The 103,153-nt window shown below is 59.2% G+C and overlaps 6 protein-coding genes and 1 long non-coding RNA gene across 10 annotated transcripts; 4 read left to right on the top strand and 3 right to left on the bottom strand.

Annotated features, from left to right (window-relative positions):
• Window positions 1-15,124: 15,124 nt before the first annotated feature.
• On the top strand, window positions 15,125-25,490 carry LOC113923740 (homeobox protein MSX-3-like). The gene is made up of 5 exons (XM_027596820.1): window positions 15,125-15,200; window positions 23,493-23,640; window positions 23,879-24,110; window positions 24,246-24,555; window positions 25,078-25,490. Exons 1-5 carry the CDS (start codon window positions 15,125-15,127, stop codon window positions 25,488-25,490), a joined length of 1,179 nt encoding a protein of 392 aa, XP_027452621.1.
• A 13,096-nt stretch (window positions 25,491-38,586) lies between these two features.
• ZNF511 (zinc finger protein 511) lies at window positions 38,587-43,173 on the bottom strand. Of its 2 annotated transcripts, none has more exons than XM_027594007.2 (6): window positions 42,918-43,173; window positions 41,782-41,855; window positions 41,308-41,509; window positions 41,009-41,133; window positions 39,777-39,926; window positions 38,587-38,953 (listed from the first exon to the last, which is right to left on the bottom strand). In XM_027594007.2, the coding sequence occupies exons 1-6, from the start codon at window positions 43,068-43,070 to the stop codon at window positions 38,875-38,877; spliced, it is 783 nt and encodes a 260-aa protein (XP_027449808.2). In that variant the 5' UTR covers window positions 43,071-43,173; the 3' UTR covers window positions 38,587-38,874. The 2 variants fall into 2 exon arrangements, with proteins under 2 accessions (XP_027449808.2, XP_027449817.2); XM_027594016.2 differs by having other exon boundaries at window positions 41,308-41,398; window positions 42,918-43,171.
• TUBGCP2 (tubulin gamma complex associated protein 2) lies at window positions 43,118-61,456 on the top strand. Its single transcript, XM_027593990.2, has 18 exons — window positions 43,118-43,214; window positions 45,699-45,858; window positions 46,929-47,057; window positions 47,847-48,023; window positions 48,996-49,155; window positions 51,306-51,513; window positions 51,797-51,996; window positions 52,387-52,576; window positions 53,143-53,288; window positions 54,754-54,934; window positions 55,599-55,779; window positions 56,572-56,744; window positions 57,010-57,138; window positions 57,520-57,640; window positions 58,190-58,333; window positions 58,849-58,977; window positions 59,675-59,838; window positions 61,066-61,456. The coding sequence occupies exons 2-18, from the start codon at window positions 45,709-45,711 to the stop codon at window positions 61,199-61,201; spliced, it is 2,718 nt and encodes a 905-aa protein (XP_027449791.1). The 5' UTR covers window positions 43,118-43,214; window positions 45,699-45,708; the 3' UTR covers window positions 61,202-61,456.
• Window positions 61,457-62,619: 1,163 nt separating this feature from the next.
• ADAM8 (ADAM metallopeptidase domain 8) lies at window positions 62,620-74,251 on the top strand. 3 transcript variants are annotated; one of them, XM_027596994.2, is made up of 24 exons: window positions 62,621-63,507; window positions 64,405-64,511; window positions 65,370-65,446; window positions 65,579-65,657; window positions 65,747-65,823; window positions 66,159-66,342; window positions 66,678-66,740; window positions 66,819-66,887; window positions 67,013-67,182; window positions 67,288-67,369; window positions 67,585-67,736; window positions 67,824-68,001; window positions 68,167-68,256; window positions 68,359-68,548; window positions 68,623-68,704; window positions 69,064-69,226; window positions 69,757-69,834; window positions 70,440-70,524; window positions 71,157-71,262; window positions 71,642-71,801; window positions 72,236-72,301; window positions 72,512-72,562; window positions 73,438-73,515; window positions 73,883-74,251. In XM_027596994.2, exons 1-24 carry the CDS (start codon window positions 63,465-63,467, stop codon window positions 73,937-73,939), a joined length of 2,487 nt encoding a protein of 828 aa, XP_027452795.1. In that variant the 5' UTR covers window positions 62,621-63,464; the 3' UTR covers window positions 73,940-74,251. The 3 variants fall into 3 exon arrangements, 2 of the variants coding, with proteins under 2 accessions (XP_027452794.1, XP_027452795.1); XM_027596993.2 differs by lacking the exon at window positions 73,883-74,251 and having other exon boundaries at window positions 62,620-63,507; window positions 73,438-73,800; XR_003520431.2 differs by lacking the exons at window positions 70,440-70,524; window positions 73,438-73,515; window positions 73,883-74,251 and having other exon boundaries at window positions 62,620-63,507.
• Window positions 74,226-79,308, top strand: LOC113923739 (sperm flagellar protein 1-like). Its single transcript, XM_027596819.2, is given in 11 exon segments — window positions 74,226-74,235; window positions 74,346-74,525; window positions 75,117-75,132; window positions 75,134-75,199; window positions 76,158-76,289; window positions 76,610-76,689; window positions 77,075-77,158; window positions 77,224-77,330; window positions 78,005-78,151; window positions 78,153-78,193; window positions 79,170-79,308. Coding segments are annotated over 11 exon segments (1,002 nt in total).
• A 6,153-nt stretch (window positions 79,309-85,461) lies between these two features.
• Window positions 85,462-87,360, bottom strand: LOC113918226. Its single transcript, XR_003518486.1, has 3 exons — window positions 86,729-87,360; window positions 86,508-86,585; window positions 85,462-85,653 (listed from the first exon to the last, which is right to left on the bottom strand). It is a non-coding gene; the product is annotated as an uncharacterized LOC113918226 (long non-coding RNA).
• Window positions 87,361-95,681: 8,321 nt separating this feature from the next.
• Window positions 95,682-98,487, bottom strand: VENTX (VENT homeobox). Its single transcript, XM_027596814.2, has 3 exons — window positions 98,256-98,487; window positions 96,139-96,299; window positions 95,682-96,062 (listed from the first exon to the last, which is right to left on the bottom strand). Exons 1-3 carry the CDS (start codon window positions 98,485-98,487, stop codon window positions 95,682-95,684), a joined length of 774 nt encoding a protein of 257 aa, XP_027452615.1.
• Between the last annotated feature and the right edge of the window lie 4,666 nt (window positions 98,488-103,153).

Genomic DNA, 103,153 nt, shown 5'->3' with positions numbered 1-103,153 from the left:
AGGAAGAAACTCAAACTCACAAGCTACTGTGTTGCTCCTGGGAAACAAGCAAAACCCAGAATTTATGAAGCAGCTTCTGCTGGTGATGCTGGGGAAGCTGGCACACACTACATGAACCACGGTGGCCCCTGATTTGTCACCACTGGTTTGGAACACAACCCGGTAATGTCCTCCAAGAGGCATGGAGAGAGGGGTCTGCTCTTTGAGGACAGAATCCCATAGAAAAAAAAGCCATACGCCTAGCTGATGGATTCGTGCCTGAAATAATGGGACTTTGAGGGACGCACACTTCCAGCATTGTCACTTTTTGGAGGATGAAGATTTTCTTTTTTTTTTTTTTTTTAAGACTTTATTTATTTGAGAGAGAGAGAGAGAGAGAACAAGTACACAAGGGGGAGAGGGGCAGAGGGAGAGGGAGAAGCAGACTCCTGGGTGGGCTGAGGGTGGAGCCAGCTTGCAGGGCTGGGGGCTCAAGGGGCTCAGGGCTCACGGGTTCGGGGGCTCAGGGCTCAGGGGCTCCGGGGCTGGGGGTGCGGCCCAGAGGCTCAGGGCTCTATCCCAGGACCCTGAGACCATGACCCGAGACAAATCAGACAATTAACCAACTGAGCCACCCAGGCATCCGGTATGAAGAAGATTTTCCACAACAACTAGTCCTTCGAGGGGCTCACCCCTCCCTGCACATCCTGCCCCCCTCCCCCCGATCAGATGGATGCCCACGCCTCACCAACACCCACTCTTCCAAAGCAAGGGTGGCCTGGGGTGCCACCCAATGAGGAGAGGAGCAGAAGCCTGTGGCCTCCCTGCTTCAGTTCCCTCTTCTGTTTAGCAGAAGCTAACAGGGCTCAGGGGTAGTTTCCACTTGCAGGAAGGGAGGGAGGGAGGGAGGGAGAAGCGGCTGCAAGGGAAAGCCCAGTCAGTGCTGCCCCTGGGAGGCAGAAGACACCACTGCTCTTTGCTCCTGTGACCTGGGCCGAGAGAGGGGTGGAGGGGGCATAACTCCCAGGCCCCTGACGGCTGGGGGCAGCCTGGGAAGGAGGTCTGCTGGCCAGAGCCCTCCCTGGCTGCACACCCACCTGCACTCCTGGGTCCTGTAGCACTTGGGGACACCCCTTCCTTCCCCCACTTTCTGCGGTCACACTTACGCAGGTCTGGGAGGGTGGGGTGGTCCCAGACCCAGACTTCATTTCCCTACCGGAGGAGTTTTACAACTCCCCCCCCATACACACGCACTCACACCCAGGCCTCCAGGGGACCCTGCTGAGCCCAGGCCTGGCTCAGACCCGGGGCTCCAAACCCAAGCCTGGGGGGTGGGGAGAGCACAGGAGTGGCAGGTGGGGGGTTCAAAGGTGGACCCTCCCGTTTCACACCCCCCACCCTCCTCGTTAACTCTGCTTCCCTAGCAGACAGCTGTCGCCTCTTCACTAAAGCTTGTTCGCTCCTTAGCGGTTAAGTGCCGTGGGCCGGGTTCCCAGGGGTCCCTGGGGTCTCAGAGCAGCGCGATCCACTCTGGCTTCCCAGCTCCCAGAGTTCCAATATGTGCTGGGCGGCTCTGACAGGTCAGCCGCTGCCTCTGACCCAGTTCGGCAGGGCCCCGCTCCTCTGGGGGTGGCAGTGGGGGAGGAGGTGACCGTGGGGGTGGGGGAGGGGGTCCCTGGCCTGGGCCCGCTCCATCCACCGTACTCCAGGCAGGTCACTGTGAGGGGTCCAGCACCAAGAAGAGGGGTCTGGACCAGCGAGGGGGAGCTGGGGAGGTGCCAGGGTGCGTGCAGCACAGCCCCGGCCGAGGTGGGGGTGAGATGCTGCAGGGAAGGTGACCCAACCCTCCCCTTCCGTGGCTCCTCTGTCGAGGGTCAAGGCTGCTCACTGAGTGCAGACCCTTGGGGGTGGGCTGGGCATGGGCAGCCACCATGCCCTCCTCCCCGTCTGTAGTCAGGGACCCTCTGGGCCATGGTCAGTTGTCCTTGGGGCCTAGTCAGTGACATAGACATCATTGCAGTCCTGAGCTATCAGCGACTCAGGGCAGACGTGCCTGCCTGAGCGACCGCCTTGCCCGCACCCCGCTTGGCTCAGGCCTCCCAGACCTCAGCGACTCCGCAGAGGGCACCGCTTTCCTGTCCCACCTGGGCTCCTGCTTCCCAACTCTGTGCCCTGCCCTGGCACTCCGGAAGCTCCCGGGGCGGTGTGGCTCTCTGGGCCTGTCTTCACTTCTCTGTGGGCATGCTGCTCAGCGCCCAACCGAGAACAGCCTCCTCCCTTCCCCCCTCTGCACCCTGCTCCCGGTCCCCCCACCTTTTGACAGGTGACGGATTATCAAGGAAATGGGAGGAAGGAATGACAGGAGTTAGGGAGAGAAGGGGAGGGAAGGGAGAGGGGAAGGAGGAAAAGAAGGGAGAGGGAGACAGAGCAGGGAGGGAAGAGAGGGCTGTGGGCCGCGGCCTCGTGGGGCAGCCACGGGCAGGTTCGTCCCTCCCACAGGCAGGGACGGGCCCCAGTTCCGGTCATCCCGGGCCGGTGCTGGTGGGGGCTGGAGAGGAGAGCAGAGGGAGGGAGGGAGGAGAGAACCCTGTGCTGGAGGAAGGTGGCAGAAGGCAGGTGGTCATTAGGCTGCTGGCCAGGTCCAGGTGGCAATGGCACCGCTCCCCGGGCCCACACGGGGGCAGCCAGGGCCTCTTGCTTGCCCTTCCAGCCAGACCTGGCCCAGTCCTGAGTGCATCCAAGGGCCATCAGCCCTTGTGCACCCCTGAGCCCAGTCTGGTGGGAGAGCTGAGTGCGGACATGACCACATCCTGGGTTCCTGGATCGCCTGGGGCCCCTGCCCGTGTGTTAGTGGGGACAGTCTGGAAAGCAAGCCCGTGCCCCCAGCACTCGAGGCCAGAATGTGTAGGGCCGGGACACAAGAGGCGGGGTGCTGCCCCACTGGGGTGGTCCCACCCATCACCTGGCTGCCCTGTCCCTTGGTGGTCACACCATTTCCCAGCCCACGGCTATCAGGCATCTGAGGTAGGGCTGACTCGGTCAGGGAAGAACAGAGATTGTAAGGCTTCCTGCGACCCTAGCTCTGCTCTTTGACTATCCACGTGGCCCTGGGACAGACCCTTAAACTCAGGTGGCTCAGCTGGGAAGGACAGACGCTGCCTCTCTGAGGTCAAGGGCAGGGCTTTGGCCAAGCAAGGTGGCAGGGAGCTTTGTTGCACCTAAAGTTTCTGGGGGTTTTTGTTGTTGTTTTATTAATGTGTTGCCACATTTTAAAACTAGCAGGTTGGCCCTAGCAAAGGTCCAGGAACACCCCCTCCTTCCCAGGCACTGAAGGAAGTTCAGAGTCAGGTTGGGAGGTGGAGCCTGGCCAGAAGGCAGCTGAGACGCCACCAGGGTGGGTCTGTGGTCCGTGGGAGTAGAGGACACAGATGCTCCTGCTAGGACACATCCTCCTGGGCCCTGAAAACATGTTGTTCTATAGCATTACCCATAAAATACGATGGCATGTTACCCACGATAGCGAGACTGTGGGATCGACCCAGATGTCCCACAGCTGATGAAGGTCAATCTGCACAATGGAGTGTGGCCCAGCCACCGAAGGAACAAAGTGTGTTGTACATGCCGCAGTGTGCGTGAGCCTCGGGAAGCAGTATCTGGAGTGAAAGGGGCCAGGCACAAAGACCACATCCTGTCTGATTCCGTTTACCGGTGATGTGCGCAACAGGCAAATCCAGCTAGAAAGTAGATTAGCGGTTGCCAGGGCAGGGGCCAGGGGCAGAGGGGAAAAGGGAACGGCAGCTAATGGCGGACGGGGTTTCTTACCAGGACCGGGACAATGTTCTGGAATTAGAGAATTGTGACAGCCGCACAACCTTGTGAATACACTAAAACCCACTAAAATGCACACTTTAGAATGGTAAATTTTATGTTCTGTGTATTATATTTCAACTAAAACAAATCAAGATGGCATAGGAAAGGTAGGGCTGTGTAAGCAAAGCGCTGGGAACTCAGGAGGTGTAGGTGCTGCCGACCAGAAATGCAGCTGGATCAGCAGGGAGGAAGTGCCACCTGCCGGAGCCACAGAGCCACACCAGCCAAGCCCTCTGGAGCTTTGTGTGTTTTCTTCAAAGACAGCCAAGAGAGCCACTGTGCCCCAGCTCGGGGCTTGGGCTGTAATTCTCCGCCCGCTCCTCCCCTCCAGATCTGGAGAAGCAGAGAGTGAGCCAGCACCACTCCCGCGCCTCTCCTGCTCACCTCCCAGCCCCCGTGACCACACTCTCCTGAGGTAGGTCCTCACCTCTCCTGAAGGACAGGTGGCTCTCCTCCTTCCTTCTCATTAAGGCTGAACCGGAAGACCTCGGCGCTGCTGTCCGAGCCTCTTTGAACGGTGTCTGGATGGCCACGGGTGTCTCCTGGGTGCGGAGGGACCCCACTGGCTCCAGGCCCTCCCCTCCTCCGCCCCTTCACTCCCAGGGCTCTGGCCATGTGAAGCGCTCCATCCCTGGGTCACGGCTCTGCCAAGCCATCCCTCTCACCCTCAGCCCGCAGCACCTGCCTCCTGGCTCACAGCCTCACCTGGCTGGGCTCCATGAGGCGGACAGCATCTGTGGGGTCTGTGTGTCCAGCCCCCGGCACAGCTGGCCGGCAAGCCGCAGATATGTCTGGGGAGGGGGGGAGAGAGGACCAAGCTCCAGTCAGCCCTGCATACGACAGGCTCCTCTGCCGTGACTCAGCCATGGGTCAGTTGCGTCCATCGCAGCTGCAGCTCCAGGCCCAGGCCTCAGGCCTCAGACCTGCCCGCCCGCCGCCACACCCAGAAGGGATCCTTGCTTCCAAAGGCCTCTGATGTGGGGATGGGAGGGAAGCCCCTGCCAGGTAAGGGGAGGTGGAGACGGGCCTTCCTGACGACCAGGATCAGAGACTGTGCTGGGCATCGTGCTCCATGTTGAGCTGGGTCCCAGAACACAGAGAGCCTCGGGTGGGGGCCCCCCCCAGAGCCTGGATGGAGGGAAGTCCCCATGTCTGCACCACAGGCTCTGGGGACATCCCCCCTCCCCCGCCCACGGCTCAGACAGAGCTGCCTCTCACTTTGTGTGCAGCCCAGCATTCACTTCTCCTCATTCACGGCCTTAGCAGGATGCTGCCCCCCAGCCCTTGGTCAGCCATCTCCTGTCTGGCAGGAGGTGTCAAGTTTCTGCCAAGGGGGGGATCCTGGGCACTGGGGTCCCTGGTGGCTGGTAGAGAACGTGCTGCCCACAGCCTGGTAGCTTGGCCAAGGTCGTTGGGGTCACTCAGGAGGCCAGGTGTCCTTGGCAGCCCACAGCCACAGAGGGGGCACCATGTGGTCCCAGCCCTGAGACCGCAACCATGGTCCTGGCAACAGGGGGAGGCCTGAGGCTGAGGGGTCTTTCTCGGCGCTGACTCCTGGTCCTTCCTCTTGGGGAGCCCTCTCCAAGGACTCCAAAGGTTCGAGGACATCTCCAGCCCCACTGACGTGCCACGTGAGTGCGTGCGGCCCTGAGTCTGAGGGTGAGGCAAGAAGGGCGCAGGCACGGGGCTGGCCTGTGGTCAGAGGGCAGGGAGCATTCAGGGCTTTCCTTCTCAGTGGGCCCCGTGCAGACCGGACGCACCCCTAGGCAGCGGTGGGGAAGCTGCTGGTCTGGGTGGGCTTGAGTCCAAACGCTGTCCTAGAAAAGCTCAAGAGAAAGAGATGGAAACCCCGTTAGCCCTCCCCTGGGCTGAGCCCCTGGAAGCAAATCAGCGGATCCCGACGCAGCCCCTCTGGCTACGTGGACAGTGTCCCTCACTGCCCACCTGAGAGCCTGGTGGGTCAGTGCCCCGGTGCTGTTTCTGCCCCTTCCCCCACGCCAGCAAGGGGGGAGACACATCTGCCTCCTCTGGGGCTGAACTCTGGGCCCACGAGGGCAGGGCCTGCTCTGGGTGCACCCCGGGCAGGGCCTGCTCTGGGTGCACCCCAGCCCAGATTTGGTCCCGACCCTTCCGTGTCCGTCACTGTCTGGGTTGGAGCGGCCCTACAGCGTGAGGAAGCCAGGTCCTGTCTCCACTCTGGCTTGGCTGTCCTGACACCCCTTCCCCACACGCCCTCAGGAGGTCGAAGGCCAGGGGGCGGCTCCAGCTTACCCCAGCGACCAAGGTCAGGTGCTTCCTCTCAGCGGCAGGAGGTGTCCTGCTCTCGGGTCCCTTCACTGAGGGGGGAGCCTGGAAGTCAGACCCGACACTGTGCTCTGCCACCCAGGCCAGCCCCCCGCGCCTCACCAGCCTTCACGCTCACGTCTGAACCCAGAGGAAAAGCTCACATCTGCTCGGCGTCAACAAAGTGTTTCTTTTGACTTCCTTCTGGACGGAGAACAATGTCTGACCCAGAAAACTGTCACAGAGCTTGTCCCGCGCACAGTTGCAGTGGGAGCCGCTGGGGGCCGTGAGAAACTGCGTGTCCGAGCTCATGGGTCTCCAGCTCCCGGCTGCACAGTAGGGCTCCCGAGGGCCACCATGGCTCACACGGTCCCAGGGGTGATTCACTACGTTAGGGCACACACAGGATGCTCCTTTCTTCACCTGCTTGCACCCTGAAGAGGGTTTGGAAACAGGTGCAGCTTGGCGCCGTCCCTACTGGGCCGGGAGGGGAGAGGCCGCTGCTGAAGGAAGTCCCCACACTCGGGGGTGGAGAGACTGAGCGGGGGCCCCACATCCTTCCCCGGATTGTTCCCCAGCCCAGGACAGACACCTCCCTCCACCCATGGAGCTGGTCGGCAAGCCACTGGCCCAGTGACAGCCACAGCAGAGTGGAAGGGTGCTGCGTTGCACAGGAGAGGCAGGTCACAGCAGCCCCCAGGCGTGGCTGCCTCTGAGAGATGCTGCACCAGACCCTGGGCTGGGGGTGTCCCAGGGATGGGGAGCGGCAGTTTCCAGCCTTGCCCTGCTTATGAGCACCTGAAGCTCATTTGATCTCGTTGGTGGGATGTGCTTCCTGCTACCTACAGGTTCCCAAGGGTCCAGACAGAGAACAGGTGTCCCAAGCGTAGCATGTTCCTAGTGCCCATGACCCTCAACAAGTTCATTCAACAGATGGTTGCTGAGTGCTTGCTGGTCCATGCTGAGGAACAGCTGGCAAACACAGGAACATCCACGCTCGTAGGAAGACAGAGAAAAGGGAGAGGGATGATCCTGTAAGTGGTCCTAAGGGCTGAGAAGGACAGGGGATGTGGCCACTGGTGGTCAGGGGAGACCTCCTGGGAAGGTGACATGGGGCAGGGCTGTGCACATGAAGGGGCACAAGGGGACTGTGGGGTCCTGGGGGCTAAGGTGAGCTGGGTTCCAGGTGAGGGTCTGGCAGGTGAGGCATGGATGGTCTCGTTCCCCTGGGATGTGGCCACCGTTGGGGGGACCCAGGGAGCTAGGAACCCAAGAGCCACAGGCCCAGTGGAGGACTGATGGGAAGCAAGGGAGGCCCTATGGGGGCCACGTCCACACATGGTGTGCCCTTGTCTGGTCTGCTGAAGTTCGCTGATGGAGGCGTGCCCCTGGTCAAGTGACATCTTTGCATTCATGATCCCAGATTTGGAGGCACCTGTGGCCCCTCCTGGTCCAGCGCCTGGGCACAGTCACAAGGTGGAGGCTGGTGCTAGACTTGAGAACCACCTCCTGGGGGCCCTGTCCAGGGGCCCCCACACTGGGCAGAGGAACAGCCAAACTGAGAGGCCCCAAACAGCAAGTAGAACCAAGAACCCTGTACGGCAAGGAACGGAGGCTCACCGGGGCTGCGGGCAGGAGGGAAGGGTCATGTGTGGGGGGAGGGGAGAACCAGGTCCTGAGATGCATTCCCAGTGACCTGAACCCCATGTTGTTCTGCGATGCTCAGCTACAGGAAAAAGGGAGGGAAAGGCGGAGCCCAAGCCCCAGCAGGTGAACAAGGCCCAGGGAAACCAAAGCAAGAAGACCCTAACTAGAAGGATATCTGAGTGTCCACGGAATGCAGCCTGGGCACCAGGCCCAAGGAGAAGGCTCCATTCTGCAGGGCCTCTCAAAAGCTGCCCATCCCCACCCAGCTCGGGGGGAGAAGGAGCCATCAGGGGCTGGCCTGCCTGCCCTCGTTCCCATGAGGCCAACCAGATGTGGGCTGCTGGTGGGCTACGGCAATGGGCATCACCTGGGCCTCCTCAGCCCAATGGCTGCCATGTGTCCACAGGTCCCAGTCCTCAAGACCAAGGCAAACAGGAGTGAACTCGGAATCCGAGAGAGGCATCCAACAGCCCTGATGCAGAGCAAGGGCTCCAAGGAACCTCTCTTGGATTTTCAAGTGGGAGCACCGTGCCCAGAGCCACAGCCTCTAAATGAGAAGCGTACCAGACTGAGACACACACCAGCCTTGTTCCTCCCTCACCTCTCCTAGCACCTGCTCTGCCCACCCACCCACACCGCAAGCAAGAGCCAGCTGATTCCAGGACCCCGAGGGCTTCTGCTCCACTGGTCAGCCAGGCTGGCCCAACAGGTACTGTCCCCTCCATCAAGGTTGGTGGGCTCCAAGGTCTGGGAAGAGTGATCCTAGGTCTGGGGTGATGACCACATGGCATAGTATGGAGATGCCATGTCTGGGTCAGCCTTGGCAGGGCCTGGACACAGGGACGGGGGGCAGAACCAGCCTGCTTCCCCTCTACCTGCTATGCACCCCAGCATACAAGCCCACTCAGGGGCCGAGCATCCAGAAGGTGGTTTGTCTGGAGTCCACGAAGGGAGAGTGGCTGCTCTCACCAGGAAGATGTGGCCATCACTGGGTATGGTCAGCTGTTCTGAGCAGTTCGAGAAGGTAACAGAGCAAGGCCAGAACCTGATGCCCGCCTAGGAGGTCACTGGAGCCTGGACCCAGCATGAGTGGGGCAGGCAGGGGGTGGCCTGTGGGGAGACACGGCCCATGGTTGAGAGGCTATAGGGAGAAGAGCAGGGAAGGGAGAGTGGGCAGGGGCACGTAGTGCTCAGAGGACAGGTTGGGCATAGATTTAGGACTGACCTGAGGGAACCTTCATTCTTTGAGCTAACAAGAGGCTGCTATCTCCTGGGCTGGGGGGGCAGCCACTGTCGGAACGCCCCAGGGAATTCCAAGGGGCTGTAAGTCTAGGAGCCTGGACACCACCCAGTGCTGCCTGCATGTCTGGTCCTGGGTAGATACAGTTCTGACAAATGGCCATTGGGCTTTCCACATCTGTGCCTGCGGTCTCACTCAGGCCCTGCCAGGAGGTGTCTCCTGTGCTCTTTACCAGATGACCCAGTTCCCTGGACAGTGTTGCCTGACCTCTCAGAGTCCCTGAAGCCTGACCCCCAACCAAAAAGCCCAGGGCAGGCAAACCCCTTGTGCAGCCTGGGGCTAGGGGTGCAGCTTGAGGCTGGGGGATGGGGCAAGGGCTGGGGCTGGAGGTGCAGCCTGGGGCTGAGGGTACAGCCTGGGGCTGAGGGTGCAGCCTGGGGCTAGGTGTGCAACCTGGAGCTGGAGGTGCAGCCTAGGGCTGGGGGAGCAACCGAGGGCTGGGGGTGCAGCCTGGGGCTGGGGGGGCAGCCTAGGGCTGGGGGTGGAGCCTGGGGCTGAGGGTGTAGCCTGGGGCTGGGGGTGCAGCCTGGGGCTGGGGGTCCAGCCTGGGGCTGGGGGTGCTGCCTGGGGCTGGGGGTGCAGCCTGGGGCTGAGGATGCAGCCTGGGGCTGGGGGTGCACCCTGGGGCTGAGGGTGCAGCCTGGGGCTGGGGGTGCAGCCTAGGGCTCTGGGATGGGGCAAGGGCTGCGGCAAAAGCTCCAAAGGGTTGTTCTTCTCCAGAGCCATTTCCTGGCTCCTCAAGGTCCAGGGTCAAGTCCATCCCTCCCAGGGCCGCATCCAGGGCCTGGCCATACCTGGCAGAAGGCCCACAGGTGTTTGTTCAGTATGAATGGTGAGTGAATGAAGTGTTTTCATATCACACACTGTGCACTTGCAAGAAGAGCTGATCTGCTCCAGGCGGAGAACAGACTTCCCAGGGACATGTGTGCAAACAGCAGGTGCTGCCCCTCCAACCTCCCCACAACTCCATGTCTGCTGGCCCTCACCCCAGAGGGCAGAGCTGGGGAGCTGAGGGGTTGAGAGCTAGACCCCAAGGACACTCCTGTCCCTGAGCCACCAGCTGGAGCTCCCAGGGGCAGGGCGCCTGGGTTTCTTCACGCCCACCCCCTGCAGGCCCCTCCCAGCACAGCTTCTGAGGCCTGAGGTTCCATCCAGGGCGACTGAGGTGAGGGTACCCTAAAGCTTCCAGCATTTTCCTTTCCTTCTCATTCTTTCAAGAAACACTAAAAACCGGGCGCCTGGGTGGCTCAGTTGGTTAAGCGACTGCCTTCGGCTCAGGTCATGATCCTGGAGTCCCAGGATCGAGTCCCACATCGGGCTCCCTGCTCAGCAGGGAGTCTGCTTCTCCCTCTGACCCTCTTCCCTCTCGTGCTCTCTATCTCTCATTCTCTCTCTCAAATAAATAAATAAAATCTTTAAAAAAAAAAAAAAAAAAGAAACACTAAAAACCAAACCAAACACCATGAGAAGGACCAGAGCAGCAGGACCTCATGCTGCTTGTGGACAGTGAGTCCTAAGAGTGTCACCTGGTCGCCTTGGGGCCCTAGGACTGCGGGCCACGCTTGGCCTCCCACAGGCAAGGCGGGCTCTGTCCCCGCTCGCCGGCGGGAGGGGCGTGGCGCGGGGCGGGGCTTCCCGCAGAGCGTAGGCCCTGCCCCTCCGGCCGGCCGCCTCGCGGGGCGGAGCCGCTCCCCCGGCGCAGGGCTGGTTTTAATCGAGTTGAAAAGGAGCTGCAACCCCGCGGACCGGACGGCATCCCCGGGCACCGGGTGGGAACGCTCAGGGCGCCACCACGCCGGCCGGGGCTTCAAAGGGGCAATTACCCGCGGCCGGCAGGAGGCCCGGGAGGCCGGGGAAGGGGGGAGAGGCCGGAGCGGGGGAGCCCGGGGACTCCCGGTGTTGTGGGAGCAGGGAGGCGGGAGAGGTGGGGAGGCGGGGAGCGGGGGGGCCTGCCGCAGGACAGCGAGGCCCGGCAGCCTCCACCCCGGACGCCCCCCCGACGGTAGCGCGCGCGGGCGGGGCGGCGGCGGGGTCGCCCGTTGAGTGGCGCGCCCATTGTGCCGGCGCTGTGAGAAGCTACACGCGCAGAGCTCGCTCCCCGGTGACGTCTCAAAGAGCCTTTGACGGGGAACCCCCCGGCAGGAGGCTCACCTGCAGAGACTCTCTATAGAGCCTTTGACCGCGCAGCAGCTGCCTGGGGCTGTCAGCCGCGCACCTCGAGGGACAAAGAACTGGCCTTCCATGAGGGGCCCCTTGGGACAGCAGGCGTGTGCCAAGCCCGCGGATCCGGAAAGAAAAAAGTGCTTGTCATTGCTGACAACGTGTTTGAAGGAGAGAGTTTCTCAGCCTCAGCGCCCTCATGTGCATGACAAAGGGGCCACGGGGCACGGGCCTTGAGGCCAACAGCCCCAGTAGGGCGGCCAGAGCACTCGAGTGTGGCCAGTCCACCCATCCGGCCTGAGCCTGGCCCCAGTGCCCAGCCAGAGTCCTCTCTGGGTGCGTCTCCCGTCCCGCACCGCAGGATGCTCCTGCAGGGAAGCAGAGGGTCAGGGGTTCTGTCCTCCCTTCGGAAACGCTGAAAAAGGCCTGCAGGGCAGCCAGAGCAGATCCCTTGCCCAGTGCCTGCCCTGGGCCAGTGCCCCCAGAATCGCCTGTTCCGGAACTGTGAAGGAAAACTTGAGGCAGGGGAGCCCCACGGCATCCCCGAAGCAGAGAGCCAGTCTTTCCTTCACCGCCCCTGAGCCTGCCCATGGGAGCAGGGACACACAGCAGCCTCCAGGCCCTCCCGACCAAAGCCCAGGGCCCAGACTTGCCCTGTAGCCTCCTTCCTCCAGGACTGGGGACGAATCGTGGGCAGTCAGACCCACTGCCAGAAATGTTAGCCCAGCTGCCCAGGCTTAAGTGGTCTTTTAGGCCAGGATTAAATTAGCTACTAGATTGTTACTTACTTTCTATTTTATTTTAAGATTTTCTTTATTAGAGAGCATGAGTTGGGGGAGGGGCCAGAGGGAGAGGGAGAAGCAGACTCCCCTGCAGAGCAGGGAGCCCCATGCTGGACTCCATCCTAGGACCTGAGCCAAAAGCAGACACTTCCCCAAGGGAGCCACCAGGTGCCCAGATCACTTTCTAGTTTAGATTGCTTTCAAACATAACAGTTCTTGGGCCATGATTCGTTCCGATGCACACAACTCATTGCCTGTTGCCTTCGATTAAGAAGGGGAATTCTGGGGTGCCTGGGTGGCTCAGTTGGTTAAGCGACTGCCTTCAGCTCAGGTCATGATCCTGGAGTCCCGGGATCGAGTCCCACATCGGGCTCCCTGCTCCGCGGGAAGCCTGCTTCTCCCTCTCCCACTCCCCCGGCTTGTGTTCCCTCTCTCGCTGTGTCTCTGTCAAATAAATGAATACAATCTTAAAAAAAAAAAAAAAAAAGAAGGGGAATTCTGTGGACCTCTATGTCTCTTAGCAGAGCTCCCAAGTGCAGCCTCCCCTCCCCCACCCCCCCACTGGAGGTGGGGAGTGGGGGCTCCTGGTAAGGTCTCAGCAGCCCCCAAGGCTATGCCACCCGCACTGGCGTAATCTGTGAGGCAGGAATAGATAGCTCCGACATTGGAGTGGCCATCTCAAGCTTCAGGTGCAGTCCTGCACACCCCACCCCCCTCACTTAGAACAGAACTCATGATCCCAAGGTTACTTTTCATGACCCCACAATCCTGTTTCCCTTTCTGGCCTCCTCCCACAGTGCCAGCTTCATTGGCCTTGCCTCTGTCCCCAAAACACTCCTGGCATTAGATTCTCTGCTCAAGTTTCATGCTTTGGGTTTCCCTAACCACACACCCAATGTCCTTCTCTTTGCTCCAGCAGCTTGAGGCCTGTTGAGGGATATGTTCCCTGCCCTGAGTGTGGGGAGTGTCCCTCACTTACTCTGTTGCTGGAGAGGTCAAGCCTTGACCAGAGGCCACTATGGAGGGTAGACTGGACCCAAGTGGCCCCGGGCCCTCCTTCCCCTTGACCAGGCATGGGCTGGGGCGCCGAAGGGAGACTGGGGAGACCATCACTTTCTGGGGCTGGCCTGTTTGAGCCTCATACCAGGATACTGCCTCCCACTTGCCATTTTCAGGAACAGAAGTGGTCAGCTTGGAGGCACCACTCCTTTTCATGTACTTCCTGAGGCAGGATCAGTGCTCAGTGTGAACCAGAACTCCAGAACACCTCCTAAGAACCCCAGTGTCTCCTATCTGGTTCTGACCCACACAACTGAAGTGGCTGTGGAGGCCCCAGCTTTGGTTTATTTCGGCCCTGGACTTCGGCTGGGCTGAGGGTAGGCCACAGAGAGTCAGGCAAGACTGGCCCATCTGCCTGTCAGCCTGTCCTGGACCCAGACCCCCAGGGTCCCGAGGGGCTCAGGGCTGGGAGCAGGCCACTCTCCTGGCCTGTCACCATGGCCAGTCTTGGCTGGGACTGCTGTGTGTTGCCTTCCTCCAAGCCTGTGGGGGTCTGAGGTCCGACAGGATTAGGCCGGATTACAAACCCCAGAAGCTTCCCCTCAGCGGCTCAGTCCTGGCTGGGAGCATCCCTTTGCAGGAAGAACTCCCATTTCTCAGTGGCCGGAGCAGAGACAGGTCGGCTGGAAAATCACCAGCATTGAGGCTGCATTTGTTTTGAGAATTCATGTACGTCAATGAGAATTCAATGGAGGAAAGTGTTAGTCCTTGAGGCTGTGAGCCTTCTTCCTCTCTTTCCATAGCTAAGGAGTTTTGAGGGGGTTGCGCTCTGGTCCTGTGTCTTACTCCAGGGGTTGTCCAGCTGAGACCAGTGCCTCTCAACACCCCTCGCTGTCCTGATACCCCTCCCCTGGGATTTACAGGCCTTCCTCAAACCACTTCTGGCTTCTCGGGGCTTCTGGCAATCACAGGAATGAGGTCTGGGAATCAGGGTTTCAGCTCTGAATTCCAGGTCCAAGTAGAAAACAGCTCACAGGTCCCCTGGGCTTTACTGCTTGGTGGTCCCTCTGTGGAGTGCTCCTGGTGTCAGACGTCTCTGCAGCAGAGAGCAGGGAAGCCCTCTACCCCAGGGCTCAACCTGGCCAGTAGGATCTCCACAGACCACCAGCAAGACCTCGACCATCCAGCCCTCAAAGCTTCATACACATCTAACGCCGAATATTGGGTCAGCCTGAAAGATGGGAGGAAATTATCACAGAAGTGTCAGGCACTGTTTGCTCGGCTCAGAAACCTATTCAATGTTCATGACCCTGTATCTGGGAAATGATTAAGAAACTTCCCACAATCTGCCCAAAATAACATGCCCTGCGGGCCTGAGACATTTGTTACACAGCAAATATGGTGTTTGGCCAAGAACGGCAAGGTCTCGAGTTACCATCATTCTCCTGGGGCCTCCCAGGTAGGGCTGACCTAGCGGACCTTCCCAGTGTCCAGATGCAGGGGCAGTGCCATCCTCCAGGGACAGTGGCCACAACTCAGCTCTACCCAAGGAGGGGATGTGGTCCAAAAGAGGGGGTGGGGCTCTGTCAGGTGGGAACAACAGACTTGTTTTTTTAAAAGCCTCATCCAAAAATAGTAAATAAATAAAAATATAGCCTCATTATTCCCAGGGCCCTGGCCCAGTTCAGGGTCTCTCTGAAGGCCAGTGGGCTTGGGGTCTTCCTGGGAGGAGGCCCAGCCCCTGGCCCAGGCCTCTGCAAGGATGCGCTGGGACCTCGGGACAAAGGAAATCAATTCCGGGTTCTCTGGGCAACTAAGTGACTCTGCTGCCCCTGGAGCGATTTTCACAGCCGGGGAAGCGCAATTGTATTTTCCAGCTCATTAACCCGGGGCACAAAGCGCCGCAGTCCCCAGGCCTCGGGAGCGGCCGGACCTCGGATTCCACAGGTCCTTCCCCTCCTGGAGACGCGGCCGCCCATTGTTCCCGAAATGTGCCGCCTGTTTATTCAGGCCCTTTGAACACTCCTCCCGCATTGTGCGGGCATGCCTGGGAGAGTCCTGCGCAGCCCAGACGGGGCCCGGCCGGGATTAAAGGGCCGGCGCCATGGGCAGAAACTTGGATACAACCTTCTCCAACAAGGTGTTCCGAGTGCCTGCAGGCCCCGCAGCGGTGTTGGGGGGTGGGGGAGGCACGCTCCGGATGGCTGGGGGCGGGGCGGAGGCCTCTGGGCAGGGGCGCAGGTGGCCCCAGCCCAACACCACCCTCTAACTTCCCAGGGGTGGGGGCCGGGCCGAGGAGGACCCCTGTCTCCCCCTCGGGTGGGGTCTGGGATGTCACCCTTCCTCACCCCATGCTCCTGCGCTGGCGCTGCAGTCCTTGTGGGATGAGGAGGGGTCCCCTCAACAGTGAGCCGGCGGGGCAAGCCCACGAGGCTGCCTAGCGCAGGCCAGGGCGGCCACACCCTGCACATCACTCCCCTTCCCCTCTCTGGAGAGGCGCCCCCACCCCTGTGGGTGAGTGGTGCTCCAGACTCCTGTCAGCACCAAGAAAGCGGTGAGGCCTTGACCTGGCTTCTGTTTCCCTCTTCGTCTTCCGTCGGGAGTGAGGGGTACGCCTCAGGAGTCCTGGCCGCGACCGCAAGCTCCAGGCTGTCCCTTCCCCTGCGGCTCCGGAGTCCTCCTAGTACACTCGCAGACCACACAACGGCCAGAGGAGGCCCAGGGCGCCCCACCCTGACCCCAGACGCGGCCCACAGCCCCACGACCCGCTCTCCGCCCCCTGCGCCCCAATTTCCCATCACTCCGCACACCCCACCCACAAAGGCCTCCTGCTGTCTTTCCAGGCCCTTCTCAGCCAGAGGGTCCTGACAAAGGGCTCTTCCCCAGAGAAAGCTTCGGGTGGTTTGGCATTTTTCAGAAATGGCCACAACAGCACGTGCTCTTCTGTCCCCTAGACTCTGGGTGGGCCTTTTTAACTCCCAGGAGAACGCTGACCAGACCAAGAGCCGCTGCGGGCTTCAGAGGTTTCCACCTAGCTAGCTCCGCGTGAGCATCGTGGCCCCTCCCCCGGGAGCACGGTGGCCCCTCCCCCGGGAGCATCGGGGCCCCTCCCCCGCGGGTCCTGGGGCCCCTTCCTCTCTACGCACTGTGGCCCCTCCCCTGGGAGCATCGTAGCTCCTCCCCCGCAGGTCCTGGGGCCCCTCCCCTGTGGGTACCGTGACCCCTCTCCATGCATCCCGTGGCCCCTCCCCCGGGAGCATCGTAGCCCCTCCCCCGCGGGTCCTGGGGCTCCTTCCTCTCTAAGCACCGTGGCCCTGGCCTCTGCCCTCAACATCTCTCTCCGTTCCAGCTTCCTCTCTCCTCTTCCCAAGCCAAGGCCTGTACAAAGGCTGCCCTGCACGGCTTGCCACGGCCAGGACTGACCCTCAGCCTGTCCCAGGCAGGAGTGAGCACCTACGCCGATGGCTTCCTGCGGTTTCAGCCCTGAGCATATGCGGGATGGCATCACTTCCGAGGAGCTCAATGCACTTGCCCCAGAGAGGAGTTTCCCATAACCTCCGGTGACGGGAGGGCAGAGATTTTGTAATAAATCCTGGTGCCAAAACCTTGACGCAGGTGCGGCATTCCTGGCCTTCATGAGGCCTTTCTTGCTCCTGTGGGACCCATGAAATGGGAGGCATGCCCGGGTTCTCAGGCCAGCTCTCTGCTAAGATGGGAGAAACAGGAGGGCATGAGGAGATGAGGAGGGGGCTGAGAGCAGCTGGTGCTTCAGGGCCCCACCCAGGCTGCTTCCTGCATGACGCTGGGGTCCCACGGTAGGAGGGCCTTGCTGCCTGTTGTCCACTGCACCCCAGCTCTCAGAGGGTGCACCTCTGCCCTCTCCCCGTAAGGAGTCCGCCTGGGCCACTCTTCAGGGCCCAGCCCCCAGGACTTCTGCTCCGTCTCGTCACTGGTGGGGTCCTCCACCCTGACTGGTTCCAACCCTGACTTCACTTCTTGCTTACACATTCCAAGTCCCCATCACGGTTGTCTTTGGCGACACATCAAAAAATGGCGTCTGTGTTAGCTTAAACTACACAGACTCTGGAATGGCACTGAGAGTTTTCTGAGACCAGTATTGTGGCAGGTGATGGTCAGCACGAGCGACATAACCTGGAGACCCCTGGGTAGCCAGTGAGGAGCCGGGGAGGAGCCAGGGCAAGAGAAGAGACTGCCTGGGCTGGCATCCCTGGCTGACTCCTGCACGCCTGGGTGTGTCTGTGCAGATCTGCAGGGATCCAGCCCCCAGGGACTCATCACCACCTGCTGACCTGACTTCTCCCATAGCACCCACTTAAGCCCTGCAAGCTAGAATCTCTCACATAACTCATGGAAGGTGCCTGCCAGAGGTCACTGTGTCATGCTGGGCAGGTGTCTCTGTGGCATGCCGGGATGTAGTCCCAGCCAACTCTGGCTGCCTGGTCCCTGGACTCACCCATGGAGGTGCCAGCCTAGAACTTAATCTGGGTGACTTCAGTTCTGGCCAAGACAGAGCAACAGAGACAGGATTTACCCTCTGGCCTGAAACACCCAAGAAGTGGACAAGGTACATGTAACAACAGTTTTCAAGACAATGGACATGAAGCCATGAAGGACAGTGGCTACTCAGAAACAGGGCAGAAAGGAGATGAGCCCTACAATCACCCTGGCTCATGGCTAGGGTGCAGGCAGGGACCTAGGTGGAGTTTGGTGGATTCCTGGGGTGACAAAGTGGAGCTGAGAGTCCAGGGAGGAGACAAAGGAGACTGGGGTCAGCAGAACGGAAGACCAAAGAAGGCAAAGCTGCTCAGAATGAGAATTCCAGAGTGCCTCAGGGGGCCCCCCTCTGAGATTCAGTGCGTGCATGTAAGGTTGTAGATGAAAACATCCCAAAGTGTTAGAATCATGCCTGACACTTGCTCAGGTCTGGGAATGGCACCTGTTCCTACCAGTCAGATGGAAAACCCATGACCCATGGGGTCTGGGGAGGGGGACAGAGGGCCCTGCTTCAGTTGTGGGAATGGTCCTGGATGAGCATTACTCCAGACCTGCCTGAGAAATCTAAAAGGACTTGGAAGGACCAGCCATTTCCAAATAACTTACCCATATCCCAGAGCAAAACTCAAGGGCATTTATAGGAATGTGAAACTGTCCAGCACCCAAAAAGGTAAATTCATAAAGTGTAACATCTAATAAAATATTACCAAGAAGCAAAAAGCAGGAAAATGTGACCCTTAATGAAAAGAAATATCAATCAAAATTGACCAAGAACTGAAATGGATGATGGACTTTGCATAACAGTTATTATAACAGTATCCCATTGTTCAAGAAGTTAGGTGGTGAGAGAGTAAACAAGAGAGAGAGAAGGAACAGTGGGGAGGGGCAGAAGCAGACTCCCCGCTATGCAAGGAGATTGACCTGGGGCTCAGTCCTAGGACTACGGGATCATGACCTGAGCTGAAGGCAGACGCTCAACTGACTGAGCCACCCAGGCGCCCCCACAAAGCACTTTTTAAAGACAAACTATATTCAAAGTAAAATCATAGAAAATATATACCATCCTAACACTGGTCAAAAGAAAGCTTGAGTGTCTGTAGTACAATCTTAAACATTTATGAAACTAACAAGACAACTTCAAAATATATTAAGTAAAAAATGGTAGAACCACAAAGAGAAATCAAACCCACAATTACTGTTGAAGATTTCAATACCCCCCTCTCAATAATTGATCAAACAAGTAGGCAGAAAATCAGCATGGGTACGGGCAACAGATGTGTCAACTGACCCAACTGACATTTATTGACCACCCTACTCAGCAACAGCAGAATCCACATTCTTTCTAAGGCAATAGAACACTGACCAAGATAGACCATATTTGGGGCCACAACACAGGTCTCCATAAATGTAAAAGGACTCATGTCCAAGTATGTCCTCTGACCACAATGGAAGTAAACTGAGAATCAATATAGAAACATCCCTGGAAAATCCCCCAAATACTTAGAAGCTGAATAACACACTTCTAAGTGACCCTGGGTCAAAGAAGAAATCAAAAGCAAAATTAGTATTTTGAACTGAATGAAGATGAAAACATCACAACCGTGGGATGCCACTAAAGCAGTACTTGGGGGAAAACTCGTAGCACGGGATGCTCTATTAGAAAGGAAGAAAGGTTTGAAGGTCAGTGACTCAGTATCCACCTTAAGAAACCCAAAAAAGAGCAAAAAGAACTCAAACCAAGTAGAAGAAAGGAAACAATGAAGACTACCATGGACCTCAGTGAAACCAGGTGGGAAGCCATAAAGTTGATGAATCTGAGAGCTGGTGACTTGAGATCAATAGCTGACCCCAGGTTGCCCACAAAGCTGGGGCCCACACACTCCGTCAGGGTTCAGTTCCCTTTCATGCCACAGTCCTGCCCTGTCCAGCCTGGCCTTAGAGCAGGTGCCCGAGGCCCTGGGTCTGATTACTGTCCCCTCTGGGGCCTTGGAGCTGAGTAGTGTCAAGCTGGGAGTGGCAGCCCAGCTGCCCCGTTTCCAAAACCGTCCCGCACTCACCCTTGTCTGTGCTTGAATGGTCTTGTCCCCCCTCTGCATGGACTTTTTTTTCAAGGATCTCCAAAGAAAAGTTGTTAATCCTCAAAATAAAAGAAATATTGGGGCACCTGGGTGGCTCAGTGGTTGAGCATCTGCCTTCAGCTCAGGTTGTGACCTCAGGGTCCTGGGATTGAGCCCCACATCAGGTTCCCTGCCCGGTGGGGAGCTTGCTTCTCCCTCTCCCTCTGCCACTCCCCCTGCTTGTGCTCTTGGTAGGAGAGAGCCAGAGTCAGAGATGGAGAGACAGAGACAGGAAGAGACAGAGAGAGGGAGATGTCAGACAGACAGAAAGAAGGTGCACAGAGGCAGCATCTGGGGCCTGGCAGAACTGAGAGGGAGCCCCAATCCACTCTGAGAAGTCCGCTTTCCTGGCCCTGGAAGGAAGCCTCATCCATCCTCAGGAGCCCTGCCCCACCCGGCCCTGGCATCCAGAGTCTCTGGCCAGGACAGTTAGGTCTCCGAGGGCTCACAGCAGGCAGACAGCCAGTCTTGGAGGGATGGTAGCTGGTGCACTGGGTCCTCACAAAGGCACGGAACCACCTGCCTTCTATCACTTTGGTGTGGTCATTCAGCACCCTGGGCCCAGTTTATCGGGGCAGAGGCACCTGAGAACATGTCCCACCGAAGGGGCTGTGGAGATGGGGCTGAGTGTGCAGAGCAAGGGAGCTTGGGAGAAGGCTCCAGGATGAACCAGGGAGGCCTGGGCTCCCAGGGAGGTGGTGCCAGCTCAAGGGCCCCAGCGTGCCATGGGGCTCTAGCTCTGACCCTTGGCTCGGCCATGGAGGAGAAGCGGGGAGCAGGGCAGGGCTCCCCCGCTCAGGGAGCACACAGAGGAAAGAGCTCAGAAGTTACAGCCACACAGGGTGCCTGACCTCCAACAAGTCACCTGTGTCTCTGTGTGTCGGTTCCTCTCCCCAGGAGATGGGGTGATGATAGTGCCTCTGGGGGTGGACTGGCCCCTAGCGCAGCTGTAACAAGTTCCTAAACAACACACCTTTATTATTGTGTAGTTCTGGAGGGGAGACATGCACGTGGTTCCCGTGGGCCACAGTCAAGGTGACAGTAGGCTAGTTGAGCCCCGGGCCTCTCGCTTCTAGAAGCTGCCCACAAGGCCTGCGGCAGCTGGCTGCATCCTTCTCTCTGGCTCTCCCTTTCCCCTCCAAGGACACTCACCACCAGACCGGTCTGCCTGCCTTCAGGATGGTCTCCTCATCTCAAGGTCAGGTGATTAACAACCCTAATCCCACCTTTGCCAAGTACCCCGATGTGTTCCCAGGTCCCAGAGATCAGGCTGTGACGTCTCGCGGTGGGGCATTCTGTCCTGGCCCGGGCAAAAGGATATGCGCCTGTGGTCCCGGACGGAGGAGTCGCTCAGCTCAGAGGGGCTTCTCCTCTGATTTTCCCCCTTCAGGAGCTTTGGCAAGTGAGTGTGAAAGGGAGAAGGCGAACAGGAGAGACGTAGGAAGAAGTAGGAGACTCCAGGAGGGACGGCCACCCCTTCATCTGAGCCTTCCCCGTGTCACAGGCCTCGCCTGGCCCGGAGCAGCTTCTCTCCTGAGTGACGCCAGAGCATCTCCAGGTGGACATCACGTCCCTGCTGGGACATGCCGGCCTACTGCCACCTGCCTACTAGCTGCTGGGACTCATGCCAATTGGGCCCCCTCTGGCCAGAGTTGTGGGTAAAGTGCCACTTGTGTTTGGAGCAATTCCCAACAAGTTGAGAAGGAAAAAGTCACCTGCTCCAACACACATGCCTTTGGGGAGGGGAGGCCTGTCGGAGGTTGGTGGTTTCCAAAGGGCTTTCCTGGGAAGCCAGCCTTTGGAAGAGGCCTGGAGTGGGTGGCCCTGTCCTGGGTCCCATTGTGTGCAAACTGCTGATTACCACTGGCCACTAAATATAAGGGAAAGTCTGCCTGGTTTTTTCCATCAAGAACTGGACAAGTGTCACCAATATCCAAGAGGGGACAGTCACTTTCTTCAGGACAGTGATGTCACCTTTGATCCCATGGCACCAGCCAGCGTGGGCTTTACGTGACCTCACGTCTGTAGCATCAAACACTACCCGCACACCCCCCACCAAGATTTGGGAGGAGAGACAGCATTTCCATTTTCATCCTGTCCAGTTCCAAACTTGGCCACTTGAATCCTACAAGTCCCTTCTCAAAATCATCACATCACACTGATTCCAAGGAAACCCCCAGCAGGGCTTCCAACCCCCGCCCCTTGTTTCTGAAAGCGAAGGGTGTGTTCATTCCCTATGAAGTCGGCGCCAAAGGGGGGACCAAAACACAGGCAAGAAAAGCGGGCCTTTGTGTGACCTTCTGTCCCCTCACAGCTCAGGGCTAGTAGTGAATTCGGGAAACAATGCCGCTCAAACCAGGGAAATGTCCGTCAAGTGTGGGGTAAGGGGGCAGTCTTTCAGGGGCCCTTGTGCCCCTGAAAAGTGCCCAGAAGGCCCACTGTCGCAGGCTGTCCCAGGTCTCCTGGCTGGCCTGCTCCTGGGCTGCAGGGAAGCCAAGCGACCGCAGTCGTCTTTGTCTCTCCTGGGGGCCAGAGACAGTGTCTAGTCTTTCTTCACACACGAGACGGGTTTCTGTGTCCAACGCCACAACATGGACAGAAATGGGGTCCCTTCTCAACCCTCCACCCCTCTCCCTCTGCTGGCCAGACCCCGGAGGTCTGAGGACACTGCCCTGCTGAAACCCGTTCGTGCTGAGTGTTGGGGCCTGGACTTTCATGTCCGACCCTGGAGGGTCTCCCCAACCCCCACATCTTCCCCCAACCCCCACATCCTCCTTCTCTTCTCTCTGCCACTTTGCTGGAACCCATGCCAGGCCGAGTCCTGGTCAGCACTGGCCCAGCCTTGCCCTGCCAGGGGGGAGGAACCCCAGCGTGGACACACACAGGGCAGGACAAGGCTTTCCTGAAGGGTGGTGCTGCATCTGGCCCCGAGACCCCCTCCTTCCCCCAGGGCCAGCCAAGCCACAGCACAGACTCCCACTTCACCCACGCAGACACCCTCTTCACAGTGTCCTGGGCAGACCTAGGGTAGGCTGGGGCAGCTGGCTGTCAGTCACCCTCATGAAAATTCGTCTTCCCACACTTCTGTGGCTGGCTGCTGAAAATAAACTACCAGGAGAGAGTCCTTCAAAGAAAGCGCTTTAATGATGCGATTATCTTCATTTGACTCAGAACGTCTTTATTCCATTAGAAAGGGGCAGTCCGTCTTGGGATGGAGAAAGAGCTGCCCCAGCTGTGACACCAGGCCTGGCCTTGGAGCTGGGTCAGAGGGCCCCTTCAGCCACACTTCTAAATTTAAATTAATGGAGAAAAAAACTTTCTAATTGAATTTCTCTGGCTGGGACAGACAGTTAACCGTCCCCCAAAGCTGTATTTCATTAAAACAACTTTGGTTTTTCAAAAATAAATGTATACTGATCCAGGTTGCTGTTCCTGTGTTCTGGGATATTACTCAGACCTAAGGTCACCCGCAAACCAATCTCATGATTTGTTCTAAAACTTCAGGGAGAGACCGCAGAGGGGAGCCTACAGCACCCAAGAAGGTTTTTAAACCAAAGATTGGTCCAGTTTTGGAAAAATAATCTAAATAAGAGCAGGTGTCCGTTGGATCTCCTCTCCTGCCTCGGCCAGTGTTGGGGTTCGCCGGGGCCGCCTAGAAGCAGCCCCGCTTGGCCCGGGTGGGCCGGAAGCCCGCCCCGCCGAGGTCCCTCTCTGGGGACCTTTCCCTGGTGCCAGGTCCCAGTCCCGCGTCCGGGGACCATTCGGGCAAGCAAGTGCGGACGAGAGGCTGACAGGAAACACCAGCGACAGGAGCGGCTGAGGGGCCTGCCTGCGTCCCAGGCTCGGCAACCGAGGTGGTTAAGAGGGTGGCCCTCTCCACCTTTCTGCGGCTGCAGGCCCTGCCCGAGGACCTTCGACGCACCCGGCTGGTTGCTCCTAGGGCGGGGCCATGGGACCCTCGGGCAGCGCGACGGGCGGCCCCTGCCCGGTAGGGCGCCGGACAGCTACAGGTGCCTGAAAAGCCACCCAAGGCCAAGGCGACTTAAGGGGACGGAAGTCCAGGCGCCGGGTCCATCGTATGCGGCCCCCAGGGTTGGGAGAAAGCGCCTGGGCCAAAGCAGCAGGCGCCGAGGGTTCCGGGTCCGGGTTGGGGCGCAGCAGAAGAGCGGGCGACCCACAGGGGGGACGACACTGCCTCTGAAGGTGTGGCGCTTTCCGTGTCGCAGGATCCGCGCTATCAAGGCCGGTCTTCCCCCTCGCGGCTCTGCCAGATCGCGCCCGCCATCGATTCCTCCGTTTGGGGAAGCTGGGGCCAGCTCCGCGTGTTCCCCGGATGCCCCAGCCATCTCCTGGGCAGCAGGAGCGCGGGCCCGGCCGGCAGAGCTCCGGGAGAGGCCGGCGGGCGCTGGGAGCCGGACAGGAGCGCGCCGCGCCGGCGGGGACCCGGGGCCCAGGGTCGTAGGTGGCGGACCCGCCCCTCCCTGTCCATTCCGCCCTCCCCAGGTCAGCGAAGCCAATGGACACCCAGGTTCACGCTGCAGCGACCGCGGCGATTGGATGGCGGCGCATGAAAGGGGCACCGCCTCTTTATAGGGTTCCGAGGGTGGGGGCGCCGCCAAACCCGCGGCAATCCTGCCGCGCGCTACCTTCTCGTTGCGCCTGCAGAGTCCCGCCAGCCCTGCGCCCGCCGGCCCGCGCACGGCCCCGGCGTCGCTCGGCATGAACTCCGCTGGGCTCAAGACGTACGGCGAGGGGCGCGCGGGGGCCGGCCCGCTGCCCTTCAGCGTCGAGTCGCTGCTGGAGGCGGAGCGTGGGCTGGACTCGGAGCTCCGGGAGGAGAGGCCACGGGGCGCCGCGGAGCCCTGGGCCTGGTTCCCGCCGGCTGCCCGCTCGTCGTCCCCACGTAAGTGCCCTGTCGCACGGTCCTGGGCATCGAGAGAAGCCCCTACCCCGCCCAGGCTCGAAGGACGAGGGCGGGAAGGGCGCTGTCGCTCATAACTTCCCAAAGTAGTAAACCCGCGGCTTTTTGGCTCAGAGCTTCTCCGGCCCAAGCATCCCCCGACCCCGTCCGTCCCCGCCAAGCTAACTTCTGCTTCGCCGAATCTTCACCCCAGTGCTCACCGCTCGGTTCTTGCGGCCGCCTCCCGCCCAAGCTGCTCGCTTCTCCAAGTGGGCAGAGTTCCTCTCCTCCGTGGCTTGCGAGGCTGCCTGTTTGAGGAGCACAGCCTGAGTCCGGCGCCCCCACACCCGTGCACGCACCGTCCCCCGACGCCTTGCTCTTTTACCCCCGTGGCTTCTGGAGTCTCGTCTTCCCTCAGGGCCGAGACTCGCATCGGTAACCGGCCTTTGCGGGTTCGAAAGTGTTGGAAAGGGGTGCACACTGCTGGCGTCTGAGCGCCTGCTTTGTGCTTTTCTCTCCTCCCAGGCTCCCCCAGCCCTCCACCCTGCACCCTCCGAAAACACAAGACCAACCGCAAGCCGCGGACGCCCTTCACCACCGCTCAGCTGCTGGTGCTGGAGCGCAAGTTCCGCCAGAAGCAGTACCTGTCCATCGCAGAGCGCGCGGAGTTCTCCAGCAGTCTGGGCCTCACCGAGACGCAGGTCAAGATCTGGTTCCAGAACCGCCGCGCCAAGGCCAAGAGGCTGCAGGAGTCTGAGCTGGAGAAGCTCAAGCTAGCGGCCAAGCCGCTGATGCCTTCGTTTGCCTTGCCCTTCGCCCTGGGCGCGCCCCTGCCCGGCTCTCTGGCCGGGTACGCCGGCGCAGCGGGCACCCTGCCTCAGGTGCCAGGACTCCTCGCCGCGCCCGTCGCTGCCTACCGCCTGTATTACCTGTTCTAGGACAAGCGGGGAGGGAGGGCGCGGCCCGGGAGCTGCCGGCTTCCCCAGCGGGGCCTGCGAGGCGGGTTCCCGCGCCGGAGGCGCCTGGCCGGCCGCGTAGTGTCCTCGCGCCCAACTGCTGCTCTGGGTAGCCTTCCGGCGCTTCCTGTTCTTTTTTGTTTTGTTTTTCAGTTTTTGAGTTTCTGCTGTTGTTAATATATGATTGATGCCTCAAGCTTACTTGTGGGTATCTTACAGATACTTTAAAACGAGTTTTTTAAAATCACGTTCCTACCAAACTTCCGGGCAGTGAACAGTGAACAGTTTCATTCAGAGTTTTCGAAAGGGGCCAATACAGAGCTTCCCATTTTGTGCAAAGCAGCCAGTAAGGTGTTTTGAGGTTCACTCTGTGGCGCGTCTCCAGCCCCTTCCTCCCATAAGCAGGACACTCAGAACTGGCTCCATGGTTTGGGGTTTCGGCAAGCAACTGAGGCCCAAACAAGAAGGTGAAAATAGTTTGGTGCCAGGACTGTTAAATGAACTTACTCGTTACTTTCACTGACCAGGTTTGTTAAGTCCTGACCAAATGGAACGTTCACGCTTATTTTAGGGATTTTGCCTGCATATTATTGTTTCAGTGGAGAAGGCCCGGCAGTCTTCGGTGAAATGCTGTCTGTGGGAATGTGTGCCCGCGTGCGCGTGTGCGTGCACGAATGAGTGGAGGTGAGTGCTTGTGGCGGGTGTGGCCTTGCGGGGAGGGCTCCCGGGGACGCAGGGTTGAGTGGGAGGCGACGCGCCCTGCCGCCTGCCACCGCCGCCGCAGGGCCAGCAGTGCCGGGGCCTGTCTGTCAGGGACCAGCGGTTCATCCTCCCGCTGCTGCTGCTTTGTCACACGCCAGGTTACCTCGGGAACTGGGCACCGAGTAAGGATGCGGATGGTGTCCCTTTCCGAGGGACTGCCTGGCGTCCCCAACACTCTGCCTCCGCACAGGGGTGCTGCTGAAGGCGCCTGGTGGCGGCATGAAAACCCACAGGGCCCGCTTCCTGCTCTCGCCGCAGCCTGGGGCGCGCAGGTCGCCCCTCCTCCCGCCCCTGCCCGCCAGGCGGCCGGCAGGTCCAGACCACCGGGGGGCAGGGGGGACTTCAAGCCCTTCCCTCCTGACAGGGCTGCAGGGCGGTGGCTCTGGACTGGGGTCCTGCCGGCCCGAGGCGGGGAAGGACCCGGTTTCACTCAGCAGGAGGCTCCCTGAAGTCGTAATATTGCATGAACTTGCCTATTAGAAGCCATCATTCACCCTATGTTTCTGGAAAAATGAGAATTCATGATGGATTTTAAAGTGAGCCCACCCCAGTTCCTCAAGTGCAAGCTGCTGAGAGTGACAGTGCAGTGACCAGGGAGGGCAGGGAAGCCCCTTCCCCTTTTTCTTGGTGCGGACAGGTGCTCCTTCCGCTGCGCTGGCTCTGAACCCAACTCCAGGCACAATGTTCAAGGACACAGGTCTGTAAATAGGTCAGAAAAGGGGGCTGGAGGCCTTCCACCACTACTGCACAGGGGCCACTCCCCCCAGTCCAGACACTCCTGGCCAGCCAGCACTGATCTCACAAATCTGAGGTCCCTGAAAGTCAGGACCAAATCTTATGGACAGACAACAAGGCTCACTTTGCAAATAGTTAGAGGATCATTGTGGTCATTTGGGATAATCCAGGGCAAAGGTGACAGCGAAACCAACGCAGGAGGGAAACCACCATCCAGTGCCCACATCCCAGCATTTCCCTTCGAGGCCCCTGGTCTCCGTTCCAGTGGTGCTCTCGCCATGGAGCAAGAGGTCCACACACACGGCGCCGCACATGACCCCTACAGTCCTGGGCAGCCCGGAACTGGCAGAGCAATGTGCTGAATCAAATTGTTAATGTTTCTCCGTAACCATTTCCAGCCCAAGACACCTGCCTGGGGAGGCTCCCTGCCCAGCTACCCCCACTGAGCTGGTCAACGGCCCTTTCATCGGACCCAGGGTGTGGTTCCTGTACCACCCAAAGTGAGGGAAGCTCTGTGGGGGCCCAGGCCAGGTGAAGGCCCACCAGCCCGGTGCCCTTGCTGCTTGTCAAGACCAAGCCTTTCTGCTGTTCTGGAGAGGGCCACTGCCTGGGCAGGGGGCTGTCCCTCCTCTTGAGACTTCTGCTGCCTGTTTGCCTTCTTTCAGAGGACTCGGGTTCTTGCATGTCCTGGGTCAGATCCCAAAGCCGTGTGGACATGATGGTCCCTCCTCCAGCCAGTGTGTCTCTGATGGGAGGTCTCAGAGGCCCAGAGGCTGTCCCAAGCTTGCCAGAGCCAACATGGAAGGGTTCACCCATCAGGAACCTGCATGGAAGCCTAGGGCCTCTGCCACCCTGGTTTTAGGACAGACTCCCTAAACTCCGAAGTCACGCCCCACCCGGTCTGTGTCCTCTCATGTGCTTCATGCCCAGCGGCTGCTGGTGGACTCAGAGATACCAGCCCTGCCCTTGGGAAGCCAATCAGACAAGGGGCACGGGAGTGCAGGTCAGGGCAGACCACACCTCTCTGGGGTGCCAGGGGACCAAGGGTGGGTCGAGTTGTGCAAAGGTGTGGATTGTGGGTGACTCTGGTAGGGGTGAAAGTGGGGGGTGGGAGACCCCAGACGGTGAGCCACCCACCAAGCCTGGGTGTCTCATCAATCTCATTAAACGAGTGGCATTACAATAGGCCTGGCTGGTCTGGGTGACCAGAAGCCCACCGAGCCCTGAGAGACGGTCCTGAGGCTCCTAAGTCAGTGTCCTGCTGGCCCCGTGGCAGGGTTCAGGCCAGTCGGGCTCATTCACTCTGGTCTTGGGCACCTTCCTGGCACAGTCAGCTCTCAGAGCCCCTCCAGCAGCCTTGCTTTCGGCCCATCCCCGGCGTGGACCCCGGCCACAGGTCCTGTGTCTGTGGGTCCACACAGGGTGGACAGGTCAGTTCTGTTTCAGTATTTCTCGGGGAGAGACTTCCACAACCTGACCGTAGATTCCGATAATCACAAAGAAGCAGTTGTCTCGAGGGCAGAGGCTCCTCGTAGGACTTCTGAAAATGTGACCTGGGGTCCTCCTTAAGCTGGGCAGTGGGGCGAAGACTACCGTTCCCACCAGGACATGTGGCTTCACATGTGCTTTTGTACCTGTGAGGTGTTTCATGACAAGAAAGCATTACTTTCTGTCAGGTACAGTGATTGGTAAGGAACGCCACCATCCCTGCACCCCCTGGAACACAGACCGCAGGCTCCAGCTGGCCCATCCAGGCGCCGGCAGAACCCCCCCCACCGGCTTCCCTGTGGCCCCAGGACCTCCCCCAGGCCCCAATCTGTGCGTGCTCCCAGGCAGTATTTCTGGGTAGATGGGCTGCACTGTTTTTTTGGCGTGATAATACACAATGCTATTCAGATGGCCTCAAGTTCTGGTACTTTCATTTGACTTTTACAGAAGTGTTGTCTCCTTCACTTAAATAGACAGTTTTTGCTATTCCTTATAATCTGTAGTATACGCTGTATTCCATCGATTAGGCCATTAAGAGAAACAACCACGTCGCCATTAACTGGACATGACTAGTGACGCAGGGCGCTAAATTTCAGAGGTGGCACAGGTGGGAGGAAGTATCTTAGTGTGTATGGGACATGTGTCTGAAAACCGTGACATTATTCCTTTAAACGTTCAAGGGCTGCTATTTTTTTCCAGGTTGTACTTTGAAAATGTGTAGAATGTGGAACGATGCACCCACCCTGCCCTCATGGGCCCATTTTTACCACTTGGGATGGTGACTGCTGCACTCAGAGGGCCAGAGGCAGGGTCCTGCGACCTGCAGGAGGCAGGGAGGCCACGGGCAAGAGAGAACTGCGTTCTTACTCTGTTGAAGCAATGTTTGGGTTTTCCACTAAATGGGGCTGAAACTAAACAGGGTAGCATGCACCCTTATCTCTTTTCCCTGTTACTGGGCAGGCTAGAGCCTCTGGCAGCAGGGTGCACAGAAGTTGCCAGAAGGGGCATCTTTGTCTCATTCTTGATTTTTAAAGGAAATATTTTTAACAGTTCACCATAAGCATAATATGTGTGTGGCGGGTTTTTTGAAATACCTTTCCTGGGTGACTACAGTTCGCTTATGCAACGAATGAAGTTTTATCCTCAGTGAATGTTGTACTTAATCAGATGCTTTTTCTGTACATATCGATTGAGATGATGATATGATTTCCCTTCAGTCTGTTAATGTGGTAAAGATTCTCCAAAGCTGACACAAGTGTGAATTCCCGGAATAAAACTGGGGGCGTGGGGAGCTTTTGACACATTAAAGCAAAAAAAAAAAAAAAAAATCATAAAGATAACAAATGATGGATTGACAATGTAACTGTTAAAAACTCAGGTTCAACAAAATAACCCTAAGTCCACAGCGCATCATGAGGAAATGTGTCACGTGGTCTGCCTGGGGGGAGAGGGTAGGGTGACGTGTGCGCGGAGAGCACGGCGTGCCCGCCCGCCTGCCAGGGTCTGACTGGACTCCTTCACAGAGAGGTGGCCCCCTCCCTCCAGGTCCGTGGTGCTCCTTCCCACTGGCCTGTGGGCTCGGGGTGCTTCCCCTATAAGCACTCACTACCAGGCCCATGGGCCTGACCTTGGTTTTGTCTTTGGGACACCCAGTGCCCAGAAGGAAAGCTGTTAGCCTTCTGCTCCTTCCGAGCAGCCGGGACAACTTTGGGTTGGGTGTGCTCCTGGAAGGCCGCCTAGGGCCAGGCTCTTCCATCACTAACTGGAGGGGCCACTCTAGTGACATGATGACTTATCCCAGAGCCCTGGCCCCCGAGGCTGGTCCTCCCCACCACACCTGTCTGGGCTTTGTTTCCTCCTTTTTACTTTCATGGTAGAAGACGGCAAGCACGTGGCACAGTCAGGGCCAGCGTCCCGCCAGCTCCCAGTTCCAGCAGCAGTCGCGAACTCAGAGTCAACCTGGTTTCATCTCAGCCTCAAACGGTCCTCTCTCCTGGATTATGCTGAAGCAAATCCCAGACATCATGTTATTTCCTTCCCAGATATTTCAGGATGTACTTTGTAAAAATGATTCAGGAAAACACAGCCCCAGTATGATCATCACAGGACAGCACGAATGCTTTTCGAGTGTCCAGCAGCCAGGTCTCCAGACGGTCTCACGGTCTCTTCATTCTTTTATTTCATTTTTTAAGAAAGATTTTACTTATTTATTTGAGGGAGTGAGAGAGAGCGAGCGAGAGAGCACAAGCAGGGGGAGCGGCAGACAGAGGGAGAGGCAGGCTCCCCGCGGAGCAGGGAGCCCGACACACGGGTTTCCATCCTAGGACCTCAGGATCATGACCTGAGCTGAAGGCAGACGCTCAGCCGACTGAGCCACCCAGGTGTCTCCGTTTGTTGTTTTAAACAGTTTTACGGAGAGATAAGTCGCATGCCATACAGGTCACCTGTTTAAAAGTACGTGATTTGATGCTTTTTAGACGTTTGCACCCACCACCAGTCGACTTCAGAACATTTCCATCATCTCAGAAAGAAACCCTGTACTTTTTGGCTAACGTCCCATTTCCCCGTAACCCCCCAGCCCTCAGAACCACAGACCTTCTCTGTGTGTGTGTCCACACACCAGACATTTCTAGAAACGGAATCCTATCCTAGGGACTGTGTGTGTGTGTCTGCTTTGTCCACTCAGTGTAACGTTTTCAAGGCCCATCTGTGTTGTAGCAGGTAATAGCTTCATTCCTTCTTACGGCCAAATAATATTTCCTCAGATGAATATACCACATTTTGTTTATCTGTTCGTCAGTTGAGGGATATTTGGGTCGTTCCCACCTTTTGGCTACTATAAATAATGGACGTTCTGTGCGGACATGTATTTTCATTTCTCAGGTGTACACCACTTTCTTTTGCACGTGGATGTCCAGTTATCTCAGTACCATTTGTTGAAAAGATTCTTCTTTCCCCATCAGTTGGGCACAAGTGTGTGTGTTTAACCCTGGACTCTCAAGTCTGTCCCATTCATCTATGTGTCTTTCTGCCAGTCCCACAGTGTTCTGATTACTGTTGCTTTGCGGTGAGTTTTGAAACCAGGACTCTTTTGTGCTTCTTTTTCAAGACTGTTTTGGCTATTTTGGGTCCCTTGCAACTCCATATGAATTTTAGAATCAAGCTTGTTAATTTCCACAAACAAGTCCACTGGGATTCTGACAGAGATTGCACTGAATCTGTAGATTAGGGAATATTGCCATTTATTAAGACTTCCAATCATGAGCATGAGATATTTTCCAATTATTTAGATCTTTAATTTCTTCGAGCAATGTTGTATAGCTTTCAGAGTGTCAGTTTTACATTTTTCTGGGGAAACTTATTCCTAAGTATGTCACCTCTTTTGATGCTATTACAAATGAAATTGTTTATTTCTACTTTTGGATTGTTCATTGTACATGTATAGAAATATAATTGATTTTGTGTATTGATCTTTTATCCTGCAAACTTGCTGAGCTCACTTATTGCTTTTAATCATTTTTCAGTGGGTTCCTTAGGATCTTCTAGACACAAGATCATGTCATCTGTGAATAGAAATACTTGTACTTCTTCCTTTCAAATCTGGATATGTTTTCTTTTCCTTGCCTAGCTGCCCTGGCTAGAACCTCCAGCACAATGTTAGATAGAAGTGTCCTTGTCTCGTTCCTGAAAGCATCCAGTCTTTCACATTAAGTATGATGTGAGCTGTGGGCTTTTCATAGATACCCACTATCAGATCAAGGAAGATCCCTTCTGTCCTGAAGTTTTTAAGATCTTTTTATCATGAAGGGGTGTTGGATTTTGTCCCAAATGATTTTTCTGCCTCACTTGAGATGATCATGGGCTTTTTGTTTTTTATCGTATTGACATCACACCATGAGGTATTGCACTAACTGATTTTCTGATGTTAAAGCAACCTACCGTTCCTGGGATAGATTCTGTGGTGTATAATTCTTTTTATATGTTGTTGATTTGGTTAGTTAATGTTTGTTGAGGATTTTTTGCATCCATATTCATAAGAGATGTTAGACATGCTTTTCTTTTGTGTGTCCTTGTCTGGTTCTGATGACAAAGCAATACTAGACTCACAAAAGGAGTTGCAAAGTGCTTCTTCCTTTGCTACGTTGTAGAAGAGTTTTTTAGAAATTGGTATTAATTCTTCTTTAAATAATTGGTTGAACTCGTGAAACTATCTGGTCCTAAACTTTTCTACTTATCTTTATGGGTAGATTGTTGTTGGTTCCTAATTTAATCTTTTTACCTGTTACAGGCCTATTCGGCTGGTCTGTTTCTTCTTGAGTCAGTTTTAGCACCTGTGTGTCTCTAGGAACACACCTGTTTCATTTGAGTTATCTGAATTTGTTGACATAGAACTGTTCATAACATTACTTTCTAGCCCTTTCTATCTCTATCAGGTATGTAATAATGTCCCCATTTTCATTCTGATAGCTGGATGTAGGATTCTTGACAGCACTTGGAATATGCTACCCTACTATGTTCCGGCCTCCATTACTTCTGATGGGAACCCACCTCTTCATTTTATTGAGGCTCCCTTGTAAGGAATGAGTCATTTGGTCTTGTTGCTTTTTTATTTTTATTTTTTAAAGTAAGCTCCACACCCAGGGTAGTGCCCAACGTGGGGCTTGAACTCACGGCCCTGAGATCAAGGCCTGAGCTGAGGCCAAGAGTCTGACACTCAACCCTCAGGTTCTCTGGTCTTGTTGCTTTCAAGATTTTTCCTTGTCTTTGACTTTCAGCATTTTTATCATAATGTGTCCAGACTCTCTCTGCGTTTATCCTACTTGGAATTCACTGAGAGTCCTAGATGTTAGGTAACTTGGTTTGTTCTTTTTAAGATTTTATTTATTTGACAGAGAGAGAGAGACACAGCGAGAGAGGGAACACAAGCAGAGGGAGTGGGAGAGGGAGAAGCAGGCTTCCCGTGGAGCAGGGAGCCCAGTGCGGGGCTCGATCCCAGGACCCGGGGACCATGACCTGAGCCGAAGGCAGACACTTACCGACTGAGCCACCCAGGCGCCCCGGTAACTTGTTTTTCAGTAAGTTTGGGAAGTCCTTAGCCAGGATTTCTTCAACTTTTGCCCCTTTCTCTCTTCTTCTAGTGTTCCCATCATGTGTATGCTGGTGTTCTTGGTGGTGCCCCAGGTCTCCCTGAGGCTCTTCTCATGTTTCTTCATTATTTTTCCTTTCTGTTCTCCAGCATACACAATCTCAATCTATCTTCATGCTCATTTATTCTAATTCAGCTCTACTGTAGAGCCCCTCCAGTGGGCTTTTCAAAAAATTTCAGTTATGGTACTTTTCAACTCCAGAATTTCCACTTGGTTCTTTTTTAAAATAATTTCTCTCTCATTGTTGATAATCTCTATTTCATAAGACATTGTCTTCATCCCTTCCTTAATTCTTTAACCAGTTTCCTTTAGTTTCGTGAAATGTTTACAATGGCTACTCTGAAGTGTTTTCTGATAAATATGACACTGTGTCCTGCCCATAGGCAGTTTCTGTTGCTTGCTTTTTCAGGTATATGGGTTGTACATTCCTTTCTCTGCACGCCTCATAATTTTCTGTTGGAAATTGCACATTACAGTTACTATATCATAGCAACTCCGGGTACTAATCCCCCTCCTCTGGGGCCTATTATTATTTATTTGCTTATTTGTTTAGTGTCCGGCTGGATGATTTTAGTGAAGACTGTTCCTTTCCACCTCCCCACCCACAACGTGCTGAGCCTCTGATGTGTGTGGGAGGACCGTGCGGCTTTGGGTAGCCCACAGTCCCCCTGGGATAACAGTGCTCTCCCCCGGCCCCCGCTTCCCTGACCCCTGGTTGCTGGCTGATTGCTCTACTTTCATCAGCAAAAGCCTGGGCACAAATTCCTCTACAAACTAAGCCAATCAAGTTCTGGCTTCCTTGGCTTCAGAGTGTTTGATATTTGACTTTAGGAGGCTCCTCCCAGTTTCCTTGTTTCGGGGTTCTCTCCTATGACCTGGCCTCCAATTCAGCCTGTACCCTGACTCTTCTCCCACCGCTCTTATCCACTCTTTCACTGCTTTGAGAATGCCCTTGGGGAGCAGTTGGCTAAGTGTCCAACTCTTGGTTTCCGCTCAGGTAGTGATTTCCGGGTTATAGGACTGAGCCCCACGTTGGGTTCTGCACTCGGCACGGAGTCTGCTTAAGACTCTCTCTCCCTCTGCTTCTGCCCCACCCCCCACTCCCTCTCTCTCTAAAAATAAATAAATCTTAAAAAAAAAATCATGAGCTCAAAGGATTAAATATATTTGATCTGTTTCATTCAGCTGCAACTGTGATTCTCAATGATGCTCAAGCTATCATATCTCTGGCCAGTGGGACCCTAGTTAAGTTGGCTCCTGAGTCCAAGCTTAGCATCCCTTAATAACTTCCTTGACTTCTAAAAATGAATCCAGGCTTTTCAGTAAAAATACTGACTTAACAATATACCCATATTGGAATATGCAAAATATATGTAGTGAGCACATAGCAATGCTTCTAATTCAAATTTAGGACTACAAGGTTTCTATTAATTTCACTGATCTTAAATCTGTATCTTCTTTTTACCATGCCAAAAAAAGTCAGTTCTCAACACTATTTGAGACATTTGAACTGTTTTCAGTCTTTAGTCATTAAAAATTGTGCTGAATAAAATGCCTTTTAAGTAGATCTTTTGAATTCTTGCCAATGTGTGTTTAGGATCTATCCTTAGAAGCATATTTGCTGGGTCAAAGGGTAAATGCAAATGCAATTGTGTTAGATATTGCCAAATCCTCTTGGGGGTTTCAGCACTCAGCATCACCCTGTCAATGTGTGGGATGCCTGCTTCCACACAGCCCTGACAACAGAGGGCAACCAAACTTCTGGGTTTCTGACAATTGAATGTGTAAGAAAAGGCCTCAGTTTATTTTTATTTCTAACTCTCTTGCTGTGAGTGAAATGAGGGGGTCTGTTTCTCTCAATGTGATGTTCTGCTTTGGCTGAGGGTCATGCAAAGGCGACACAGAAAGGACATTTGTAGGAAAAGTGGATTGGACTGAAAACCCCTACCTAACAATTCATCTTAAAATGACCCAAGATTGGGAGCACCCCTGGTCACAAGGCAGAAGCAGATACTAAGTTTTGCTGGAAGAATTCAGACATGTCAGAGAAATTCCCGAAGAAAAGTTCCAAAAAATATAAACTTACAGTCAAAAATCACAAAATTCACCAGGAAACAAGGCACTATGAGTGAGTGAGCAGAAGAAATGGACGAAAGAATTAGACCCACAGAATCTTCAAATATTGGTATCACTCAATAACGTAAAATTAGTTTAATATGTTTAAAGAAATAAAAGAATTGAGAATGTGATGGACGAAAGCTATAAAAATACAAGAAATTAGAAAAACAACACAAAACTAACAGAATTGAAAATCGTACCTACTGAATTTAAAATCTGAATGAGTTTAACAGCACATTTGATACAACTGATATTAGAGAACTAGAAAGTAGAACCGAAGAAATCATCCAGAATGAAGCAAAGACCACAGAGGAATGGAAAATATGGAAGGGCTGGTGAGAAACACAGCTCATTGAGGGAGAAGGTTTGAGACATGCGTGGCTGGAGTTTGAGAAGGAGAAGGAACGGAGAATCGGGGAAAGGCAATGTGTGAGGAGCTAAGGCCCCAGGCTCGCACAATGGCGTGAAGAGCCAGCAGGTACACAGACACATTCCTTTAACCGTCAAGCCCGCAGAACAGTCAAGACGGAGGCCAGACAGAGCCCTTCCGAGGAACGGTGATAAGACTGACCGCTGAACCCTCAGCAGCAGCCATGAGATGAATGAGACCCTCACCCCACTTAGGGGGAAAACTGCCAGCAAGGGCTGTATTCCTGACCAAACTCTCCTTCAAGAACAAAACAGAACAACTTTTCCAGGCAAAGAGAACTGAGAATGCTCGTTCCTCCTGACCCTCACTAAAGGAAATTCTGAAGAGATTTGTTAGGCAGCAGGACAATGTTTCCAGCAGAATCAGTGCTAACTATGGGGCTGCAGCGTGTGGGGACACAGACGGACCCAGAGGCCAGCGTCCACCTCTCATCACACACACGGCTCCAGATGGTGGAGTCGAACGTCCACAGTCCATGTACTGTTTGGGGGAAGGGAAAGAATACTGATTAATCTTGGATCCAAACAAGTATTCACATATTAAAATTTCTGAGATAACATGAGAGGGTGCCTAACTTCCCTAATTTCAGAATGAGAAAAGAAACCCACTCCATCCAAAATAAGGTACAAAAAGAGAAAAGAAAGAAAAGGTGAGCCAAGGGGCATTGAGCAGACTCATGAGGTTCTGAATACGATTTTGAGGAACTTGGCAAAGCCTGAGGACACAGTGCCCCCAGGATGAGAGCCAAGGCTGATGCTCTGCCCTGCTCCCTGTGAGCCTGAGCACTTCACACACCAATTAGGAACAAATGCGGTTACCCCAGTGGGCTCTGGTCTCCCAAATAACATGTTGAATATTTAGACCCAAGTGTGATAACCCCGTTTCCCACTACAAATAGACGGAGGCAAACTCAGCGCCCTCAAACAGCCCGCCCTTGGGTCCTACTCCCATGCAAACGAGCTCTTCCTTGTCAACGTGTCCAGTTGACGTTCCCCTTGACACTGGACCTGGAAACCACACCCAGGTTTGGCAGCAGAAACACTCTCCCTGAAGTTTGACATCCTCCATTTCTCAGAAGAAAAACCAGGACAGGCTGAACGAGCAGCTTTCTGGGTAGGGCCAAAGCAAGGATTGGAACCCAGGACGGACAGGCCCCAAAGACCACACGGCAGTCTTACTGGGGCTGACACCGTGGACAAGGAGGTTTGGCACAACGTGCTGCAGTGAGAAAGGCCAGTGTGCTCCTGCAGACGGCGGGGGCAGTGCGAGGGACCGTGCAGGAGCTGGAGAAGGAAAGGTCTCCGAGGGGAGGCGGACAGAGACAGAATGGGAGTTTCGCATGTTAGCACTGTCTCTATGCTGTGCTTTTAAGAGACAAAGGAGGGACTCTGGGTCAGCCCTGACACATCGCCCCCAGCCAAGGCTGGTCCCTGCCCCCCCACCCTCCACGAAGTGCATGCTAGGTCTCTTGCTGATGCCCTAAGACCTGCACTTTAGGTTTTGTTTTTTTCTGTAAGCACTTGGTAGCCCACCTTTAGAGCTTTTACTGTGTGAAACTACTGGTGTGACATGACCCCCCCCCGACAGTCCCTTTGCTCCAGATTCCGGAGAGTCACAGGTGTGGCTCAGCGGGAGCTGGGGCACCAGCCTCCATGCCAGGAGCCACAGATGTCCACCAGCTGCCTCTGGCCAAGCCCAGAGCCCAGAAAGGACAGGCTGGAGGTGAGGTGGGGAGGGGCAGGCCCATCCTCCTGCTGCTGGCTGAGCTGGAGCCCTCAAGCCAGCAGTCAGCACAGGAGCGGCCCAGGCGCATGCCTGATGGAGATGGGGCCTCCAGAGAGAGACCCTGCTGTTGGGTCCCCACTCCGCTAGGTCTAGCCCTGAGAGCCCCAACTGTATCAACACCGAGCTGACCCCACTGTTTCCGTTCAGGTGCTGCTCCCAGCACTGCTTCCCTGGTAGCTGCATTACGCTCATCCATACGAGGGTACAATGACTCCACTCTGTTCCTGCCGAGCATGTGCCGGCCAGGCCCTGGAGCTCTGGCCAGAGCCCCCTCCCTCGCCGTGACGCTCCCTCACTGCCCCATCATGGTCTTTCCTTGGAGAAGCCACCCTGGCCGCACTGCCCCCCGAGGCACGCATGAGCCTTCCCTGGTTCTCACCAAACCCCATCAGGTCTGATCACTGGTGTGGTGAAGGGGTGATCCAGGAACCTCTCGTCAAGCCATGAACATCAGCGACTCAGTGCTGCGTCCTGCCCTTCACCCCCTGGGGGTTTGAGGCTTCGTAAATCCTCCTGAAAACCCAGCACTGAGAACAGATTAGCCGTGGGTAGCTGCTGTTCACTTCTCTACCCAGTTCAACAACACACAAGTGACAACTGGAGACTAACGGGAGACTGTTAAAGGCAAGTATTTACATGTTTACAAAGCACATCCTCAGGACGGCCATTTCATTCCCGAGCATGTGTTGGGGCCACTTCTGGAACTGGTAGGCCTGTCACTGCTTCTGCGGTCACATAGTGGTCCACCAAGGGACTGGCATTGAGGATCAAGGATGGCAAATGCCTGGGTTCTAGGGCAGCCACACCAGAAGGCGAGAGAAATCGCACTACTGACACCATGTGAAAGGCAACCACCCCCTTCGGGGTCTGTTCGGAGGCCCATGGCTCTCTGTCCACATTGTCACCGGTGTTCCTTTCTTTTCTTGGTGCTTTTAAATCCTCGTGACGCACCTTGACCGAAACAGATGGTAGAAGGTATTCTGAAAAGAAAAACAAATCTTTGTACTAAACCGTTACGGTTTTTGCCAATAAAAAACCCAACTCGTAAAAGCAGCATCATGAGTATGCTCTTCTTGTTCTGGGGGGCCCCTTCTCTTTCACTTTGTGGGACATTCAGCACATGGGCGCTCCTTTCCCTGGATGCCCTGTACCCCAGGCCCGGGGCAGCCCCTTCCTGGGGCTGGCCAGCTGCCTCGGACCTGCTTCCTGAGGGAGACTCTCCCAGCCAGTAGCGTGCTTGCCTGGGACACTCGGCCAGGAGGGCCGCTGCTGCCAAGTTTCCAGGCCCAAGCTTCCTGTGACCCAGCATCTGGAAGAAGCCACGGGCATCCAGGACCCACTTGCAGGCCAAAGTCTGGGCGGCAGCATGAGGGCAGCGGAAGGGATACAAGCCCACCTTCCTGTCTGTTTGCATTTGTTGGGCAATCTCTTTCCTCCTGCCCAACATTTTCCCCCAAATTAGACTTAAAGTCAAGTTTAACCCAATGAGAGAATAATTAGTATGAGAAAGACTTGTAGATCATAACTTCAGCAACTACAGCCAGTGGTCACTCTATCCCAGTTTAGGCCATGATGCAAAGGGGAGGGGGTGCCTTGCCTTCCTGGGTCCCAAAGCAGGGCACACACAAGAAACTGAGATATTCAAGAGAAACAGAAATAGTCAGGCTGTCAACCGCTGCGGAAGCCAACACTCAGACCCAGCATCTGCTTCTCTCAGTGACAATACTGCCCAGGGTCAAGTCCAGCGTCATCCTCATAAAACACACATTCAGAACTTGCTGCAGAAAGACGGCAGGCACTGACCTGTGGCTGTATGTCCGCCGCTCGCCCACGCGTTCTGGGAGGGGGGCCGCGTGTTCAGAGCAGACTTCCATGGCGTCCCCTCCCGACTGCTCCCCATCATCGCCCAGAGCTTCTGCCAACACTTGTACAGTGGCCACCGGTGTGGCTGAACTGTGGAGACAGGGGGGTGAGTGGTGGCCCTGTGACCCTGTCTTCCCTCACGGACCAACTCGCCACAAAAACACCACTGCTTCTTGCAAAAATATTTTATAGCTATCCTGGCATAGTGTAATTCTTAGACTGCTGAGACAGAGACAGGGATGATGACAAAATCCTAAATGAACATTTATATAACAGGTGCCATGTTTATAAGCTTAGTGCAATTACACTTTATCTTTTGAAAATAGCATTTCTGGGGTGCTGTGTGGTAAATGCCTATCAGGGGAGCATAAAGTCTTTTCACGACCATACATGAGAAATCTACTAATGTTAACTACAGGGTACTGAGAGCCTCCTCCCTAACCCCTACTGGACCCAGCATTGCAGGGCTTTTCTCCTTGAAATGATCCCTCCAAAAGGAGAGAGCTACCTCACATCCAAAGCCTCCCACTGTCCCATGCCGCAGTGTGCTTTCAGAATTACATTACTTTAAAGAGCAGAGTCCCACTGAGAGAAACTGTCTGAAAAAACTTCAATCAACACAATTCTCAGGAGATTCTGAAGGACCAAAGAATCACTTGAAAGAGGCAAAGAAATACAACACAAATTCAAACATTACTCCTGAAGCATTTCCCCAGGTGCACTCTTAACAATGACGGTGGCAAAGAGCTTTATTGTCAAGTCACCAACCAGACAAAAAAAAAAAATCACAGGGTCAGTGTGAGGGGAGGGCCTCACGGCCTGGGACAAATTCCCAGGGGCTGTCAGCACCACATGGGGCTGGCACCTGGGGGGGGGAGGTGCAGGTACAGCTCTAGTGTGAGTGCAGAGAAAGGGGTGATGCTCCTAGATGCCCCGGGGCAGACACCGCTCTGAGACCCCACTCATTCCCAACAGAGCAGCAAAACCATGCCCTACTGGTTTAAGCCTCCTGACGAACAACTCCCGGGTCAGCGATTCCGTATCTGCAGCTGAACGTGACATAAGTAACGCAGATGCTTAACTACAGCGCCAGCACCCTTCGAGTCTCTACACCCAAAATGCTTTTCTAAATTCAACGGCCCGCAGCTTGCTTTCTGTACCGCCTCGCGTACCCTCTGCTTTTCTTCGGTTTATCAAATCGGAAGTCGGCTGGGTAGAGGTGACGTCTCACCAGGTGATCCTTCCTGTCTTTGCCGGTCTTGAACTTCTCTGTGCAGCCTTCCACCAGGCACTGATACTGAAACATAAATGGTGCCGCCTCTGTCCTGACCCCCACCTTGATGGTGCCCCCTCACCTGGCCCCTGACCCCCAGGGCGCTGGCACCCACCAGGCAGACAGCTCAGGAACAAGCCCCCTCCCCCACCCCCAGACGACTGCCCTTGGGCCCGGGGGCGCGGACGCATCACCCACCATGTCCTGCCTTTCGGATAGGATCTGGAACAGAGAGTCATGCCACTCCAGTATGTGGGTGTCCAGCAGGTGCACGGAGGGGAAGGCCCGTCTGCAGAAGGAGCAGACGTTTCTGTGCAGAGTGTGGTAGTGGTGCTCATAGTCCTCCAGGGTGTCGAACACCTGGCAGCACCCTGCCCCCTGACAGGTGAACTCGGGCACCCTGGCGAAGGAAACCGCCTCGTGGGAAGGCCGTTCTGCGGCTAACAGAGGGCCTCAGGCTGCCGGTCCACACCTGTCCTCGAAGTGGCCTGATAAAGCACTGATGTTTCCTTTCCAATCCCAAATCCAATTCTCACAGGCCAGCTAGGAGGCGGCCAGGCCAGACCAGAGGGGCGTGGACGGTGGTCGGGCTGAGAGCGGCAGGGCAGCAGGTCACCGGGAGGGGCGGGCAGGGCCTGGGGAGGGGGCGGCGCTGGGCCCAGAGCCACTCACCTGGGCCTCTCAGGCGCCTCTGTCACCTGCGTGAGCACGTCCTGGAGGTACAGGTGTCGCTGCACATCCCCATCCTGCGGGACACGCACGTAGTGGGCGGGGCCGGGTACTGTGGTTCCGACGCTCCAGCGGCCGCAGGCTCCGCCCCCAGCATCGGCCCCGCCCCCCCATGTTGCCCCGACCGCAGGCTCCGCCCCCAGCATCGGTCCCGCCCCGCAGGCCCCGCCCCCTCCAGCCGGCCGCCCCCTCGCCGCGGGCCTCGCCCCCACCCATCAGTCCCGCCCCGCAGGCCCCGCCCCTCCAGCGGCCGCCACGACCGCAGGCTCCGCCCCATCCAACGGTCCCGCCCCGCAGGCCCCGCCCCCTCCATAGGCCGCCCCGACCAAAAGCTCCGCCGCGCAGGCCCCGCCCCTCCATGTTGCCCCGACCGCAGGCTCCGCCCCCAGCATCGGTCCCGCCCCGCCGGCCCCGCCCCCTCCAGCCGGCCGCCCCGACCGCAGACTCCGCCCCCACCCAACGGTCCCGCCCCGCAGGCCCCGCCCCCTCCAGCCGGCCGCCCCCCTCGCCGCGGGCCTCGCCCCCACTCATCGGTCCCGCCCCGCAGGCCCCGCCCCACCAGCGGCCGCCACGACCGCAGGCTCCGCCCCCACCCAACGGTCCCGCCCCGCAGGCCCCGCCCCTCCAGCGGACGCCACGACCGCAGGCTCCGCCCCATCCAACGGTCCCGCCCCGCAGGCCCCGCCCCCTCCATAGGCCGCCCCGACCAAAGGCTCCGCCGCGCGGGCCCCGCCCCTCCATGTTGCCCCGACCGCAGGCTCCGCCCCCAGCATCGGTCCCGCCCCGCCGGCCCCGCCCCCTCCAGCCGGCCGCCCCCTCGCCGCGGGCCTCGCCCCCACCCATCAGTCCCGCCCCGCAGGCCCCGCCCCTCCAGCGGCCGCCACGACCGCAGGCTCCGCCCCATCCAACGGTCCCGCCCCGCAGGCCCCGCCCCCTCCATAGGCCGCCCCGACCGCAGGCTCCGCCCCCACCCAACGGTCCCGCCCCCGCAGGTCCGCCCCTCTCGCCGGCCCCGCCCCCGCCCGGAGTCGGCCGCATTCCCCGTCGACAACTGCTTTCTCGCCCCTTGGCTCACACACCTCGAAAAACTCGTGGTCCCGCGGGAAGCGCACCCGGCGCGCCGCGAAGTGGAAGGGCGGGGCCCCGGCCGCGGGGTCCCGCTGCACAGGCAGCGGCTCGGCCGCCCCGGGTGCCCCCACCAAGCGGGAGCGCAGCGCGGGCGGCAGCTGCATCGCCCTGCGCACTAGCGGCCCCACGGCCGGCCGGCCACCGTCCGCGAGCGGGGCGGGCCGGAAGTGTCGTCGCGCCACTTCCGCTACCGGCGCGGGCTGCGCGAGGGGCTTCGGCGGGCCGGGTGCAGACGCCCGGCGTCCGCGGTGAGTCCGGCGGGGGGCGGCGGCGCCTGGCCCCGGGGGGCGGCGAGGCCGGGCGCGTCCTCCCTCCCTGCGCGCTCGTCCGGCGCGCGCGGCGCTTCCCCGCGTCGACTGCCCGCGGGCGCAGGCCGGCCAGCGGCTCGCCCCTGGAGCGCGCGCTGCCCGACTCCGGCGCCGCCCCGGCCACGGTCGGGTCCCCACACGGGACCGCGGAGTCCCCCTCGCAGACCGTGACCTGCGGACGCCCGCTGCAGAAGCCCGCACTGCCGCTCTCCGCCTCGCTGCTCGCAGCGCGTCCGCCCCCCGCCGGAAGGGCCGGGGCGGCCGCTGGGTCCCGCCTGTGCGCGGCGCGTCCCCGGACCGGAGCCAGAGTGGTCTGCGGACAGTTCGCGCTTCTTGTTGGGAGCCGTTCGGCGGCCTCCCGTTACCTTGGTCCCCTCGGTCCAGTGAGCCTCTCTTGGCCGGTCAGGCCCTGCCTTTCTAGGGACCTGCATCCCGTCAGCGCCGGAGATGTGCCGGCCGCTGTGCCCGGTGCCCCCCGCGGAAGAAGTAGGGGCGGGCTCGGCTACCCTGGAGCCTCCTGCCTAGCTGCGGAGACCGACTGTGCAACAGTCCCCTAGCGAAAATGGTGGTGGGTGGCTTAAGGGACGCCAGGGTGCTGGGGACTTGCCAGGGGCGGGTGGGGTGGCTCCGAGGCTGGCTCCCCTCCTCGCACAGGTGGTTCAGCGTGGACGTGCACGTGCACGCACGCGATGGCCAGGAAAAGGGGGTTCTGTGTCTTTAACAAGTTAAGAAATCACTTTAAAAAACGTAATTTAAAAAGTATAATTAACTTACTTCGTCCTGGAAGTAAGGGTGTGTGGCTACGTTCCCAGTCAGTCATTTTCGCAGCTAGGAAGAGCTCTGGACAGACTCCGTTTTTCACCTCTTACGAAACAGCATTAGGAGTCTTGACTTTTTTTCACAAACTGATGTTTTCCAAGCCCATTTGTGCAGTTAGCTTTGAGCCCTCAACAAACGCTCGCTGCCACTTCTCTCTGCCTAACTCATTCCTGGGGAAATGTGCAGTAGGCGGCCTTCCTCCACCCTCTGCGCCGCTCGCGGTCGGGAGGAGGAAAGTTCTGCCCTGTCACAGACGTCTGTGTTTGCAGCCACCGACAGAAGAACTCAGGAGCGTCGGAAAGAGCTGGCGGGCTGTTGTGATCAGATGCTCCTCAATGCTGTTTTCCGTGGGGATGCTGTTGACATTTTTGGTGGGGTGCTTCTGTTGGTGTTTAGGTTCCCTGGTCTCCTGCCCACTGAATGCCAAGAGCACCCCTCTGGTCACTGTGACAACCAGAAGTGTCCCTTACACATTTCCAGATGTCCTCCCAGGAGAGGTCCTGCCTGCAGCTGAGAGCAAGTTGTTGCAGGAATCGTTCCAGATCTCCACAGAGAACTAGCTTCCTTGTATATTAATACTTGTGACGTAGGCATGTCTGTGCTTGTGTTTTTACCACAAACACAACGTTTCGTGCAGATAGTTTTAAAATAAACATTCTCTCAGATGATCATTCTTCTGATGTGCTCTCTCCACCTGCTGGTATCTGGTGGACAGGTGTTTCCTTTCGGTGGGAAATAGTGTGGTTGCTATCTAGCATGACAAAGGGTCCTCAGTCCAGCCAGTACAGGACAACCCACATTCCTTGGGACACCTTGTAGCACATGGATAAAACCAATTGCCCTTAGATTCAGAGAGGCCTCAGTGGGAAAGTTCCGTGTCCTCTTTGCTGTCTTGCTTGTAGTTTGCAGTGCCTCGTTCGGGGTCCTCTGTGATCGGTAAGGTAACTGATGGTTTAGGATGCTGTTGGTGACTCAGGTCCAGTTTTCCTTTTGTAAAACCAGCCACTTCAGTAACAACATTTCCACTTGGTCAGCCCTACGTAGTAAAAGCACACTTATTCCTGCTTCTCTAGTAACAAGGCCATAGGAACTTACCAAGTATGGGCCCTTTGGGGCTTTCACAGCAGCTCTGTGGGTAGGATTTACTAGGCACCCCTTGTCAGAAGAAGCCTAGAGAGGACAAGCTCCTTGCCTAGGGCCCTATAGCCCAGAACTGGCCATGTCAGGGTTCAGACTGGCTGGGACTCCACAACCTAGGCCCTGCTGCACCTCATGTCCGTGACTGGTTACTGTGAGCACCTCCTGATTTTACAAGTATGTATGCTCACGCTTAACTGTTCTGCTTTTATGTTTGGAGATACCCTGGCTCCGGCCAGTTTTAAATGTTTATATACTAGGAGATTAGAGCCTCACTTTCTCAGTGTGGATTTGCAAATTAATATTCATTAGTTAATTAGCATATGTGGGAGTGTGTGCTGAGTCTTCTCTGCTTGATGCTTGATATTTAAGTTGGGCCTCGTCTCCACTAGAGCTGTTAGCACAGTTTTGTTTTTATAAATGGCTTTCCTCTTATCTTTAGGAAAACCTGTTGTGATGTTGTTTCAGAGCCAAAACTATGAGTGAATTTCGGATTCACCATGATGTCAATGAGCTGCTCAGCTTGCTGCGTGTCCACGGAGGGGATGGGGCTGAGGTCTATATTGACCTGCTGCAGAAGAATAGGACCCCCTATGTCACAACAACTGTATCTGCACACAGTGCCAAGGTGGGTTCCGTCCCTGGTGCTGCGCTGTGCCCTGGGCAAGGCGGGCCCCGGCCTGGTGCAGCACTGTGCCCTGGGCAAGGCGGGCCCCGGCCTGGTGCAGCGCTGTGCACAGAGTTCACCAGCTTCCTGCCTGAGCAGCCACAGCATCACCAGTGTTGATGGCAGACAATGCTTGTTAAAGGCTTTTCTTGGACCAAGTTTTGTGCTCAGTCATCAGAAGATGATTCCTCTTAGTGGCTCTTGTAACTCACCCTGTTGTACAGATGAGTAATTGGAGGCTCAGGGAGAGCGCTGGGCTATCAACCTGACTTTAGAACCCAGGTTCTGGGTCCCATGAGGAAGGAGACTCCTATTCCTCTGGATGAAAAGGAAGCTCCTGGCGACGCCTGGCTGACTCAGTTGCCTGGAGCATGCGACTCTTGATCTCGGGGTCATGAGTTTGAGAGCCCCACATTGGGTGTAAAAATTACTTTAAAAAAATAAATAAAAAACTTGAAAAGGAATCTTCTGGTATTAACTCTATTGAAATCCCTTTAAAGCAGATTTTTCTATCTGTATTCAAATAGTATATAATTCAAAATTATAGATTTTCAGTAAGAGAGAATTTTGAAATTTATTTTTAGAAACACATCATGAAACTTCAATTATTTAAATAGATTAATAATGGCACCAGGATAACTAGGAAAATTCACTGAGCAGACAGTGTTTGGGAACACAAAAGTGAATTTAATTTATAACAAGGGGAACACCATAAATCAATGAGCAAACATAACCGCTGAGCCTAATTACAAAGGGAATAGCATTGAATGTATGAAGCAAATGCATAAACTGGTAGAAAAATCTAAGTGGTTATTTCCTGATCTCGGGCTGAGGAAGCATAACAGGAGGGAAACTACAGGGGAGACCGTGCATAGGGTTAACAAAATGTTTGTTGGGTTTAAGTCTTATTTCAGAGGTATGTGATCATTTAGCCTACCTAATTTCACTATTTTGGTTTTTGTGTTTTATTTTCTGGAAGATTTTTTAAAAGTTGTTATTGTCACTGAATCTCTCGTGTTTGTGCTTTTGAGGTTAAAATAGCAGAATTTTCTCGTACTCCGGAAGACTTTCTAAAGAAGTATGATGAACTGAAATCTAAAAACACAAGGAACCTTGACCCACTGGTGTACCTATTATCAAAACTCACGGAAGACAGAGAGGTAACGGCTGTGTGGGCTCACTTCAGGAGTGTCGGGAAAGGCGAACGTGTGGCGGGTTTCAGACGGAGTTTGTGTCGGGGGGTTGCGCTGGTGGACGCTTACGAGATTTGCTCCGTTGAGACAGTGCCTCTGATGGCACATTTCTATGCTGCTTTCCCTGCTCTGTGCTAGTGGCCCTTTGAGGTAAAGTAGGGATGTATTTGTGGTGCTTCAGAGCGAACGTAGCTCACACTGGCAGTAAACTTGAGAAGTATTCCAGTCGTTACCTCCCGGGGTGGGGGCTTTATTTTTTGTTGTCTCATGCTGTGTTTTCATGTGTTGTGAATTGTACATGTGTCATTTGCAACACTAAGGAAAGCACTCAGTGTCGAGGCTGGAGGAGCTGCTGCGCCCGCGAGCGTCCAGGGAGGTGCCTGGCCCTCTCCCTCTGCAGGCCCAGGGCCTGTTTCGGGGTGAAGGATGCGGCCAGGCACATTTGACTGTCTGTGCCGGGGACGGACAAAGGGAAGTGGTCCCACTGCAGTATGGGAGACTGGCCGAGTGCAGAGACGGGGCTGTGCCCTTGGGAGCGGAGTTTGGGGACTGGCTGTTGAGCGGCCGTAGGATTATCCTCCTCTCCTGATTTGGAGCTGTGGCACCTTGTGGCAGCAAACGCTGAGAGACTGGACTGCAGCTCAGGGACTCGTGGGGTTCTGTTGTTCCTCCACATGGAGTCGGGAAGGAAGGAAGCAGGGGCTGGCTGTGCTCTGCAGAGCTGGCCCATGTGATCACGATCTTGTGTGTTTTCAGACTCTGCAGTATTTACAACAGAATGCGAAAGAACGCGCCGAGCTTGCAGCCAGCGCTGCAGGCAGCGGCACCACCAACTTCAGTGCCCCTGCCACGGCCTCCAAAATCTCCATGCAGGAGCTTGAGGAACTGAGGAAGCAGCTTGGCAGTGTGGCCACGGGCTCGACGCTACAGCAGGTGGGGCTCCCCCACCACCCTCGGGGGTGACAGTCCTGGACCACAGGAGTGGATAACGATGTAGGAAGGTTCTGACCCACCAGGCTGTCGGGCTTACCTGTTGGGGGCACTCGGATGGATCTCAGCCTCCGTAAATTGTGATTCTTCCTTTCCCTCAATTAGTTTTTGACAGTTTATTTTTGTAAGAATATGCTTTATAGACCATTTTCTGTCTCTCATACTTACCCCTTTCTCCTGCCCTTGGTTTCATGTCCTGCCCCCCAGCCCCTTGATGTACGTCTGTCTTGTCATGGTGTTGCCCCTGTGGCTTTCAAGCCCTCAGAGCAGCGCCTGTGCTTGTTGGGCTCTGACAGGCACGACAGCCAGCGCTGGTTGGGAGTGTCTTACGTCAGCACCTCCCGTGTCCTCACACTGCTACCCTGTGTGACGGATGAGGAAACAGTTGCACCTGTCCTCTCGCTGGCCACCCTTGACCTGGTACTTCCAAAAGCCGGGCCCCTAGGACTGCCCTGGTCAGCTTCTGGCGGCTGGTCCCACAGGAGGACCACTGCTCTGGGCATGTGCAGGAGGTGGCCTCTCCCCTGGCCCTGAGGGGCCCAGGTGGGGGCTCCCTTCCCTAGCTGGCTGTCCCTGGGGCCTTGTCTCCACCCATCAGGTCATGTCTAGACTTCGTGCCACCAGGAAAAAGCCATTGAGTCTATGTGTAGAGGGTCCCAAGAAAGGTGCAGCCTGTTGCCCGTGCTCCTGGCTTACCTGTGGGTTCTGCACAGACCGAGACCCCGGTGAGAGGCGGGGTCCCCGTCTAATCGCCAGTGCCTTGCACCATGATGGGCATGGAGATGTTCACTTCTTCACGCTTTTATTGATCCCTCATGTGTTGAGTGATTGACTTCTCTGGTGCCGTAGATGTCAGTTTTAAGTATTAGTACTAAAAGTATGTCTCTTCTTTGTTTTTGAAAATATCCCCACCAGTCTCTAGAACTTACAAGAAAGTTGCTTCGAGATAAGCAGAACAAAAAAAATTCAGGCCAGCGCCTCCCCGTCTTTCCGCCATGGGTATACGAGAGACCCACACTGGTTGGGGATTTCCTGACTGGCTCAGGCGTAAGCACGGACGCGGCTGTGCCTATAGGTATGTGATGTGTGTGTTTCTAACACCCGGGCGCCTTTGAGCATGTGGTGCACTGTCCTTCCTGAGTTCTCATCCTCAGTGGTGCCAAGCTCTTGTGTTCTCGCTGCCTCTGGATGTTCCTTTCTCTCTCCTCCCTGCACCTCATCTTCCAAGCAGATCCTTGGGGCTTGCTCCCAGGTCTTCCTTGCCACTTTTCCTTTGCAGGGTGACCTCGTTTGTTTTAAGGAATCATATTGTCCCCATTGTGATCCCAGATCTCTACCCTCAGGACGTCTGCCTGAATTTTGGTCTCACGTGGCCATCTGTCTGTTGTGTGTGTCTGTAGTGGGGCTCCTGACCTTCCCTCTTGTGTCCCCACTTTTCGCACAGTGACTGGTGTCACAGGTCACCGGGTGCTGGAGCTGGGAGTGGTACCTGTGTTTGCTTCCTTCCCGCTGCACCAGCCTGGTCCCAGCCCCCCCCCCCCCCCATCTGCCCCTCTTGCCCAGACACAGTCCTTCTGCTCTCACTGGCTTGGGGCTCAGCACCTCCGCAGAGCTTCCTGTGTTAAAGGAATGTTCTGGATCTGCTCTGTCTAGTATGGGGCCATCTGCGGAACGTAGCTAATGGGCATTGAACTGCAGCTGGTGCGGCTGAGGAATGGGTGTTTAGCTTTCTTTCCCTTGGCCCAGGTAGCCCGTGGCGTGGAGCCTCGCATCCTGCCCTGCTGCCATGTGGCTGTCTCCGTCATCCCAGAGCTAGCGGCTTTGAGCCTCAGGCCTGTGTCCCGTGTAGCTTCTCTAGTGATCCCTCAGACTCTGGGGAGCCGCAGAGATCCTGGTGGATTGGCCTCCAGGCCACACCTCCCTGTGCAGTGTCCCCTCAGCCTGGCTTGTTCCCCTGTCCCTTCAGCGCTTAGCCTCCAGGCTGGCTGTGCCACCCCGGCTGTTCTTCCTCTCTCAACCTGCGACACTGTCCTTTTCCATATGTGGGCAGGGTGCTGGAGGGCAGGGTGGTGTCTGCCCCCTGAGGCCAGGGTCCCCACCGCAGGACCAGCTGACCCGGTGCTGCACCCCTTACCCCCCACTGAGGGCGTCCACTGGGGCTCTTACTGGGGTGATGCTCAGATTTCAAGTGGGGAGTGTTGGTGGCAATTCCTAGAAGGCACCCCTGCACTTGAGAAACAGGAAGCCGAACCTTACTGCTTCAGTTGGAGCTGTGAGTGGGCTTGTCCTGATGGCTGTCGGAGTCGTGGAGAGGAAGCGGAGCTTGAAGTTCAGAGCATGGCTCTGAATGCTGCGTTACCCGTGCCTCACACGGACAGGTGGCTGCTGTGCTCAGAGCCTGTGTTCCACCGTCAGCAGGCTGGTGTGCGGGTGTGCAGCGCCAGCAGTGCTTCTGTGAACCACCACGTGTGGTGCAACACCACCCTGCGCCACCAGGCCCCAGTTCTGGGGTGCCGCGGTGCTGACACGGGCACCCACTGGGCCAGCTGCACAAGGCTGGGCTGTGAGGCAGCGTCACGGAGACACCGTTTTGTTGCTGCTGCGTGTGCTCCCCACACGTGGCGATCTGTCCCAGCAGGTGTTGGGGAGGACACAGAGGGTTGTGAACCGAGAGAGGCAGGGAGCTGCCTGGGCCAGGAGGCGTTTGGCCGGTGGCCCTGGCCGATGGCTTGTGACTGTCCCTAATTGGGTGGTTGTAAGGAAACCGTCTCATACTGTGCATACGTGTTGGAAGTTGTCACCACTTTCACGTCTTTGAAGGAAGTCTTTTCATTCCACAGCAGCCCAGACTCGATAAGTTGTAACAAGTGCTGTAAGAACAGCTTACATCAGAAGTGCTTCTTAAATTCCTGACTTTCTCCTTTTAAACGTCAGGCTTTTATTTGCATCCAGAGGGTTTTATCTACCTGGTACTGTGAGGCTGTGGTGCATTGCTCAGGCTCCACCTGTCCTGTGCTCATGGTGCTTTTGGAATCCTAGGCTTTAAGCTCCCTGGGATGAGTCAGATCCCAGTGAACAGCCTGATTCTCACGCCCGTGAACGTATGAGGGAGTAACAGAGGAGTCAGCAGAGGGTGCCTGAGTAGATGAGGGCAGGAGAAAGATCAGTGGGGGTGAGGGGCCCTGGAGGCGAGGCCGGGGCCCAGCTGGTATCTGCGGCCCCCAGGCACGCTGCCCCTGGCCTCGCAGGAGTCGGCCGTGGTGGAGGACCTGCTCTACGTGCTGGTGGGTGTGGACGGCAGGTACATCACCGCCCAGCCCCTCACCGGGAGGCAGAGCCGCACCTTCCTCGTGGACCCCAACCTCGACCTGTCCGTCAGGGAGCTGGTGAACAGGATCCTCCCTGTGGCTTCCAGTTACTCCACGGTGACCAGGTAGATGCCAGACGGGACCTGAGGCTGGACACAGGCCTTCCCAGGTGCTCTTGACCCCTGCAGCTTGCATTTTGTGTCTGTAAAGATCATTTGACTCCTAAAGAGTGTCCTCATCTTTTGTGACCCGGTTTCATGCCTGGCACGGTTTTGAAGGGCCTGGGGACAAGTGCAGGGGGCTGGTTTCGAAGAGCTTGAGTGGGGAGGGTGCTCGGAACATCTGACATCTAATCTGAAAATGTGGCCTCCCCTGCTCATGGGTCCTGTGTGCTCCTTTCCCTCCTAGGTTCATTGAAGAAAAGTCTTCCTTCGAGTATGGACAGGTGAACCATGCCTTGGCGGCTGCCATGAGAACCCTAGTGAAGGAGTACCTGATCCTGGTCACGCAGCTGGAGCAGTTGCAGAGGCAGGGCCTCCTGTCACTTCAGAAGCTCTGGTTCTACATCCAGCCGGCCATGCGCACCGTCGACATCCTGGCCTCCCTTGGTACATGCCTACCCTCCCACCCGCCATGTCGGCCGGGCCATGGGAGGGACTTGGGGCAGTGGGCAGGCACATTCCATGGCGGAGCGGGTCGTGGCGTGTGAAGGGGAGACTCCCAGACCAGTGTGCCAGGCATTCGTTTCTTCACTGTGGATGCCAGGGTGTGAGGCCAGAGCCTGTATTGCTTCATGTTTTAATTTGTGGGAGGAAAATTCTGGAAGCTCTTACTGATAAACTTTCATTGGTGATTACGAGCTTATGGTTTGAGTGTCTCCCACGAGAGGAGCACCTGTCCCCAGAAGGAGGTCCTGGTGTGTCGTGACGTAGCTGGGGGAGCTGCAGGCACCCCTTCTCAAAGGCACTGAGTGCTGCCCCCACCCCCCCCCCCGGCAGCCACCTCGGTGGATAAAGGCGAGTGTGTTGGGGGGTCCACTCTGAGCCTTCTCCACGACCGGAGCTTCAACTACACGGGCGACAGCCAGGCACAGGGGCTGTGCTTGTACTTAACCAAGGCCGCCAGCGTGCCCTACTTCGAGATTCTGGAAAAGTGGATCTATAGAGGAATAATCAATGACCCCTACAGGTAGGGCTTGCGGAGCCTGAGGGAGATCTGGGTAAGACGCCCACATGCAGCCATGCTGCCCAGGGAGGCTTTAGCGTGTCGGGTGGCAGGGTCAGAATCGCCTCGCGTGCAGCTCCCGGGCCTCCGTCACAGTTGGTGAGGGTGGGTGTTCCAGTACATTCGAGGAGCCAGGGCGGCCCATGGACAAGTCTGTCGTGTCGAGGTGTATTTGCTAAAGGACTTTAAAAGTCGTGCCGAGGAGTAGCGTTTCTCTGCTGGTGATTCACATAACAGTCTGGGGGGGGGGCCTGACAACGTGATTTTAAAACCGTGCCCCGCCAAGCAAGACCTGAAACAGGCATGAAGGGGTTGCTCCCCTGCTGTGGGGGTTGGCTCGTTGCCTGGGTTCGCATGGCAGGGAAGGGCTCCGTTCCCCTGGCGGGTGGGGCTAGAGAGGTTGACCTGCAGCCCCGTGGCCCTGAATTTCCTCGGAGCGGGCTCTCAGCTGGGGACTGGGCACGGGGCGTCCTGAGCCCGTCGGCCTGTCAGGCGTGGCTTGCCGCCTGAGGACGTCCCGTGCCTGCCAGCGAGTTCATGGTGGAGGAGCACGAGCTGCGGAAGGAGAAGATCCAGGAGGACTACAATGACAAGTACTGGGACCGGAGGTACACGGTCGTGCCGCGGCAGATCCCCTCCTTCCTGCAGAAGATGGTCGGCAAGGTGCTCAGCACAGGTGAGCCCCACGCCCTGCCCAGCACGCACTCGCCTCTGCCCTGTGGCTCTGTGCCCCGCCATGCACTGCACGGGCTGCAGAGCCCCCACAGGGTCTTCCTGGGCCTGGCCGTTGTCCCGTCTGACTCCTGGGGTTCCGGGTGCTGTTGCTTTGTTCCCTGACCCCAGGACGTTGTCTCACAGGTGGCTTTTCCTCACTACTGCGTTTCTAGAACTCTGTTACCACTGACAGGAAATTGCTTTCCTGCTCCCAGCCGGCGCCAGACGTGCGGCTTTTCCACACCAACATCCAGCCCTCCTGTTGTCTGTGCGCACCAGCCGGGCATCCTGTGAATTAGCCCGGTCCCGGCACGGACCTCCCAGGGTTGGTGGGCACGGGCTCCTCAGGCTCAGAGCTCAGTCCCTCAGGGCAGCCCCCACATCAACACTGCTGTCCGCACCGCTGTCTGACGTGGCTACGAATTGGAGGTTCCCGTGACCCCCTCCTCGGGGTTGATGATTTGCTAGGACGGCTCACAACTCAGGGAAACACTTTACTTTCTAGATTACCGAGTTATTAGAAAGGATACAAGTGAACAGCCAGCTGAAGAGGTCCACGGGGCGAGGTCTGGGCGGGTGCCGAGCACAGGAGCTCCAAAGTGTGTGGCACTCGATGCGCCACCCCTGTGTGGACGTGTTCACCACCCGGAAACTCTCCACACCGCTCCACTTAGGAATTGTAGGGAGGTTCCGTTATGCAGGCGTGAGTGATGAAATGGTTGGCCGTCGATTTATCCTGTCTCCAGCCTCTCTCCGAGCCCAGCATCAGGGGGTGGGACCATAGCTCCCGCCCTCTGGTCACAGGGTTGGTTCCCCGGCATGCAACCCCCAGCCTGAGCTGGACAGGGGCTGCCCAGAGTCACCTCCCGGGCGTAAACTCAGCTGTACTCAGAAGGGGCTCATGAGCCACAAGATTGCAAGGGTTTTAGGAGCTCAGTGCCAGCAACAAAAACAAAGTCCAAGGATCCACGTCCTTCTGGGTCAGTCTCATACACCACTGCAAGAATAGCAGTCGAGGACCTGGGCTCAGTGGCCCAGGGCTGTTCCACTCGCCATCACACGGGCTGGGAACCGGAGTTAGAAACACAGAAGGACTGAGGTACCGGACAGTCTTCCAGCCAGGGACTTGGTGGTCAAGGACAGGGTTGGAAGATGGTTGGGAACCTCATTCTCTGAAAGCTTTTTGGAAATTATTTCTGTGTTTTTTGTTAGAAGAATCCGGATGAAAGAGAGTCTAGCCTGTTGTAGCACTTAGTGCTTCTGTCCTTCGTGGGCATCAGTTGTGTTTCCCTGCCTCACGTAAAGGGCTCTAGAACTGTGTTTCCAGTCCACTAGCTAGTGTTGGGGTCACGGTATCCAAGGTTCAGACCTGTGGTTTAGCGTTGGTATAGTGAAAATTTTAATCTGTTTTCTCCTTGTCTTTTCAGGAAAATATCTGAATGTAGTCAGAGAGTGTGGTCACGATGTCACCTGCCCAGTGGCCAAGGAGATCATCTACACTTTGAAGGAGCGAGCATATGTTGAGCAAATCGAGAAGGCTTTTAACTACGCCAGCAAGGTCCTGCTGGCCTTCCTGATGGAAGAGAAGGAGCTCGTGGCGCACCTGAGGTGAGCTCTCTGCCTTCTGCCTTCTAGCTCAGCTTGTAGGACCCTCCTGACGTCTGACCAAGGCCAGAAACTTAGTCTTAGCAGCTCTGCTTCGTCGACAGAAACACAAGCATGCTGCCAGGTTGTCTCCAGCCTGAGAACCTTGCATAGTTGTGACCCTGCCACCTTGGTCCTGCTCCCCAGAGCGCAGTGGGGCCATGGTCTGCCTGTGTCACCTTGTTGGAGGTGACACAGCTTGCCCAGTCTTGCCACCGGTCCAGGGCCACCGGCCCTTTCTGGACAGTGTTTCCTGCCGTAGCTGGACACAGCGGTCCTTCACCTGTACCTAAGAACTGTTCATTTCTGCTCGTTTGTGAAGCTGACTGTTTCTCCCCTTTCTCATGTACTTCTCTGGTCTGTGGCCATACCACCCTGAACACCCCCGATTTCATCTGATCTCAGAAGCTGAGCAGGGTCGGGCCTCCTTAGGGGAGCACTGCTGGGCGAGGAGCTCAGCTCGTCCTCCCTGGGCTGCGCTGCCTAAGCCCCACCTGATCATCCAAACTGCTGGTTGTGGTGGGAGCCCTTCGTCTGCATGCAGCTCTTCCTTGTCAGCCGTCTGTCAGCTTTTCCTGCGTGTCCCACAGCTGTGCTGGTGACCCCTGTGCCCCCACCCGCTCTGTAGGTCCATCAAGCGCTACTTCCTGATGGACCAGGGGGACTTCTTTGTGCACTTCATGGACCTCACCGAGGAGGAGCTGAAGAAGCCGGTGGACGACATCACGCCCACCCGTCTGGAGGCCCTGCTGGAGCTGGCCTTACGCATGAGCACTGCCAACACGGACCCTTTCAAGGATGACCTCAAGGTGGGGGGGGCCGGGGGGCGCCCGTCGACCCAGCGACGGGGCCGGGGCAGGGGAGCGCCATTCAGACCCACTGACCTGCGTCCAGGCAGGTGGGGCAGCCACCTGAGCAAGATGCTGGCCGTAAAACCCCAGGAGAACCCAACCCTTGACGGTGATCCCGCAGCTCACCCTGAGCAAGGTGTGTGAGCGGCTCAGGTCCGTTTACACGCAAATTTTTTTCGATAAATACAGTACAGTGACAGAAATGTATTTTCTTTCTTATTGATGTTTTCTGTTCTGTCGCTTTATCCTAAGAGCACAGTACACGTCATGACAGAACACGTGCTCGTCACGTGTGTCAGGCTCTCGGTCAGCAGCAGGCTATTCAGTTAGGGATATGGGAGGTCAGCAGGTCCCTGTGGACTTTCAACTGAACCAGCTGGTTGGCACCCCAGCCCCAACATTGTTCACGGTCACCTTGCTGTTTTCCACTAAGTATGCTGCTCTTTCGGCTGGGTCCTGGCACTTGTGGTAAAATTGTAAATCTGAAGAGATTCAGGCTTTTCTCATTTGCTGTGTAGTTTCTTGTTTACGCCATCGGGCATCTTAAAAATGATCTCTCTGCACGTTTCGCTTCGGTGGAAAGTGGCTGAGGCTTTATCGGCAGACACTTGTTTTGTAAGCCAGCCTTTACGATGCAGAGTCTACGTCGGAGGAAGCTACCTCAGTCCTGGACTTGCTTCTCCAGCTCGTGGGGCAGCTGGGTGGGGGCAGCGGTCAGGATGTGACGCTTTTTTCTTTGTCTTTCTCAAGATCGATCTGATGCCTCATGACCTCATCACTCAGCTCCTGCGGGTTCTGGCCATCGAGACCAAGCAGGAGAAGGCGATGGTCCACGCCGACCCCACTGAGCTCACGCTGAGTGGCCTGGAGGCCTTCTCTTTTGACTATGTTGTCAAGTGGCCCCTGTCACTGATTATCAACAGGTGAGCATTGGTCTTTCCGGCACCAGCTGCCGTGGACACAATTCCAGGTTTGCCCGGAAGGCAGGATTGCATCCACTCTGCAGACAGCTGTCCATGTCCACTTCTGTGCGGGGTGGGTTGCCTGGCTGCCTGGCGGCCAGGGAGCAGAACAGCCTCAGCGATGTCAGAGCCTCGGCCGCCGTGTGCCATGAGCCTCATGGTGTCTGAGGCCGGCAGCGCCCACCAGGTGTCAGTCAGCGTGCTGTGCGCCTTTTCCTTCTTGCAGGAAAGCCCTGACCCGCTACCAGATGCTCTTCAGACACATGTTCTACTGCAAGCACGTGGAGCGGCAGCTCTGCAACGTCTGGATCAGCAACAAGGCCGCCAAGCAATACTCCCTTCACTCTGCAAAGTGGTGCGTCTGCTCTGCACTCCCAGATGCTCCCCTCAAGGCAGGAGCGTTTCACTCTTCACAGCTTTAGAAAGGCAGCTCGTCACACAGCTCTGTAGCTTTTTGACCCGTGACGAGTTTCACACTGCAGCGCAGGGCCGTGGCCGCCCACGGTAGACGTGGCTCTGTCCCTCAGCTGTCGGTGTGGACGTGCGGGTGCTCGGGTCTGTCAGCGTGAGCCCTGTGAGGCTCGGGGGTGTTTGTTCACTCCCGCCGGCGCACACGCTTGTCTGTGACACCGGGTGGTGTGTGGGCCTGTGTGGGGGTGCTCAGCGCAGGGCCCCCTGACCGCGGAACGGGGGGCCCACGGCTGCCGCAGCGGTGACCATTCTTGTGCTTGCTCAGGTTTGCTGGTGCCTTCACTCTGCGACAGCGGATGCTCAACTTTGTTCAGAACATTCAGTACTACATGATGTGTGAAGTGATGGAGCCAACGTGGCACATCCTTGAGAAAAACCTGAAGTCTGTGAGTTTGAACTTAATACGGCATAACACTTAAAAGACTCTATGCCAACCGGTTGCACCAAGTAGGTTCTTGTGAAGGGAACATAGTGGGCTGGATGCCAGGGCGTTAGTGCCGTGCTTGCCCCGGGCTGGTGAGGAGGAGACAGCAAAGCCCTCCGTACACAGAAGCGGTTTCTTTGTGAACACAACAAATGTGTGCGTGAGTGAGACTGAGATTTTGTGGGGGTTCCCCTGAGGTGGTGCAGAGAGCCTTGGGGTTGGGGTGGCTCTGTGCCCCCCACCCCCATCCCAGCACCCCTGGGGTCTGTCAGCAGGTCCCAGAAGCGTGACGGGACGGCAGCCATGGAAGAACCAAAACCGTGGCCTTTTGGGGGCATGTTTAGCATTTTTTTGTGGGGGTATTTTGAAGTTTCCTCTCAAAATCCATAGGGTCATTTAAGGAAAGGAAACAAAACAGAAGTACACAGAGCGGCAGCCTGGCCCGCGTAGGGGTCTGGTCTCCTCGCAAAGTCATGCCAAAAGCCAAGGCAGGTGCCGTCTCTCCACGCAGGCGTCCAACATCGACGACGTGCTGGGTCACCACACGAGCTTCCTGGACAACTGTCTGAAGGACTGCATGCTGACCAACCCCGAGCTGCTCAAAGTCTTCTCCAGACTCATGTCCGTGTGCGTCATGTTCACCAACTGCATGCAGGTGCGCCACCATGCAGCCTGCCTGCCTTCTGCCCGCCTTGTGCAGGGCTGTCTCTCTGAGGCCTCTTCCGCTGTTGTGGGCCGGGACCAGCAGCTGCAGCGTCTCTGTCCCCAGCCCTTTTCTGGGCACCTGGCATTCTTTTTGTCCAATTCAAGTTATTTGATTCAGTTACAAGCAGCTACCTAAAATGCTGATACAGAAAGTAAGTATTGGGAGGCAGAGGGGGTGACGCAGGGTTCACCAGGGCTCCAGGGCGTGCAAGGTGGTTGCCAGCCTCTGGGGGATAGGAGCCTGGGAGCCAGATCCGTATGGGGCTCGCCCTGAGGAGATGCTGTCTTCAGAAGACTCTGTTGACGAGCCCTCTGACAGGCACCCCTAGAAGGCATGTGGGCACAGCTGCAGCTCCCCGAGTTCACGTCTGCTGTCCCCGCATCTGCAGATGGTGCCTCAGCTGTGCGGTGGTACATACTCCACTTGGGCTCCTGAAACTAACAGCATTTCTTCCTGACCCCAAGAGATTTACACAGAGCATGAAGTTGGATGGTGAGCTGGGCCGGCTGATGTTGGAGCACGGCACGATGCTGGGGCCGCCCACGGAGGCCGAGCGGGCAGAGGAGCGTGCCCGCAAGGAGCTCGCTAGGAAGGTGTGCAGCGTCCGGCTTTGTCCAGCAGGCCCGCCGCTCCCCTCCTTCCTGTTGTCCCTTTGATTAAAAAAAGTTCATCCTAATTAGGTTCCAAACATGAGCTAGAGGATCTCTTCTCCAGATTTGTCCAAACCTCAGCCCCACTGTGCTTGAGGGTGAGGCCACAGTTCCCCAGAGCAGGGGTTGGGGTGTCTGCAGAGGGCCTGCCACGCAGCAGGCACAGGGCCATGGGCCCTGCTGTCACTACGGTCAGAGTCCAGCCTTAACTAGAAGGACGAGGTGTCTCCACCTTCTTTGAGGGGATGCGGGGAGGGGGCATGGGCCCTGCAGCACCAGGCCCAGCTCTGGAGGGAGCTCAGGCCTGTACTCCCGTGTCCACTCTCTTTGCTGAGAGGGAGCCAGGAGAAAATGCTGCATTCCCTTGAAAATCTGAGCCACGTAAAGAACCCATGAGGTGCATGGACTTGCTGCTTCCTTGTGGTGGGAGCAGGGCAGGGCGCCAACTGCCCAAACAGAGCATGTCTCTGTGTTCCGCAGTCTCAGGAACTTTTACGATGCCTTAACTTTTATCACATGAAAACTTGCCCAAATTCCTTCTATTTAGAAAAAAAGGGGGGTGGGGAGGGAAGCCGAGCTGGTAGTGAGCAGTGCTGAGGTGGGGCTGGAGGCACTCATGGTGCGCGACCGTGTCTTCTAGTACCTGGCTGAGCACGTGGATGCCCCTCAGCTGACCTCCAGCTTCGAGGCCACCATCAACAAGTTTGACAAGAATTTCTCGGCACATCTGCTTGACCTCCTGGCCCGACTGAGCCTCTACAGCACCAGTGACTGTGAGCATAGCATGGCCAGCGTCATCTCCAGGTGGGTGCGATGGCACCGTCCCGTCCCGTGTGTGGTCAAGAGTCCTGGGCTTCCCCCATGTGCCCCCCCCATGCAGCTTTGGGCCACCGCAGGGAGGGGGTGACTGAGGCGGTGTCTGCTTGGGTGTTTGGGTGTGCGGGCACTCGTCCTTCACCTCAAGGTCACTGCTTATTCCCTGAAGTGACAGATGCGCGTGTGTGGTGGTTTGTGTTCACTCGTGAGTGTGTGCACCAGTGACCGTCCGTGCCCCAGCGCTGGTCCCTGTCTGTGGGCCGGGCTGGCTCGGGCTCGCCCAGCGCTTTGCTCCCTGAGCCAGGACCCAGGACACTGGAAGGGGCCCCCCCCCAGCCCCCAGCCCCCAGCCTTGGGCCATGCATGGCGGCAGCATCACCCCGTTTTCAGATGCGCAGCCAGGAGGCAGGCAAGGGAAGACAAGACCAGCAGTGCTGCTCAGGCCAGGAAGTCACTGGGAGCCAACAGGGGGGGTCATGGCAGCGCTTACTGAAGCCTCCGTGTTTGGGCTCTTGGGGCTGGCTGGGCCTTGTCACCACTCTCAGGAGGTGTGACGGAGCATTCCTGGTGGCTCTGGGGGGGCCCACTGGGGAGGACACAGTGCAGGAGCGTGGAGACAGGAGCAGGGGCCAGCAAGCTGGTCAGCCGGTTTGTGGTTCTGGGGCCAGCAGGTTCCCACAGCCTGTGAAGCCTGGCAGTGTCCTGGACGCCCTGCTCTACAGAGGGGGGGCAGAGGGTCAGCTGATTTCCAGTGATTTGGGGGAGGTGTCCTTGCCTGGGACGGTGTCAGACGGACGTCTGATGTCCTAAGTACAGGGCCTGGGAGGTGCCCTCAGCCTATGGCAGCCTTGGGCCCTTGTGCCAGGTAAGGCCGGCCCCAACATCCAGGGGCCGGGGAGGGCTGCCAGGGAGGTGGGTGGGGGGTGGGGGACAGCTCTTCTGCTGGGGTTTTAGCAGGGAAACTGAAGCTATGCTTCTGCTTAAACCCCTAATTAGGAGTTTTGGTTGTTCTGCTTTCAGTTGGCATGTGTGTTTAGGTTCCGATGTCAGTGTTGCTTGAACCAGGGAAGGCTGTGTGGGTGGGTGTTCCTCGCACCTGGTGCAGAGCCGACCCTTTGACTGCGGGGTGGATGGGTTGCCTGGTGTGGCACCGCAGGGAGGGCACCTCTGCACCTGGGGCATCTGCGCGGGAGCCCAGCCCGTCTCCTCCCGCAGATTGGACTTCAATGGCTTCTACACGGAGCGCCTGGAGCGTCTTTCTGCAGAGAGGAGCCAGAAGGCAGCCCCCCAGGTGCCTGTCCCACGGGGCCCCCCAGCATCAGCGCCCAGGGTCGCTGTCACCGCACAGTGAGGCTGCAGGTGCTGTGGAGAAATGAGTTCAAAACCTTTTACTTGGATATCGCTGAACCACCTGTTGTTGCTGTTTAAATATAAAGTCTGAATGTCATTCCTGCGTGCTGCTCTCGTGTCTCGGGGTCCTGGGTTCTGCTCTGCAGCAGCTGCCCAGACCAAGCGGGCTCCGCACAAGCTCTGCTCTGAACTTTCTTCAGTTGAGCAGGGTCACTTTTTTAAAATGCTTCTGTTCTCAAATAAAGAGAAAGTGAAAACATACAGCATTTGAGCAACATGAAGATAATTTCCAAAGTGCCATGCAGGGGACGGGGTAGGTGTCCACAGCTGGTCAGGTACACGGGCCTGGACTCCCAGAAATCCACTGTTGTGCTAGGTTGGGCTCCGGGCACTAGGGGGCAGCACGGTCCTCGAGCTGTCGCAGGGCCGGGCCAGAGGGTGGGGGAGTCCTCAGGAGCACCTGCCTGCCCAGCCCGCCTGCCGGCCCGCAGAGGTCCTAGTGGAACCTGACCCCGGCCGCCCCACACCTGTGACTTCCGCCGTGCTGCCCACCTGCCAGAGGTCATGTGTCACTGTCCCAGTTGATCTCTGACCACCTGCCCCGGGAGGGGGGTGTCCTTCTGGGGGACACGGAGGAATGAGAGCCAAAAGCAGGCTCCTGGAGGCAGCCTGGGTCCCCCCTTGTGGCTGCTCACTGCCTTGCACAGGAAGCACCGTGGAGCTGGGGGCTCCCTTTCAAGCCACAGGCGGTTTCCTCTTCCAGTCTGCAGTGTGTACAGCCATCATGGCCAGAGCCCTGGCGTTGTGCAAACCTCGTGCTGAGCAGAGGAACCCGCCGGCCCCTGGCTTGCGGCCCTCCTGCCCTGCCCTGAGACCCAGAAACCTTGTGTCGCCATCCCGGGCTGCGGGCAGCAGGCTTGCCCACGGCACCTCAGGGCTGCAGGCGGGGGTGGGGGGGGTGGGGGGGGTGGGGGGGGGGGGGGTGGGGAGCGGCACAAGAGCTGTGTTGGGGGCTTGCCCACGGCACCTCAGGGCTGCAGGCCGGGGTGGGGGGGGGTGGGGGGTGGGGAGCGGCACAAGAGCTGTGTTGGGGGCTGCGCGGGGTCCTGGGCCCTAGGGCCACCCCCCATCCTAGGGGCAGGCCTGTGCTGGTCCTGGCTGCCGACTAGCTGCAGGCGCAGTCCGGTCCACTGCCCACGGAGCGTGTGCGTCCGCAGCAGCTTTGGTTTCTGCCAGTGCAGGGGCTTTTGCCTTTTACTTCTTGTTTTCAAATAATTGCAGCATACGAGGAAGGAAGAGAAGATCAGATCACTGGGGAGGTGGGGTCTCACACACCTTGTGTCATCACAGGAAGTGGTATGTAGGCAGGGGGACAGAGCATGTGTTCAGACCATTGCCACACCTCTGTCGCCTCTGCCTGAGATGCCTCAGTCGGCTAGCCCGTCCTGCCTTTTCTGCCATCCGCTTTGGGGCAAATAAGGGTCTGTTAGACTTTGACCTCTGGCCTGGACTGTGCTGCCCACAGGTTCTCGCTTTGATGCCATCACCTCAGGGAGCTTGTCCAGAACGCAGCTCCGGAGCCACGTGGTTCGGCTGCAGGCGGTCTGGGACCCCCGGTGACGGACCCACTGGAGAAGCCTGGGTGCCAGGCCACAGTGGGGGCGGCCCCACCCTGCAGAGCAGAGGCACCAGGGTGCGGTGTGGGGAGCTTTCTGTTCCCCAGGAAGTCTGAGGGCACATCTGCACCTGAGCACCCCCTGCTCCGCCCCCGACAGAACCTGATCCGAACCACTGCCCCGCCACCTGGCCAGAGGCCCCTGGGCCAGGCGGAACCTGGGCTTCCTCACCTGCACCGAGCGGCGTGCGACCTTGCAAGGAGGGGCTCAGCTTAGTCTGTCCGCCAACCCCCTCCGTTAATTCGATCCACATTATGAAGTTTCTTCCACGTGCTGGACACCGGGCTCTGTTTAGGGGCCCCCAGGCCCAGGAGTAGACGCGGGAAAACCCAAGAGCGAGCCCGAAGGCGGCGCCCCTCCCCAGCGGGTGTCCAAGCCCCGCCCCTCCCAGCGTCGGAGGGGCCGATACGCTGCGGGCCGGGGGCTGGTCTCCGGGGCGGGGCGCCGGGACCAGACCTTGTCGCGAGCGCGGAGCCACCTCCCGCCAGCGCCGCGTCCCCGGACCCTGGCCTCCTGGCCCCGGAGCCCGTGCGCGCCCCCTGTTCTTGCCCCGGACGCCCGTGTACGCCCCCCGAGCGCGCCCCGGCCATGCGCGGCCTGGGGCTCCAGCTGCTCGCGCTGTGTCTGCAAGGTGAGTGCCGGGCGCGGTCGGGTCCCCTGGCCCTCCGCACCCCGCCGAGCGCTGGGTCAGTCTCGGGTCGGGCCCGCCGAGGGGAGCCCTCAGCGGGTAGGGCCCAGGGCGGCAGACGGAGACTTCTAAAGGGAACTGGGAGAGAAGACGCCTCGGGCGTTTCCCCAGCGCTGGTCCGGCCCGGGACTCACAGGGCTCGGTGGAGAGCCGCGCCCCCCCCCCATCCACCCCGGAGCCTTGGGGTGACTGCCCACTCCCACCCAGACCCCCCCAGCCTGGCAGGGAAGGGAGCACCGAGGAGCAGTGACCTGAGCTGAGGGTGGGCACAGGGGGAGAAGGGCGGGAGGGGGTAGTCTAGCCACTTGGGACCCACCGCCCGCCGGGGAGCTGGTGGTCCCCACGCTCCCTGCTGCTGCGGGGAGCCTTCTGGGCTGGGTTCGGTGGTGTCCCAGCCCCAGGCTGGAGGGGCCCACTTCTGGGAGGCGGGGCCTCGCTCTCCTTTCGCAAGATAGTGGCCGTGGAGACACATCCATCAACACTTTGAGACCGAGAAGAGTCTTGCAGGGTCGCTGTTGTCGCGGCCCTACTCCCAGGGCTGTTTGTTGTTGGATACCGGGGAGCTTGTGGATCCGGGCTGGGTGAACTGCCCGCGGGCCTAGGGCAGACCTCCCCTCCTCCCCGACCCAGGGCCGGAGTGCGCCCTCAGACCTGAGGGAGGGGACGTGTATGGTCTGCCCTAGGCCCTGGGGGAGGAGCTACCAGGGGCTGCCCTGTGGGCCCCACCCAGGGCAGGGGAACCCCGTCTCCGAGTCCCTGGTGCTCACGCTCCCTGGGGACTCCCTCAGAGGAGGAGGTGCAGGCCCAGCACCGGCCTGCTGACCCCCTTCTTGCCCACAGTGGCCGCCCCCAGCACCCTGCTGCCCCACGTGGACCAGTACGAGGTGGTGTGGCCCCAACGCCTGCCGGCAGCACCCCGTGCCCGCCGAGCCCTGCCCTCCCACCTGGTAAGTCTCGGCAGGGAAGCCGGCCCGGGGGTCTCTCCTGGCCCGCCAGAGCCTGTTCTGTCTGTAGTTCCCAGTGTGCCCGCCAGTGTGAGGAGCCGGCCTGGGGAGCTGACCGCCTGTCTCTGCCTGCTCTTCTCCACCCTGAGGCCTCACCTCCCTGCATCCTGCCTCAGCCTGCCCTCCGGTGCGGGGGTGAGGCGAGCGCGGCTTCTGCTGAGTGTGGGCCCTGGGGCTGCCTTTCAGGAGCCCTTGTAGCCCAGGGCAAGTCCCAGTTTCACTCACTGGCCAGATCAGTCAGATCCCTTTCAGGCCGGAGACGATGGCTCATCAGGGGCGTGTCACCTTCCGAGTTTGTGGTGACTGTGGTGACGCACCTTTGTGGGGCATTTGGAGCTGGGCTGGGATTCCCCAAGCAAGGCTGGCCGGGGGCATTCCTGAAATCCCTGTGGGTCGGCCCCGTCCTGACCTCGGGGAAAGCTTTCGACCGCCCTGGGCCCTCATGCTGTCCTGTCCCAAGAGGTCAGCAGGCTGGGGGCACTCCCCCGGGGTGCTCAATCACGTGCCGTGTCCCCATCTCCTCAGCGCCATGTCTCCCCCTCCCCCTGCTTCCTGGGGAAGGGGATTCTAGTCATTACTTGTGTGGACAGATGAGGAAATTGAGGTCTGCCCAGCCTCAGCTCCCTAACACTAGCTCGATGCTGAATGACCCGCAGGGTCCTCCAAGGGACTTTCAGATTTCAGGGTGCCCCGGCCCTGGCTGCATCCGCAGCCCAGCCGAGCTCCACCGCACCCAGGTTTGAGGTGCTGTGCCCTTGGGGCAGGGCCCCTCACCTTGGACCCCTCCCTCTCCTGGCTCAGGACCTATACCCGGAGAGTGTGAGCTACATCCTTGGGACCCAAGGGCACAACTTCACCCTGCACTTGAGGAAGAACAGGTGAGCGGAGGCCCAGCCTGCTGCGCCTCATGCCCTAGGCGTCCAGCTCCCTGGCCCGGCCACTCCGCCAGGCCAGAGGTGGCTTCTGTGGGGGCAGGCGGGGCCCCGGGCACCACAGTGGCTCTTTTCCAGGGACCTGGTAGGCTCGGGCTACACGGAGACCTACAGGGCTGCCAATGGCTCCCAGGTGGTGGAGCACCCACAAAAGCAGGTATGGGCCCAGGACAGCCCCCCGCAAGGCCGGCAGTGGACAGAGCGGGGGCAGGGCCGTGAGCCACTCACGCCTCCTCCCTCCTGCAGGGTCACTGCTTCTACCAGGGCCACGTGGAAGGGCACCAGCATTCTGCCGCCAGCCTCAGCACCTGTGCCGGCCTCAGGTGGGTGCCGCAGACCTGGGAGGGTGTCAGCCGTCCCCCACATGCTCCAGAGAAGTAAACTGAGGCTGAGAAGAGAGGGGCTCAGTGTGACGACCTTCCTGCACGTGGGCGTCTGGCCTGTTAGAAGTCACAGGTTCCGCGAGCTACAGGGCTCCCCTCGGGCCCTGGAGGCCGTGGCCCGTATACCGCCCGCCTGGGGGGCCGTCCGTCCCCGTGCAGATGGAGCTTTGTCCTCACCAGAAGGAGGTCCCCTGTCCCTCAAGGGTTTGACCCTCCCCAGATGCCCGTGTGGGGATGCTCTAATTCAGAACCACCTGGCTTACCTCTGCCCTCAGGGGCTTTTTCCGGGCCGGCTCGGACGTCCACCTGATCGAGCCCCTGGACGGGGACGGTGAAGAGGGGCGGCACGCGTTGTACCGGGCGGAGCACCTGCAACAGAAGGCGGGGACCTGTGGGGTCAGCGACACCAGCTTGGAGAAGGCCTTGGGGCCTCGGATCTCGGCAGCCTTCAGGCCCCAGGTGAGGTGGGGGGGCCGGACCAGCTTCCTCATCCGCTGTCCACCGGGCCTGCATCCCCCAGACTCCCACTGTGCTCGGCTGAGTGAGGGTTCTACCCAGTGACCCCAGTCAGGGGGGCCTGGGTGTCTCCGAGGGGTCCCCCTCGGGCCTGGCTCTGCCAGTGGCTGCAGGGATCGCCCCTTGGCCTGAGTTGGAGCCTCCGGAATGGCACCCCCAATCATGAGCAGGGGGCCGGTGGCAGCTCCAGGACCCCGGGAGAGGGTCAGTGTGTGAAAACTGGGCCCGGGCCAGGAGGATTGTGGCTGGGGTGGCTGACCAGCTTCTTGTGCCCCCAGAACTGGCCACTGCCCCGAGACACCCGCTACGTGGAGCTGTATGTGGTCACGGACAGCGCAGAGGTAGTGGGGGACGGGGCGTGGGGGCGGGGCTGGGGCGGCCAGGGGGCTGCGGGCATCTGAGGGCCTGCCGTCCTGCAGTTCCAGCGGCTGGGGGGTAGAACAGCTGTACGCAGCCGGGTGATGGAGGTGGTGAACCACGTGGACAAGGTGGGTAGAGACCCTGGGCATCGGGTGGGGCAGGGCCAGCAGGGGCGACCGGCAGCGGGCAGGGAGCTGGGCTCTGCAGCCCTTGCAGTCCCCGAGCCCGACCTGGGGCTTCCCTGCCCGCCCAGCTTTATCAGGAGCTCAACTTCCGTGTGGTCCTGGTGGGCCTGGAGATGTGGACCCACGAGGACCAGATTCACGTGAGCTCGAACCCCGACACCACACTGGACAACTTCCTCCGGTGGCGGACGCAGAACCTGGTGGGCCGGCACCAGCACGACAACGCGCAGCTCATCACGTATGCGGGTGGCGGGCACAGAGCCAAGCCCTTGCGGCCAGGGAGGACTGTGAGGGGGAGGCAGTTTTCGGGGCACCCACCTTTGCACGCTGCTCTTGTTTCCAGTGGGGTCAAGTTCACCGGGACCACCGTGGGACTGGCCAAGGTGGCGGCCGCGTGCTCCCAGGACTCGGGGGCTGTGAACCAGGTTTGCTGGCCTCCGGCGCTAGGTCCACCTGCCTGTCCCCGGCTGTCCCCATGGGCTGGGGCACCTGGGCGGCCACCTCCCCTGGAGGGTGCGCTGATGCTCTAACAAGTGTTGTTGGCGGGACGCGGTGCCACGCCTGCAGCCTCTCCGGGCCAGTGAGGGCGGGCGGGGTTGGGATGGGGTGCGGAGTCAGCCAGCACAGTCTCGCCTTCTAGGACCACAACCTAAAGAACCCCATCGGCGTGGCATCCACCATGGCCCACGAGATGGGCCACAACCTGGGCATGGACCATGATGAGAACATCCAGGGCTGTTACTGCCCTGTGCCGCGGGAGGGCGGTGGCTGCATCATGGCGGCCAGCATCGGGTGAGGCCGGGGGCCACTTGCAGAGCGGGGTGCCCTGGGTGCCCCCGCCCCCACCCCCCCTGACGGAGCCACGCCCTGCACCCCCAGTGCCAGGTTCCCCAGAATGTTCAGCCAGTGCAGCCGCACCAACCTGGAGATGTTCATGGAGAAGCCTCAGACAGCCTGCCTGGCCAACGCCCCGGACCCCAGCCGGCTGGTGGGCGACCCTGTGTGCGGGAACCTGTTTGTGGAGCGTGGGGAGCAGTGTGACTGCGGCCCGCCCCAGGTACGGGCCAAATGCCCGCCGCCCCCTGCCCGCATGGACGCCTGTCCGTGACCCACCAGCTGCCCCGTGTGCCACCCCTGCTCCCTGAGGCCTGTCTGCCCCCGGGGGCTCTGGGGAGGGGGCCCGGGCTCCGCCCTGGAACCCACTCCCGCCTCTGCCCTCCAGACCTGTCGGAACCCCTGCTGCAACGCCACCACCTGTCAGCTGTCCACGGGGGCCCAGTGCGCACAGGGTGCCTGCTGCCGCGGCTGCAGGGTCAGTGCCCCTCCTGCCCCGCACAGCTGGGCCCGGCTGGTGGGTGGGAAGGGGCCCCGGGGAGGGGGCTGACACACACTTGAGCTCCGCTCTGCTGGGCAGGTGACGCCTGCTGGTGAGCTGTGCCGTCGCCCAAAGGACGCGTGTGACCTTGAGGAGTACTGCGATGGCCAGCAGCCAGTGTGCCCGGAGGACGTCTTCCAGGAGAATGGCACACCCTGCCCAGGGGGCTACTGCTACAATGGGGTCTGCCCCATGCTGGCCCAGAGGTGCCAAGACTTGTGGGGGCTAGGTGAGGCGGGTGCCCTCTGGCCTTCGGGGGGCTGCAGGGCCCAAGCCGGAGGACTGACCTCCTGGCCCCCACAGGCTCACAGGTTGCCGTGAAAACATGCTACACCTACAGCATCTCACCAGGCTGCCAGGGCAGCCTCGCCCACGGTTCCAGCAGGTGAGTGGTCATCCGTGGCCTGACTCCCCTGGGTCCAGGGCCACAGGATGTCCCTGGAAGTGGGGCTGCCCAAGAGGGTCTTCTGCACAAAGGAGTCTGGGGACTGAGTCAGAGGGTTCTCCAGGGGGTCCACCCTGCCTTCCAGGACCCCCAGGTCTGAGCATCTGCCCTCATGGGAGGGAGGGGGTGTTGCTGTCACTGGGGGTGGGGTAGGTGCCCATCAGCGGACCCTACAGCCTGTCCGAGGGCTCTGGGCCTCATTTCCTGCAGCTCCCCAGGTCGTCCTAAGAGGGGGATCAGCATGCAACAGGCGGGAGACCCAGCAGAGCTGGTTGCATGGCTTGTTTTTCTGTCCACAGGGTCAACAACTGTGGCATTCTATACTGTGAGGGCGGACAGAAGCCGCTATTACGGGCTTCCTGCACCTTCACCTCCCACGCAGGCACTTGCCAGGCTCTCGTCCTGGAGGGAGGTGCTGGGTATGAGCCAGTACCTGAAGGCACCAAGTGTGGCGAGGAGAGGGTGAGCACCCAGAGCCCCGTCTGCTGCAGGAGTGTCAGCTGGTTGCAGCTTATAGGGGCTATGACCCAAATACGAGCCTGGACGTGCCCCCTGTGGCAGTCAGGCTGCTGGGCCCCCAGGTCCTAGACACGCGTCCCACGTAGGCAAGCCCATGTGGTCCAAGGGCTGTGCACACGGACTCCTCTGTGTGCTTCAGAGAGACTCAGCAGGGGCACAGGGTGGGGTGGGGGCTGCTCAAGAAGCCGGTCCTCAGTTCCTAGGGTTTGAAGACCGTTCTGTTCTGCAAGTCCATGCCCCCCTGGGCCTGGGTGGGGCCAGTCCTGTGGCCCTGGTGGCAGCTGTGGGTTGGCTGGCCAACTGGCAGACGGAGTATAGGCCAGGCCAGCCTGGATGTGGTGGCCATGGCCTGCCTCCCCCAAAGCTCACCGTGCAGGCTGTAGGTCAGCTTCAGTTGATGGTGGAAGTGGGGACACGGGTTCCAGGCAGTGGTCTAGAACGTCTGCCTGAGGAGACCCCCCACTGCCTTTCAGATTTGCTGGAAAGGACTCTGCCAGCACCTGCAAGTTTACAGATCTAGAAACTGCTCCGCCCAGTGCAACAACCATGGGGTACGTGAGCCCACGGGACATCCCGCCACCCGCCCTCTGGGCCTGAAGGGGATGGGTAGGCCGCGCTGGAGATGAGTCCAGGCACAGCAGGGGCCGAGCCAGCGCCCCGGGGACGTGGCCAGAAGCTGGACGTCCCACGTGAACACTGAGGGCCCGGGGCAGTGGTGCCGGTGGACGTGTGGGCTGGGGCTGGCCAGACTTGAAATGCTCTATTCTGAGATGGGGACGAGTGCAGTCCGCTCTCAGGAAGCTGTGTCACGATGCAGGACAGTCCGCCCTGAGAGCTCGAGGCACCAGGGGCTGGGGCGCTGCCCTCCTGAGCCCCTGTCTCTGAGAGGTTTGGGGACATGCCCTGAGGACAGCTGACGGGGAGCTGCCCCCGACTGTGCCTGACGTGCTGGCCTTACTGTGGGCACGATTGACGCAGGCCTCGCTTGTGGCAGCCACGCACAGAGGGGCTGGGCTCGTGGGTGCGCCGGCCCATCCTCCACCAGCCGGGGGGCACGGTAGAGTCCCTCTCAGGCCTGAGGTCTGGCCTGGTGGCTCAGCACCGGTGGGCTGCCCAGGTGTGTAGCGGCCCGGTCCTCACACACGCTCACCCCCAGGTGTGCAACCACAAGGGAGAGTGTCACTGCCACCCGGGCTGGGTGCCACCCCGCTGCACAGAGCCGCTGCCCCACATGCACACAGGTAGGCCCTGGCACCTGCAAGCCTGCACAGCCTGATGGGGTCCAGTGCGGGTCCTGTCCTTCCTCAGACCACCTGGGCAGGGCTGAGGAGGACAGCACGTGCCCCCCGAGTCCCTCGGGGTATCGTTAGAGATTCAGTCCTTGACCCCGGGCTTTCTGACCCCATGGGTGCAAGGCACAGCTCAGCAGCCGGTGTGGCTGCCTCGGGCCCACATGAGGCCGGCGAGAGGCCTGTCCTAGAGGGAGGACACAGTAGCAGTGACAGCGTGCCAGCCCTTTTGCTGGGTCCTCAGCCCCCTTCTGAGCGCAGGCGTCTGAGGGGCCCCGACTCCCCCAAGTGTCTTCCTCTGCAGTGGCCACTGTGCGTGTAGCCGTCTGCAGCACCACGGCCTCCAGGGCCCGGCCAGACCTTGCTCACGTCACTGTGGGCCGGGGCCAGTCCCCACCAAGCCCTCCAGCCCTTCATCTGAGCGCCTACAGCACTGGTGTAAGGGACTGGGTCTCAGTGCGCAGGCTCCTCAGATGGGCCCTGGGCTCCTGGTCCTCTGCCTGAGAAAACTGTCCCCTCCTCAGCCCCGGAGCCCTCCCAGCCCTCACTACCCTATTGACACCTGGCCTCATGCACCCCCACAGGGTCCAGGAGCCTCCTGGTGGGCGTGCTTGTCCCTGTGGTGCTGTTGGTGGCTCTCCTGGCTGGCGCGGTCTTCTACCGAAAGGCCCGGAGCCACATCTCTTGGAGGTGAGCCTGCTCTGGGGTTGCAAAATGTCATCATGGGCAAGGAGCACTTCCCACGCTCACACACAGTTGGGAAATGCCCCGCGGAAGTTTGAGAACAGGAACAACCCTTCACATAGAGGGCCTCAAGGCCTCTGCCTCTCGAGGAGGGGGGGCAGGTGACAAACGTGGCTGACAGGTGGACGTGGTAAACCCAGAGAGAGCCCCTCCATCCCCTAATCAGGGCCAGAGCACTTGGGATGATGTGGGCTCCGCCCCTGGTGCGCAGCTGCCATGGGACCTCACCCCTTCTTGTCGGTTGCAGGACACACCCAGGAGCCCCTGAGTCCCTGGGCCAGATCCTGAGGCCGGGACCCACTAACCAGTCTTGCTTTCTCCCCAGGAACACAGCGCCCAAGACTGCCAAGGGGCTCTCCAACCCCCTGTTCCACGAGGGCCACGGTGTGCCAGCCAAGGGTGGGGCTTCGGCCCCCACCACCCACCCCAGCCAGCCCTCCAGGCCCACGGCCTCCACAGTGACCCCTAAGCAGCCGCCCCCTGCTGTAAGCACTACATCCGCCATCCCTAGGCCATCCCTAGGCCATCCCTGATCCCTCCCAACAGGGCTTAGAGCTGCCCCACCTCCGTGAAGCAGGCTTTACAGGTGGACAGTTTGAGAGCCCACACTTGAACCCGAGGCTCTCAGCCTCCGCAGGCTCAGTTGGAAGGTGTTAAGGCCCAGATACCCTCTGTTGCTGCCCAGCACCTTTGGACGCCTCCACAACAAGGCTGAGGGAAGGGAGTGTGGGGGTCGCACCTGGGCTTAGGCCTTGGGGGCCAATGGGGTGGGGCAGAGGCCTGCATGCGCACACTTTATTCTTCCTCCTCTGGGAGGGGTGGGAACCTTGCTTCCTGAGCTGGGGCGGAGCTCCAAAGCCAGACTCCCTGGAGGCAGCCTCCCTGTGAGACCCATGCTCTCCACCCTGTTCCCCTGCAGCCTCCAGCCACCATGTCCAACCCTCCCTTCACCGTTCCTATGTACACCCGGCTGCCCCCATACCAGGTGAGCAGCAGTGGGGCCCAGCAGCCACGCCATCTGGGGGCACCAAGCGGGTCCTAGGCGGGGAGTGCAAGGGCTGGGGGCTGGATTTGGTGAGCTGGAGGCCCCGGACAGCAGCGGCCGCACTCATAAGGCTGATGGCCCCGCCCCGAGAGAACAGGGACGAAACCCAGGGGCCCAGAGGGCCTGACTGCTGCCCCTCCCTCCCGGCAGCTCAGCCCTGCTCCTCCAGCCAAGCCACTCCCTGAGCTGAAGCCCAAGCAGGTGAGAATCCTCTGCCACTCAGGAGACTCCCCTGGCTGCACCCGTGCCCTTCCCTGGCTGCCGGCCCTTCCCTGGCCAGACCCGGTGGTGTCCTCAGCTTCCCTTTGGACCTCAAGTCTGGAGATGCTCTGAGAATGCGTGGCAGACGACTCCTTCCGCTGTGACCCCCGGGGTCTGCGTCCATCCAGAGGCCCTGCCGGCAGCAACCATTACTGTGCTGTTCGCTTCACGAAGATTCTCTCCTTTCTTTTTAACTTTTTGAACTAATTTTAGGCTTACAGCAAAGCCGCAGAAATAGCCTTAGGAGGGGTTTTGACAGCAAAAACGGGCAAAGGGGCAGAAAGGGGTCTAGCTAAGGAGTGGTGATAGCCAGCCAAGGCTACAAGGGAGCTGTGCTGTGCACACCAAGGGTCTTCCTTGGGGGGCGGGGGTGTGGCCAGTGCTCCCGGTGGGCCTTCCCTTCCTCCACCCCAGATCCTGGGGGCACCTGTCCTGCCAGCCCAGAGAAAGCTGAAATGCAAACAGATGCACAGTTCAGTGGTTAATTGTTTAGTGGTTAATTCTTGGCTTTTGAACCTCCAAAGACCCACATTCTGGCCATTTAAGAGCTTTTCTTGGGAAACCCTGGGGTGGAGTAGGGTGGGGTGGGGTGGGGACGCTGAGGGAGAGGGGGAGGTGGTGAGGTAGGTTGTGGCTGATGGGCCCAGGAGGGGGTTCTGCCACGTTTGTGTTTGATTCTGCCCCAGCTGGGGACACTTTGTCGAGAAGCCTGCAGGGGGGTCAGGAGCAGAGTGGACCTGGGGAACTTTGCTAGGCGATGCTGGGGAAGACGGGGCATTCAGTGGTGTCCAGCGTCCGCTGTCTGTGTCCTGCAGGGTGTGAAGCCGACCGTCCCACCCCCGCTGCCACCAGTCAAGCCTGGGGCTGGAGGGTCCAACCCTGGACCTCTGCAGGTGAGCCTCTCTCTCCCAGGGCGCTGGGCAGCAGGGCGCGCAGTCTCCCTGGCTGGCTGGCTGGCTGGGGCACAGTCCTGAGGGGGACACGGTCCGCCAGGTTTGTTTCAACATCCACTTGACACTGTCGGGACTTTTCAGGGAGCCGCTCCTGTTGGCTGTGCATCTTCTCCTCCTATTAGTACAAGGGAGACAGTGTAAGGTTCCCAAGGCTTAGCTGCTGGTCTTGTGGCCGCAAGTGTGAGCAGCATGACTCCATGTTGCGTCAGCGGTGACGTACATTTTAGGAAATGCAGAAGGAAGTATGATTCATTTGTGCTCTTGGTAGCAGATGCATTTTAGCATCGGTTCCTTTTCTTCCTCCGAGGGCGCCGCTGTTCCGAAGGCTGCTCTGATGCCCCCGGTGCAGAGTAGGAGGAGGTGACGCGGGGCTGCAGGCGCTGGGCCTATAGGTGCGGCCTGAGAAGTGCTAACGGAAGAGCCGGGCCGGACTCCCCTCTCCCACCCGCCGCCCCCCGACCGCCCCGGCCTTCTACACTGCGCCCCCCCCCGGGGGTCCCGCACCCCGAGGGGCACCTGCGGCCGGCCGCTGCTCTGGAAGCACCCCCCCCCGCCCCGTGCCCGCAGCAGGGCCGAAACTGCAATGAAGTGTGTGTTTTCTGATTAAGTTATTGATCAAGTTCTCAATATCGAAGATTTTTATTAAATCGATGTTAGAGTGTAAAACAATGTGGGATACAATTTATAACACGTTAAGGGCTCCGTGCTTCTTAAAGCGTGCGCTGGAAACCGACAATTCCAAAATTTCTACCTTGTCTCCTGGACTTTAGCAGGACCCCTCCCCCACCGGAAGTCAGCCCCAGGGCGCGGAGACAACGGCCCCAACGGCCCGGCCCGCCGCCGCGCTGGGCGGCTCGCGCCCGGCGCCCCACACGCCCTCTGCGCCTGGCTGCACGGGCTCCCGCTCGGCCGCCCCAGGCGCCCCCTGGCCCGGGACTTCGGCGACGGCGGTGAAGGCGGGTGGGCGGGGAGGCGCCGGGGACTGCCGAGGCTGGGGTCCTTGGCGGGAGGACCGAGGGCTTGGGGGTGCCCGGCCGGGGAGGGTGGGGGCCGCAGGGCCCGGCCGGTGCCTGCGAAGCGTCCCAGCCGCGCAGGCTCCCTGCAAGTGCAGGAGACCCCAGAGCAGGGGCGCGAGGGGCGCTCTGGAAGGGACAGGCGGGACGGAGACACGGGGCGAGATGCGGCCCCTGGAGGAGGAGCCACGTGGCGGACACGCGCCGCCTGCCGCGTCCAGCTGCCGTTGGGGGGAATTCCCCTCCCCCAGCATGTCCTGGAGCGGAGGGGCAGCCTCAGGGTTCCTGCTGCAGCTCCTCGGACCCCAGGCCGGCTCTCCCAGCCCTCTCCCCGGGGGCACCCGCACGCGGCTGGGGACCTGCAGGCTGGCCCCGGTGGCCGCTCCCCCAGGACTCGGACTGGCCCTGGTTCTGCCTGGTGTGTGACCTCCTCCACCTCGGGGGCCCTGGGAGACTGATGTGTAGGGAAAGCAGGGCTTCTAAGCTCATCAGGCTGACCACCCCCCCCCCCCCCCACCGCCCCTCCAGTGATGCTGGCGGAGATCGGAAGCACTTCTGCCACGGCTTGTGGATCTGCTCAACTACGTCCCTGCCTGCAACGCGGACGGGGCGTCCTCAGCAGGCAGGCCTTTGCCTCCCTGCCCCACTCCCCGCTCCCCCCTACCCCGCCCGTCTCGGGCACGTTCTCGGGCTGTTCCCTGACAGCCTTGTCAGTGTTTGTGTCCCCTGTCCACGGGAGTCTCAGCATCAGCCACCAAGAGGACAGCACGGTCAGCTTGAGACCCACCCACAGGGACATCAGTCCTGCCCTCCGACTGCTCAACCCATGCTGACCGCACCTCTCACTCACTGACTCGCAGTAATTCTGGGTGGCAGGCTCCGCTCCAGGCCCCTGCCTTCATGCGGTTGCCGCTCCGTCTACTGGGAAAACAGATGTAACCAGCATCAGTTGTGATGGGTAATAGGAAGGACAAGGGCCCTGAGGAAGTGACAGCAGAATGAGGTGTGGCTGACCTAGGGGGGCAGCGGAGGCTGCCCTGGGGAGCAGGGAGCAGGGTCCCTGTGCTCCTGAAGCTGGATGGCCAGGGGAGCTGAAGCTGCGCGGGGCCCCTGGAGGCCATGGTCAGGACCTGGCTCCGAGCCTGACGGGGTCAGAAGGGACTCCAGGGTTGAGACCTGGGCAGGTTCGGGTGGGACTCATTTCAGAGAGCTGCGAGGGAAGAGGAGACTTGGGGGGAGGTGGAGGCCGCTGCTCAGCCCCAGGGGTGAGGGGGGAGGCTCTAGGGACGGTGAGAAGTCTGATTCTGAGCACTTTGGAGGGGAGCCAGCAGGACTTCCTCACCAGAAGGTGAGCTCTCGCACAGAGGCCCAGGCTGGGACAGGCCAACCTGAAGGTGCGGGGCGCTGACTGCTCTTGGCCCCAGATGGGACGGCTGGCAACAGGGTGGCTGCAGGCCAAGAAGGCACGAGTCCCAGCCTCTCCTCCAAGGAAAGCCAGACCCACCCCCTGGCCACACAAAGTGCACTGCTCTGAGGACTGCCCCCCCCCCCACTTTCTTTGCGGGAAAGTCTTTCACAGCTGCGTTTGTGGGTCTCAGAAACGGAAATCCGAAGGGTGGTGGCCAACACGCCCTGGGCCATCAAGCCCATCTTGTGTGCACTGAGGGAAAAGGTGAAGGATGGCGCTGTCCAGCAAGCCTCTCTCCACAGCCCTACGTGTCAGGGCCATTGTACAGCCTTTGACCTGCTGCGTTTGTCATGCTGGGATGTGGCCATGTGGTGATGAAGGCCCTGCACACCCGCGACCCTGGGGGGCAGACTAGTGAAGCCCCGGCCCTTGGCCCTTTCCTGGCCTGACCCACTGGCCCCGGGACGGCGAAAACTCCCTGTGCCCAGGCCAGCCCGGGCCATGCTGGCTCCTCTCCAGTTTGCTCCCCCACCACCTGTGCCTAGAAACAGGTATGTCGGCAACATGAACGATGAGCAGCCCCTCCTCGGCCGGCCCTCACTGTACAACCTTTAAAACCTTCACAGGACCCAGGACCCACCAGTGCTAATGCTGACAGGCCATGGGCAGAGCTCACCACCCTGGCACACACCGGTAGTTTCCAAATCCCCAGATTTGGGGAACTGAGGCCCGTCACAACCCCCTCGGGCCTCCCACGAAGGGCAGTGTGAGACGAGGCATGTGGCTCTCTGGAGTTCATACCCCCAGGAGGGCAGGTCCTTGCTCTGAGCGGTTGGTCAGGGGAGTCCTTTCTCCAAGGCCACCCAGGCTGCAGCTTCCCGAGTGGGAGCCCACGGCCCTGTCCGCAGTCCATGTGGGAGCCGTTCCGAAGCATCCAGGGGCTGTACTGCGGGATGGCGTCGGGCCAGAGGGCGCCTGCGTGGTGCCTCTGTGGGCTTCGTGCCCCACCCCCACCTACCCCCTGTGCTGTTGCTGCGTCAGCCTCTTCCCCGAGCCCCTGCGTCTCCTTGTCTCACAGACCTGCTGCACCCCACGGCACCCTCCAGTGCAAAGACCCTCCGGAGTCCGAGGACTCCAGAGAAGACAGGCCCCTGTCTCCTGACCTCAGCCGCTCCACTCCAGCCCACCCCCACCAGCCTTCTGGGTTAAAGGCTGGGTGTTTGCCTTTCGGTCGGGACCCAGCCGGTGGGTGCTGGGAGCACCTGGACCCCGGGCTGCAGCAGCTACTGGAGGAAAAGGAGCAGGCTCTGGCCGTGCTGCCGGAGATGGTCAAGGTGCAGTGACCTGGGTGCCCCTCAATGCCCAGACACCCTCCAGGAAGCAGGAGGGCTGCCTTCCCTTCCGAGAAGCTGGGACCCAGTGTGGGTATGGCAGTAGGTGGGGCAGGCAAGGTCCCTGACCAGGGAGAACCCACAGTCAGTTTGACTATTTAGAAAAGAACTTACCTGTGGAAGTTCCAAACGTACCCAGAAGCAGAGAAGAGTATGGTGGACCTCCATCCCCCATGACTCACCACCACCCAGCCTCGGCAGTTACCAGACCCCAGGGCCCACGGGGACTATAGACAGTCACAGGTGCCACCACCCAGAGGTGCTGGATCACAGGCCCAAGGGCTGGGGGCTGAGTCAGGGAGCAGAAAACACCCCCCCAGGCCACATGCCTGGTTCCACAGGTGCATGGCTCTTCCTCTGCTCCTTCACTAAGGGTCTGCTGCGTTCCTGGGTTCAGGAAGTGCTCCAGTCCCTCACTGACATAGAGAGGGGCCACCCCCACCCCCACCCCTGTGGGAGCTCAGGCTGCAGGTTTGGGCCTGAGACAGTGCAGGGAGGGTGGGGGTGTGCAGGCCACACCGGTCGGGTTTCAGGGCCAAAGAGCCATCAAGAACTGTGAGAAGAGCACAGTTCCCTAGCGGATACCCAAATCTTGATCAGCTGTTTTCTTGAGGAAGCTGGAAAGTGATAACATCGTGTGGTTGGGATTTGCTGAAGGCAGCAGAGAGGAAGTGATAAGCAGCAATGGGGCTGAGGTCACGGTCATGCCCACGCCTGTGGCACTGGGCCACGTGCCAGCAGAGCTCATCGTAACTGTTTCGCTTCACCAAACCCGGAGGGGAGCACAGCTCCACCTGCCGCTCGACGTGACCGCAGAGCTGCCGCGATCATCGCCGATGGGAGAGCCGCCCCGGGGAGAGGGCAGACTCCCCCCGGGAGGGGGTGCGTTCCTTGGTTTGCCTGTGGAACAGCAGCTGTGGGTCATCCGGGCGGACAGCACTAGCTCTGCGTGCGGCCGTGGGTCTTCACAGCTCGGACTGGGGAGTGGGCGTGGGGGCGCGTGGCCAGCCGCATGAGGTGGGGGCGTGCCGGGTCACGCTGGCCCACGCTGGACAGGGCTCACGGAGGGGTTTGTCTGATATGCCGACCCTAGGCCCGGACCCACTGGAGCTGTCTCCGTGGCTAGAGCGTGGGCCGCCACACCATTGACTTCACCTCCGTGTTTGAGGCAGACAAGCTTTTTCTCGCCTGCTGTGGTGTGCCCGGGGCTGTGCTTGCAGTAAGGGAAGGTTTGTGATGTGGCTCAGGAGCTGTGCCCCGGGCCGGACAGCCTGCGGTGTGGAGCCTGGCGGTTCCTCGTGCACCGACATAGCATGGGAACGTTTCCTTGGCTGTTAACTTTTAGGAGTAAAGAGTGCGCGTGCTGCCCAAATGCAACGCCTACATTCAGTCAACCACAAGCATGCCCCCCAAACCTGCCGGGGACCAGGCGGGGCTCTTCCGGCAGGGTGGGGCTGCAGAGGGCGCAGGCTGGGGGTGCTCCACGAGGTCTGGGCAGCTCTGGCCAGCCAGGACCCAGGAATGCACCAGAAGGGGTGAGGGAGGAAAGCCAGCAGCTCCCATAACCAACCCCTTCCTCCCACGTCCTGCCTCCCCAACTATTCCTGCTGCCCAGAACCCCCAACTGCATGGTCACTCCGGGCGCACTGAGCTCCTTTCTGACAGGACCTTTCCCTTGGGGCGCCGCTTGAGGGCTTTTGATCTAAGCACCGGCCATGTGGCCCTCACAGTGGGGCTAGCTGGATGCTCAGCCTGCGGCTGACCCTGCCCGACCTCCCGCAGGTGGACAGGGTGCTGCCTTTCAGTCATGTATGTTCTCCTGAAGATTTTGCAGATGAAGGTGGTCAGGCTGGAGCACCTGGTAAAGCTGAAGGACCAGCAGATCGGAGAGCTGATGAGACCTGGGGACAAGTCCCAGTGACCGAGAGTGGCCGTGAGAAAGGTTCCTCCGAGAGGCCCAGGACCCACCCCTCCCAAGGTCACTAGACCTTGAGCTTGAGCCTACACGGAACGCCCCCAGACCAGGTGTACTGCACGTGGCAGCAGGCTCAGAGTAGGACACTGGTGTCCAAAGTGCTGCAGGGGCCTCGGTGTGTGGGTGTTCAGAGTGTGGAGGCCAGGGGTTCCAGCCCACCCCAGAGACACGCCTGGGTGCGAAGACTCTGGTCTCGCTCCCCTGAGCCCCTGGGCTGTGCTGTCGTCACTGTGTCCGTGAACACAAAGTTCCTGTCTGTAGGGTGTTGCGTTGACACGGTGGTTAGGGCGGTGCTGGGCCAGCATGTCCTTCGTCAGCCGAACTGAAGTCCTGTGGAGGATTCTGTGGAAACAACACACTGGCAAGTGTGTCCCTGGGGTCGCTCCACTTTGGGCATGAAGGGAGCACGTGAATTTTGGGAAGAGCCACCCGAGCAAGCTGTGCAGGCACCGGCCGCCCTCCATGAGTGGTTCTAGGTGCCTTGCAGCAAAATCCCCCAGGATGGCCTGGGCCCTCCAGTCTGCTCTGGAGGGGCTGGACCCAGCGCTGCTGTGGCCACGTGGAGTCCCCATCCCTGGGTCGGGGACTTCAGGGCTGTACGTTGCTGTGGCCAGGATGCACCCAGACACTGTGGTCGGCCTGCATCCCCCTGCTGGGAGGACACCCTGGAGCTTTGGTTCTGCTCTCCCCTCGCACTGCCTCATTGCTCACCCCCTACCTCCTGGGGCCTGAGCCTGGCCCCCCGCAGGGACTCAGAGCCACAAACAGCCTCCAGGGTTTCTGAGTCCTCCCCAGCCCTGAGTCAGACAGCCCGTGTCCTCCCTGACTCAGACAGTGTGTCTCTAGGCCCCTGAAGCATGTGTCAGGGCTTTGAGGCTCAGGGGGTGGGTCCAGGGCCCTCAAGAGAGAGCTGGGGCTAAGCTGCTGGGAAGCACAACCCAGCCAGGAGGCACGTGGAGACTCATGCGTCAGGTGGCTGTTTGGCCAGCAGCCAGGGCACCAAGGTGGATGGGGCTTGGGGGCGCGACATCCAGGAGGGGAGCCATTCTGGAAGAGCGCTCAGGTACCTTCCTGGTGGGCCCGGGAGGGGTGGTCTCGGAGGTCTCCTCTACAGCCTGCCCCTGGAGAACGAGGAGCCACAGGGTTTGTGGGGGTCCAGGCCCCACTAGTTGCGGACATCAGGGCTACAAATGTGCTTGCGCCTGGTGTCAGGAGCCGGAAAATCTGCCTAGAAATGGGGGCTCTCTCCGAGCCCAGAGCTCGAGGCAGCATCCTGGCAGTTGTGGGAGGGGTGGGAAATGCCTGGGGAAGGGCCTGGCCCGGAGCCTGAGTCAGGACAGACCCCGGGGGCTTTAGACCCCGGCCCTGGCTACCTGCCCAGTCCCTGCAGGAGTCAGGATGTGGTGGGGGCATCCCGTACTCTCCCGTTGCTTCGGTGGTACAGCAGGGGGCTGCCAGCCTGCTCCGGGGCCCAGACCTGTACGCACACACACGCACTCCTGAGGCTGGTTGATCCCTTGTCGAAACAGGAGGCTGCTGTGTGTGTGTGTGTGTGTGTGAGAGAGAGAGAGAGAGAGAGAGAGAGCCAGCCTGTGTGCACGGTCATGCCCACGTGCTTTCCAGTAGAGGTGGCCCTGAGGGCTGGGTTTCGGGGTAGAGACGAAAGATGGAGTTTGGGGAATGTGGCCCCAGGTGATGGTGCCTGGAGGCAGGGGCCACTTCCAAACGCAGGCCCGGCTGGCTGACCTACAGATAGGCCCATGGGCGACCTCTTTGGGGATGGGGAGGGTTAGGGGGACAGGCAGGGAGCTGACCAGGGGCCAGGGAGCACACAGCAGGGAGAGGGGGTGGGAGCCCCACCCTGTGAAGGAACACCTGGTTCTGCATCCCCGGCACGAGCTGGAATGAGGAACAGCCCAAGGGGGGTGTCTGGGATTCTGGGGGGCCTGATTCAAGGGCCTGGGGCTCCCCTCTGACCAGCCCAGCTCCTGGAGGGACACCCCCTTCACCCCTGCCTGGGCGGTGGGCTCGGAATTCTTGGCTGTGGGCAGCGCTGACTCAGGCCTGGCTCCCCCGGGCAGTGATGGCAGAAGCTGCCAAACCACACACCCCGTAGGAGGGGACGGACCTGGGGCTGGCACTTGCCCCTCCAGCCTCTGTGCAGGAAGCCCCTCCCCAGCAAAGACCCCCAAACTGAAACCCCAATGACGGTTCCTTTGGGGGCTCCCTCTGGCCCGGCAGCACCCATGACCTTGGGTGGCCGTGATGTCACAGGACTTCCCACGGCCAGCTTGTGTCCCCTCTGCGGAGCTGGGGACTGACAGTCAAGCCTGGGTGCTGGCCGGGGTACTCCACATGGGACCCCAGGGCAGGAGGTGGGGTGGGTTTGGAACCCCCTGCAGAGAGCAGACCACTTGCACTCCCTCAGGCCCCCCCCAGTGTGCCTGCCTCTTGGGGTGCCACTCAGAACACCAGCAAGGTGCTGGAGGGGATGGTGTGTGCCACAGGCTGCGGAGTTGGGGTCCCTCGGGGCCTGTACGAAGCTGTTGACAAGCGAGCCATGGGGGCGCCGCTGTGGGTCCCCCCACCCCATTCTGTTTACCTGGGCCCCTAGGGCAACCTCATGGTCAGGCCAGCACAATCCCAGGCCCAAGAGGCTTCTGGACCCCTCTCTGGGGAGGTGGAACCCAGGACAGTGCCACAAACTCCCTCGGAGGGTCGTCATCCCAGGTCCGGGGGTCCCTGCCCCAGGCCACAGGGTACTCTCCAGGGGACCACCTGCCCCTGGGCTCTCAGGACTCAGGTGGTCCTGGAACCTGGGGTGCAGGCTGAGGGTCTGATGCCTCGCACGCCCACCTCGGGGGGCTCCTGCCGATGGTTAGCAAGGTGGAAGGCACGGTGCTCTGCACGCCCGGGCTGTGGGCTCGGGCCTGGGTCTCCAGCCCTGCCAGGAAGTGGACGTGGAGGTGTTGCCCCAGTGCGGTGTGCTCGCAGTTGCTCAAGGTGGAGGCGTGCTGCCCTGCTGGCCAGGCCTCCTTGGGCAGGAAACCCGTGAGTGACACCAGCCAGGTGCCGTTTCCCAGGTAACCCTACAAGGGACCGAGCCTGGGGGTAAATTCAGGACAAAATCAGAAGCCAGGCCAACCCCACTCTGCAGCTGCTCTTTCTCTAGTTCTGGTTTAATTTTCTGTTGAAGCAGAGTGCGGGCAGGCCGCCTCCGCCCGGCCCACACAGCAGCTGACCTCAGTCCTCAGTTCCTGCCTGCGATGCATGTGCACGGAAAGTGCTAGAATCAAGTGAATGTCTCCAAAAGGGATCCAATGTAACACATACCTTCATCCCTGTGTCCAGAGCTGACGGCAGAGCAAAAGGGGCCGAAGATGGGTCTGAGTGCAGAAATGCCCAGCGTCTTCCCACTCGGGGACGGGTGCCTTCCTCCCAGGGCAGCAAGGCTCTGGGAGGCCGGGAGTAGCCCCACTGACCCGCTCCCGACATGGCCAGCTCTGGCGTTCCCATACACGCGGGCCTCCCGCACTCAGACCCCCGGTTGCCGGCCACGGGCTCAAATCAATTCCTAGTTTAGAGTTAGCTCCCTCCAGCTTTCTCCTGCTGCGACCCAAGCACGGCAGAACCGGCGCCCGAGAAGTTTAATGGGAGCCGTGCCAGCCCGCCCTCCCTGCCCCTCCCCAGGCCGGACAGCAGGAGGTGGGTGCAGGGGAGCAAGGCCCTTCAGTGGGCAGATCTTTCTGCACGTGTTAAATATTTCATTTTTTAAATTTTTTAAAAAGATTTTATTTATTTATTGGACAGAGAGACACAGCGAGAGAGGGAACACGAGCAGGGGGAGTGGGGGAGGGAGAGGCAGGCCCCCCGCGGAGCAGGGAGCCCGACGCGGGGCTCCATCCCAGGACCTGAGCCGAAGGCAGACGCTTGACGACTGAGCCACCCAGGCGCCCCTCGTTTTTTAAACTTTTTAAGGAAAAACCCTAGGGTGCACAGAGGGGTCGATGTGAACTGGGGACTGGAAACCCAGGGCCCGGGACAGCTGAGTGCGCCCCTCGCCTCGCCGGGCCTCGCCAGGCCTCGCGGCTTTGCCGCCTGGCCCCGCCCACGCCCAGGGTCAGCCAAGATCTGCGGTGGCTTGGGCCCCGAAAGTCTGCTTCCTCATTCATTTGCCAAATGGGGAAGTGAAGTTCCCAGTGGGCAGCGTGGGCCTCACTCCCACTGCCCCCCCCCCACCCGACCCTTCGGGGCCTGGCCCGAGAGTGACCCCATGTGGCCAGTGCAGGCATCATGCCTTCTTGACCCTCAGAAACGGGCAACACACTGCCGGGGTTTGTGAATATTGCAGCTTTGGGCTTTAATGACCAGCAGGCCTGGTTCCCCATTACCTTCCTGCCCAGAAGGACTGGGAATTCCCACTCCGGCCGGAAACCTGTGAGGTTGCTGCCGCCGGCTGGAGGGTGGGGGAGTGGGCAACGGGGCACCACCCCCCTCCCCAGGGTGGGCGGAGACACAAGGGACCAGCATGGTCTGCGCCCCGTGGGGAGCCCCTGCCCACTCGATGCCCTTTCCCTGGCTCAGGAGTCTGTTTTCATGAATTTCGAAACAATGGATCCAACTTTCTAACCCTCTTGCACCCACTTTTCCATTCCCAGCTGTGTTTTTGAGTGAGTACAGGAGTCTGGGGAAGCCCTGGGCAGGTCTGAGCTGGACACACCTGGAGGGGGGCAGGCGGGCGCCCAGGCTGAGGCCGGCCCAGCACTCCCACAGGGCCCCACAAGCACCTGATGGCTTAAGTTCCGGCAAAAAGTCACTCCACACAGGGCGTGTAGTGCCAGGGGCAGTGGTGTGGAAGCGAGTGAAGAGGACCCTCTCTCTGCTGGTTCCAGTCCCCAAGCACTGGGACGAGCAGAGTGACAGCATCCCCACCCTCATGGCACCACAGGCAGGATGGGGAGTGGGGGTACCAGCCAGAAATGAAGCGGGGAACAGGGAAATGCAAACTCGGACATTGTAGAGTGGGGGGCCAGGGAAGAGGAAATGACTTAAAGAAAATGAGGTTGATGACTCAGGCGCAGCAGGGACAAAGGCCCTGGGGCAGAGAGCCAGGGGTCAGAGGGCTCTTGTCCTATGGCCTGCAGGCTAGTGGGGCTTGGCATGGGGATACTTTGCCCTGAGAAAGGTGCGAGCCATTGGCAGTTTCTGGACAAGCGAGAGGCTCAGCGTTCTCCAGGGTCCTTGTGACCCCAGTGGGTTGGGGCCTGGGGGCTGGGAGACAACCCCCCCCCCCACTGCCAAGACAAGCCCGGTGGAGGAGGCCTGGGAAGGAGCAGCAGAGGTTTGAGAAGTCCTGCCCTTTGGATTTGCTGTGAAGGAACCCTTCGCACAAATGTCCTCAGCATCACTGATGAAACACGTCCAGAATTCCAGAGAACATGGAAAGGATGGCTTTTACTAAAAGGGCTGTCTGTAAAGCTGTTCCCAGGCGGAACGAAACCCCAAGGTCCAGGGTTCACTTGGGGGTTCAGACATTGCATGCGCTCCTTAGGTTGTATTTCTGAGCTGGGAAAGCTTGGGTGCTCAGCTTAGTATTTCGCGTATCTTTTTGCACATATTTTAACTTTTTTTTTTTTTTTGAAGCGAGACAGAGCAAGCACAAGCAGGGGGAGGAGCAGAGGCAGAGGGAGAAGCAGGCCCCCCGTTAAGCAGGGAGTCCAACAAGGGGCTCCATCCCAGGACCCTGGGATCATGACCAGAGCGGAAGGCAGGTGCTTCACCATCTGAGGCATCAGGTGCCCCTATTTTTTAACTCAACATTTTTAAGGAGAAAAACTCAGGGAGGCACAGAAGGTGTGAAAATGTGAACTGAAGATTACAAATGCACTGTTGAACATCCTGCTTTTGTAAAACTTTAGAAATTTACTTAAAATATAAAGTTTAGATCAAAGCTTTAAATGACTGCGCGTGGTAAGTGAGCAGACTAGGAGTGAAACCACGGATGAATACTTAGGAAGAGAACTTGCTGGCCAGGGAGAGCCTCCAGGGCGCAGAGTGCTGCCCTCCCCGCGGGGGTGCCTGCAGACGGCCCGGGCCTGGGAAGCCCCCACCCCCCACCACAGGCGCCCGAGACTGGGAGGGGGTGCACACACACGTGGCCCCAAGGAGGTGAAGTGGTGCCTGGATCCAGGCTGGACAGAAAACCAGCGCAATGACCGGTGATGGCTTTTGGGTGGTGTGCGGACATCTCTTTTCCGTATTGCTCTCAATTTCCATAGTAGCAATATTGTTCTATAATTGGGAAGAAATGGAAAATGATGGTTCTTCCCAGCTTGCCTGGGAGATGCAGAGTCCTGCTGCCGCCTCCCCCTGGTCTCTCAGAGACTCTGCGAAGCACACAGGACAAAGACCCACCGGGCAAAGTGCTCAGGCATGGGCCTGCGGCTTCCGGGCCCCACGCCAGCAGGAAACACAGAACCTCGGGCCGGGAGGTGGTTGCTGGAGCATCCTGCAAGGTGGCCCTGCCCAAGGGGAGGGGTGGGGACCCCACGTCCAGACCCTTCTGACCACCCCCCACGCCATCCCGCATCTTCTCACAGGGTCTTTGTCTCCTCTCCTCCCCCACACAGTGAAATAAAACGGTACCTACCCCCCATGCCCCTCACTCCATCCCTTAGGCCGGCCTCGTGGCTAGAGTCTAGGCAGAGGGTAGGTTCAGAGGTCAAGGAGGGTGGATGGGGGTGGGGGACAGCAGGTCGGAGTAGGGGAGTAGAGGCTGCAGGGCCGGGGTAGGGCCGGGGTAGGGGCTGAGGCACCCTTGGACACCCTCAAGGTGGCAGTCACCTGGAAGTGGCAGACCTTGGTTGGCACTGTACCGGCTTGCCCACCCTGCCCCCTGCGTGCAGCCCATGCCGGACAGCTGGCTGGTGGGTGTTGAGCCCTCTCTGGGCTCCCAGAGGAAAGCCCACCCTTCCAGCCTGGGCCCCAGGAAAGACCAAGCAGGGCTGAGCGTGAAGGGTCGGTTGGTCCCTCCTGAAAGACCACCATCATGCCTGTCTCCCACTCCTAGGGCCCATGTGGGGCCAGCTCTCAGGAAGGGCTCACCCTCCCCACACCCTGCCCCAAACTTTCCAATTCTCCCTTACCCTTCTACCCATGTCCCGGTTGGCCCCCAGCCCTGGGCAGCCGGTCACTCCGTCTTCACCATGTCCTCCTCACTCCCCCTGTGGGGGAGAAGGTGGGGGCTCTGCTCACTTGCATTTCCAGGCCCAGAGGCCTCTGACCCCAGTCCTCACTGCCCCAACTTGCCCTTCACCATCCCTCCCCACTCAGGGTCCCAGACCCAGAGCTGTTCACATACACTCACCTGCACACTCCAGGTGCACGCACGCATGCATGCCCACGCGTGTGTAAGCACACACTCGGTCCCCCAGGGCGCCCTCCTTCGCTCGAACCGCCCACGGTCTCCTGCCCTGACCATCTGGACTGGTCCCCTTCTCCATGACCCAGAGCTGCGCGGAGCAGCACGTCACGGGGCTCCTCCCTGTGTGGCCTTCAGCCCCATAGCCAGGACAGCTTGACCCCAGATCCAGGGTCCACTCAGCCTTCCCAGCTCCCACCCAGGGCAGGGGGTGTCCTACAGCCCCCACCAACCCAGCCAGGCAGTTTCTCTGTTTACAAGGAGAGTGGGAAGGGGTCCTCCTAGGGAGCTTCTGGAGCTGGGAGACTTGTTTCTAACCCTGACTGGCCCTCGTCCCTGGATGCTAGGCTCACCTTGCTGATCTGGGCCTCAGTTCCCCCTCAGCAAAGTGAGGCCGAGGACCAGAGCCCCGCAGGCCCAGCCAGAGCTGACGAAGACTGGGCAGTCTTGCCCATATCCTGCTGCATTCCCAATTCCTAATCGACCCCCTAGACTTCTGCCAAGGGGTCTGCAGTACCCGTGGGGACCCCAGACTGGAGCGTGAGGGTCAGCTGGCCCAGGACCCGAGGAGAACATGAGGGAATGGCAGTGGCCATTATATGGGGAAGCCAGAAGGTGACAGGCCCCTCCCCAAACCTGGGGGTGTGGAGCCCCCTCCTCAGTGGGAAAGAGACCGCCGGCTGCCGGGTCATGGATGGTAGTGACTGAGCTGGGGTCAAGGTGAGTAGCCGGGGACCTGGGCCGAGCCTGATGTCTAGACCAGGGGGAGTGGGTGGGACGGGGTGGGCCAAGCGTGTGCGGGCACGTGTATGACTGAGCAGACGTGAGCGTGAGTGTGTGGAGAGTGCATGCACGCACTTGCATGAATGTGTGTGCACGTCTGTGGGACAAGCCCAGAGGCCCAGGCCCTGGGCTAGGGGCTCAGAGGGGCTCCCAAGGGCTGGAGGTGGGGCTGCCTGGTCAGCAGTCCCAACAAAGGGCCACAGTTCTTCCATGGGTGGGGGGTCCTGGAAAGGCCAAGGGTGCCCTGGGAGGGGCTGTGTGCACAGTGGCCTTGGAGGGCAGAGGAAAGTTCCCATGGCCGGGCCAGTGTTCTGATACGGCATGGGAGAGGAGAAAGAAAATATCAAGAAGCCACGATTATCTCTCCCCGGGAGAGGGAGTCACAGGACACAGCCTTGAAACCCTGACGCAGAGAAGCCGGGCCTCCCAAGCCAGGCTTAACCCTTTGCCTCCCCCTCACGCCCCTTCCCATGGGCCCATCCGCCCTCCTTCAGAGCCTCTGGGCACAGGCCCCACGGGCCTCGCAGGGCTGACCTGGAGCACGGGTCCCAGGGATCCGGCGCCCACACATGGCATCCAATGGGTGCCACAGGACCGTCCGACTGAGGCCACACTGGCCGTACTGCCCTCCCGCTCGGGGAACCCCGGAGCACAGGGATCTCTTGGGGGCAGGGGGCGGATTCTCTGCCCTGGGCGGGGATCTCTGCCCGGGGTGGGGGGAAATCTCTGACTGTGAGGGGATCTCTGCCCCCGGGGGCGGGGGAGGTGGGAATCTCTGCCCGGTGGTGAGGGGTGTCTCTGCTTGCCGGGGCGGGGCGGGGGGGGGGGATCGCTGCCTGCGGCGGGGGGGGGGGGGGAATCTCTGCCCGGGGTGGGGGGGAATCTCTGCCTGGGGGGATCTCTGCCCGGGCACCTCTCCCAGCCCAGTGCTGAGGATGGAGGTCCAGACTGGTTTCCTGTTAGCCCACCTCTGAGCCCTCGTCCTGGCCACAGACAAGGGTGTCAGGACCCCAGATTTAGCAAGTCAAAATTCAGGACACCCAGCTCAATTCCAAGCCAGATCAATGATTAGTGTCACCTCTGTGAACGGGCGTCCTAGCGGTAGGGGCTAAGGCTCTCGTTCCTCTGGGGAGACGCCCCGGGGGGGGGGGGGTGTTTCCACGCCACAGGCACATAACATTTAACCTCATGCCTCCAGAGGGGCTGGCCATTTTCAACACCTCCTTTGACGGGTGGAGAAACTGAGGCCAGGAAAGGCAGCCCACGCAGTGCCGCCGTGGTGAGCCATAATCCAGGCCTCAGCTGTTCCTTTGTGGAGGGGCTGCCGACCCTGCCTGACCCTGGCTTCAGAGCACCAGTGGAGAATAGCCAGTAACTGCAGTGAATCCAAGAAACTGTGGGGCAGGCTGGGGGTGCGGGCAGGCCACGGGGTGCTGGGCACATTGGGATGTGGGCAGGCAAGACTGAAGGCTCTGTACCCCACAGACTAGTGGGGTACCCTCTCTGGGAACAGACTGGGAGAATTCAGCAAGGGTTAACAGCAGGCTACCTTCTGGGGGCTGGAAGCTGAGGCCTGAGCTGAGCAGACAGCTGTGGGACAGCCCCTCCCCACCCAGAAGAGAGCACAAAGAGGGAGCGAGTCATCTTGAAGGCCACCCCTTATCGCTCATCAACTCAGTGCCAAGCACGTCCTCCCAGGGCCAACAAGGATATTTTCTGCCTTGTAGGCAAAGAGGGGGCTGGGGCCCGTGCGCTTGGAGTTGTAGGGGCCGCTCTTGGGGTCCGCTGTGCCCAAGGTTAAACTGGACCTAGCAGGGGGGGCCCTGCCCCAGGTGACAGGGACCAAGACACAGTGCCCAGGCCTGCATGGACCCCGAAGGGCTGACCAACGGGAAGACTTCCTGAAGGTGGGGTCTGCCTACAGGACCCAGGAGTGCTGCGAAGACCCCAGCCTCAGTGTCTGCCCAAGGGGAACTGTCCTCCCCACCGAGGGGGGCACTGTACTGGCGTGCCGAAAAGTCTGCCCTGGGGTCTCCCTGGACAAGTGGGAGCCAGGCTGTGTGGTCACATGGACAGGGAGGGGCCGCCCGGGGCCTGGCCTTCCTGCTCCCTGTTCGGATTTCACTCAAAGCATGGAGGGGGCCACACAGCAGCTCAGAGCAGGGTGGTGGTCAGGGCGCACCTGCTGGGCAGTGAGCAGTCCCAGCGTCTACCAGCTGGGGACTCTGCCGACAGCTTGGCCAGGCCGAAGCTGCCCCTCGGTGCATTCTTCCACCTCCTGGATCCACAAAACTCACATGTGCAGGAGGCTGACACCCCGAGGGTCGGGCTGTCCAGGGCCCATAGCCAGGTGGGCTGGCTGGGATTGGAACCCCCCACGGGGCGCCCAGCCTCTCAGCCACCTCCTCCCTCTGACCAGCTGCTCCCCCCGCCCCCCCCCGCCCCGAGCAGCTGAGGGAGGCTCCTGGACTGCTGGCTCTCTGTGGTTTTCGGGAAACGCACACAGTGGTCTGGCCCCCTTCCCCTAGCTGGTGGGAGACTGGCCACCCCACCCCCAGGGCGAAACCCTGGGCTCCTCCAACTTCAAAGGGCAAGGCAGGCCAGGGGGACTATGAGGTGACTGGAGGGGGCCCATGGCACCCATCTGTGGGCAGGTTAGGGGCCTTGCCTTTCACTGTCTCTTTATACCTTTCTGGACTTTGAAAGTGCTTTATAATGAGCAGGCATTGACTTAAATCAGGAAACAAGTGTAAGGAAGTAAATCCCAGAGCTCTGGGGCAGGGCCTGTCCCCACCCCACCGCCCTCGGCCTCCCTGTCTGTCTGTCTGTCTAGGCCCCTGACTCTTGCCTCCTCCCCTCCTGAAGACCCACCTCAAGGAGCCCAAGGTCAAGGGTGACAGTGTGTTTCCCAGAAGCCCTGGGGTGGGTTTGAGGGGGAATTTGACCGCGGGTCACCGAGCAGGACCCCTGTGGTATTACAGAGTACAGTGGCCAGAAGAGATGGCCCCTGAGCCAGCACTGGGCTGGAGGGCTGGGGCGTAAGGGGGTCCCCCTGTCAGCCCGACACCCAGCAGGCAGCTCCCTCTCCAGCCAGCATGAGCGAGGGCAGGTGTGAGCAGGTTTGGGGCACCCCTACTCCCAGCGGAGGATGCCTCCACCATGGGCTCAGGGAGCATCTGTCGCTGACCACCCAGCCGCTGGTCTCTGCGCCTCTGTGTCCATCGGCCCGAGGCAGAGGACTGAGCCCAGCGCTGGGGGACTGTCCCCTGCAGAAGCCACGGGCCCGAAGCTGCTCTGTTCCAAACAGGGGTCCGGGCCACGGCGGTGCCAGGCAGCAGGGCCCACGCATGTCCCTGGGGGGCTGATGGCTGTGCTCGCTCCTGGCTTCCCTCATGTGGCCGCCTGTGCCCCCCCAGGCTCCTGCCTCTGCCCACCTAGAGGCTGGCGAGGTCAGAGATTTGGATGGAGGAGCATCCACCCCAGCTCTACGGGTGGGGAGAGCTGAGGGCTGCAGGGAGGGTGCACACACACACACACACACACACACACACACACACACACACACCCGGCAGGTGCCCCAGGCGGAGGGGTTGCACGCAGGGAAGCTCAGCTCCTGCCATACGGAGGTCGGTGTCCGGTCAGTGCCTGTCCAAGTTGGGGGACAACCTGGTCCCCAGGGGGAGTGTCTACCACGGTGGTCACAGAACTTCCTGCTGTGGGAAGTGGCGGAGGTGGGGGCCTGAGTCTGAACCAGGAGGGTCTCCAGGTCCCGACCTGTGTCCTGGGTTCCCTGGGGGCGCTGCCTGTCCGGCCCCCGCAGCCCCCTCTGCTCTCCCCTCAGCTCCCGTGGTATCTGCACCACAGGCATGTGCGGCTCTGTGTGGGCAGTCTTGGGTCCTTGCTCAGCGTCCCCTGGGTGTGTGGGGCCCAGGAGAGCCGTCCCGTCCGGTCCTCGGGACTCCCGGGGGGTGTCCCCAGGGTGGGGGGCTGGGACTTTGAGCGGGGAAGGGAGGGAAAGGGAAAAGAGGTGCATTTCCCAGGCCTGACACAAGCAGTGCCGCCTTGGTAGATAAGGCTGGCCAGGGCTGGCCTGGTCCCAGGTCCTGGCCGGCAGTCCCCAGGCCCCGTGGCCTCACCGCCCGCCCGCTGGGCCCAGGCTCAGCCCTGTGCTCAGAGCAGGTCTTTGTGCCCCAATCTCGCAGGTGGGGGGGGGGTGGACGGGGTCCTTGGCACGGCCCAGCCCGGAACCACATGTGACAGCGGCTACTCTGTGGGCCCCAAGGTCGCGGCCGCCCATAAATGGGGCGGACTGCCGGCAGCGGCAGAGGCAGAGGTCTGCCGGCAGCCTACGGGCTCTCCTCCGGGCTCTCCTCCGCGCTCCCAGCGCCGCTGCCCGGGCCGCCGCCTCCCCGCTCCTCGCCAGACCGCGCGGCCGGCCGACCGCGCACAGGGACCGACCGCGCACAGGGACCGTCACCCAGGACCAGGACTGCGGAAGCTGCTCGTTGTTCCTTTTTCCTATGCATATACTTCTTTGAGGGTCTGGCCTGAAGAGGTGTAAGGCATGGGAAAATGGGGCAACGAGGTCCTCCTCGCCCGCGGAGCCGCTCCGGCATTCCCGCCGGCCCCACGTCCCTCCTTCGGCGGGGGTGGGCCGCGGACTGCGAGCACAGGCTTTTGTGTGTGCCCAAGGGGCCTGCCCCCGCTGACCTCTGCCTCCCAGGGGCTGGGCGCCGGCGAGAGCCGCAGAAGCTGCTGGACCAGGACCTGGGGCGGCTGTCAGTGGGCAGGGGGGCAGGACCCCGCGGCAGGACCCCACGAGGCTGGCTCCGGGCTCCAGGGGCAGGAGGGGCAGGCGGGGCAGGCGAGGGTCTGTCATGGCGGCTGGGTCGTGGCGATTTCTGCTTTTTATACTTTCATTCTACTTTGGTAATGGTGAGTGTGAGTTGATTTTCTGATCAGAAATGTCAATAAAGCTAATTTGATGTGAACTTAAGTGTAATCATGTTTTGAGGATCAGTTTAAATCAAAGCTGCCCGGTCATGCGGGGCTTTCTCTCGCCGCTACCAGTGCGTGGGGGGGGGGGGGCAGTCCCATAAGAACCGTCTCGGAGGAACGTAGTAAGAAACGTGTGGACATGGACGTGAGGGGGTGACCTGGCTCCCGGGTGCGTGAGCGGACGGAGGGCGGCCAGGGCTTGCGCCACCTCGGGCGGGCGTCCCCAGGGTGCCTGGGAGCGGATGGTGGGGTGGGTGGGCCAGGAATCTGCCGCCACCAGCCCCGCGGGTCAGGGTGGGGGCCCCTCGTCCAGGAGCCTGTGGTCTTAACTTCCTGGTATAGAAAAATGGACAGAAGCCCTCAGGAACCAAGAGCTTAAACAATGATTGTTGGCTTTTGTCGGCTAATTGGCCCAGCAAATGGGGCAGTTACAGGGGCCCCTTTATCAGCAGCACTGGGCTGGCCTGTCCCCTAATCTCATTGGATCGTTCCTCCCTCCAAGGACCAGAGCCTCCGGGATGAGGGGAAGGGATGGGCTGGGTGGGCAGCAGGGTGGGGCAGCCCCCAGGAGACCCTCCCAGTACCTTGTCCTTGTGGGTTTGGGGGTAGGGCTCCCCGCAGGACCCTTGAGAATGCTGTTGGGAAGCAGGCATCCCACCACCACCCTGTGGATGCGCCAGGCAGGGCCTGGCTCCTGGGCCCCGGGCCCTCGGCATGGCCGTGGCTTTCCCCCGGGGTTCTTGGCTGACTGTGGGTCACATGCCTCGTCCCAGCGCTGGGCGTGGGGTCCCTGTTGACTGTTTGGAGCTGGGTGGGCTGCTCCCTTGCCATTTGCACATTTAACTGCCTGAGCTGGGAGTGAGGGTCCCGCGGGCCAGGGCCGCTGCTGGGGGGTCCTCATCCTACCGCTCACGACCATGGCTGCTGGACAGTGATGGGGTCCCGGGGGCAGCTGTCCCTCCCGCCCCGGGCGCCCACGGAGCGGACTGTGTGCAGAGCATCAGTGCCATGGCACAAAGAGCTGCGTATTTCCACCGTTGTGGGGTGCAGGGTCAGTCCGGATGCCCCGGAGCCGGGGCCAGCGGGGACAGCATTTGTTCTGCAAGCCCATGACTTCTGCTCTGCTAGCGGGTCGTGGGGGTGGCCCCACCCCCGGGGCCCACCGCGTCCAGCCTGGGCGTGCTTCCAGTCCAGCCAGAGCTATGGTTTCAGGCAGAGAAGTTCAACGTCCACGGACCCACCACCTGACTCCGCAGCGAGTGCCGTAGGTGCTTTGTTGTCTTGCTTTTGAACCTTGTGTGTTTCAGACAGGAGGCCCTGTGGGGAATCCGGTGCCCGGTCTTGTCCCCGACCAAGGGAGGCGGGGGAGGCCTTGTCTCCAGCGGCTCTCACGTGGTTCCAGCCAGGGGTCACCACGGCCATTGGGGCGCCCTGCCCCTCTGACAAGTCACTTTTGCGGAGCCCCAGCTGGTGTCCACTGTAAAGTCCCTGTTTTCTATAAACTGGAATTTAGGTTTTTGGCAAGACTGTTTCACAGGTGCTTCTGTGTGCTGAGCTGCAGGGGGTGAGGCCCACAATCCCGTGCTGGTCACAGTTAAGGGTAACTCGGTGCCCAGCATGGGGAGGGGCTTAGGAAGCACGGTCCCACCAGTTAGTCCCACCGCCGAGCCCGACGGTGACTGCTGGTCAGGAAGGCCACTCTGGTTAGAGAGAAGACCAGGTGAAGGGGTTTCCACGCCTGAAAGGGTGCTGATGTTTCAAGTGACTCCCCAGGCGGCGGGTGAGTAGGTCCTGGGAACAGATACCCCTGTTCACATAGGACATAGGACACAGGACATACACCGTGCTGTACTCAGCTTCCCCTGGAGACCAGGCAACTTGGAGTAAAAGGTAACTAGATGCTCGAGTTCTTAGGGGTGTAGAAAGAAAAAAATCCAGTTACATGTTCTTGAACCAAAGATTAAAACAAACGAAAACACAAAGCTGAGCAGTATGTGTTTAAGCAAATCCTGACTGCACAAGAAATCTTGAGTAAATGGCCTGACAGAACGGCAAAATAACCACAAATGGATGGAGTAGCGGTCGTCCCTGCAAGAGGGCTGAGGCCTTGGCCTCTAACTGGCCTGTGGCTTTGCTGCCCCTGGACAGGTCTGTTCTGACACCCAGACTTCTGCTGCTGGAATCGGGAGCAGATACTCTTCACAGCAAGCGGAGCCCCGCGGGCCAGGAGCCCAGACGGCGGCCTCCCCCTGTGGCCAGGACGGCCTGGCCAGAGGGACTGGTGCAAGGCTGAGCCCTTGAGCCAGACCAGACACAGGTTTGGATGCTGGCTCCCCACGGTTTTCTGGCCAACGTGAAAAGCAGAAGGGCCATGAGAAGCACCCAGCCATGTGCCTGGCTTGCATGGGCTCTGAAGACAAGGCCGCAGTGGAGGCTGCCAACCCCACTGGCTTCTAATGTTTCAGAGGGCAGGACTATCTGCGTTCCTTTCTGGTTCTTGATCTGGGGTCATCGTGAACATGGGACTCAAACCCGGAGGTGATAAAAACACACTTCCCTTCCTTCGATCCCTTCATGGTTTCCACGTTCACACTCAAAGCTTCTAAGCACAGAGGACAAGGAAGTCTCCAACTTAATTTTTTTTTTTTTTTTTAAGATTTTATGTTAGGGTAAGCTCTACGCCCAACGCAGGGCTTGAACTCACAACCCCGAGATCAAGAGTCGCATGCTCCACCCAGCCAGGCACCCCTGCATTTTTATTTTTTCCAACACTTTATACTGAATAAATTACCACTGAATCATGCTATAAGCCCAACACTCAGCAAGTCCACTTTTGGCTTTTGATTTTGTTCACTGACCTGTCATTTGGTTCTTAAACTAAGCCTGGAGTAGTTTTCAGTGAGGGAGTGGCTGTAAAATGTCTTCAACTGTAAAACCTGCAGAATCCTACGGTGGGTCAGGGTTCCAGGTCCTGCCTGTGGATGGGCACACGGCTCACACCTGGTGTGGCTGGGATGGAAATGAACGGTGAACAGCTCTGCGCGCACCTGCTCTGCGTGGAATGGCAGCGTCTAACATGCTCCTGCTCCAGCCCAGGCCTCCGGCTTATCACACCTCCTCAAAAGGCATCCCCGGTCTGGGGCAGAGCACACAGGTCCCAGGGTCCCCTGGACAAGGCCGGGCCCAGTGTGTGCGCCTGGCCCCCAGGGTCTCGGAGGCAGCACATCAGAGGCTGTTGGCTGCACGAGGCCCACACCAAGGCCAGGGAGGCTTGTTCCACGTGGCAGAGATCCCAAAAGGAGCCAGGGGCCTGTCCCAGTGCCGGAGGCCCAGGAGGGGATGCCCAAGGGCAAAGCAGCTGCAAGCCACTGCCCAGGGCAGAGGGGGGTGGGCAGAAAGCCACCGGTGGATAGAGCACTCCAGAGAAGGGGCTGCTCAGCTGGGAGTCCTGCAGTTGGCGTTTGTGTTTCATTCGGCGATTCTGAAACCAGGTTTTTATCTGCGGGAAAAACTCGATCAGAGCAGAGGCAAGAACAGCCGCATCTCCCGGCCACCACCCCGGCCTGGCCCCTCACCTGCACCTCCGAGAGCCGCATCTCCCGGGCCAGCCTCCGGCGCTCCAGGGGGCCCAGGTAGCGGTGGTGCTGGAAGGCGCTCTCCAGGGTGCTGACCTGCTCCGCGGTGAAGGCCGTGCGCACGCGGGGAGCCCGCAGGGTGTCTGCCTCCTTGCTCCACCCTGAGGAAGGACAGAAGGGCACTGAGTTCCTCGGGATACAAGGCCACAAGTTCTGCAGCCTGCCGCAGACACGGGGACGAGAGGAACGGCCGGGGCCTCCGCATGAGCAGATGCCCTTCCCCCCCCCCCCCCCGCCGCCGGCTCCGGCTTCCCCTTTCTAGTGGCTCTCTGCTCTGCTGTCCCACCGGGTCTGGGCACAGTGTGGATGGAGGCAGAGCCCCTCCTCCCCTGCCAGCTCAGGTGTGGGGTGGAGTCCGGGGCCGCGAATATTGGAGAAAGAGGGCTGCAGATGGAGTAGTTTTTTTTTTTTAAACATTTTATTTATTTATTTGACAGAGAGAGAGACACAGCGAGAGAAGGAACACAAGCAGGGGGAGTGGGAGAGGGAGAGGCAGGCTTCCCGCAGATCAGGGAGCCCGACGTGGGGCTCGATCCACCTGAGCCGAAGGCAGACGCCTAACGACTGAGCCGCCCAGGCGCCCCAGATGGAATAGTTCTAATGCAGCCCCTCAGCTTCCGCCAGTGCATGTGGACCACCCCCCCATGCTTCCAGAGAGCAGTTTCTTTGGCCTGCACACAAGGAACCCGCTCGCTGGGGTGGTCGGGAGGGCTCAGCGCCTTCATCACGACGCCCCCAGGCTCCCCTGCCACCAAGTGCAAATCTGTGGCAACTCTGTGTCTAATCTCTTTTTCTCTTTTAAAGATTTATTTTAGGGGTGGGGGCAGAGGCAGAGGGAGAATCTCAAGCAGACCCCTCTCTGAGCACGGAGCCCCATGCAGGGCTCGATCTCACGACCTTGAGGTCACAACTTGAGCCGAACCATGAGTCAGACACTTAAGCAACTGTACCCTGGCGGAAGGCACTAAGTACCTTGTGGTGAGAGTGCTACCTGGTCTTTCTTCGACGCACATCTGACCAAAATGCCAACGAGCTCCTTGTGGGGGAAGCAGGTTGTACAAAATGAACTTTAACACTTACCTGGAAGTGTGTGGAAGGGCAAGAGGGGCTTTGCTTCAGACAGGGTTGGGGGCAGGGTGTAATAGTCAGCAGGAAGGGTTTGGATGCAGGGATGCCTGGCTGGGGTTTCTGAGGGGGGAGGCACTGGTTGCAGAGAATAAATTTAAAATTTTACTTCATTGAAGTGTAAGTTTTTTCCGTAAGATTAAACTTTTTCAAAAATGAAAACTTAACAGATAGTAATCAACCCCACTTTTGACTACGTAGGACTTTAAAGCTAAAAGTAATGATTACATCCCAAAGACGTAAAGACAGACCGAGAAAACTCTCGTCAGCAAACGACAAGGGTTAGACAGAGTTTAGGAAGCCACCAGTACCTCCCAGAGTCAAGGCACAGAAGGTATTGGGAATTCCTAACCACAGGAGAGCAGGGCTGCCCTTGAGCCAAACCCACAGGGCTCCAGGTCCACTGTGAACAGGCTGAAGTCTGGATGCTGTGCCAAGGTGCCCAGCTTTGGGGGAAGAACCACACCACTCCCCTGAACCAGGCAGGCTTCACAAGCTTTCAGACCTGTGTCCAGAGCCCTGTGACCCCTGTGGAAATGGGCCCCAAGGACTTACTGCAAAACTGGAAAGCCAGTTGCACCAAGGGGCGAATGTCGGAGTTAGGGCTCACAGTGAGGAGCTGGGGCAAGCCTGCGGTGCTGACTCTTGGAATCCAGAGGTGGCCCGGCCAGGGCCAGGAGCCAGCCCTCCCAGGAGGTGGGTAGGGAAGAGGAGCCCCAAGGGGCTTGAGGAGGGAAAACTTCCCTGCTGGCTTTTGCTTCTGAGAGGAAGCGTTTACTTGCTAGAGGGGTCAGGTGAAACCTCCAACCCCAGCCCTTGTAAGAATGTCCCCACCTCCAACCCCAGGTAAGACCTCCCCACTGAACCCTCCCCGGCTCCCATCCCAGTCTGGGAAGGAAGGGAGCATCCTCACCACCCATCCGCACACCTACCAGCCGTGGGCATCCCTGGCGAAGACACTTCTGAGGACTTCTCCCCCAGGCCCACGGTCTGAGGGAGCTCCCTGCTGCCGGACACCCTGGCCGGAGCAGAGAGACTCCTCCAAGAGACTTCAGAGGGCCTGGAGGTGTGTGACGGCCCCACACGGCTGCTCTGGGAAAGCCAGTCCACTGAGCCAAAGCTGGATGTCTGGCGGACACTGGGCAGGGTAGAGGAGGGAGACATGCCTGTGGGGCCAGCCTCAGGGCTCACAGGATAGATGGTGGGAGTTAGGTACAGGGTCCTCCGCAGAACAGACTGGGAGTAAGGCACGAGGTCCTCCGCAGGTTTAGCAGAGCTGGGCTGCGTTTATAAGCTCAGGAGGAGGGAGTGGGAGGCCGGTTTGCGTAGATGGCTTAAGTCCTCCCCCCACCCCCAGATAAGTAGCACCTAATTGCTTCAATTCAGAGGCACAAAGGAGGCCATTCACACCTCCCCCGGCTCCAAGATGTCTGGAGAGGGGCGGGGCTGTGGCCACCGGTCAGGGAGATGTGCTGGTTGAGGACTCCTCACATCCGTTCATCTCCCCCCTCCCCCACCAGGGCTGGCCCCCTCCTAGTTTAGCACCCATGCTGGAGACTTGTCCTTTGGGGGTGCGGAGCCACCTCGTCTCCTGCCCCGTGGGGATCTGCAGTGCCAAAGGTGACAGGTGTGCACACCTGCTTCAAGTAGGGGGAGTCCGCATTATTGTTCCTAGGACAGGGGGCTCCCAGGGCAGGTGTCCACTACTGTCTGGCAGGGTAGGAACAGAGAGCAGGCATTCCTGGAAGGGGATTGCAACCAGGCAGACAGGGACGACCCACTGGCTCCAACTGGCCCCTCCCTCTCAGATTATACTCAGTGGTCCCCCCCACAACCCCATCCCCCTCCACTTCTCTCTCGTGCCATAGAGCCGGATTCCAGTGACAGGAGGGAGGGGTGTCTGCCCGCTGGGGGTATGGACTTCTCCCTGCTGCTCCCAAGAGGACCCCAGCAGGAAGGACCGAGGAGCCGCTGTCCTCCCCTGCCCAAGGCTGCCCTCACTGTGGCCAGCAGGGGCCCAGAGCCACCAGGGGCGCTGGAGCCCCAGGTTCAAGGGGTGTAGGCCTCCGGACACCGCTGCTCCAGGGAAGGCTGCGGGCTCCCTTTGGGGTCATGCACCCCTCCCACGTCCTCAGGTGGCCACCACCTCTTTCTCCAGGACATGACCCCGAGGACCAGCGCGTGCTGGGTCCAGACGACCCCCCCCCCCCAGCGGGTGTGGTTGCCCCAGCCCACCGCCCGACTCCTGGGGGCGCCGGCGCCAGCCTGGGCGGGACCGCCAGCCTCTGTGCCCGCCCCGCGCAGCGGGATCAAAGGCCCCTCGGGCCTGGCCGGGATTAACATCCCCAACCCCGCCTTCCTAGCCTCTCGGGCCGGGCAGGGGGTGATGTGGGGAGCCGACTCCGGCGGGCACAGCGGGAACCGGCAGGCACTGACCCCGGCCCGTGAAGGGTCAGAGGAGGGACCGCGACGCCTCTGCGCCACCCTAGTTGGTCCACCGGTCCCCGCGGGTCCCAGCAGCGTGTGCTGGTGTGGACAGTGAGGTCCTCGGGACTGCTCTAAGGACGCCTGTGGGGCAGGTTCCTAGCGCCGCGGCGACAGGGCCCAGCTGGTGGGGGCCTGCCCGACCCACGGAGGTGGGGTGGGGGGCGGCGCCACACCAGCCGGACTCCGGGGAGTGGCGTCCCACGACCGATCCGGCCGCGCAGAGCAGGCCCCAGAAGCATCCTCGAGGGGAGCATTCGTCGAGAAAGAGCGCGTCGTGAGCTCAGCAGCACTCACTGATGAAGTGCAGAAATTAGTGCTGCCGCCGCGCACAGCGCCGCACCTTTGCAAACGCAGTTTTATCCTCTCTTCACTTCTTTCAGGGCCCCATCCCGCATCTTGCTGGGAGAGCCCTCCCTAAGGGGACCCTCCTGCCTACACCCTCCCCTACACGAACCGCCCCCCCACCCCGTCTGCCAAAAGTGCCTGGGGTGGACCCCGCCCTTCAGCACCGCCCTGGGCTCAGGGGGCCCCCTCCCCTCCCTGCTGCTGTCTGGGTCCCTCCCTCTCCCCCGCAGCTCGAGTCCGCGCTGGCCCTCAGCTTCCTCACTCGGGCTGCAGACCCTGACCCCGCCCTGGTTCTGGGACGTGCACCCCGGAGCTGCTGCCCCTCCGTCGCTCCCGCCGCCTTCCTCCGAGTGTGGCCTTGGCTCTGACTGCTGACCTCGCCCCTGAATCCCGCACCTGCTGGCCCCGGAGAGGGGGCTCCCCACGCGGAGTCCAGTCTGTCCCTCCGAGGCCCTGGCAGCCCCACCCCCGACTCATGTCTAAAGCCCCCATTCCCTCCACGGGACCTTCCCGGACCTAAGGCCTCCACCTGCGCTCCAGGTCCCGGGGGTCCCGCCGCCCAGACGCCTCCGCTCCGCCCCGCCCCGCGCGCCTCCAGGGCCAACCCGGACGCTCCTCCGAGGGAGGCCCGCCCCGCCCAAGACGCCCGTCTCCACGCCCACCCCCATTAGGAAGGGCAGGCTGATCCAGTGCGGCCGCACCAGTGTCCTTCCGGCCCTGATTCACTCCAGCCCCGCGTGGCCGCCCCAGGCTCCCGGAGAAATTAAAGCCACGGCCGTGCGGCCAGCCAGCCCCTCCCCCAGCGCGCTCCCCTACCCCTCCCCGCCCGCCACACCACGACCTTGGATCCCCAACCGGGCGGCTCCTCCCCTTCCTTCTTCCCCCGCCTTTGCCCCCTAGCCTTCGCTCCAGGGCCCCCTGCTCTTCACACTCCCCATCGGTCCTTCCACGCCCCTCCCCCGGACTCCCTCCCCCTCCTCCGTTGGAGCCCCCCAACTTCCTGTTTGTGCTCCTGGTGGAAAAAACCTAGGTATGAGTGTGGCACAAGGTGGACAGGACCCCACCCCAGCTGGGTGGCGTGCCAGCTTTCCAGGCTGCAGGTGTGATGAGGCAGAGCACCCTCCATCCCCTCCCACGCCCCCCTCCATGGAGAAGGGAGACCAGCGGCAGGGCCAAGGGACACAGGACCTTCCAGCTCTGTTTACAGAGGCAGGCCTGGGGAGAGAACCATAGCGTTGCTACAGGTAGCTATTTGGTAGAAGATGCAATCAGAAAACCAGGCGGGGTTAATCAGGTTCCGTTGGGACAGCAGGGAGTAAGACCTGCTGCTGATCCTTCAGGGATCTGACATTTTTGGGGAGGCCAGAAGGGCCCTTGAAGGAATGTATCAGAACCAAGGGCTCCGAAAATAAGGAAAGGAATGGAGTGGTCACTGGCTGTCGTGGAGGTGAGAGTCAGACTCGCCCTATGGGCAGAACGGCTTGCCTGTGGGTCAACAGACAGACCCCAAACAGACTCCCCACCTGCTGGTGATGGAGAGGAGGGGCTGCATCCATGTATGAGGCCTGGGAAGCGCACCAGGACAGAGCCAAGGACTCAGCAAGGCTGGCATCTGGGCTAGGCCAGGAGGAGGTGAGCCTCACACCGACAGAACAAAGTGGAAGAACAAAAAATGTTAGGATTTCTCTAGAATTGTCGGAAATGACAATTCTGGGAGACAGCAGCACGTGAATGAGCCCCGGTGGGCACCACGGAAAACAAAGTGAGGGGCTGGCTGGGCAGACTTCTGGAACATTGGAGTGGACTCAGCATTGAATTCCAAACGCGCTCGCGTGATATTTGACAAGTGTCTGGACGCTTGGCGGCTCTAACAGAGCACCACAGACTGGGGACTTAACCAGATACTTCTTTCTCCCAAGTCTGGAGGCTGGAGGTCCAAGACCAGGGTACCGGTGTGCTGGGGTTCCACTGAGGGCCACCTCCTGGCCAGCAGCTGGTCACTTCTTTGCTGTCCTGTCTCTTCTTAGAAAGCACTAATCCCAGTGATGAAGCTCCACCCTCAGAGCCTAAGCCTGTCCCAAGGCCCCACCTCCTAACACCATCACACAGGGGGTTAGGATTTCAATATATGAATTTGGAGGACACAAACATCCAGTCCATAATATAGAGCAATATGTTTTCCAACAGACAGGAAAATTTAGCTGCAGAACTGGTGTGGGAGATCAAGTAGGAACCAGTAATGTAGTCAGAGTGGTTGGCCTCCATGGTACAAAACAGAAGAAATCACAGACACCATGAAATTGGAAAGGAGGGGGTAACTAGGCAGACCACAGGCCTCTGGCAAAACTGAAGGAATATAGAGGAAGTCTGTCCTATCTCCTTACAAATCATATGAAAGATAAATTTACCAAAATCTTAGGGATGTGTTCTTTGCAAAAACAATAGGTCAAGAACACTAAGCTGTTTGCTTTGACTTGGAAAACTTCAGATTTCAGAGGCTGGTTGACTCAGAGCAGAGTCCAAAAGCAGCAGGGGTTTGAGAACATTGCAAACACCAAAATGTTTATCGGTAGAGCATTACATAGATGATGTAATTAGAGGAACAAACATGGAAGAGAAGATAATTTGGACAGATAAACAATGACAATTGAGAAGACAGCAATTTCAAACGAAGTCACAAAGGAAGTTTACTTCTGTTAAGTTTTAGGCTCAACTGGACATCAGAGAGATATCTATCGAGTGCAGACCTATTGAGGAGTATAGAAACAGCACCCAAACTGATAGGGTTCTTTGCCTATTTGGAGAAAATACACTTAACATTGAGGTGTTCTCTTAAAACCGACGTATTGATCGCCAGAAAGTTACTTCACAAGGGCCTGGACAGCACCGGTCCTTGATGGATCGGCACAATGTGAAAACACACTCTTCACTCGGGAAGGGAAAGGTGCCGGGCTGGGTGGGCAGGCCCCACAGCAGGGAGGAGAGGACCCTTGGCCAC

The sequence above is a fragment of the Zalophus californianus genome, chromosome 15 (assembly GCF_009762305.2).
Source record: "Zalophus californianus isolate mZalCal1 chromosome 15, mZalCal1.pri.v2, whole genome shotgun sequence".
Taxonomy (NCBI): domain Eukaryota; kingdom Metazoa; phylum Chordata; class Mammalia; order Carnivora; family Otariidae; genus Zalophus; species Zalophus californianus.
This window is presented reverse-complemented; position numbering and strand designations above follow the sequence as displayed.

Excerpts from the sequence above, each read along its gene's own strand:
- TUBGCP2 (XM_027593990.2), top strand. The coding sequence starts at position 45,709 with ATGAGTGAATTTCGGATTCACCATGATGTCAATGAGCTGCTCAGCTTG. Across the intron at positions 49,156-51,305 it reads GGACGCGGCTGTGCCTATAG|GCACGCTGCCCCTGGCCTCG; the intron begins GTATGTGATGTG and ends TGCGGCCCCCAG. Across the intron at positions 52,577-53,142 it reads ATAATCAATGACCCCTACAG|CGAGTTCATGGTGGAGGAGC; the intron begins GTAGGGCTTGCG and ends CGTGCCTGCCAG.
- VENTX (XM_027596814.2), bottom strand. The coding sequence starts at position 98,487 with ATGTCTCCCTCCTCTACCCTGCCCAGTGTCCGCCAGACATCCAGCTTT. Across the intron at positions 96,300-98,255 it reads GCCAGGGATGCCCACGGCTG|GGTGGAGCAAGGAGGCAGAC; the intron begins GTAGGTGTGCGG and ends GTCCTTCCTCAG. Across the intron at positions 96,063-96,138 it reads TGCGGCTCTCGGAGGTGCAG|ATAAAAACCTGGTTTCAGAA; the intron begins GTGAGGGGCCAG and ends TTTTTCCCGCAG.
- LOC113923740 (XM_027596820.1), top strand. The coding sequence starts at position 15,125 with ATGGGCAGAAACTTGGATACAACCTTCTCCAACAAGGTGTTCCGAGTG. Across the intron at positions 23,641-23,878 it reads CGACGGGCGGCCCCTGCCCG|GATCCGCGCTATCAAGGCCG; the intron begins GTAGGGCGCCGG and ends TCCGTGTCGCAG. Across the intron at positions 24,556-25,077 it reads TGCCCGCTCGTCGTCCCCAC|GCTCCCCCAGCCCTCCACCC; the intron begins GTAAGTGCCCTG and ends CTCTCCTCCCAG.
- ZNF511 (XM_027594007.2), bottom strand. The coding sequence starts at position 43,070 with ATGCAGCTGCCGCCCGCGCTGCGCTCCCGCTTGGTGGGGGCACCCGGG. Across the intron at positions 41,134-41,307 it reads TATCCGAAAGGCAGGACATG|TATCAGTGCCTGGTGGAAGG; the intron begins GTGGGTGATGCG and ends TTTATGTTTCAG. Across the intron at positions 38,954-39,776 it reads CGGCGGACATACAGCCACAG|AATACCTTCTACCATCTGTT; the intron begins GTCAGTGCCTGC and ends TTTTCTTTTCAG.
- ADAM8 (XM_027596993.2), top strand. The coding sequence starts at position 63,465 with ATGCGCGGCCTGGGGCTCCAGCTGCTCGCGCTGTGTCTGCAAG. Across the intron at positions 66,343-66,677 it reads CGGCAGCCTTCAGGCCCCAG|AACTGGCCACTGCCCCGAGA; the intron begins GTGAGGTGGGGG and ends TTGTGCCCCCAG. Across the intron at positions 71,802-72,235 it reads CTAAGCAGCCGCCCCCTGCT|CCTCCAGCCACCATGTCCAA; the intron begins GTAAGCACTACA and ends GTTCCCCTGCAG.